General features: G+C 39.4%; 11 protein-coding genes and 1 long non-coding RNA gene across 37 annotated transcripts; 7 read left to right on the top strand and 5 right to left on the bottom strand.

Moving 5' to 3' along the window:
- Positions 1–2,336: 2,336 nt before the first annotated feature.
- LOC103716306 (polyadenylate-binding protein-interacting protein 7-like) lies at positions 2,337–19,979 on the top strand. Of its 9 annotated transcripts, none has more exons than XR_016398530.1 (7): positions 2,337–2,701; positions 12,174–12,868; positions 14,705–15,113; positions 15,222–15,292; positions 18,031–18,155; positions 18,671–19,139; positions 19,398–19,979. XR_016398530.1 is itself a non-coding variant. In XM_088711651.2 (7 exons), the coding sequence occupies exons 2-6, from the start codon at positions 12,089–12,091 to the stop codon at positions 18,786–18,788; spliced, it is 1,503 nt and encodes a 500-aa protein (XP_088567777.2). In that variant the 5' UTR covers positions 2,355–2,701; positions 12,007–12,088; the 3' UTR covers positions 18,789–18,830; positions 18,947–19,087. The 9 variants fall into 9 exon arrangements, 5 of the variants coding, with proteins under 5 accessions (XP_088567776.2, XP_026663984.3, XP_088567775.2 ...); XR_016398531.1 differs by having other exon boundaries at positions 19,053–19,139; positions 19,398–19,826; XR_015973600.2 differs by having other exon boundaries at positions 2,355–2,701; positions 12,007–12,868.
- A 2,116-nt stretch (positions 19,980–22,095) lies between these two features.
- Positions 22,096–28,053, top strand: LOC103716307 (protein STRICTOSIDINE SYNTHASE-LIKE 4-like). 2 transcript variants are annotated; one of them, XM_008804253.6, is made up of 6 exons: positions 22,096–22,574; positions 22,691–22,903; positions 23,557–23,624; positions 25,917–26,153; positions 27,346–27,478; positions 27,585–28,053. In XM_008804253.6, the coding sequence occupies exons 1-6, from the start codon at positions 22,428–22,430 to the stop codon at positions 27,849–27,851; spliced, it is 1,065 nt and encodes a 354-aa protein (XP_008802475.2). In that variant the 5' UTR covers positions 22,096–22,427; the 3' UTR covers positions 27,852–28,053. The 2 variants fall into 2 exon arrangements, with proteins under 2 accessions (XP_008802475.2, XP_088567778.2); XM_088711652.2 differs by having other exon boundaries at positions 22,377–22,496.
- Positions 28,054–28,555: 502 nt separating this feature from the next.
- Positions 28,556–37,490, bottom strand: LOC103716308 (proteasome subunit alpha type-6-like). The gene is made up of 9 exons (XM_008804254.5): positions 37,126–37,490; positions 36,852–36,946; positions 36,670–36,751; positions 35,522–35,618; positions 33,685–33,743; positions 33,368–33,450; positions 31,890–31,985; positions 31,265–31,324; positions 28,556–28,873 (listed from the first exon to the last, which is right to left on the bottom strand). The coding sequence occupies exons 1-9, from the start codon at positions 37,199–37,201 to the stop codon at positions 28,781–28,783; spliced, it is 741 nt and encodes a 246-aa protein (XP_008802476.2). The 5' UTR covers positions 37,202–37,490; the 3' UTR covers positions 28,556–28,780.
- A 1,761-nt stretch (positions 37,491–39,251) lies between these two features.
- On the top strand, positions 39,252–45,654 carry LOC149751268 (PKS-NRPS hybrid synthetase cheA-like). Its single transcript, XM_089927425.1, has 4 exons — positions 39,252–40,780; positions 40,853–41,579; positions 41,831–42,304; positions 45,628–45,654. The coding sequence occupies exons 1-4, from the start codon at positions 39,966–39,968 to the stop codon at positions 45,652–45,654; spliced, it is 2,043 nt and encodes a 680-aa protein (XP_089783551.1). The 5' UTR covers positions 39,252–39,965.
- Positions 45,655–46,356: 702 nt separating this feature from the next.
- Positions 46,357–52,745, top strand: LOC103716309 (uncharacterized). 12 transcript variants are annotated; one of them, XR_016398527.1, is made up of 6 exons: positions 46,361–46,932; positions 47,036–47,085; positions 47,866–48,321; positions 48,437–48,512; positions 48,729–48,859; positions 49,960–52,745. XR_016398527.1 is itself a non-coding variant. In XM_039134352.3 (4 exons), the coding sequence occupies exons 1-3, from the start codon at positions 46,646–46,648 to the stop codon at positions 48,009–48,011; spliced, it is 483 nt and encodes a 160-aa protein (XP_038990280.2). In that variant the 5' UTR covers positions 46,357–46,645; the 3' UTR covers position 48,012; positions 52,207–52,745. The 12 variants fall into 12 exon arrangements, 1 of the variants encoding a protein (XP_038990280.2); XR_016398523.1 differs by having other exon boundaries at positions 46,359–46,932; positions 47,866–48,012; positions 48,109–48,859; XR_015973599.2 differs by lacking the exon at positions 48,729–48,859 and having other exon boundaries at positions 52,207–52,745.
- Positions 52,746–71,377: 18,632 nt separating this feature from the next.
- LOC108511617 (protein NEGATIVE GRAVITROPIC RESPONSE OF ROOTS-like) lies at positions 71,378–73,930 on the top strand. Of its 2 annotated transcripts, none has more exons than XM_088711899.2 (6): positions 71,378–71,807; positions 71,922–72,000; positions 72,423–72,961; positions 73,059–73,218; positions 73,337–73,371; positions 73,461–73,930. In XM_088711899.2, the coding sequence occupies exons 1-5, from the start codon at positions 71,802–71,804 to the stop codon at positions 73,354–73,356; spliced, it is 804 nt and encodes a 267-aa protein (XP_088568025.2). In that variant the 5' UTR covers positions 71,378–71,801; the 3' UTR covers positions 73,357–73,371; positions 73,461–73,930. The 2 variants fall into 2 exon arrangements, with proteins under 2 accessions (XP_088568025.2, XP_088568026.2); XM_088711900.2 differs by having other exon boundaries at positions 73,473–73,796.
- A 913-nt stretch (positions 73,931–74,843) lies between these two features.
- Positions 74,844–84,908, top strand: LOC103716310 (sm-like protein LSM1B). Its single transcript, XM_008804258.6, has 6 exons — positions 74,844–75,437; positions 81,095–81,163; positions 81,256–81,371; positions 81,455–81,517; positions 82,626–82,743; positions 84,639–84,908. Exons 1-5 carry the CDS (start codon positions 75,377–75,379, stop codon positions 82,701–82,703), a joined length of 387 nt encoding a protein of 128 aa, XP_008802480.1. The 5' UTR covers positions 74,844–75,376; the 3' UTR covers positions 82,704–82,743; positions 84,639–84,908.
- Positions 84,909–85,356: 448 nt separating this feature from the next.
- LOC103716312 (uncharacterized) lies at positions 85,357–95,501 on the top strand. Of its 5 annotated transcripts, none has more exons than XM_008804260.6 (10): positions 85,357–85,697; positions 85,783–85,937; positions 87,752–88,039; positions 88,237–88,366; positions 89,574–89,681; positions 89,851–89,953; positions 90,031–90,156; positions 91,122–91,315; positions 94,622–94,750; positions 94,901–95,501. In XM_008804260.6, exons 1-9 carry the CDS (start codon positions 85,645–85,647, stop codon positions 94,710–94,712), a joined length of 1,248 nt encoding a protein of 415 aa, XP_008802482.1. In that variant the 5' UTR covers positions 85,357–85,644; the 3' UTR covers positions 94,713–94,750; positions 94,901–95,501. The 5 variants fall into 5 exon arrangements, with proteins under 5 accessions (XP_008802482.1, XP_088568024.1, XP_008802483.1 ...); XM_088711898.2 differs by having other exon boundaries at positions 85,382–85,697; positions 88,240–88,366; positions 94,886–95,370; XM_008804261.6 differs by having other exon boundaries at positions 85,413–85,697; positions 94,886–95,370.
- Positions 95,502–97,012: 1,511 nt separating this feature from the next.
- SPX3 (SPX domain protein 3) lies at positions 97,013–98,975 on the bottom strand. Its single transcript, XM_008804264.6, has 3 exons — positions 98,610–98,975; positions 98,367–98,532; positions 97,013–97,639 (listed from the first exon to the last, which is right to left on the bottom strand). The coding sequence occupies exons 1-3, from the start codon at positions 98,832–98,834 to the stop codon at positions 97,269–97,271; spliced, it is 762 nt and encodes a 253-aa protein (XP_008802486.4). The 5' UTR covers positions 98,835–98,975; the 3' UTR covers positions 97,013–97,268.
- Positions 98,976–103,370: 4,395 nt separating this feature from the next.
- LOC103716314 (ubiquinone biosynthesis COQ9-like protein) lies at positions 103,371–108,259 on the bottom strand. The gene is made up of 6 exons (XM_008804265.5): positions 107,833–108,259; positions 107,607–107,714; positions 104,456–104,617; positions 104,197–104,368; positions 103,700–103,773; positions 103,371–103,582 (listed from the first exon to the last, which is right to left on the bottom strand). Exons 1-6 carry the CDS (start codon positions 108,133–108,135, stop codon positions 103,502–103,504), a joined length of 900 nt encoding a protein of 299 aa, XP_008802487.4. The 5' UTR covers positions 108,136–108,259; the 3' UTR covers positions 103,371–103,501.
- Positions 108,260–112,123: 3,864 nt separating this feature from the next.
- On the bottom strand, positions 112,124–113,715 carry LOC149751267 (uncharacterized). The gene is made up of 2 exons (XR_016398586.1): positions 112,726–113,715; positions 112,124–112,607 (listed from the first exon to the last, which is right to left on the bottom strand). It is a non-coding gene; the product is annotated as an uncharacterized LOC149751267 (long non-coding RNA).
- Positions 113,716–114,214: 499 nt separating this feature from the next.
- LOC103716317 (pollen receptor-like kinase 3) lies at positions 114,215–116,450 on the bottom strand. The gene is made up of 2 exons (XM_008804268.6): positions 115,088–116,450; positions 114,215–115,009 (listed from the first exon to the last, which is right to left on the bottom strand). The coding sequence occupies exons 1-2, from the start codon at positions 116,448–116,450 to the stop codon at positions 114,291–114,293; spliced, it is 2,082 nt and encodes a 693-aa protein (XP_008802490.4). The 3' UTR covers positions 114,215–114,290.
- Positions 116,451–121,896: the final 5,446 nt, after the last annotated feature.

Raw genomic sequence — 121,896 nt, 5'->3', positions numbered from 1 at the left:
CTCCGGCATTTATTGCGCATGGCCGCTGTAATCTTCCGGCACACTCAACAATAAATGCGGATCTCCGGCTTACTCCATAATAAATGCGGATCTCCGGCTTACTCCACCAATAATGCGGATCTCCGGCTTACTCCAATAATGCGGATCTCCGGCTTACTCCATAATAAATGCGGATCTCCGACTTACTCCACAATAAATGCGCATGGCTCCTGACATCTACGGATCCCCAGCTCTCCACGGCAAATCGACCCAGCAGGGTCTAGTCGACTATGATAAGTCTCTGATCTCGGCCATACCGCCGACATCAGTGCAATGATTCGCCTGACCGAGCGCCGACCTGAACAACATGCCAAGCCGTACTACGGCCTCGCCCTGTTACATCACAGGTAAACCGACCCCCGCATATAAAAGGGAGCCTTGGCCTCCCAAGAGGGGATGGGAACATTCATACACCCAAAAATCACTGTTTATCTCCTTCTCCCCACTATTTGCCCCCTCCCTGACTTGAGCATCGGAGGGCCGGCGCCGGAGAACCCGGCCACCGGTTCGTGTGCAGGCACCCCGCCCGCCGACAGACCGCCGCCCCGCCGTGAGGACTAACAGTCGTTCCCTCTCCTCGACCGAAGATTGCCCCCGGATCCAATTTCCAGCAACATAACCTATTCTCCTCCCCCTATCTACCTGTCTATAATCACTTGTCCTCCTCCTCCACTCATCTTATTAGTGAACCCAATTTATACATCTCCCGAGAAAACATCCTAATTCAAATTACTCAGACTCTAATCCCATCCCTCTTTCAATCTTCTAATTCCATACCTTCTTTTAGGTCCCATTCGGTGAGATCACATGGTTCAATCTCCTCTGAATAACATAACAGCTTGATCTCCTTCATTTTTGAAGGATTGGGAATACTCCTTGATCAAATGAGAACAGGCAATCGTTTCGGATTAAAAGAGATGATATGAGGCTGCATCATTTTCAAAATTAACAGGCCCAGGTTAGGCTGGCTGCGTCCAGGCCCATTTGCATCCCCATGGGATTGCTGAAAGAAAGGTTACATTGTCTAAACTTTCTGTTCATGTTCCTTTGAGCAACTTCATGACAGGATAAGATGATTGGATGCGTTTCTATCAAAGTTGAAGAAGATACAAGTAGACATCAAATTTCTGAACCAAGAAAATGCTAGCTTGTCACCATATTTATAGTGTCCCAGCGGGAGGGAAATCAGGTGTGAATAGGACATAATGTTACACTCCATATCTAGATCACTGTCAACTATACTTTGGATGGCTCGATTGCATGATATACTACACTTGCCACCTATCAACTACGTGATAAGGATTGGCTACAGTAAAGCCAGTGTCGCAACAAATATGATGGCTCGTTCAACACCAATCAAGGTTAAAAATGAAGGAAAAGAGAGCTTCTTTGGACAACATAAGTTTCTTGTAGAATCTTTGGAGGAAGCCAGCCACAGTCGCTCTATCTGTAGCGTGACATTGCTTTCTCTTGGTCAGACTCGTCAACTCCTCCATGCACTCCAATAAAGATGGTCATTATTGTGGTGCAAGTTTTGTGATTCGGGATCCACACTTCAGAATGGTATTTTTAAGTACCACTATAAATAAAAAAAGAATGCCACAAATAACTTTATTGATATTTTTGGAGCATTTTCTTATGTATTGTTTTAAGGTAGCGTCGACAATTAATTATCAGTATTTTTTAGAATATATCAATAAATTTTTTATTTTAGCGGCATATATAAGTTACAATCTCGGCATTTTATATGTACCGGTAATTTTTTTAAAAAATAAACTGTATAACCTAGAATTTGAACTAAGGAAGAATGCAACGAGTAATAAAATATGATCATCCTCTTTATGGTGAATAATTTCAATGCCTCAATTTCCTCTCAAACCTTTTACAGAAGATTCCCCCTAGCCATGTACCGACTACTTTCCAGCCACCCGTTTATGTGAAGCTCCCCCTTCAGTCCATGTGTCATCATTTCGTTGGAGGCATCAGACTTCATCTCTCCAAATCCACGTGCACCACTCGTGTCTAACGCCCCGGTGGCCCACCCTTTTAATCTCAAGCGTCCATCTACCCGCCCCTTAATGATTGCTCGACTACGACCACTAGATCCCGCGATGGGGCCCGCGGCAACGCACTTCTCTCCTTACCTGCGCCGCAGGTACATGTCAACCATCCGGAGATAAGACAAACGGACGGCTGCCGTTAAATCAAAGGATGCCCCGCTGTTCGGACCTGAACAGCCGATCCCTGCCTTTTCTTAAAAGGCGTCCACGTCCTATCATCTCACAATAACATAACGCCAGGGTCGGAGAGAGACTGTAGGCGATCGTAAATTCGTAATTGAGCGGAGAGGAGGCGAGGTGGGGTGGGGTTTTCTCCTTCCTTTTCTCCTAGTTCTTATACGAAGCTTCTTTCAATGGCGGTGGCGGTGGTGGCGGATGCGGCGACCCACGTGGAAGCGACCTGGGTTTGAGGGATCTCCTCCGGATTCCAGAGGCGGAGGCAGCTCGGGGAGACGATTTCGAAGGAGAATTTTGTAGGAGAAATCAGGAACAAGAAGGAGGAGCTCCTTTTCTCTCGTTTCCGAATCCTCTCGCGCCTTTCTCTCCCTTCTTTTCCATGGATCGGTTTCCTTCCATTCATCCTCTCATTGATCTCCGGAAAGGTATGGATCTTTCTCTCCGCAGATCTCGTTTTCTTGCTCTTATCTTGACCTTTCTTTTTTAAAAATTTCTTGGATTATTTGCGGGTAGATCAGTGTTTGATGCTGCAATTTGTGAATCTTGATTAGGATTATGTTTGTTTTTCTTGGCAAGATTCATGAAATTAGTTTTCTTGACGTTTGTTTTTATCTTCTGGGGCCAAAGCTGCTGGATTTTAGGATTCTCCGCTCATAGATCTTGAAAGCTTCTAACTCTTAATGCTGTCATGTCATTTGTGGAGTCTTCTTTCCCCAATTTCTTTTGTGTTTTTAGAGATCTGGAGGGATTTGTAGTTGCAAAGCGGTCTGGTTGCTTTCTTTTGTATTGTTTTGGCCGTATGTGGACAGTTGAGATGAGGAAGCAAGAAAAAGCGAGTGAGAAAGGGATCATCATCAAATTTATGACAGAAGTTAACAACTCTACCTGGCTACCAGTTTAATCGTCAGAATATTAGATTTTGAGGATGAATGAAACTTGATGTTCTGGTAAAGCGGCATGAAGGTTTTTGAGTTCTTTGAAGCTAGATATAGGTGTATTTACTTCCTTTTCTCTTTATCATTTTTTGTGAATAATGGATGAAAACTGGAATATAAATATAGCTGTAGGTTAACATTCGGACAAGCTGGCCTGTACATATAGTTCTTGGGGAAGATTCCCTAGGAAAAGTTTGTGTTCTATCCAAAAGAAAACACTTGTGCAACACTCTACAATTTAGGCCACGTGTTTGGACCGTGCCTAACTCGGATTTTGGACCAGGATATCTGCGACTTTCTGGGTTTATTGTCGTAAAGCAATCTTAGACAATTAAAATGGTGTCCAGGGCAAAAAAACTATAGTGTGCAAACAATGAAGACAACAAAATGAACAATGTCGTGATTGAGCTCCAGTTTTCTTAATTTTGCTTCAGATATTGTGAAGAAAATTTGTGTGGGAACAGACACATGTGCAAGTATGAACTTTTCCAAGCAAATTCTCTAGCCCTAGGTAAAGAATAGAGGGTAGGCAAAAAGAAGATAGAAGAAAGAAAAGCAAAAGATAAAAGAAAGGAAAGCAAAAGATAAAAGAAAGGAAAGCAAGGGACTAAAAGTTACCAGAAACTTTCATGAGTTCAGGTTATGTACGTTGGGTATCACTTTTTCCCTACATATATATAGGCCATAATGACTTGAATCTTCCAAAACGTAGCTAAATTCTAAGTTTCTAACCATCTGTCCAACCATACAAGTGCTTGTGTGAGGGCCCAGTCTATTGATCGGCTCGCACTTACCTTGGTCCTATAGGCCAGGCCCAAGGCCACCGTGCCCTGTGGCACGATGCAGTAGAGAAGAAGACTTCAATGGGAGTCTTCTTCCTCCCTCTAATTTCGGTAGAAATCGAGGACTTCCAAAGCAATCCGACTTCATCTAGAACTGGAAAACTTTCACCTATTTAATCCCCCTCCTCCTCCTTTGAGTTCCACCACCAGAATTACTAAAGATCGCCGCCAATTTCAAGCCTTCTTCTCCAAGTCTCCTCCTTGATTTGATGCCGGAAAGCCTCGCCGGGCGAAGGTATGAGTTCTTCATCTCCTCTTTTTCCTCAGTGTTTTAGCCTTCGTTCCCTTGGATTAGAACCGACAAATTGCCGGAAACGGAGCCCTGTTTTGGCTCCCTTATTCCGAGTACATCGTCGTCGTTGGCATTCATCGTCGAAGCCTACAACCACTTTCTTATATCAGTCCTTGGCCGAAGCCGGACCTCCAGCCGCTGACGAGCGGGCTGGGATCCGAGTACATTAAGCCAAGAAATTTTTCTTCTTAACCCTTGTTTTGTTTGATTTTGGCCAGTTGCCACCGCCGACCGCCCTCCGCCTCATGTGTCCACCTCGCCGGACCACCATGACCATAGCCACCAGTTGCCTCCTTCCTCTATTTTGCCAAGAAAGAAGAAAAGAAAAGGAAGAAAGAAGAAAAGAAGAAAAGGAGAGAGAGAACCATCCCTCTTTTTCTCTCTTATTTTCTCTCTTCTCTTTGTTTCTCTTTCTACTTTTTCTCTTTAGAAGATCAACGAAACCTGATATCGGATCTTGTCGATCTAATCTACGAACCTGAGTTGACTCCTATAAAGGGTCCTGATCCGTCTTGGTGCTCAGATTGCCTATTGGATTGATCACCTTGGCCCTATTGAATGTCCTTTAAAACCTTCATTAATGAACCATGTTGATTAACCTTGGCCCTGATCAAGTCTATGCTTTATAATTTATTGATCGAATCGCTTAGGCCTAACACACCCGAAATCGTCATACGCTATCATCCAGCTAATCATCCTTGTTTCTTATTATTTTAATTCGATTAAAATCATGAAACATAAATTAATTTCACTTTTAATATTTTTAATAGGGTTAACTGGACTGCCTAAAAAAGTTTGACGATCTAAGACGAAAGAGATAAGTAGATCTTGTACTCATTACTTTTCAAATGATCATATTTTACGTGTATAAATTTGCTTGTGAAAATATCATATTTTTCTTAGAATTATGGATCAACATATGCGTTATGAAAATCATCCTTTATTACGAAACTTAGTTTTATGAATATTTTGATAAAAATAGCTTTGTTATGAAATATGAATTTGATCATGCCATTTAGTGTTTTTAATCTATATATGTGAATGTTTTAAGAAAAAGATATAAGTTTTCTAAAGTCTCTTAGATAGCTTTGTATGATCTCTAGAATTAGGAAAATCGATATCCGAAGCTAGCATCCATACGAACGCAGGCTCTACTAGCGGGTATAAAGTTGGCACACAAAACATAAATCTATGCCGATTACGAACATCAGTTCTATCATGGATATAGAGCGACCGTAGCACAAATATCTGTGAGCAATGTTTTGAACTATGATATGGCTAAATGGCAGAAGAATGATTTATGTATTTATTTGTAAAATGAACTTGAAACTATGTTTATGAAATATGGATGATTTGTTTAAACATGATTTGCTTTATGATTTGTTTTAATATACTATACTATAAAATATTTTATTTTGTAATATCTATTATTTTTCTTAAATGATGCATTGACATGGAAAAACGTATACTTGATTCAGTAAAGTAGAGTAAGATTTTACTTACTAAGTTGTGTTGTTCATATATCTCTCTTTTTTTTACTTTTCTCTCTCCAGACGAATAGGGTCGATAGGAATAAAGAATGGTCTAGACTTGGAGTTCGCGCTAGCAAGCTTGGCGATTGTATAGAAGAATTTTAGTATTTTAAGTTGACTATAAATTTATAGTTAATGATTTTTCTAATATTGAGAATTATGGATTTGGTATTTATGTTTGAATTTAGACGCTCTGAACCAGTATTGGTTGTATTTAATGGATAATAAAATTGAATTCCTATTTATTCTATTGTATTTGAGATGGATTTGAAGCTAATGTAATTTTGGCTTCGTGTTATCGTAGGCTGTCCCAGATCCGGAGCATGATAGGGTCATGCTTCTGAGGGGTACAACCCAGGCTTATTATGATATTTTAATATTCCCCATTGTTTCAGAAAAGTATTGCCAGCAAGAATCAGAAGCGAAAACTAGATTCCAAGCTGAAAATTAACCAAAAAATGACAGATAAAAGAAACCAATGCATAATATTACGATGATACTTATTATAAGGTGCAATCCATGTTCGATGTTTTTGACTACCTATTATGCTTAGATTGATGAATGGGTGATGTCATGATGGGGTTTCTTTGGATGCCTAGAATTCATATCCTTATGATATCGAAGTGTAGAAGGACATGTGGCAGTTAGAGGAAAGAGTGAGGGAGGTCATGGATGTGAAGATTCTAAGTATACTGGGATCCCTTAAGAAGTTGGTCTCCGGTAATACCAAAGTTTCAGAGGTTGGGAAATCTAGTAGCCTGCCTTGATCAGTCCATTTCTCACTCACCATCCATGCACTTCTCAAGACATCATTGCTACCTACTCATGTGAGGGATCACAGACTAAGGAACTGGCAGCCAAAAAGAGAGGAAGTAAAATGATTTGCAACGAATTCATGTCAGCGAATTAAAAGAAAGAAAATGAATTTTGATATCTTCATATAAATCAGAAAAAATACCTATATAACCATTTTGCCTTTCTCTTTCATTTCTCTAGGCCAAAAGCCCAATGTATTTTAGGCAAAATATTTCATTGTGTGAAACTTCAATCGTTGTATAATGAGATAAGTCATCTTGGAAGTGGGAGATAAAGAAATACATCAATATCACCTGCTCTAATGGCATATCATTTGAAGAATCCAGCAGAGCAGAGGGAGGGGGATGTGAAATGAGTTTTGGATATTTGGTAATGGTTTATGTGGAGCAAAAACTACTATATTGTCTACCATTTAAGTTCTTTCTTATAGGATAGCTTATCAAGTCAATAGGTGATTTATAGTTAAAGTTTATGTATTGTCTGTGGAGTTATATATATGTCATTCCTATCGACCCCATTCGTCTGGAGAGAGAAAAATAAAAAAATAGAGGTATATGAACAACAGAGCTCAATAAGTAAAATCTTACTCTACCTTACTGGATTAAGCATAAAATTTTTCATGTTAATGCATCATTTAAGAAAAATAACAGATATTACAAAATAAAGCATTTTATAGTATAGTATATTAAAATAAGTCATAAAGCATATCATGCATGAACAAATCATCCATATGTCATAAACATAGTTCTACGTTCATTTTGCAAATAAATACATAAATCATTCTTCTGCCAGTTAGCCATACCATAGTTCAAAACATTGCTCACAGATATTCGTGCTACGATCATTTTATACCTGTGGCAGGGTCCGTGTTTGCAGTCGACATAGATTCATGTTTCGTATACCAACTTTATAGCCATTGGAGGACTTGTGTTTGTATGGATGCTAGCTTCAGGTGTCGATTTTTTCAATTCTAGAGATCATATATATCTATCTAAGAGCCTTTAGAAAACTTATATCTTTTTCTTAAAACATACACATATATAAATAAAAACACTAAATGAAAATCAAATTCCCATTTCATAGCAAAGTTATCTTTATCAAAACATTCATAAAATTATTTTTCGTAATAAAGCATAATTTTCATAACACATATGCTGATCCATAATTTTAAGAAAAACATGATATTTTCACAAGCAAATTTTATGCACGGAAAACATGATCATTTGAAAAATAATGAGTACAACATCTACTTACCTCTTTCGTCTTAGACTGTCAAACTTTTCTAGGCAATTTAGTTAACCCAATTAAAAATATTAAAAGCAAAATTAATTTCTGTTTAATAATTTTAATCGAATTAAAAGAATAAAAAATAGGGATGATTAGCGGGATAATAGCATTCGACGATTCTTGATGGGTTAGGCCTGAGCAATTTGATCAATAAATCATAGGGCATGGACTTGATCAGGGCCAAAGTTAATCAACATGGTTCATCAATGAAGGTTTCAAGAACATTCAACAAGGTCAGGATGATCGGTCCAGTAGGCAGCCCGGACACCAGAACGGATCAAGGCCCTTTACAGAAGTTAACTCGGGTTCGTAGATCAGATCGACAAGATCTGATGCTGAGTTTCATAGATTTTCTAAAGAGAAAGTGGAGAAACAAGAGAAGAGAGAGAAAACAAGAGACAAAGAGGGATGGTTCTCTCTTCTATTTTTTTCTTCTTTCTTCTTTCTTGGCAAAACAGAGAAAGGTGGCTGTGGTCATGGTGGTTCGGCGAGGTGGAGACATGAGACAAAGGGCGGTCGGCGGTGGCCAGCCAGCCAAAATCAAACAAAAAAAAGGGTCGAGAAGGAAAATTTCTTGGCTCAATGTACTCGGAGCCCAGCCCGCTCGCCGGCGGTTGGGGGTCTAGCTTCGGCCAGGGACTGATGCGGGGAAGCGACCATTGGCTTCGGCGATGGACGGCAGCGGCGTACTTAGAAGAAGGGAGCCGAAACAGGGCTCCCATGTATCGGAAGGTATTCCGGCAATTTGTCAGCTCCAATCCAAGGGAATGAAGGCCAAAACACTAAGGAAGAAAGTGGAGGAGATGAACTCATACTTTGGTTCGGCGAGGCTTTCCGGCGTCGCATCAAAGAGACTCGGAGAAGGCTTGGAATCAGCGACGATCTTTGGAGATTCCGGAGGTGGAACTCAAGGGAAGAGGAGGGGGATAAAATAGGTGAAGTTTTCGAGTTCTAGATAAACTCAGATAGCTCTGGGAGTCCCCAATTTTCGCCGAAATCGGAGGAGGAAGAATACTCCTATCGAAGTCTTTTTCTCTGCTGCATCGTGCCCCAAGGCACGATGGCCTTGAGCTTGGCCTCTTCGGGCCTGCCCACAGGCCCAAGGCAAGTGCGGGCCGGTCAATGGACCGAGCCCTCACATTCTTGCCCCCTTAATAGAGTTTCATCCTCGAAACTTAACCCACCTTCATTCTTTAACAAATTAGAATATGTAGTTCACTTCTACTCCACCGTACTTCCACCGTGCAACTCTTAAACCAACTCTTCTAAGGCTCAAAACTCTTGACCGATTTGTATTAACCTTAACTTCCTCATCTAAGTGATAAAATTCTTAAACAAAACATCTATAAGAATAGCTTTCTTAAGAGAGATGACAACGCATAAAGGCTTGTTCAATTCTTCGGATATGCATTCCAAAGAGGTAGAAACTTAGAAGATGCAAGGAATATAAGAATCACAATTGAATAGTGCATGAACATTTATAAAGTTGTCTAGAATGATACCTGTCACTATTTGATCACTTGCACTAGCATCCTGCTTGGTCAAAGCGAACATCCGTTCATTTCTTTTTTGTTTCTGATTGACTGGTTTGGTAGGTTTTAAATTATCCTTTTTCTTGATAGGGCAATCTCGTGCCATATGTCCCACTTTGCCATATGAAAAATATGCTCCCAACTTCTTAAGACAAGGTCTATGATGACTCATGCCACAATACCCGCAAGTGCCACAATACCCACAAGTGTCTGATCTGTTCTTTTTGTTAGAGTTGTTTTCTAAGTTTTTGCATGGGTCGTTTTGAGTTTCTGCAGGTTTGGGCCTCTTCTTGTCACCCCTTTTCTTCTTCGATCTCTTCAAATCTGATTTGACCTTCAGGGCTCTTTTCAGCAAATTTTTATAACTACTGAAGAGGTGAGACGACAAACGAGACCGGATCGGATATCTCAAACCCAGTTCAAATCTATTAGCCTTGCTCCTTTCGGACTTCAAGAGTTGGGGACAGAATCGGCCTAACTCGTTAAATTTGTTTGCATACTCTAATACTGTCATGTCATCGTTCTGCCCCAAGGCTAAAAACTCATTTTTTTTGCTAATTTCATTAACTCGGAAAAGTATTGATCATAAAATATTTTCTTAAACTCTTCTGGTCATTCTCATTCCCATTAGCAGCTTTTATAGCGGTCCACCAAGACTCAGCATTTTTCTTGAGGATCGGTATGGCCATTCTAACTTTTACGTCCACGGGATACTGCAATGCATTGAACATCTTCTCCATCTTCCGAATCCAAGTCTCTACGATCAGAGGATCAACTCCACCCTCAAACATTGGCGGGTTGAACTTTTTGAATCTCTCGTAATAGGACTCTCGAGGTGGTGCATGTCTAGGAGTGGCCTACATTTGCTGCTGCTGCTAAAGGAGCTGAGCCACCGCCTGACATACTCCAACAATGTCTGCCCCAGTGGCTGGTGCACTTGGAGCTTGCTCAACCGGCTGGTTGGCATCTCCTCTCGTGGTCACTCTTGCTCCTCTCTATTGTTCATGATCACCTATTAAGATACTAATATTAATCAATTTTCATGGTTAAACAATAGAGAAAATAAGAATATCTATTTTTTTTATTCAACTACGCGGAACCTAACTAAACAGGACCTAACTACCCATTGCTAAACTTTAAGTTTTACCCACGATCAAACCTACTGCTCTGATACCATTTGTAACAACCCAGGACCTCACCCATAATGGCTAGCCGAAAGGTATTATTTGAATTTTTCGATTTCGTATAAGTACCCAAGATCTACCCAGTGAATAACTAATGTGGGACTAAACACACACTCGCACGGGTTCTTACACACTCCGTTTAAGCTCCGACGTCCTTGTTAGGCTAAGAGTTCAAATTCATTCAAATCTAATCACAAGCACCACGATCGGCCTGTGATCAGCTCCAATGGATCCATGCTGCAATGTCCCCTAGTCCATATAGGTTATATGCTGGATCCACTCTGATACCATTTGTAACAACCCAGAACCTCATCCAAAATGGCTAGTCGGAAGGTTTTATTTAGGTTCCCTGATCTTGTATAAGTACCCAAAATCTATCCAGTGAATAATCAATGTGGGACTAAACACATGCCTGCATAGGTCCTCACAACTGGCCCTTTTAACTAGAGGACGAGTGAGTTTCACATCCCTGATCCATTAGCCTTTCAACTAGAGGGCGAGTGAGTTTCACATGGTAGCTTGGTTTGAATGAGTCCGTCTTGTTCACCCAACACATCTAAAAGGTGTCCTATTGAGGCATTCAAGATCATGTATGATGTAAATGAAACAGACTTCCGAATGGTAATTTCTAGCTGTTGCGAGTGATGACTGTGAGTTCATCCAAAGTAAGGAATATTGTAATTGTTTTTTAAGCCTAAGGAAGTATTGGTCTGCAATTAATCAAAGATGGCACTTAAGTTCTAAGTCTACCACTGTACATATTTTAAGTAAACATGGGGTTTCCACATAAACAAAAAAATGTTAGATATCCAAAGCCTGCCATAGCTGATGCATAGTGGTTGGTAGTGTTGTCGAGAGCTTTGCCTTTTCTTCTAGGAATTTGGTAGGAAGAAAATGTTGTTTTATATCTAGTGGCCTTTTCAATTTTGATTTGAGTTTTGATTGATCAATGATGACAATGATGAACCTAAAATCTGAGGTGTTCCTTTTATGTACACCATCCCCCCAAAAAAAGGACCAAACCACTCACAGAAAACGCACTCACTGCTCCCCACCTGCCACTCAAAAGAAAAAAAATCTGATAGCATGCTGCTGCAGATGATTAATAACAGTGTGTCTCTCTGTTTATAACAAAATTTCTAGTGGAAGTAGATGCTGTATGAGCTAGTGATGCAGTTTTTTATTATTCAAATATTATCTTTGGATAACCAAAGTGCTTTTGCTCTAAGTTGGATGGTGATACATTTAGACTTAGATGTTTCCTTGCAGATCATTCTGACTTTGTAAGTTTCTACATATATGATATGCAGGATTGGGATAAGTCCTTCCTGGAAAATCTTTATCTCACAAAAGGCATTGTAGGTAGCAACATTTATTGTACTTCAATTAAAGATGAATTTGTCCAGCAAAGGTCTTGCAAACAAGGATGCTAAGTTAAATTCATTGAATAAACTGACCACGTTAAATCCCAATGCAGCTGAATTTGTTCCTTCAGCCCTTAGAAATACATATGGAAACACTGAAAGAGCATATGGAACCAGGCTGGATGTTCCAGGTTCTTCGAAAAAAGCAGTCTTAGATCGGTCAGAATCTAGTATTTCAAATAATTCAGATGATGAAGCACATCAGTACTGGTGCTGTCAGCTTCCTGATGATATTACTCCTGACTTCGGAGTCATAGGAGAAGAAGAGTCGCATGGACCTGGGCGTCTCTCACTTGCAGGTTTATCAATACAGGATAGTGTTGAGACATCAAGATTCTCAACATCCTCTGCCAGCCAGACATTGGGTATGCGGCAAAATTTATCTTCTTTTACCAGCGATGGTCTCAACTTGGGTGAGAAAATGGGATATTCTGGCTCTATCTATACTGATGAGCATTCATCTGCTGCTTTCATGACATCGGCTTCTAGTCCCTGGGGCAAACCATTCATAAATGCTGAACAACATCAGACCAATGGAAGGGATGGACATCATTACAATGGAAATTCTAGTGCAGTTTCAGTAAATGATTTAATAGGTGATAATGCGGTCATCAAGGATGCTGCCATCAATCCCATAGAGTTTCTGTCATCACAGTTTCCTGGTTTTGCTGCTCAGAGCCTTGCAAATGTTTATTACGGAAATGGATGTGATTTGAACTTGACAATAGAGATTCTTACTCAACTTGAGGTATTGTTTCCATCTATTCAAATTATTATGCTTTTGTACACACTTTAGGTGTCCCTTTTCAGAACCTCTAATCTTGGATTTCAAGAGATCAGAACTTCGGTTGTCTCAGCAGATTTGCTATCCTCTACATTGCCTAGGCATAGGAATCGTATCTTCTGGCACTTTGTTTACAAGAATCAGCGAGACCAGAAAACTAGTCGACAAATGTAGCATGCTGACTGAAATCAAGTTTTGATGGGAGAGCCTTCAAGAATGCTAGCCTAGCTCTGATGTGAATATGCAATTATGATAGGAAGAGGTCCTTTGAAGACCAACGAGATACTGTTCAAAACCAGATTTTGCTTATATATACGCATTTCCATGTGATGAACACATCTTCAAATCTATTGTTAATTTGATAATCTATTTTACTCTTACTAATTAAAGTGTACTTATTTATTCAAATAATATGGGAGTGGATTGCTGCTATAGGTTTTACATAATGAACAATCAAACAAAAAAGAGAACAATATTAGGTCTTATGAAGCATAGTAGAAACATTTCATTTGCTTTTTTTATTTGGGAGCTGGATTTTTCTCAAATTGAGGGTAAGTGTTGGCACAATGGCAAGGTTGCTCCATTGTGACCTGAGTGTGACCCTCCCCAAACCCCATAGTAGTGGACTGGGCTGCCCTTTTGGGATTTTTCTCAATATACAGGAGGTTTATGAACAAAAAGTAATGTTTTTTCATCTCTTCAACAGTTGAAAAGAAGTATTTCTGCCCCATTTCATATTGAAAAGGTTTTTTCCCTCTATCAATTGCTGTGGAATATAATAAAGCAGAATATATGCCTTTAATTGTGACAATTTATGATCTTTCTAAGTAAAAACGTCATTCCCAAGAGTGAGTAGATTGATGTTTCTTTTATACCGGGCAAATTAGAGAACAGGATTACTCCCACTTTTTGTCAAAAAAAAGTTTCGATCAGGTTTCTATTTATTGGTGATTCCTGTGGATGGTATGCCAGGAAGAGCAATTTTAGGGCAAACGTGGGTCAGGGTATTTCTTAGGATGGTTGAGAGGATTGGCTTAGGTTCTGGTGAACATACTGACTGTTGTATCATTAAGATCTTGCTGTAGTTCAAATGGATATGTGAAGTGCTTTTATTTTAGATTCATCGACCATGTTGTCAGTTTCTAAACCAGGAACATATAGTAGGAGAGAGTTCCACTTCAGGACCTACTTGCTTTGTAATTTGTCAGCATAACTATAATTTGATTTATTGTTTTTTTAATCTAAAGCAATCATTAAACATGCTGGAACTTTTTCCTTTTAGAGAAGCCATGCTAGGGCCGTCCTTTTTCTAGTTTGTGTTAAGAAATCTGATATTTTCACATGTTCTATTCTTCTGAATCTTGCAATTGCTGATTTTTTAATTTTTTATTTCTTTTTTTGGTGTTGGAATTGAGATGTGGGTATCACCAGGTATAGTGATGTTTTGATGTTTTCTAGTTGCAAAATGATAACATTATGTTCACTAACTAATATGGATGTTCGATTTTTGTTGTTTGTCAGATAGAGTAGTAGTATATCTTGCTAATAATTTTAGGATATCACCTGGTATGGTGAACTAGTGAAGGTCGGGCAGTGCAATATTTGAAGTTTTCTGTTCAGGTTTTTGCAGTCAGATTCTGCTAAACTTGGGGGGGAATGAAAAGAATGTGGTAGTTTCTATGTTTTCTAGTTGTGTAATGCGTCGATTATTGTCATGTTGTTTTGTCCCTATTTTTGAGTAATCTTTTGTAAGAATTGATCCGGGGCATTATGATAACATTATCTTACTTACAATGACAGCTTCAGGCAGATGGTGGTTTTAATCAGAACCTTAATTCAAACTCATTGGCAACTCCAAGTCTTAGCATGCTGGATTTTCCTGGTCTGCCAGTGGCGGATGCTCAAAGTGGGCTGTTAAAGTATCCTGGAGAAGACAAGCAGCAGGCTCCCAATACATATAGCTCCACTTCTAGTATCTTTAGAGGCGGTAGAGATTTTGCTTCAACTGTTAGAAAGCTTGCAACCCAGAGAACTGGTCATTGGAGATATGAGAGGAATAGTTCTGTGGATGATGGTCTTCACTCAAGTAGAAGCTCCCAACTTTTAGCTAGCTCATATGGTCACCGCAAAATGGCTTATGGTGATAAATTGCAAAGTTCAGGTGCAACTCGGGCAGCTCCAGTTTGGCTTGAGACTGGAGAAGCAGTGGGTAATTTTCTTAAGATGTTTTCTTGTAGCTGATCAACATTGTTCTATAATATTCATTTAATTCAGGTAGGGGTTTTCCCTTATATATCAACCAATTTTGAGATGACAGCAAGTATGTATCTGGAGTCAAGGGAGGATGCCCGTGATTTTGCACGCCTTCGGAATACATGCTTTGAACAGGTAGATGCGTTCTTATTGATGACTTCTGTGCAGTGGTAGTCAACATCATATTATCTAGACGATCAGATAGAACATGCTAATATGGATCTTTAGTAATGGATTACTATTGTTGGATAAATAAATAGCTAATTATGATAATGTTCAATGTTTCTGTATTGGAGCAACATTCCCTATATCTTTTTTTCTTTTCTTGGTAATATACAAGCTTAGGTCTACATATTAGAATGTTAATGGTTGCAATGTCTGTTTCTTGTTTCTGTTTTTATAATCAGAATATTGTGATATGAAAGTATGTCGGGGAACAAAGTTTTTATTCTCTGATTTTGAAAAATAGCGCAAAGAAAAATAGAACACAAATGGCTCTAAGATTTCCTGTTTCAAATTGAAATGCAGTTCTAACTATGAAATAAGTTTTCTATTTCAAGAAATATGGAAATAAAACGAAAACAACTGGAAATAAAAGCATGGAGGAAAGAAAGAAAAAAGAAAAAGAAAATTAGCAACCCAATCTAATGGGCCTTAAAGAATCCAATACCTTTTTGGTAGAAAATATTACTTTGCTTTTGCTAGTGCAATAGATTGCTAAGCAGTACGCTACTTGGACCCTTTGGTTTAACTTAAAGTTTCTAAACCTGATGGTTAGACATGGTATGGTCCACAAGGAAAAATATTGAGGATTAGAAGGATCAGACATCTAGGTGAGAATTTGTAACTTTATGAAGGAAAAATTACCGGAAAACCCCCTCAACTTAGGATCATTTCATTTGGTAAAAGATTTCAATCTGATCCTTGAAGTTAGTTAAGTGGTTCAATATAGTCTCGAGCCCCACTTGGGGCTCAATACCATTAAGATGTTGTCTAAAAGGACATAATTGCCACCTCTTTGTCCTTTCTTTTCTTTATTTCTTCCAAAAATACACCCTCCTCTCCCAGGCTCCCCTCTCTCTCCTTTCATGCCATCTCTCGCCAGTATAGACCATGAGATGAGATCCTATCCCCCATCTTCATCAGGTGCTGAGAGTTGGCGGCATTAAATGCAATCCAATTAAGCTTGCACCCTTGCATTTTCCCCACCTACCGCCGACTTATTGTAGTTCTCTTCCTCTGCCTATCCTTTGCTGCTGGCAAAGAGGACCTCTCCTTGTCTTGGGTCCAAAAGTTTCGGGACACCTTCCTCATATGCCAAAAAGAGTTTTGTGTGATCCTCTTCAATAGCAAGGGGATCCTCTCTTGCACCCCTTGGCCACCTCATCTCCAACTTCTTCGAGTGTGATGTTAGTGGAAGAAGCACCTCGAGATCGTCATCATCGCCCTTGATCCTTTCCTCAGCGCCCATAAGGTCCTCAGTGACCTCACGATCCTCATGCTTGACGAGAAGGAGGTTCGCTCCATCCTTAACCACCACAACCCACTTGCAACCATGGTTAAATGGAAAGGAGAAGACGATGATGAGGGAGGGATCTTTTCCCCAGGTTGGCTTCTAGTTTTCTTAAGATTGGCTAGCGTTCTGTTTCTTTTTCTTCTTCTATTCCCGGTGGCTGTGATGTTCTTCTCCTTGCTATCTTTTTCTTGGATTTTGTTGGTTTTAACAGGGGCCTTCTTGTTGTTGTTCCTTCTGTTCTAGGTGGGCAATGGTTGTGATGTTCTATTTTTTGCAATTTTTTTCTTGGATGGGCAAGGGCTGTGATGTTCTATTTTTGGCTATCATTTTCTAGGATGTTCTATTTCTTGTTATCTTTTTCTTATACTTTTGAGGTTTTAATGGAGGCCTAAAAAAGCCTTCTTTTTTTCTTGGAATTTTGGGACTTTTAATTGGCTCAATGTGGAAGAGCTGGAATGGGTTTTGCTTCTCATCATCGATGATGACTCCTCAGAGTTCCTGATGTTGTGCCCTGGCTTTGTGCCACCCTCTTCTTATTATGATATTCTATTTCTTCTCCTCCTCATTCTCCTCCTCTTCCAAGTGGGCAATGGCTGTTATGTTCTATTTTTTGCTATATTCTTCTTGGATTTTTGGGGTTTTAATAGAGGCCTAAAAGAGCCTTCTTTTTTTCTTGGAATTTTGGGAGTTTTAATAGGTTCGATGTGGAAGACCTAGAATGGGTTTTGCTCGTCATCGACGACTCAGAGTTTTCGATGTTGTGCTCTGACATTGTGCCACCCTTTCTGCCGCCTCCTAAAACCCAAGTGCTTGAGAACAGCAAACCGCTTTGCTAGTCTTTATCTTAGTTGAGGGCATTTTAATCTGAAAAATGTCCCATGACCATCACGTGATGGAATCCCATAAGCTCAAGTAAATGGGATGGATGGCGGGACCGTATTGAACCACCTAACTGACTTCAAGGACTAGATTGAAACTTTTTAAACTCAAGAGGTACTAAGTGAAAAAATGATCTTAAGTTGGGTGGATGTTCCAATAATTTTCCCTTTTATGAAACTTGAGCTTACCTGGATGTCAAATTGGCTCAACTTGTTCGAGTAATTTTCGTCACTTTATATGAGTATTTTTTGGTCATAAACTTTGGTTTAGGTTGCTAAATTGCTTCGAGCTATGTGATTTGATTTGTTCTTGGCATGGTCCTTGCTGTATATAGCAATTATTTTGAAATTCTATGGAACTTATTTAATGTTCTAAAGTTTGATAGCGCAGCAAAGATTATTTATCTCACACTTATTCTAGCTGGGAGTACTAGCTATTCAGCTTGGAACTCTAGTTAACCTTTAATAGTTTATGGCAGGCAAGACAAGCCTATCTACTTGGCAACAAGGCTCTAGCAAAGGAACTGAGTCTGAAGGGGCAGGTGTACAATATGCAGATGAAAGCAGCTCATGAAAAAGCTAAAGAAACAATTTACCAAAAGAGGTTAGTGTGTGTGTGCATGTGTATGAAGTATTTCTGCATTCTAGTTCCTATTTAGTTACAAAAATATTAGTTAAAATTTGGTGATAGCATCCCTATACATATTTCTTGTTCAGCAGGTGACTTGTTCCTTTTGTTACACTGTAGTGTGAATATCATGTTAGCGTGGATATGGTTTTTCAAAACATGTGTACATTTAATACAATATATGCCCAAATGTACTAACATACACATACATATACACGTGTATGCGCGTGTATGCAAGTACAGCATGGATATGTATGCTCGCGCATATATCTATGTATGTGTTGTTTAATGTGTGCACAGATACACATCCATTAGCCTCACACATGCTAATTTCTAGCTTATCTATGTTAGGAACAGACGAAAGTCCAGATATTTCCTCAAAGCACAAGAACTTCGGAACAAATCTTGCAACACATTAAGATTACATAGATAATAAATTTTAGTTTGGGACATCATCTGTCTTTCTTACGCTTTGACTTTTTTGTTGATAGGATTCGATATATTTGCAGTATCAAGGGTGTTACGTGCAAAATACTGGCAGAATTGACTGAGCTGGCTCATCAAAGTCATAATAACCATAACTTCATATTTATCAAGAGCCAACACTAATAGCATAAGCATAATCATCAATTATTACCTTGACATGTTGGGGTATGCTTTCTGATATGGTTTTTGCCAGCATGTCCTATAAAAGTCTTATCTCATCAGTGACTTGGGATTCATGTGATAATTTAATGTTTTGTTTACAAATGATATTTTTATGTCAGTGCTGCATCCATCCCACCCTTTTCATCTGTAGTTGGAATGGGTATCCGGTGATTCTACTTTTGCCCACGATCTGACTGATAATTTATAATTTATGTTTCAAAAAAGCGCTAGTAATTATACCTCTCTCCCCACCTGATGATCGAAGTACGAAGGTTATCTGCCCTGACGGTCAATTGTGCCATTTGAACACAGGTTCGTAGTGTATGTACAATGTACACAGATATGCATGCATCACAGAAGCTTGCATAAGTTGCATTGACCCTATTTTGAATTCGTAGAATGTTATCACCGTGTAAAGTATCATCAACAGCCTAGGCATACTGACTGCATCGGTCAATTGGACCGGTGGTTATCTCCATCTTCATAAGAGTTGCTGGAAGTGCTTAGGATTGCAAAAGTTATCATGTCGGCAGGTTTATGATTTGTTCTTTTCTTGCTACAATTTTCCAGGAATCCACTCTCACCTGCGCCTCAGGGCTCCAGCGGGGGACAGGACCATCTGATCGACCTGCATGGACTTCATGTGGCCGAAGCTATACATGTTCTGAATCGCGAGTTTAGCATTCTGAGGAGCAGGGCAAGGTCCACCGGGCAGCGACTGCAGGTCATGATATGCGTCGGCACCGGTCACCACACCAAGGGAACCCGAACTCCTGCAAGGCTCCCTGCGGCGGTCGAGCAGTACTTGGTGGAGGAGGGTCTTCCATGCACACAGCCTCAGCCAGGTCTGCTCCGTGTTGTGATATATTGACAACCTGTAAGCTATACCACATGGAGGGAAAAAAAAAAAAAAGAGAAAATAAATAAAAGGAAAAATCGCATACCTAAATTCTTGTATGTGTATATTATGGGAGGAAGAGAGAGAGAGAGAGAGAGAGAGAGAGAGAGAGAGAGAGAGAGAGAGAGAATAGTCTCTGGCAGCAGTAATTGTAATATTATTAGTACTGATGGCGTTCTTGTCACTTTTTGTAAGGTCTCCGGCGCGGAAATTCCGCAGGCCATCCTTTTGTGGCGGCAATACTTCTTGCTTCACATGGTTCTCTTTGATTTCTGTCGGCTCCCGAATTTTTTTTTATTAAGATCATTTTATTTCTCTCTCCTTTTCTGCTATCGGATACTGAAGGAAGGCGACGATCTTGCTGGTTCTTTGATTCCCGGTGTTAACATTGGTGAAGAAATTGTCCTGTTGCATCCCCAAAGGGGGGAAAAAAAATCCTGCAGTAGAGGAGTAAAAAGAGGAGAGGAGAGAGGTGTACAAAAAGACCACAAAGGAGCAATGAGGAGAGATCAAAAAAGATGGATCAGGAAATTCTGGGGCGGGGAGGGGCGGTTGTCCCATTGACAAGAAATGAAGAGGCAAGAAGCACGGGGAATAAAACTCCCAGGATTCTGGGGCGATTTTTGTTTCCAAACTATAAGGCGACCGATGCTGTCGCTTAAGGCCTCATCCCAAAGAAAGGCCTTCGGCTCTTCACTCTCCAGAGCTTGGGATCGCCATTCGCCGAAGTCAAAGTCGGAAGGAAGCCTACGAGGCTACGAACTACTCCAACTGCCCATCATAGGATTCATAGCTGGCTGCTGCCCTGCTATAGCTGCTTATGAAGTACGCTTATGGAGTACGATACAAGCATGGCCAACGGGCAACGAACAATGGGGCTTTGCTTGCTCCTACGATCCTTCGTAGCCTGTCTTCTCCATCTGCCGGCCGTAGTCACCACTCACGAGAATAGCAGAATCCCAGATAACCAGAGAGTCCTCCTTCTAAACACTTCTTCGGTTCTTCCTTCCCTAGTTCCTCCTTAGTCCTTACTCCTTAGTTCTTCGGTTCTTCCGAGTTCCAGTTGAAGAAGAAGTAGGCAGGGAGGCCGAGATCGGCAGCTACGTCTAGGGCGTGGATGCAGAAGAAGTCGACAAACAACAAGGGCGCGGGGAGAGGGGGAGAGGGAAAGGAGAAAGCGGCGGAGATTAAGGTTGGAGAGGCGGAGGAGGTCGAAGGCGAGGGCCTCGAGGTTGGAAAAGGGGTTGGGGGGAAGGGCGACCGAGGGAAGGTGGTGGAATGCGAGGGTGGGTAGGGCGGTGATGAAGGGGGCAGTGTCGCCAGTCTTATAGGGAAGGTCGACGATGGGGACGGTGACATTAAGGCCCTACTAAGTTACAAGATTCTCTTGACTCTGAATCTAAAAGCAATGGGAATAACCTGATTTCTCATGGTTCGGTGCCTTTCATGTTGGTAAGGATACTTACGAGTTCCCTTTATTTCTATCATGCTATAGTACTCCACATATTTGAGGGATACTCATGAAAACCTGATCTTGTTGCTAGGGAATGAAGAATCTGCTTCTGAGATGCTAATATGTGCTACTAATATGAACTGTGTAAAGGATGTGAATATCCAAATCATTTTATTTTCTATACTACTAATTAGTTACACTTTTGAGTTCACAAGTCTATTTCATATATCAGTGGAAGATACTAATTAATTGTAATCAAATTGGAATTATTAGAATTTTATGTAGCTAATCAACTAGTTTATTAACATTTCTAATTTATTACAAGGATCCATGGTTTTCAGTTTTACTTAATCAATGATCTTTTTCATCAAAGCAGGTGATTAAATGTGGTTTTGTTGAACCAGAAGTAGACTTATGTTTGAAACTTTAGAATATCTTCCCTGAAACATTGCATCTAGTGATTCCCCTTAAAGGAACTTGAAATTGTTATTCATACCTAACTTGGCTGAAAATCTTTCCTCCCATGAATCTTGGGAGCTCAGAAAATTGGATGATATGTAGCAGCAGAGGGGATCTGATAGAGATGAGTGGAATTTGGATGGGGATTGAGCTGTATCTTGCTGGCATTACATGTTTGGACATGTATTTTAAATAAAAGCGAACTACTTGTTATATAGAACACAAAAGTTTAAATGGATTAAATGGATTAGCTATATTATCGATTGAAAATAGTATTTTAATAAATTTTGAATAAAAAAATTTGATTAGTAATTTTGCATCTAAAAAAAAAGTTAGACAAATTATTTTTCAATGAATTTTCAAAGTATTATGCATTTATTAAAAAAAATTAAAAAAAGATCTCTTTTAGTAAATTCGTTTTAGATCTTCAAATACATTGGGCTGCTCCAGCTGTCGCCACTATCTCATCATCCGCTGCTATTTTGGGTTCTTCTGCCCCCTTCATTTCTGCTTCTCCTTGCGTGCAAACACTCCAAGACCAAGATTTTCCTTTCCAACTCATAGATCGATGGTTTTCACTTCACAAATTCTAAACCGTCTGAACCCAGTTTCATTGACAAATAGACAGGATTTATGTAAAAAAAATGGATTCGGATTCAAGTTGGATGGTACCCGACCTGACCCTACCCGATAAACACCCCTGCCCATATATGATCGAGGGATAAGCAAAGCCCCTCAGGCGCTCAAAGTTTTCTCTCTTCTTTTTCAAGTCTTCACACAGGTGGATAAGATGCCCCGGCGACTCTCTGTATCTGTCACTGGCGCCGTGCTGGCTTCTCTTCTAGCTCTCGTCCTCCACGTAACCTTCAACTCCCCCATCTCCCCTCTCCCTTCCCTCCGCCCCTCCTCACGCATCACTCCAAACAACCTCCTAAAGGTTCTCTCCCTCCCTCTCTCTCTCTCTCTCTCTCTCAATAAAAAAAAAAGAAGCTATTTCTGCTATGTCTTGCGTTTCATATGATTCATCGCGTTAGGTTTTCTTTTGAGGTATAGACAGTGGATAGGCTGGGAGAAGGAAGGCTCGAGGGTCCAGAAGCCGTGTGCGTGGATGGCGAGGGTACACTGTACACCGCTACAAGGGACGGTTGGATCAAGAGGATGCAGCCCAACGGCTCTTGGGAGGACTGGAAGCAGCCTGGAGGGTCGGCGCTGCTCGGGATCGCCGTGTCAATGACCGGAGATATCCTCGTCTGCGACGCGGATAAGGTAATCAGACAATTCTGTCCATCTCGACTTCCTACCCCATGAGGATCGGACGGCTGTTAAATATCGATTGGTGGCCTGTACCGATCATCCTAACCAGCTTTTGTTTCTTTTCGCGATTTACGGTAAATATCATTTTCATATTACATATCTTTGTACTTATTAAATGGACCGGGGAGCGGCTGCTATCCGAAATTTGGAAAAATTAGAAGAAAATTATAGAAAATTTGTCTGAAATATTCATAAAAAGTAGAAAAACCACCTAGATATATTAAAGTTATCTAAATATTTTAGAGGCATCTAAACATATATAAATATATTATATTCCCACACCAAAATTATTTTAGGAAAAATATTGAACTATAAAACTTTTCTTTTCACAAAAAAAATTACGCACGTAGAGAAAAAAAATACGTAACCAATCTAACTACACTTAATTATTTTAGAAAAGTATGAATCTTGATATGTTGTATCCCAGTCGAAAATTATTTTAGGAAATAAATATTGAAGTACATAGAGAAAAAAAATACAAAAAATTTCTTCCACATGCTAACTGGGCTCTTCTTGATTATTTTAAGAAAAAAGAAAAAAATATTAAGAAGTTGGCTTTCCTCTGCTTGAGCTTAAGATGAACGTTTTTAACTGATTGGCTGCAGGGCCTGCTAAGGGTTGGGGAGGATGGAGTGGCCACTCTTGCTTCGGAAGTGGACGGCTCTCCTATCATGTTTGTGTTTGCTTTGCTGTTCTCCTCCAAAGCTTCCAATATATTTTTTTTTTTGGGTTAAGGCAGGGCTTAATTGAAGTTGCATAATATCTAGAAGTTCCATTTCAATCTATAATTCCAATTTTTTTCAAGAGAAAAACCTGTCCTCCTTCATGCATGAAAGCTTTAGCCTCACCCAAGAGAAAAACTATAGCCAAAAGAAAAAAGCATGAAAGCTTTAGGTAACTTAAAAGAATTAAGAATAAGACTTAAATTTTTTATTTTCTTACTTGAATAAGACCATGCGTCGAGAATTAATGGAAGCAAAATAGAAGGGAGTAAAAATTATTTAACCAAGTTATTCCATCTTTTTTAGTTAAATAGTTATTAGTACACAACTTTTTGCCTACCATTTTTTTTAAACTCTACTTAATTCAGAAATAAATTATTTTATTTTATAAAATAAAGTACTTTGTTCTCAAATAAAAAGTAAAAATAATGCATTTTAGCATTTTGAATTAATTTATTTTGTCGTTACACTTAATATAAAAAATTGCACATTGGCCGTCCGTAGTTATCTTTTATAATTTTTATAAAATTATTGGTCGGATCCGATCAGTCCACCTCTAAGCATGTTCTTTTATAGTTGGACTTTTGTCTTTTTTTTTTTAATCTATGTATATTTTTTTATGATTGGACTAATCCATCTGACCTAATTAATTATTTTGTCATAATTTTTAATATCCACGCGATATTTTATACTTCAGTTTCCAGCCTATTTTGTTCTATATGCTTGCTGTTTGTATTCCTGAGCTGGCGAGGTTGTGCCATTATTCCTTATAGGACAAAACCGATCACGTCGGTAGGACGGCTCGTCTCATCCAACCATCCTATTGGCCGAACGAAACGGTGGGATCAAGGTTGCATCTCTCGCGCGAGAGAAGGATTCACCTTCCTACGAGCGAACCCACCGTTGGATCACCGGACACACAGATCTCAAAGCTATCCCACCGTGTCATTCATCGGTCTGCACAGCTCTCAAATCGACCGGTGTGTGATCCAACGGCGGATTCGATCGAAGGAAGGTGAATCCTTCTTCCGCGCCAAAGATGCAAATCCCGACTGGCCATCTAAAATCTTATCAAGCGGCAGGTGGGGCATCCAAATTCCAAAATCTTATCCAGCGGCAGGTGGGACAGCTCAATCCTCTAAAATTATTTTTAAATAAAATAAAAATATTTAATAAAAAAATTTAAAAAATATTTTAAATTTATTAAAAAATTAAAATAGTTTTTTTGAGAGAAGCTCCATTTTGAAAAAAAAACTTTAGGCTCCGTTGAAAAGCTATCTTGAATTATAATATTTTTTTAGACCAAAATACCCATAATAAATATAATAATTACAGAAAATAATAATATTAATATAATAATAATAATAATAATAATAATAATATTTTATATCTTTATTATTATATTATACTATTAAATATAATATTATATTATATTATATCATAATATATTGATATATTATGTTATATAATATCAAATTTTATTTTATTATTATGCTATAGTATACAACATTATATTACTATATTATAATAATATTATATTACATTACAGTAATATTATACTATATTATATATTTATGTATTAATACATATTATATTTTATTATGCTCTATTATATAATACTATGCAATGTTTTTTATGGTTCTTTTGTTATGTATTAAGACTCACAGCACTTTATAAATATAGTTACTAAACAACAAATTGCTTTTTATACTACCAAGCATATTATTCAATATTTTTTTGATGCTAGCATATTTTTGATTTAATACGCAGCCGATTCAATGAATTCATAAAATAAAATTTAGAAGAAAAGTGCTTTGGATGGCAGCTCCAGTTTCTTCTTCTAATGTAACAAGCATGGTAACACGGGAACAGCCAAGCATTCACATGCATTGCACTAATCCTTAGGAGCCACATAAAAAAGAATAAAGTGATTAGCCAGGCTGCAGCCAGGTTTGAATAAAAAAATTCAGGTCACAAAATTGGGACGCTAGTATTTTGAATGCACGAAAACTTTGCATGCCAACAATGTAGTTGAAGTAACAGATTAGTATTTAAAGCAATTTGGTGAAACCAAGAACCTTTTTTTTTAATGTATATCAATTAACTCCTGAACTTTGGAGACTGTGTTTGGATTTAAGGTCCTGCCAATAAATTTCCTTGTAAATTTCGTTCTATTGGTGCCACATGTTATGGAAGGGAAAACAACTTATGCGAAGAATTTTTGTGTCCTTTGTGATTTGTAGCTTTGCGGATGATGTTGTTGAAGCTTCGGATGGGAGCGTGTACTTCAGCGATGCAAGTACCAAATTCGGATTCCATGATTGGTTTCTCGATCTCCTCGAAGCTAGGCCTCATGGCCGGCTCCTCCGGTACGACCCTTTTACCAAGAAAACTTATGTGGTGCTCGCCAACCTAACCTTCGCCAATGGCGTTACCCTGTCGCAAGACCAAAACTTCCTGGTGGTTTGTGAGACATGGAGGTAAGCTAATTTTAAGCTTATTGTTTCGATATATTTGCTTCAATCTTTTATAGGATAGTCTAGCCTTGTGGACTTGTCTCATTTGGGTTGGAATCAAAGGAGAAGGTCTAATATCCAAAAATTTGGATACACCCAAAATAAAAACCCAACCCGGACATATACAACTGGCTTGTCCGTTGAAATCCCTAATGGATTTTGAAATTGGAGGAGAGGAATTAATTTTTCCCATGAAAATTAGCATTCAGAAGCATTATTTTTAATTTTGTATAAGCAAAGAAGTAGTGTCTTTTCTGTATGAGTCTGTCCTCTGTAGGATAATTTTTTTTATAGTATTTCTTTTCTTCCATCTAGGGCTGCAAATGGTCAGATCATAAGTGACTCTGACCCAATCCGATTTTTTGTTCGGATTCTAATTTTGGAATCAAACTCAACTCAATAGAAGATCGGATCCAAGTCATGTCCAACACAACCTGATAAGTAATGAAATAAGTCGAATCCAAGTTCTAAACCTTAATGCTAGATTTAGCCAAGTTGTACCAAAAGGGAGAGGAATCGCTTCGGAGGCAACCAGACTTGACTCAACATTTTCTCCGAAGTATGGATGGACCCATCTGATTCGAATTTGACCTGAACTTAAATGAATCTAGACCAAACCTGTTTTCAACCAACTGAATAGGTTGAATTTGGGTTCAAAAGATGAAGCCAAACGATTTCTCAGATGTATATTAAACCCAAATCCCATTGTTTACATTGGATCCAACTTTGCGTTCAAATTATTTCTCAAATATATTTTTATCCATTTGACTCGCAAGAAAGTAACACTGCATGTTGTGATAACGAAACGCCAGACGTGTGACAAAGTGTTTCCCCTAAAAATGACTCAAGAAAGTAAAAGCAGCACTAAAAAACATACCCTGAAAAAAACTCACCCGTTCCTCCCATTTCCTTCCTCTGCTTTGCAACTCTCTTCGACACAGGAAATATCCCATATGAAAGAGTAATCAGGCAATCCAAACGAGCCCCATGTCTCAACAATCCTGTCTGTAATAAAATACAGCCCCTGACGATCTATGATGTTTTTCCATTGAAGTACCGGTTGATTAGATTAGATTTGATTCAGATGTCTAGAATTTTGTCAGAAGCAAGCTATACTCGGTCATTTTATTGAAATTAACTATATTTTGTGAGCTAGATTCCGGTGTTTGAAGCACTGGCTGAAGGGAGAGCAGGAAGGGAAAACAGAGGTTTTCATTGACAACCTCCCAGGAGGACCAGATAACATTAATCTTGCACCAGATGGATCCCTCTGGATTGCCCTTCTACAGGTCTGTAGAGCATTACTTCTTTTCTAACCTACATAAGCCTCGATTTCAGCAGTCCCATAAGCTGGCTGCATTCACCAGAATTAAGATTTTGGTTTGTTCATTTCAGCTTAGATCGAGGTGGCTTGATTGGATTCATTGCTCCTGCATGACCAAACGGGTGCTTGCAACATTCCCAAAACTAGTTGAGATTATCAAACCTATGAAGAGTGGGGCAATGGTTGTGAATGTAGCTTCCAATGGCAAGATCACACGAATGCTTGATGATTCCGATGGTACGGTGATGTCCTTCGTCACCTCGGCAATGGAATTCGATGGTCATCTCTACTTGGGCAGCCTGCAAACAAACTTCATAGGAAAGCTGTCTCTGAAATGAGTGAGCTTATAGTTTGAAGTTAGATGAGTAGATATTTTGATTTCTTCTTACCATATCAACCTCCTGAATCAGTAAAAGAGGCATACACGCCAAAAATTTATATAGGATAGCTATCATATGTAATATTCCTCTTCGTGGCCTTGAACAACAAATCCTTTTTAAATCTTTGCTGCATGATCTTGCCCTGATGGGTGCAACAACACTTCTCTGGCTTATCTCTAATGCTCGGGTCCTTTTCATTACCTAATGACATTTAGTTATCCTTGCAGTCTCACTGCCATGCATCAACAATTACTTTCGGAACCTCAGATGCACAACTCTAGCTCATCTGCTTCTGTCCATGTTATATATTTCGCAATTAACTCTTGCACAGGTATATCTAAGATAATCAAATGAAACTGAAATAGCCAACCTTAAGAAGAATAAGTCTTTCTAAATTCACAGAAGGATCCTATCCACAAAATCAACCTTCAATGGTCACCTTACAAGCTAGGTAAATTGATTCAACTTCCACTGGGCATAGTTCAGTCCTGGAAGCTTAAATGAACTACTGTTGCAACTCACAACTTCACTGGAGTATTTCATGATTCTATGCAGTACTTCACCAAACCAGGGAAATGAGAATTGAGAATGGATGATGCATCATAGCTTTCAGGAACATCGCGATGTGCCAGAAAATGTATTTTGGCTTAGTAACCCATGTCTGCAGGAAGACGTGAAATGACGGCATCAGTTTTATTTTTATGTGGAGTTAAAGCCATACCAAAATAGTCAAACAGAATTCCTTGATTTGAATCTAATATGGGTTAAGTGAACCGTTGTAATCCCCATCCAATAATCTCAAACATAGATGTGACCAAAGGCTAAAGAATCAAGTCCTCTGGATCTACAGAAAGCAGATTGAGCAGCTAACTTGAAATTTGCCACTCTCAATCACGTTCACTGATCGCTGTCAGGTGCTCATCAATCTCATCTGTTGATAGCACTCTAAAAACGGAATCTTCTGTCCTCACAACTCCAACCTAGAAAATCACCATATCATGATTAGGATGTCTTACAAGCACATTGAATATATGGGTAGTCAAATATAGAGATTACATTCTATAGATACCATGGTCAAATATAAATGCTTAGCAAGGAACAATTTAAAGGATAGCAGGGGAAAAAGGTAGATTCTTGCACGGGTTAACCACACTGGGAATGGTATGGAAACTTTAGGGCTGTAAACATTCAATTTAGTCAGGTTGGATAAAGGATTTGCTTGTCTCAGATCCACCCCATCCATATTTGGGTCCCAAATCTGAATCCATCCCAGCCAATGTACAAATTGGATTTGGTCAGATCAGGTTTACGATTTTAGCTTTCAACTCCAATAGAAATATCGGGTCAAGTACAGTTGTTCTAAATCAAAACTTTACCATACATCTTTTTTTCTTTTTTGACGAATTACAAGGTGAGGCATTAACTTTAAAAAAAAAAAACGACTTGGAACACTCTGGTTTTGAGAGAACGGTTGGGTATTAGAAGAGTCTGATTATAAACAAAAAACTTATAAGGTACAAGGCAAGACATAAAGTAGGGGCAGCAATCTGTCCAGCCTGACTAATCAATGGTCCAACCCAGAAAAAATTGTCCGGACAAGAGATACCTCGTCCAAAAACCAGGTCCGGGCAAAAAATCTTTGTCCAATTTAATATTAGGTCCAGATCCAGGTCCAGGTTCTAGGTTTTTCCTCCCCATAATTGCAAAAGACCATGATCCTCTCCTCTCCCTCTCATTTCTAGTAGCCACTCAACCCATCGCACCACCTTCCCTTGATAAGCAGCGACCTACCCCTGCCTCAAATCTGACAACTGATCCTCTCTACTCCGATGACTGATTCTTGCCTACCTTGATTACCGATGCCTCCTCTCTCTCTCTCTCTCTACGTCCAGGCAAAAAATCTTTGTCCAATTTAATACTGGGTCCAGGTCCAGGTTCTAGGTTTTTCCTACCCATAATCACAAAAGACCGTGATCCTATCCTCTCCCTCTCATTTCCTGCAGCCTCTCAACCCATCGCACCACCTTCCCTTGATAACCAGCAACCTACCCCTGCCTTAAAACTGACAACTGATCCTCTCCTACCCCGATGACTGATTCTTGCCTACCCTGATTACCCTCAATTCTTGACTGATTCTATCCATCTATCTATCAATATATCTCACTGGCCCGTCAATGAATAACATTCCCCTTGATGACCAACCACCACCATGTGCTCTCTCTCTCTCTCTCTCTCCAACCCTAACCTGAATCCCACTGGCCCACCGCCTCCTCTAACCCTCCACTCTAGTACTCTCTCAAATGACCGGTCACTTGCCCATTTCTTTCTCTAACCCTAACCTTATGAGCACATTGCCCCTTCCACTACAACTTTGGTGCTCGCTGAAAACCCAACAATGCACAGCACCCTCTCCAGCCAATCACTACTCACATTGGTCAAGATGGGCCAGGTCCAGATTGACCAAATTGAAGTGTGTTCAGTTTCAAATATTCTGCCGTCCAAATTCTCAATCTGGGTCAAGTGCAGGTTAGATAAATGGCTATACCCATAGGATGTTGTTCAACCAAGAACTGACACAGAGAAATTCTTTTGCCACTCCTATTGTAGAGTCATAGCAAATAGTACAAAAAAATTTAAGATCCCAAAGTCTGCCAATCCACGGCCCAAGAAGTTCAATCTCCCCAAAAAGGATTTACTTAGCTGTGCAATTGGACATCTGTAATGCTCATAAATTAATATAAGTCTGCAATACGGATGTTCGAGCATGTTATCCATGAAATATCTCCTTATGGACAAAATGGCAAAAGAAGGATTAAAGGATGGGCAGATGCCACAACCCTGCAATGTAGAGAATTTCAGAATACCAAAATCACCCTTTTAGTTGGAGTGTGGTATCTTGATAATATACACATTTGCAAGTTCTTAACAATTCTCACGTGCAAGAGAGATGCTGTGGATGAGATGGTTGAGCATGCAACCATACCATTCAAGTTAATTATTTTTGAATGTCAAATATGACCAACCTGGACTTAACCATTATCCATACAACTTCTCTTCATGAAAGAATTTGGCATATATGACAAAGTATTAAGTTTCTTGCTGCTGAATTTGCTATTTCTTATTTTGGAAAAAAACGCTATTGGTTTTTTATATAACTGGGTTGGGTTAGATTGGACCACAACATGGATGTTCCAAACAGTTCAGAGCCAACCCAACGCAAAATGTTCATACAGGTTGGATTGGGATACATGTTGAATCTCAGGTAGACCCGACCTGTTTGCAATCCTAGTCAGGTTCGATTGTGCCTAGACATTCTCAAACCTTATGCATGATAAAATTTTGGCGTAACATGATCCTTTAAGAAACATTACCTCAATCTCAGTGGCCTTGAAATCCTCCTGTATAACTGATTGCAGAGCAGATATTGCAGTCTACAATAACCAAAAGGCAAGAAAACATGATATCAGGCAAAACTACAATTATCAATTCAAATATACAGAGATAGGTGTTTTAGAGTAAAAATTCTTTGCATTAATCAATAATATATGATCATACAAAAGAATAATTAGAAAAATGAATCACAGATGCGATTAAAAAAATAAAAACTCTATCCAATGATGTAGTAAGTTAAGGGAGAAACTATAGCTATGTGAACCATCTCCTAAGAAAAGAGATGATTTTACTGCATAATTCAACTTCCCAAGGAAAATCCACAAAATCATAACAGCTAAAAAATTGCATTTGTCCATCTGCCGATGGAACAAAGTCAAGAGTAGTTCCACAAAGACATGGGAATGAACACATGGTTTATTACTTCTAGGATTCAAGCAAAGGTGGAAGGCTCCACAAAATCAGAAAACGAAATGTCACTGGGAAAGCCATATTTGTCCCTCAGCAGGAAATTTTTGTCTAACCTGATAGTTAATCCAAATCTAGATCTACCACACGCATCAAATGTTTAACACATGTCAATACTCACTTTGAAAAGTTATTTACCTGCACAGTTTCCTCGTACAAGAATTTAGGATCATTCTTCATTTTCTTCTCCAAGAAGTTGATTGCTTCTTGCTCTTTCACGCCAGCACTTGTCGCCTGGGAACAATATTTTAGGGAAGTGTGACAGTTGTAATAAAAACTGCAGCTCAAATCTATAAGAAAAGATTTACAGAAAACTAAGAGGGCATGAATCAAGCACCTGCCTTCACAATAAAAATAGATGGCCTAAAAACAAACATAAGCAGACAGCATTCTACAAAAGTACTTGTTAAATGCTTGCACGAAGGATCATGGAAAGCCAGTTAGCAACATAGCATATTAATTGAATAGATCAATTTACAAATGAAGAAGAAATGGTCAGCATTTCCACTGAGAAAATAAATGATATCTAAAGAAGACAGAACTTATCAGAAACCAGATGAAGCATGAATTTTACTAATAACCCAAAACTAGTGTAATAACATTTAAGATGCAGCAATTAAATAATAGCTGGTGATAAGAGTACTGATATTTTCAGTTCTGGCACAGCTGCTCTATACTTGCTCTATGGCTAGAGCTCATTGGGCCTGACAGGCCTACTTACTGCACCAGACACACAAAAATCATCAGCAGGCCCTTAAATCTCCCACAAGCAATTATTAAGCAAATGCTATTGTCTGTCAACTGCTACCCCTGATGATAGCGTATCAAGTTTTGTCTTCATCTTCACATGCTTATGACTATACTACCAGAGTATAAGATTGGAAGAATGTCTAAAACCATTGTCAACATGCATCTAAAAAATTCATTAGAAAGAACACTCAATTGCGCCTGAAAACTAGGTAACGAGCTGCGCATTTGTACATGTTTTAATAAATATTCTATGCCAATCAGCTAACTTAGTTTAGTTATCAGAAAGTTCAAGAAGGGGCCATAAACTCTCAAAATTTTCTGTACTATGCATATACCAGAAGATGACATGATCAGGGCACAACTAAAAGGGTGGTGCGGTTCACAAGGCCCCTGCTATTGCAGGGTTTAGGGAGGGTTAGATATACATAGCTTTATCCTTATGTGCAGAAAGGCTGTTTCCATATTTCAAACCCATGATTTTCAGGTCACAATAGAGCAACCTTAGAATCGCACTAAAAATTGCCCTCATGATCAAGGCATAACTATGACATACAATCAGATAAAAGTTTCAAAAGATATAGCTCAATATCTGCCTCTGATACAAGTCAGCTAATGATGGAACAACATAAATAATAACCAAAGCTGCAACTCATATTCATGACCATTAGCCGATAAGCCTAATCAATGATGACAGGTTGCAACTTCTGAATAACACTCCATCCATTCATTCATTCCAATCCCAACCATGTCCCCTTCCAATAAGCATTTTACAGTCTTTTAATATAAAAAGTGTTAAAGTCATCCCCTAAAAACTTATTTGGCATGAAGACATAAAGGCAAAGATGCAGCTCACAAAAATTATATACCTTATGTCCAAAGAAATGTCCAGCTGGGTCGCATTTGAAGAGTTGAGGTCCTTTCTCTTCATCAATACCCAAGATCATAGCAACTTCATAATCCAAAGCAAAGTGGTAAGCAGAAAAAGAGGGGAAAAGGAGAAGAAGAATGTAAACAGCAAGAAAGTACAGTAATCTAAATAAAGTACAGAAATGTACAGATCATACAGGCATGAATGCATTGTACAGAAATGATATAGTAAACATCATAACTCAGATGTACAGATCATGTTTCATTGAATGCCTTGAACCTTTACAGTGTCAGAAATGATATTTCAGAAACTGACCTACTCCGAGAGGTCTCATATAGGCATGCTGGGTATATACTTGAGATTTGTCGGCTATCCTGTACATATATTGCAGAATATAAGATACAAGGTTATTGATAATTGTCTTAAGAAAAACGAAAAAGCATGTAAAATTCCACAGAGAGAGAAAGAGGGCGGGATCATTTTTAACATTGTTTCATTCTTAATAGCTAAATACTCTGAGTAGAAACTGACATGACATAAAATCCAACATCTGGAAGTTTGCAAACTGTGCAAAAACATAGCTCAAGCTTCACTCGTCAGCGGCTTACTCAGATTCTATAGGTTTAACATAGGTACAAAGTTACAAATCAAAGTTATTGTTTTTAAGGAAACCTGCATGGGGTAAAGATCTCATTTGGTGGCGTATTTTCAATCCAAAATCAGAAATGATAACCAAATTTGTACATTTTGGTACCAGATTATTACTCATGACATCTTTTACAAAGAAAAGGATGAAGTAGGAATTCGTATGAAATATTATCTCAAAGAAAAGGGACTCGTCAATGCTCATAGTGACCTCGAGAAAGATAAATGGAAGGCTCACTACTTCTATAGCGAGTCGGGCATGGAAAAATTTGTGCTTCCTATGACAAACTGCTCCTTTATATATGCAAATTAAGAATTTTCCTTCACAAAGCACAATCCAAGAGCCTCCACATGAAGGAATCAATATTACAATGCTTATATACAAACAAAACTTCCTGCATTTTTAGACAAGACCCTGGACAGAGCTAAGCAGCAATTGACGTAACTGAAAATCATTTAATGATGCTGAAGATGCATAACTTGAGTAAAAATAACAGCAAGTGATACACACAACTATATTAAAGATCACATCATCATTCACTCCACACCACCCCCAAGGAAGAAAATTCAATAGACAAGGAGGGCCTGACAACTTACTTTAACTGACTCATGGAATATTAGCTTTGTCATAAGTCACTTTAATAATCTCTCTGAACGCTATCTAGGTGTTAAGGATTGATTATCTCCAGCCCATATTTCTTAACCCCTCAAGATTTTGTGAAGAAAAATAGATCACTTGACACACCCGAATCTCCATTTTTTCCATAGCTTTTCCTAAAAGCATCACAAACTCAAGACCTTAGCAAACATTTTCATATATCAACATTTATGTGAACTGACTCCAGATTGTTCTGTATAAGTACATCAAGATTCTTATATAGACATATTTCAACAGAAATTGATTCGTAGCCTTTGCTGTTACATATGCTGATGCAAACATTTAGGAACTCAATAAGGCTTATGGAATATATGTGTTTCAAAGATTGACAGATAAAATTCATTGCAAATGTCAAAAACAATATAACGGCACCATTTTCTCGGTAAGGCTTATTGATTCGCAGTCTGTTACATATGTCGATACTAACATTTAAGAACTCAGTATAGCTTATGGAATATATGTGTTTCAAAGATTGGCAGATAATATTCATTGCAAATGTTAAAAAGCATATAACAGCACCATTTTCACAAGAAAGGTGTTCCTAGATAAAAACATGCATAAGTAGCATAAAATGTTGCTGTCCAAGCATGCACAACAAATAGAAAAAACTCTTAAACACCCAATATATGACTTTGCAAAAAGTCACTGGAAACTAGAATGCATTGTTAGGTTCAATCCTAATGAAATTACATATGAACAGTATTCCCACAGAATATAGTGCACATCAGTCACTTTTATAAAAGTTGAATTTATATTGCTAAAAGAAGCTAAAAGAAAAAGGTCGTGTTATTCCAAATTGATTGACAGTTGCAATCAGAAATATAATGCTATTATGTACCAAATGCATACCACTTGGCTAATACATCCACAGGCATCTCATATCCCCATTTGAAACGAAACTCAGCTGCCTCATTCCTGGCTTGATGGACTAAGGACCTTGCATCAGCTAGAATAGTCAAAGAATTCATATGTTAGCAGTGCTAATTAGAAAATGATATCTATAGAGCCACTGACAATGTGTGAATATTCTTAACAAAAATCACCATGGCATAAGTTTCCATCAGCTGCCACACAAACTGGAATGAACAGAAAGATGTAAACAGCCCATGTCAAAGATCACAAAGAGTTGGTTTGACAATTAATAGACATCACAACATGGATCTATTTTTTTAACGTCAGAAGGTAGGAACCCATCTTGCTAAGATAATAAATATCATGTCCTTAATATATCTATATCATCCCCTCCCATAATTTTCTAAAGTGGCTTAAAAGTTGAATACCACAAAAGTGAGTCCAATCTCGTAATACCACCTTTATTTACATAGATGAATTGGTGCGAGAAATTCTCCTACAATTGTTTAGCATTTTCTCAATTTCAATATCTAATCAAATAAGCTCGTTCAATAAAACCCAGCTGCTTTTTTTTTTTGAAGAACAGGAACTAGTATTTCATTAAATCCAAATGTATTTGCCCTTTTGCATTCTTTTAGACTTACATCAGAATCATACTCATTTACTAAGTCATGGAAGCAATTAAGCATCTAACCACCTTCCTTTAAGTTTTTACTTCTCTATATAACACTCCACTTCCTCTTACTTCCCTTTTTCTATGCAGTTATATTTTGGGCATTATAATTGTGGTCTGTACATTCCATCTTACTTTAAAAGATGATGGTGAGATGATGGTGTATCAAGAAGCTGGTTCGTCACTGGCTATGTTGCTAAGCTACCATCTACACACCGAGGTGCAAACTTTTCATTGATGACAATGTCAAGGAAAAGAAATGATACTAGGGGTACAAAAAACTCGGTGCAATGAAACATTTTAACAAAAAATGATAGGACAAAAACAATGCAGAGGTGCAATTATTAGTTCAAATCTATGGTTTGCTAGTATGGTAGTTTAATGTTTTTCTAATCAGTATTTACAAGTAACTCAGAATACCAACAAACACAAACACCCGCATATCATATAAATCAACACCATAATTCGCTACCTGTCATCCCAGTTGCTAACAGTCCGAGGTACTTTGTGATGGGAAAGAGGTGCGTCACGCTCGTCTGATCCAATAGCTTGTCCTGCATACGGTTTTCCATGACCAATCCCAGATTAAACAAAATCATAGCAACGAAGATTATGAGAATCGCATTATGAGAATCAGGCAAAGAAATTGCGCACCGGGACCTTCTTCTGAGTGACGACGCACACGGAGTCTTTCCCTCGGACTCCAATCGACGTGATCCCGGAGGCCTTCACGGCTTTAAACGCATATTCTGTTTCAATCACGGGAAACACATACGTGAAGTTCAAAAACCTAATCTCATTTTCCCATGGAAACAATAACTGAAATCAAAACCTAGAATCTCCCACTACCACGATCCAGCTGTAACCCATAGGGATCTGAATGAGATGTGATCGGACATGGAGAGAAATCGAAAACCCTGGGGCTTACCCACTTGGTAGAGCCGGCCCTCGGGGGAGAAGATGGTGATGTGCCGATCATAGCCAGCTCCGGTTCCGCGACTCATGGCGCTTGGTTAGTTTCTTCGATCGAAAGCTTAGGTTTTCCCCCCCGAGAATGGGATTGGAGGATTTATCTTCGTGGAGAGAACTGGGGTGGGCTGAAACGAGCAAGCTTGCGCTGCCAGAAACGCCGTCTCCGCCTCCAGGGAATAGCAGCGTAGAAAAGGGTGATATTTTTATATATAAACACCTCTATCAAATTATATTACGCATAGGCTCTAAAAAACGAGGTGTAGACTGTCAAAAAGAGAACGCAACTCGTGCCTCTTTCTCGGAGCATGATCAATGTGTATCATTTTCTTAAGGTACTAACTTCCCAACATATAAAGATGGTTCACAACAAATTTAGAATCTGAATTAAAATAGATAGAAATAAAAATCAGAATAGCTATATTTTCCACCATATTTTTTCTAACTAAAATCAAAATTAAAATTAAAAATTAATTTTTTAAATAAACCTAGCAGAATGGTATGTGAATGCCGGAAGAAAATTTAAGATTAGATTTTGATGGATTGAAGCATTCTCGTTCCCCTCTAGAAGAAAAATAGAAAAAAAAAAACTCTGTTCAACCAAACTGTAAAAGGGGGAGCTACACATTTTCATTTCAAAGCCCAACTTTCTAAACTAAATATATCCTAAATATTAATCAATTTTATTTATTTATTTATTTATTTATATAGATTAATTGGGGGATGAGGTTCTTCCGCCTCTGAAACATTAAAGTATACCTGATTTGCACATAAAAACTACAATAAATGTACCCAAATGCCAAGGGCTTTATAAGGTTGCTAAATAGAAAGCTGACACTCATATTATTATAGATTCCTCCTATTTTTTGATGGTACAATTTAGGGCATCAAAAAAGTTGCACGATGCTAGCATTACCATCATATATTTAAAAATATAGACATTGTTGTCGAAATTTTAACTCTAAACATCATCAAATACCTAACGGATATTTTAACCAGAAGTCTCAAATTTACCATAGTTCAAGTCATAGAAAAACATCTAATGGAAGTTAGTATGTCATTAGACTGAATTGGGCAGCAGATATCCTGTTGTTAGCAAGCGCGATAGAAGAGAGGAGAGAGGGGGCTGGATTGGATTGAGTCAGGCTCTAAGGCATTTGGGTCGAACATCGAGTTGGATTGAGTTGGGCTCTAAGGCATTTAAGTCGACCCGATCGAGTTGAATTTGTTTTTATTTGTGCTCTATAAATTGTGCCCAAGCTCGGACCTAAAACTAAACCTCTTTGGGTTAGACCAAAAACGGAATATCAAGTCAGTCGAGCTCACCTTAGGTTTGCTTGTGTCCATTTCCAACCACTTCTTATCCCAAATGGTACATCTGTTCCAAATTTGATTTCACTTATTTAATTTCGAACATGGTTGACGTTCCATGATATTATAATCAAACCAATCGTAGCTCCACCTGCTTGGTCCCACCAGATGCCGTCGGCTGTGAACGATTTCGAAGTCAACCATTCCATCCACCGGACAAATTGCACGACAACAACGGCACGCGCGTTCCCTTTCACCCATCCTCCTCTCAACCATGCCAACAGGGGCAAATATGTCACATAGGTCACCCGAAGTGTCTCCAGATTCGGGGAGTTCTAAATACACCCCCCCGATTGCTCAGGACACCCCCAAAAACCAAAAAAAAAATACCCAAACTAACCTTTAGTGTAATTACCATATTGCCCTTGAAATTTTCTCAGTACACCCCCCTTCCTCCTCCTCCGTCTCCTCCTCCGTTTCGTTTTGAAAAGGAAAAAAAAAACCACCCCTCAAACCCCCCTTAAACCCCTCGATCCATTTACATCGTTTAGGCGATCTTTGAAGGAGATTTAAGCTCCATTCGAAGCATGGACAAGCAACTAGTGATTTGGGACGAAGAATCGGCCGCAAAGGTACGTGTTCCACCTTGTTTCGAAAGTTTTTTTTTTCACGGTTCGTGCTCCGTTCGGCACTAGATCGCCGAACAAAAGGCTTCTGTTCGGCTGCATAGTGCCGAACAGAAGCCTTCTGTTCGGCAACGCTCTACCGAACAGAAGGCTTCTGTCCGGCACACTGCAGCCGAACAGAAGGCTTCTGTTCGGCACACTGCAGCCGAACAGAAGGCTTCTGTTCGGCACTCTGCAGCCGAACAGAAGCCTTCTCGTGCCAAATCGCGTGCCGTGCTGAATTTTGTGCCGAACAGATCCTCTGATTCATTAATTCTTGGTGATAAATTATTTTATATGTAGGGCTATGCTACAACCGAATCGAGTATAATTGGATCAGAATTTGTACTGGATTACACAAGCGAATTTACAACTTACGAGGTATTATAATATATTGTGCAATTTTGTATTAGTTTAGCGAGCTATTTTTACAACTGTGTACTTACATAAATTGTTTAATGTATAGATCTTCAAGAGTAGAGAGGACTTGTGTAATTGGTGTCGTGAAGCTGGGAGGCGAAATGGTTTTGTTGTTGTAATCAAATCATCCGATGCAGGTACCATTTCTAAGAAACCCAGAATTACGTTAGGTTATGAGAGGGGTGGGACGTACCGAACCACAAAAGAAAAGCGAATAAAGACTGCCTGTGGGACAAAGAAGTGTGGATGCCCTTTTGCATTAAGAGGAAAGAAATTGGATACTGCGGATGATTGGATATTACTGGTCGTATGTGGAGTGCACAATCATCCCGCTGCAGAGAATCTGGAGGGGCACTCATATGCAGGGAGATTATCTGAGCAGGAGACGGAATTGTTAGTGGATATGTCGAAGAGTTTGGTTCGTCCAAAGGACATATTATCCACATTGAAGGAAAGAGATGCCCTCAATGTTACGACTATCAAGACTATCTACAATGTACGTCAACGGTTTAAGGTTGCAGAGAAAGCCGGGAGGTCTGAAATGCAACATCTATTAGGTAAATTATCAGAGGCTAAATATATTGAGTGGCATAGGAATTGTACTAATACGGATGTTGTGCATGACTTATTTTGGGCACACCCTGGCAGCATTGATTTGTTCCGTGCATTTCCCCGTGTGTTGATAATGGATTGCACGTACAAGACGAATAGGTATCGTCTTCCGCTCTTAGAGATTGTGGGGGTGACATCTACTGACATGACATTTTCAGTTGCTTTTGTATACTTAAATTCTGAGGGGGAAGAAAGCTATACTTGGGCATTAGAGAGATTGCGCAGTGTCATAGCTAATGATGTTTTGCCTGAGTTGATTGTTACAGATAGAGACTTGGCTTTGATGAATGCAATTCATAGAGTATTTCCTACTGCTAGACATTTATTATGTAGATGGCATATTAGTAGGAATGTTTTGGCCAAGTGCAAAAAATTTTTCGAATTGAAGGAGAAATGGGATAAATTTATTATGAGTTGGAATGTACTAGTGCTGTCCTCCACGGAAGACGAGTATAATGATCGCTGGAGTGCACTGCAGAGAGAGTTCGGTACCTATCCAGATGCACTACAGTATGTGTCAGATACTTGGCTGAGCAAATACAAGGAAAGATTTGTTGCGGCGTGGACTGATACATGCAGGCACTACGGAAATGTGACGACAAATAGGTATCACAAATAAAGACTCATTTAATTTTAATTTGCCTCAATTCTTATATCTAACTTTCATTTGTTTACTAGGGTCGAGAGTGCACATGCAAAGCTCAAAAAGCAGCTTGGATCAAGCCAAGGAAGTTTCGAGTCATCTTGGACTAGAATACATGGATTGATTGAGTTGCAGCACAGCTCCGTTAAAGCCTCATTGGAGAAGAGTTTATTGGTAGTGCAGCACAACTTCAAGCCAGCTGAATTCAAAGAGTTGCGAGGTTTCATATCTATAAGTGCGTTAAATCATGTCCTCGCCCAATCGAAACGAGCCAATTCAGTTGGGTTTGATGATTCAAATTGTGGGTGCGCTATTCGACGCACACATGGTATATCATGTGCTCACCAGATTGCGCGGTACAGGGTGGAAGGTCGGCCCATTCCTCTCGACTGCATAGATCCTCATTGGAGGAAACTTGATATTCTGCCTACCCCCCCCGTGCAGCCAATTCAGTTGAGTTGTGATGCAGAGTTAGATTTGATTGCGCTACGATTCAAGAAGTTAGATGGGGCTTCTCAATTGCAGATGATCAAGAAGTTACGAGAGATTGCAAGTCCAGATAGTACACCTCTTTTAGAGCCTGCAAAACGGAAGACCGGTTCACGTGGGCGCGCTTCACTGAAGGTTGATACGTCTACTCGACGTGACCCGTCTGCGTTTGAGTTGGTTCTATCTGGACAGGATAGTTATTCACCTGGTGTTGAGAAAGTTACCATCCGCAATCCATCTACTCAGATTCAAAAGAGACGGCCCAAGCAAAAGGTAAGTACCAAATATTTATTTCCTTACAATAGGTATCACAACGTCTACGGGACGGTCCGTGCCGTGCCGGTATGTCATGTGCCGATACGGAACATGTCGGGACGTGCCGTGCCGAGATGTGCCGATACGGGACATGTCGGGACGTGCCGTGCCGAGATGTGCCGATACGGGATGTGCCGTGCCGAGATGTGCCGATACGGGACATGTTCTGCCATTGTTACATATTTTCTATCATTTGATATTATTTGCAGGTTTTTCGTACTAGAGCCCAGTCACATACGCCCATTATCTATATTGATGCTATTCCTTCTGCCTTGAGACCATACATCCAGCATATCAAGGATGTAAAAGCTGATGGGAATTGCGGATTTAGGGCAATAGCTGACTTACTGGGATTTGGAGAAGATGACTGGGTGCGTGTTAGGAAGGATTTATTGCAAGAGTTGCAATGTCATTCGGACCACTATCGCACATTATATGGTGTGGAAGGGACGATTGCTGAGATCACTCATGCATTATCATATTATGATGATTGTCCACCATATGACAGATGGATGACTATGCCGGACATGGGTCATCTTATAGCATCCTGCTATAATGTTGTCCTATACCATCTCTCGTTGCAACAATGTCTGACCTTCCTACCTCTCTGTTCTGTGCCAGTACCTCTTCTATCCCGCAAAGATATCGCTATCGAATTCGTAAATGGAAATCATTTTGTTGAGGTACTACGTTCACAACACTTGCGAATATTTAATTTTGCTTATTTATAATTTTGTAGCTATTAATATTTTCTTATTTCTAATTTTGAAGGTGTTCTTGTTGCCGGGACATCCCGTTCCGCCAGTAGCGACCAACTGGCGAAAATATCATCTTCCTTGTGCTACCGGATGGAAAAATTCATATGAAGCACGGATTCAACAGTTCAAAGAGAGCATCTCACCTAATGTTATAATTAGCGAGACAGTAGAGTTAGATTGATTATTTATATATGTACAATTTTTGAAAGTTGTAAATTTTTTTGGCCTCTTAGAGTCATGTACTGTAAAACTCCATCATCAATATAAATCAAAAAATATCTGTCTTCGCATTGTTAGATTGATTGTTATGTGCACTGTTATATTTGTGTAAAATAGAACGGGCCAGGCTTTACAAAGATTACACGTAAATGTACCAAAAATATATATTTTTCATTAATATCAAAGGCTTTACAAAGATTACAAAGGCTCCATCATCAATCCCTATGACGCCATCGTCGACGCGTGTACTGCTGTACGTCCGAATGAGAGGGTCCTGGATCCGAATGAGAGGGTGCTGTACTCGGGCCAGGCTCATCACCCAGAAGTACCTGATGCATCTGAGAAATAGCATCATATAGGTGCCCGGCACCTAGTGACGTAGCCTTTGAGGGACCCATCCGTACAATGTCGGTACTGATACCGAGTGCAGCTGCATTACGCCGCCGGTGCATGTCAGCATCATCATGACCTCCCCTAGCTCCAGAATGAGTACTCGAGCGCAGATGAGGAGGCTGAACTGCAACGTGCGTGCTACGGAGATACCACTCCATGTATCCCGGTACGCTGTCTGATGGCCGGGTAACTGGGTGGCTCCTGCTCGCCTGGCTCAGCACGTGGTCCTCCCACCGCTCCCAAAGCTGATCCATATAGGAGTAATGTATCCGGTACGAGCCTGCTGTGGAACCTCTGTTGGCTCGCGTAGGGGCTAGTGGCGCTCGAGGGATGGTCTGAATACGACCAAACTGTCTAAGAACCCTTTCTGGATGATAGGGTTCTACGATATCAAGGCACTTGATGGAGCCACTAAAAAATGCGACGGGTATATATGGGCGATCTCCCCGAAGCCGATGATGGGGATCCCAAATAACCTGTAAACAAAAGGTCCATTTCAGTTTAATACTATATCGCATATTAAAAGTACTGACAAACACAAGCAAATGGTAATATGATACGTACCTCATCGATGCTCAAAAGGTCCAATGACTCACGTAGAACCACTAAATGGTCCATCGTGGTACGGGATGGAGTACCGGGCATCCAGCGGTGCACGCGGGGACTGGCATCAGTATACTCGAGCGACGGGTGAGGACTGAGTGCTGGAAAATGCTCATAAATCCATGCCTGCAGAAGCGTCATATAACCACTGATCTGTCTCACTGATGACCTCGACGCAATCCCCAACTGCCGATACAAATATGCTAAGGCAGCTGTACCCCAGGCATATGTGCTCACCCTATCCAGATCCCGCAGTAAACACAGATACGCTATAGGCACCCTGGTCCCACTCTTATCAGCAAAGAGTGTGCAGCCTAACAAAAATAACAAATAGGCTCGTGCTGCACACTCTATCCTCTGCTGCCTGTCTCTATCAGATACAGAGTGAAACTGAGTCCTCAGCCACTCCATCCTCACAGACTGACCGCGCGATGACAGTACCTCCTGACGCGCGTCTCCAGCTGACACCCCCAACAACTCCACAAGTAGCTCCTCAGCATCCCGATCACTCATCCTCTCAGGAGAAACTGATACTGAGGAACCTGCGACAGGAATCCCTAAAATGGCGGATACATCATCCAACGTGATAGTGATCTCGCCAAATGGTATATGGAAGGTGTTCGTCTCGGGCTGCCATCTCTCTACGAAGCCCGAAATCAGAATCTTATCGATGAATCGATAAGAGCACTGTACTAACTCTACGAGGCCCGACTGCCTCAATAGTGCTCTGAACCTGGTATTTGGTTGGTTTGAAGACCACCACTTCCATTCACCAACCTTGGCAGTATGGTTCATGCACTTTAGTGGAGCTCGTTCCTGTAATATAAATGTATAATTACTACTACTTTATAAAACATCAATAAACAAAATATAATGCTATAACAAATAAACAATACCTGTTGCCTCCAGATGGAAGCTGCTATATACGTCCTGAAACTGATCAGGACGGACTCATCCTCTGGACCTCCTGGACATGGTCCAACGGACTCATCGTCTTCGCCCCTAGCGGGCATATCATCATGCTCTGACTCAGGAGAGTCCGATGGCATATGAGCAGGCTCGGGAGAAGCAATCCTAGCACGACGTCTCCTAGCTGACGCCGTAGGTCTAACTCTGGCGGGACGGGGATCCATGTCTGAAAATATAGAAATTCAATGTTAGGCTATATCAAAGAAAATAATTCAATTGCATACATAAATGTTCGGCACAAAATTCAGCACGGCACGCGATTTGGCACCAGAACCCTTCTGTCCGGCTGCACAGAGCCGAACAGAAGGCTTCTGTTCGGCTGCTCAGAGCCGGACAGAACCATTCTGTTCGGCACTATGCAGCCGAACAGAAGGCTTCTGTTCGGCACCGTGCAGCCGAACAGAAGGCTTCTGTTCGGTTGAGTGTTGCCGAACAGAGGGCTTCTGTTCGGCACTGTTCAGCCGAACAGAAGGGTTCTGTTCGGCGATCCAGTGCCGAACGGAGCACTGGAGGCGGGGGGGCGGGGAGCTACCTCGACGTGGTCGTGGAGGCGCCGGCGAGGTGCTCGTTGCTCGGGAGATGGCCGGGGAGGTGGTTCCGGGAGAATGCCGGCGACGAGAGGGAGAAGGGGAGAATGCCGGCGACGAGAGGGAGAAGGGGGAACGGGGGGGTTTTGGGCGAGGGAGAAGGGGGAGACGGAGGGGGTTTGGCCGCCGGCGAGGTGCTTGAGGTGCTTGAGGCGAAGTTTTTTGGGCGGAAGGGAGAAGCCGGCTGGAGTGGAGTTTTGGAGGGGAAGAGCGGGGTTGGGGGGGGGGGGGGTTGGGGGGTGTAGAGAGCAATTTAGGTGAGGGGGTGGGGAGGGTGAAGGGTAATTTAGGATTTTTTAATTTTTTAGGGGTGTCCTTAGCAAATGGGGGGGTGTAGAGAGTATTTAATTTTTTTTTAATTTTTGGGGGGTGTCCTGAGCAATCGGGGGGGTGTATTTAGAACTACCCTCCAGATTCACGTCGACATCCAAGAGAGATCTTAAATGAAACAAACGAATGCATATTTTTTACATGCAGTCATCAGTCAACTGGCTGTTGGAGTGAACTCGGCATAATATAAAATCGCACTCATTCGTATTTAGTTTTTTTCTATGCATTAAATTTTATAAAACAATGAGAACACAATAGCAGTCCTTTGGGCTTGCAAGTCATCAGCCAATGAGCTGTTGGCTTGAAGTTGGCTACCACCATCTCTTCGAAACATCTAGATAATGCTAAAAAAATAGAGAAATTTTTTAGACCAAGCATATATTTAAAAAAGCTACCAGAATTATGGATTGGATGGCAGCCTATATGGTCAGTCATGCCGGTAGTACCTTATGAACTGAAATGAAAAGTTGCTTCAGATGCTCTGCGATATTTTATTTTCTAATTTTGTTAGTTACATTCATACACGTAATGCATGAATTATCTGCTTTAGCAACCAAAAAATAATAATAATAATAATATACATATTACCGTTTTGATCGGTAAATATACCTCTTCCAACATGCTCTACTCCTTTCGCACGCATTATTCGATAAAATTCGTCCCTAATTTCTGGGCAACATATAAATTATATAATTTGGAATAAAATAATAGCGGTAAATTCACCATCGCATTTACCTTCCTCGTCGGTGCAGTTGTTTTCTCTGATTTAGTCTATTTAGAAATATAATAATCAAACATCAAATAATATTTTATTAAAAATTTAATTAATAAAAATTATTCTGCTAAAGCTCTACGGATAAAAATTCTGCCACCTAATATCAAATGGAAAATAGATTTTTTTTTCTTTAATTTTTGGAAGAGCGAAAATTTTATTTTTAAAAATTTTACCCTTGAAGAAGAAACGGAATCAGCCGAAATTAATTAACCACAATTTTGTTTAATTCGGTATTTATAGCTTCTCGCTCCCTTCCTCGCTTCTCCGGCGACCTCTCCTCCCCTCCGCTTGCGATCGCAGGATCCCGATAGGACGGCCAGACGATGGCCGACGGAGTTCGCTAGTGCCGTCGAGGACGTCCTCAAGCTGGCAAAGCGGATATACGCCGGGATGGACTGGCACTTCGCGCCGCCCCGGCCAGTTGGCGGGATGGAGCGATCGCCGTCGTCCCTCCTACAAATGGCGCCGATGGTGGACGCCGCCGTCGACGACCAGGGATCGTCGACATACGGCTACCAGCACCACGTGTACGGCCGCCGCGACCCGCCGGCGCTGATCCCGCTCCGTGGAGGCCGACTGCTTCTTGGACGCGGCCTTCGTTGTCATCCGCGGTCGGTGGCGCGCCCACTGCGTCATGCGGAGACGGAGCTGCGACTGCCGCCTCGTCGTCCCCGTGGGTGAGCAGGCGCGGACTTCTCTTGTGGAAATGTGCTTCTTTTCTTGATTTTTTTTCTTCTTATAATTTCTTGCTAATTTCTGTTGATCTAAATGTTTCCTTAGAAAAGTTGGAATCTTGAGGAGTTTTTATGTTGAAAGATGCCAACTTGGAGGTGTGTTATCTGTTTTCAGTGATTAAATAATTTAGATCTTTGTATTTTGTCAATTGTGTTAAACGTGATGAAGACCGGTCATAATTTTGTTAGTTCTTTTTATTATCTGCTAATCTTGAGATTTTGTTCAAATGCAAGAACCTTGATTAGTTCTCATATTAAAAATTTCTATGTGGAGGTGCATTATCTGATTTTTAGTGATTAATTAAATTATATATTTCAATTTTGTCAATTGTGCTAGAAGATTGATAATTATATTGTCAATTCTTGTTAATGTCTGCTAGTCTTGAGATTTTCTTGAAATATAAGAATCTCAATTAGTTTTTATGTCAAGAGATGTATATTTTGGAGGTGTATTATCTTAATTTTTGTTATCTTTGAATTTTGTTAGTTCCATCTACTTTCCTTCATCCAAAAAAAAAAGAAGGTAGCTCCAGGCTAGAACTTTAAAGTTAACCATAGCTTGAGCATTATCAGGATTCGTAATTTTGTGCTTCTTACAATTCCATGTGGAATTTGGATGGTGTACACTGAAGACTTCTAATCTTGTTGGGAAATTAAGGAATTACCTATTTGACCTGTTTGTTAATGTAATAACTAAATGATGGATTTATTAAACATCTGCAATATTGATACCGTCATATGCATTGATATTCCCTTTTTGTTTAAATTGTAATCTTTCTTTTACTTTTTTGTATTAATGTTTGATTGTTGATCTTTCAATAGTGATTGGCTGTTCTCTAGCTAAGTATGGTTTTGGCTAATAGGGTTCTGTTCTAGGTGTCGAGTTTGAAGTAGATAGAAAATTGTACTCCACTCACATGATCGATGGAGAAGAAAATCAGAACATGGAAAAGCCTGCAAGAAATGGAGGCGGCTTTCTGAAACCGCAGCTGTTTTCCTTGATGAGCTCCGAGGTGACTTAGGGTAATGCATCTTGGTCTCTCTCTGATCATCTACCTTCTAATCGTTTAATCATAGGCATGTGCCAAGAACAACTTCTTTTTAACCTCCTTTTTGAAGGTTAGTGGAGGATCTGACATCTGTCTTGCAGTCAGATGGTCTCAGAAGTTACTGTATAAAGATGGCCAGTTCTCTATTACCATACCTTTTAATTTTCCAGAATATGTAACTCCATTTGCAAAAACATTTTCAAAAGGGGAAAAAATTCAGTTGAATGTTAATAATGGTTCTGGAAAGGAAGTTTTGTTGCAGACTATGAGCCATGCTTTGAAGGTGAACATATCTGTACTATATTTGTAAATACCTACCCTGAAGTCTGATTTAGCTGCAAGTCAAAGCTAAACCATTTTACTGATTGGCACTGCTTCTTGTCATTTCGGGAAAGAAGTCACCAAGCTGGAAAATTTACTTTCTTGTACGAAGCAGTTCTTGTGCATTGTTCTTGTAAAGATTTTTCATATAGAGTAAGTACCAAATACCAACTTTGTTGAGAGTTTCTAAATCTATTTTTGATGAATTTAATATAAATTCGAAGTTGTGCTGTGTCTGAATCCATCATTGCATGCACAAAAATCTGATGATATTAGTTATATATGATTGCACACCAAAACAAGATAAGCATAATCTGAGATGTAATTAGTTTCTTTATACTTTTTCTATAAATTTCATGTATTCTGCAGATCCTCATTTTACCTTTCGAATCTCATGGTGCAAGATTTGGGACTGATACTTTAGCTTTGGAGCATAAAGCCAAACATCTACACTTACATGAACCTACACTCAATCAAAAAGCACCACAGTAAAAGTCCAGGTATCAATAGAGTAGGTATATGCATGCCATGTGCATATTCATATAGAATGTAGGAATGCATGAGAAGATAAATGTGTTAAACATGTATCTCTAGGATTGTGCACATAATTGGTAGGCTGGGATATTATCTTTAATCTCCCTTTCTAGTTTCTACACTTTAAGATTGATCTTACTACTAGAATATCATATTCATGTATTTGATGATGAGGAAAGTTGTGTGGCAACTTTAGAGTAAATTAGATGCAGAGGAGTTAATGTTCTCGAAAGTTGAGCAATGACCTTGACTTAGTGGTCACAAGGAATTACTGCATTAAGGTTTGAGCCATGAAGTTACATTTTATTTGTCAAAGACAGATCCACAGACAAGCTGGCATGATATAAAAACAAGCTGCACCAAGTTAAGTCAATTGCAATAGATTTGACAAACAAGTTCATAGATGAAATTGATTGGAAGATCTTGACTTTATCTGAAACAAATTGATTTATTGTTGGTAAGTTGGTGCTTCAGAATCAATATTTTAAACCTTGAATTGCAGAAGTGCCATGCACCATTGAATTTAGAAATGTGCGTACATATTGAAAATAGTTTCAAGTTATAGCATTGAACTTAGGTAAAAATTAGTAAAGCTAGAGAAGTTACCAATGAAGTAGAAATAACAATGTAACTCTATTATTAAAAAGGGAGATGAACAATTTTAAAAATTGTGGAAAGTTTTGTTTGACTTAATAAAAGAGGGAAGATCTAAGCACTTAGTCATCGTATGCTCCATATAGTGCCACTTAAAAATCCTAACTAAAAAACTTCAAACTCTATATAATAATTATTTCTGTTTGCTCCATCTTGTGATCTCTTATGCTGCACTAATTTAAGATTAACTCTTTATAATAAGCTATTAAATTAACAAATTGTTTGGGTTTCCAAATTAATGAACAGATAAATTGTTAATTTATCGCTTGTAAAGAAAAATTACACTAATAACTGAACTAAAGAAGATGGATCTTCGAACTGAAGTTCAACTTTTGCCATCAGCTTTCATTAGTCACTCTAGGTTTTTGGTTCTGAACTTCAGCTTTTTTCTCACTTGAAAAGTTTTTTACAGATTTATTAAAATGATTTGTTTGGTGCATACTCCTAGTGTCCTACAGTCTCCAACAATGTATGACTATGATCAGAGAGAGATGTTCTGCTTCTATCTTTTTCCTGGAAATAACCAGAACAGAAAGGTGCATCAATGTTTTGGTCTTTCCCTTCACTGCTATACTCATTCATCTCCAGTTCAAACACACAGCTCTCTGTTTTCTCATTCTTCTTTCCCCAATGTTTATGCATATATATGACTATAATACAAAATGTTTCAATCATGAGTCAAAGGTTGTACATCTGCAGAGGACATTGATGGCTACATTTGTAATGAGAGGCATGGCTTAATACACACACATATTCCTCTCAACTATGGCTTGAGGTCCAAAGAGTAATTGTAGTTCTGCTGTTACATTGATCTTGTTCACAATTTCAGTTACATGGTTCATGATCTGATTGTTACCACACAAACACAAACAAAAACAGGGCAACTCCTTTAAATATGGCATGAAGTCCGAAGAGCTGTTGCTATTTCTGCTGTTACATTGATCTTGTTCGCAATTTTCAGTCACATGCTTCATGATCTGATTGCTAAATTTGCATTTTTTGATAACTACTGCCAACTCTTCCTCTTAAGGTTCTTGTGGGCAGCTATGTTATTTCTTGCAAAATTTGGAGTTAGTACTAGTTCTGGGTAGCTCTTTCTTTATTAGTTTACATCTCAAAAACTAAAGTTAGTTTCATAACATATGGTCAACTTGTTCATCAATTACTCCTAGGTTGCCCGCAAGAAATTTCCACCTTTTGTCCATAGATATGGTCACTGTGTTTCCATAAAAGATTCGAATAACTGTGAATTATGAGCATAGTATGAAGAAGCCTCTCCAGGAGGCCAATCGCATTACTGAGGAAAGCCGTCTTAGAAGAATTCTGTACTGCAACTTTGCTAGCCAGAAAATTAATTGGAAATAATAACAATTTCAAGCATATTACTCGGCTGGGATTGTGACCTGATTAATTTTCAATAAAGACATAATTCCTTGAGAGAGAATATGTGATGAGAACAAGTCTAGATATTCTGAGACTACTGCTCGGTATAGATACACATTGAGCCAAAAATGTTCCAACACTCAATTATTAATGGATAACAATATATCCTATCAGTGTGAGCTTGTAAAACATCAATATGTGAGCATTGAATTGTGACTGGCTTGCTTCAGCATATATTTATCTGAATTTTTTATGCATGGGAATGCAAGGCTTTTCAAGGCTTGGTTTTGTCTTATTTTCTGTTTTGCATTTTGTAATGTTGCTAGTATGTATAAGATTCTCAACCAGAAACCAATAGTAATACTATTTAGTGGAAGATACGGCCATATCTTGATCTTGGATTCCCAAAGTGACCTGTTGATTATTGACTTAATGATTACGGTCAACTGTCACTTTCTATCTCTGAAAATTGTAGGAAAATGTAATATTAACCATCTCATAGACAACCTGAAAAATCAGGACTAGTGCCCAGTGACTTGTGGGTAAGGTGAAGGGCCACAAATTCTCTTCATGCATATAGCTTTATTAGGTTTGTATGGTGCATGTATGCTTGCATTCACATGTATGCTTCCATATACTTTCACCATAAAAAGCCTCCTCGCTTATTGAATTCTATATTTGTCATTTCATGCTAAGAGGCTTAGAATAGGTCTTATTCAGTGAGTGCCATGGTTGTACTCACATGGCTTAATTTGTTTTTCTTTTTTTTCCTCCCAACCTTTTTCCTCTCGTATCTGGAATAGCCAACAGATACCATCTTGATGAGTTAAACAAATATTATATGATAAAGGTCAACTTATCATCTCAACATTGCGAGCAGTTGATAGTAGCAGCAAACTAGGAAAAAAAAACTCTTGACATGATACACAACATAATACCCTGATGAATTCTATTGTGTTCCTCTTCCTCAATCCACTGTATGTTAGATTCAACAAGTTGGGCTTTTAAGTATATTCATGTTTCTCCAGAAAGGCCCATGCCTTCTTTTCTGCCAATGCTATGCAAAGAGAAAATTACTGACTGATAACAGTATTTTCTACCTTCATATCTATTCTATATTTGAAGCAAACTTCCAAGCTGCATTTGTGGGGCTCTGTTCAGGAGGTTGTCCATCTCGCTCACATGTATCACATGTGAAATTATCCAATTTAAAATAAAAATCTGATTGCCACTGAAGTACCTGGACTCTGATGGATCATGGAAACTCATTCTACAGGAAAAGAAACATGGCTTCCAAAATCATACAGCCCCTAAAAGTGACTCAGAATTTTGGTTCGTGGCCTGATCGTTGGATTTGGAAATGCAACTGCAACCTTAGAAAATCTCCCCACAGGGTTTGGAGAGCTGAAGCCGCCTGAGACCAACTATGTCTAATGAGAAAGCTGTCAGATGCCGTGACAACTACTGTTGCTTCATGTACATAATAAAAGCATGCTCGAAGCTGAACGATTGGCTTGCGGCACAAAAACACAGTGCTGCACTGCTTTTATCATGCCTTGGCTGCTTTAAAATCTGCTGCCTGCCATGCTGTGAAGGCTTTGAATAGTTCATCTGTGTTAATTCTCCTCTGTATAGTTTATGTAGTCATTTGTCTCTGTTTTCCCTCATCACATGTAAATAATGTCCACAAAGAGATGATTGTATACATTGTTCTGTAACATACTGCTCCCGCAAGCAATTTTCTTTTCTGAAATATGCTTTAAACAAATCTTAATGTAACAATCAGATATATTGCAATTAATGAATTTTGGTTTCTACTGGTAGAATTTCTTTGATTTCATATTCATGGTATCCTCTTCCAGCCATGGGCAAAGATAGTTTGGTCTTGAACATTATTAAGTGCCATATGTTCATAAACTTTAATGGCAACTTGCAAATACTTGTCTCCTCTTTGTGGCAACAACTTTAAAAGTTGTTCATAGTTTCATGCTCTAATAGGTGTTAAAGTATCATGCATTTGACTTTTTCATTGAAATATGAACTTCTGGTTATGTTGATTCATTCATCAGTCAATGCATGAACGCTACATGAACATAATTGCACTTGCTCTGAATAAAGTTTAGTTTTGGAGCTTCTCCTGAGTCCATTCCTCGAACTTATTCTGAGTGGAGCAATGATGATATTTTTGCTTTATGCTTCTAATTGTCAAGGGAGAATACATGAGCAACCGTACAAAATATGATGCAAAATTCTATGATAATGACCTGCACAACATATATATGCTCTTGGCCACCTCTCATTTTTGCAATGCTAAATCATCATCTCTCATCATGAGAACCTATTTAGAATATGACTGAGAAAAGGGTAAGATTTTTTTGGCACTGTTTTGGCACTTTATTTATAGTGTGTAAATGGTATTTTTGACAAAATTTTTATTTTCAATTCTGCCCTTGTCGAGGATGAATGAGTTAAAAGATAAGAAACTACCCTAGTTGTGCGCTTTCTTGAACTCTTCTAATAAGTTAGTAGAACATTCTCAAGTCTCTCTCAAGAAAACCTGCCTCCTCTATCCAGTACGACCTCTACCCATAACCATTACTGTTTATTAGTCTTTTCCTAAGTATTTGGGTGGGTTTTATAGATCCTTATTCCCTATGTAGGACCACGGCTGATATTATTTCAAGTTTCTCTGCATCCGTCTCAAAACCTCCCCCATGTCACCATAGTTTTCTCCTCTTTTTCTCACAACCTTCAACACAAACCTCTATGCAGCAACACCTTTAAGACAGCCAATAGTTCTATGCTCTAGCATTTATTAGACTATCATGCACTCAGACATTTTTGTTCAAAATTGAACTTCTTGGTATGATGACGGTTGTGGTTCAAATTTGGCCCGAGGATGACCACGTCGGAGGAGCTACCGGTCGGGATGGAGAAAGAACGTTGTTTCCTGCATGCCGGCGGATCTGCACAAAGTCTCACCGATGGGATTCCGGTGAGAGCCCTCCGATGCTAAGTTAGAATGAATCTTAGCTAGTTTAGCCAAACAAAAGGTCCTTAGGCGTTACCTGATGGGGCTATTTATAGTTCTCGCGGAGGTGTCCCGCTGACAGAAGTATGGCCCGTCCTCATCATGGAAGGGAATGGTGAAGGCCAGATGGCGCGTGGCCATGGCTTGCTTAGGACACAGGTTTCGAGCTGTTCCTGCACACGATATGGCGTTGCTGGCGTTAACAATGTATGGTCCTTGGCAGCAAGGTATGCCCCTGGTCGTCATGTCGTAGAGTGGCCAGCGAGCAAAGCATGGCGCGGTGGGATTATAATATATGGCCATGTATGCGAGCGTAGGGGTGCGCATAGGTGCACATATGGATGCGGCCGTGGGCGAGGTTGAGCTCACTTGGAGGCTGCAGCATTTACTTGATGAAGTCAGCTTAGTGAGTACTGAGGTCGGGCCGACTTAGGGGCCGCGACATATTTGGTGAGGTCGGCTCGGCAGACGCTGGGGTCGGCCTAGCCTCCTCGGCTCGGAGGTCAACTTGGTAGGGCGCTCCGAGCTCGGACCGAGGTGCGTCGTTGTATAGGGCGCTCCGAATTTGGTCGGGGCGGGTCGTCGTTGTAGACTCCTGAGGAGGCTGTTGTAGGTCGGAGTAGTGGAAAGATCTGGCCAAGGTCGGACTGGCTCTTAACGAGACCAAAGTCCCGTCTAGCCGGCGCCGAGGTCTACTTGGCTGGAATTAAGTGGTCTCGTATTGTGAGTAGGACAACCCATTTTGCCTCCCATCAATGACATCCGATTCATGACCATTATTTCATGCATGCACTGCTACTTTCCTCATTCTGAACAGAGTTATTTCTAGTGCTTCTCCTCAGCTTAATTTGTATGTGATCCGGAAAGAAGCCAACTTCCCACCCCCGAGCAAATTAAGAAGGCAAAAAGGAGAAAAAGAAGAGAGCGAGGTAAAGGTCCTTATATTGCTTTAGGGACATTCTGCATTAAATGTTACGACTACTGATGCAATTAATGGTACGTTGGAGCTAATTAATTTTTCATCTTAATGAAACCTGTTTGGCTCTATATATATTTCCCTCCGGGAAAATAAGAGGAAAAGGTTGCGACTCCATCAGGAGCATGCAGTAAATAATGGCCCCCAAAATTTGCACTGTTTGGCGGCCTTTGCCTGTCAAAATGAGGAAGTGACCGACAAGCAAGCGGCACATCCAGCCAGCCTGGAAGAAACAATACAAGTCAGCACATCTAACTGGCCTGTAAGAAAACTTTGAAATTCGCGTTGGAAGGGATATATATATCTCCAACGCTTTACATCTCTTCTCATATCTCTATATGCTTTGATGTCCCTGCTTAAAAGCCATAAGTTCCCTTTTTGTGTAAATAAAGGCTAGAATAGATTACTTCTAAGCCTTTGATGAAATCATCACATGCCATGCTTATGGGGAAGCGGAAATTCCTAAATATATACAGATAGCAGCTTGTCCCATGCACAGTTGTAATATTTCCATTTTGGGTAAGTATTTTCGACATTACCCAGGTGCACTGGTCCTCTAAATCCTGTGAGAGAGTAGTTTTGTCTGAGTCACATGGCTCCCTTGCTGTCTTTTCTTAGGTTGATGTGTCAAACCTCTTCTTATATATTCTGCCAACTTCTTCTCGTTTTCTTTTGATATGCATCTCGAGGAAGAGTTTGGGGCCCGGACGCTGGAAAGCTTCAGCACACCACGTGGGAAAGCTGTTGATCGCTTGCATGCATGAAGAGAAGGTAAAACTTCTCGCCATCAACATGTCAAATCATGAGCCAACTTTCTTTCATGCAGTATTCCCCCGGCCGGCAGACATCATTTTACATCTGATGGCAAAGCAAGCAAAACTTGGATTCTATGGAATGTACCAAGAACATTAAGTAAAACTTATTATTTGACAAACGATATCCTTGTCGCTTGCAATTTTTTCTCTCATTTTTGGTGGACCTGAATCTTTCTTATTCAGTCATGTATTCTTTTATCACCCCACCAGTATTTGTCTGCTTTATGGTAGTGTCCTTAATTATTTCCATTGCCCTAACAGTCCTTTAGAACCGCCTCTGATGAATCTTGCATGGAGACAGGTATTGATAGTTACTCTTTTTTTTTTTTCAAAATTTTTGTGTCTGTCTTTCTGTAGGCAAGCAAGGCTTTACTCTTCGTTTTTGGGTCTGGTAAAATGGCTGCAAGTGCTGGTTTAGACAGGTCTTAGTGCATCAACTTTTCAGTTATATTAAAAAAAAACTATTTTTTTTAATGATGATGAAAAGGGATGCAAAGCCATCCGGCTTTTATTAAAAAAATAGAATTTACAGAAACTATTTATAAAGAATTTGCAAGAAAGAAAAATATAAAAAAAATAAAAATCTTTTACAAAAGACAATAGTCTGTAAGTAAATCCGTTAAACCATTCAATAAGCTGAACAATCTCATAAGTGATTTGAAGGATCTCTGTATCTTCAATATGCAACTATATAAACTATATATCCTAATATGAGTCAATCTTTTTCTACAAAGTTCGATCAACGTCTCTCAACGTGCGACGCCAATGTTGCGAAGTCATTTTCAAGTTTGAGATGGGGATTAAGCAACTTCTTTGAACACAAATGCTTTATGTTGAGGAAGGTTGATAAGATTTTCTGCAAAACATAATAGGTAGAACTTGATTCCTTTAAAAAAATCCGAGCATTTCACTCCTTCCATATTTTTCAATAGATAGCAGCAATCAACTGATCTCCAGCTTTTCTCATTGGTTGTTGGAATTTTCTGAAACTTCTTTATACCAGTCTTGCCATAATTTCGACGGTTCATCGAATAGCACTCTAGTGGGTCAAACTCAGTTTTACTTTTTATTATCAATCTGCAATTTACCTCATGTGTTTAATATAAAATCTTCGAGGAGCATGGAGAGCGGCGTGGTTGCGCATAATTTAGTAAGCATGGGTGCTCGAGCTCAGAGCGTAATCTGATCATGCCTAAATCTCGCAGGAAAGAGGTGGAGATGGGAAGAGCACATAGGGATCCCAAGCTTAATTAACCTCGTAGATCAAAGAAGAGACTGGCTGCAAACCTTAATTAATTCCACGAGAATCTCGATTTTGACTTATGAGGTGCTTAAAACGTTACTTCTCCTGGAGCCAACTCCGTCGGACACACGTGTCGGCCCGACAAAAAGCAATCCGGCCATCACCACCGCGTCGCGACACTTGTACTTCCCGCTGGGGCCAGCCGTGGCCCGGCTCCCACGGCGACCAATAGAATAACAGCTTTGGTGGCACTGCTGAGTGGGGTGGGGAGCCTGTCGCCAGAAGGAATGGAGTAAAGAAAAGGTTTCATGAGCTTTTGGGATTTGGACTTTGCTTCAGCTCTTATTTTTATATCAACTGGTGCCAATTTGGCTCCATATCTATTTGGAGCCATTGTGGATTCCTTTGGAGTACCATGGAAAATTGGCACCCTTCTCATCAAAACCAAAAAAAAAATGGCACCCAATATCATGGTAAGATGGTTTGCTAGAAGGGTAGGATACAAGTGTGTGCAATCCTTTCTCTCTGGAAGATTTGGTGGATTAATTAGATTTCCTCCATGCCATCTTAACTATAATCCGATGGCAAGTATATATCCTTTAGGTTTGATTTCTTCCCTAGTATAACGAGATACGTGGGCTACGATAACACAAGCATGGGACTGATAAAAAAGGACTTAGGGCGATAAAATATAATGTAATAGCTACTGAATTTGTGCTTGAAGAGACCTTACCTCCAATTATCAGTTGGATGAAATGCAACGTTGTCTCATCGGGGTGCAACTTGAGTGCATCCAATTGATGCTTTTCAAGTTCAACTTGTAGATAGATAGGTTAGTAGCTGTAAAATATCGGAAGTTAGCTCAGTAGATGTTTCTTCTTTTTTTCTTGACATAAAGGCTGAGGTCTGTATAACTATCTTACTGATGTAATTACTGTATTTACTTTGGCCTTCTCCAAAATGATGTTTTCAATAACGAATTACGGAATCAATGGAAATAATTGTTAACCATTATAATAGTTATAATGACTGTTATTTGCTTTAAAAAATAGAATATTTATTTTTTATATTAAAATGATTGCTGTTATAATGAAAAACGATAAACATTAACAGAAAATAATAATGTCATCTATCTGTTCATTTTTTTTGGAAAAAACAATATTTGTGGACCTAATTTTGATTAAAAAATTAAATTTAAAAATAATAATTCATTTAGAGGAAGGTACAAATGAGAGTAGGGTTTTTTTTGAGAATTGGGGCTTGCCTTAACGCCGTGTCACACTGCCTAGCAACCAAAGATTTTACATTATCGAATATTGCAAGTTACATCTTTCAAAATTGGAATTGGATAATGATAATAAGTGTGGCTCTTCCTACCATTTTGACAAAAAAAATATTATTTACATTACAACAAACTATTATAATACTAAAGAAAATATATTATTAGCTATTATATTAGTTATAATTTTTTTTTTGTTTTAAACCTTATTTCCATATCCATGTGAAAGAAGCATGGATAGTCATATCATCATTTGATCAGTCGCTTTCATATTTACATTACATAATTTCACAAACTGATTATTGTTCTTAACTATTCCTTTTCTCTCATCCATAATAAGCTTTTGCGATGCACATGACCAGAATATGAAAAAAAAATAGTGGAAAAGAATTGTTGGAAAGAGTATAAACTTTGCTCGGAAAAAAAAGAAGCAGAAACTAGAAAGCAAAAGGATTCAATCTTTTCTAGGTGATAAACAGAAGAGATTGATAAATATCGAAGATCTTTCCTATAGCCAAGCTCTTCAAGTTGTCATGGAGTATAATGTAAGGTTAATTGGAGAACAGTTTGTCTTCAAAAGAAGGATAGAGATTTGGGAGTCAAGGATCCAGATGAATTTAATATGTATCTATTATCAAAATGGGGATGGAGGTATCTTTCAAATGACCCAGAAATTTGGAGGAAGCAGATACAACTTGCCTACCATAGAAAAGTCAAATTATCTATGAGTTGGAAACCTATTAGAAGGTGTTCTAATCTTTGGCGTGACGTCATTAACACTCTCCATGCCTTTTGGAATAGAGCTTAGTTTAAAATTGGCAATGGACAGAATACACTATTTTGGAAAGATCCTTAGGTCTGTGATGCACCCCTTCAATTCCTATTCCTAACTTTATACAATCTTAGCAGAAAAAAATGACACTGTTGTCGATTACTATAACCCGCATTCTATATCTTGGAAGCTTAGGAGGCCGTCCTCTGCCTCCTTGAAAGCTCGAACCCAGTTCATTAATCTTTCGTCTCTCTTGGTTTCGGTCATTCTTAATCAGGTAGAAGACCAAATATGTTGGAAATTGAGTAGCAATGGGTCCTTCTCCACAAAATCTCTTTAGCATTTCTTGAACACTAGAGGTATCAAATGTATATTTGCTCACTCATTGTGAAAGCTTTTAATACCACTTAAAATCAAATGCTTTCTTTAGTTGTATTAGAAAAGGAAGCTTAGCACTAGAGACAACCTTGGAAAAAAATTGGGTAAGCATCTTGGCGGCTGTGTTCTGTGCCATGATATAAATGAGACTGTTGATCATCTCTTCTACACCTTTTCTACTATACGGAAGATCATTTGTTTTTCTCTTGGGGTGCTTCACCCTCAATTAAGTTTTGAAAATCTATGCATTGATTGGAGGTTGAACCATTTTACAAAATGTGCTCAGTCCATCATTCTTATATTGATTGCTACTATATGTTGGACCTGCTGGAAAGAATGAAACTCTAGAATTTTTCTAAATAAAAGATCTTCAATTGCCTCAATTACTATAGAGGGACTTAGATGTTTTAATGATTGGTCAAGGCTATGCAATTCTAATATGCAGATGGGGCTAGAAAGAATCTGGTCCAAAGTGAAGAATGTTGTCACTAGGCTTGTGGATGATTGATGAAGTTGAACAAAGTAGTGAATGAATTTTAGATCAGTTGGATTTCTATGCTAATTTTTTTCATGGAATGCTCTTATTTTAGATTGCTTCAACAGAGAATCCTATTTTTCCTTATCAGTATGGTTTTGCTTTGGTTGCATATGATAAAAGTTTCAGCCAACTGTATCTTCTATGAGATATCCTCTTGGAAGTCAAATATGATTTGAGCATATTATGCTCTGGCTACTATTTAACTGTCATGCAGTCCTTGAAAGAAAAGAAACTGTAAAACAAATCAGCCCCACCATCGACCTGTGCTTCAGCTGCAATTAGCCTCTTCAATGATTGAGGGATTGCAGCTTTATTTCCTTCAGGTACAACTCCTATTCAACCTCTGTTTACTATCATTTGCCATACTAAAGCTTTGGCCATTATCAAGGTGGTGGTTCAGCTGATGTACTTTCATCTAGTTTTGCTGAATTCTCGATAGCACAGTATGCTGCCTTTGAAGGTCTATTCTTGTTTCTTCACTTAGTGGAGCCTCACAATAAAGAAAGGAAGTATTCTGATAGAGAGCTAAATTTAATTGGAAACCAGTCTGACAGGAAGCTGAACCTAACTCCTAACCATCGGCTTGGTGCAATCTTCTCTTCATCATATTGCTTGTTGTTTCTTCTACTTTTTCTCACTAATTGTTACTTATTCCCCTCGCGCTTCACGTTGTGCATTTCATCCCTATCTCCTTTGACTCTTATATATATATATATATATATATATATATACTTCTCTCACATATTCAATAAATTGGGTGGCTCAGCCTTTCCTTCCCTTCGAAAAAAAACGGTAAACAGAAATACTAGAAAAGCAAGATCCCTCCAAGAAAAGGATCGTCTATGTTGATTTTACAGTCGTGGTAGGGAATACCTTGAGCCTATCAACATTCGCATTATAAAATAGGGGAAACTAATGTCCGGTCCATTCTTTGACCGGACTGTAATGTTTAATCCCTGTTGAATATAACTTTAACAACCGGTCCATACCCATTTCCAATGCACAATAAATTTTCATAAAAAGACCATAATGCCCTTCACCTCCTTCATCTTCATTTCCCCTTTTTCTTCCCCTGTTTTGAATCCTATTCCTTCCAAGCCATCCCGTAAGGTCTGCGTGTGCCCGCTCCGTTTCCGCATCATCGGCTCCGATCTCCAGGCTAAGTGCGACTCCCTCTCCGCCGCCGCCTCCCTTGCCCTCGACCTCCACCCGTGCTTCTTCCCCACCGTCGCCGCCTGCGAGAGAATCCGGAGAAAAAATTATCTCGGCCGTACTCCACCGGCCACGTCGCCGAGCCACCGCCGGCCTCGGCACTCTTCCGGCGCCGCCAGCCTCGTGGGAGGAGAAGGAGGGAGGAGAAGAAAGAAGAAAGAAGAAGAGGCATTGGGAAGAAGAGAAGAAAAAAGAAAAGAAAAAAAAGAAAAGAAAAGAAAGAAAAAGAAAAAAAGAAAAGAAAAATAAATAAATAAATGTATATATATATGAATGAACGAATAAATAAATAAATAAATAAGATAATAAATAAATATATTTCAATAAAATAAAATAATAAATAAATAAATAACTAAATAAATAAATAACGACCGGCACTCTTCCGGCGTCACCAGCCTCGCGGGAGGAGAAGAAAGGAGGGAGGAGAAGAAGGAAGAAAGAAGAAGAAGCTTCGGAAAGAAGAGAAGAAAAAAGGAAAGAAAAAAAGAAAAAAAAGGAAAGAAAAGGAAGGAAAGAAAAAAAGAGAGAAAAGAAGAAATAAATAAATAAATAAATAAATATATTTACGATGAACGAATAAAAAATAAATAATTAAGATAATAACTAAATATATCTCAATGAAATAAAATAATAAATAAATAAATAAATAAGAAGGGAGGAGAGGAAGAGAAGAAAACAGAAAAGAAAAAAAAAGAAGAAAAAGGAAGAAAAAAAGAAAAAAAGAAATAAATAAATAAATAAATGTATACATAATTATATCTATGAATGAATGAATAAAGAAATAAATAAATAATTAAGATAATAACTAAATATATTTCAATGAAATAAAATAAAAATAAATAAATAAGAAGGGAGGAGAAGAATATAAGAGAAAAGAAAAGAAAAGAAAGAAAGAAAAGGAAAGAAAAAGAAGAAAAGAAAAAAAAAAAGAAAAAGGAAAGAAAAAGAAGAGAAGGAAAGAAAAAGAAGAAAAGAAAAGAAAAATGAAGAAAAAGAAAAATGATTAGTGAGTGGCAGTTAGGTTAGTAAGTTTGGTACACATATAATATAGTATGGCACATATTTAAATAAGCTTGACACACAGTTAGTCAATGTTTGAACACTTAATCTAGCCTAGCACACAGTTAAATCTTACTTAACTGTGTGCCGAGAAGATTTAACTATGTGTCAGGCTAGATTAAGTGTTCAAACATTGACTAACTGTGTGCCAAGCTTACTTAAATGTGTGCTATGGTATATTACCTATGTGCCAAGCTTCTCTGCACACACTTAAATCTTCTCTGCATATAGTTAAGTATTCTATACATCACATAGTTAAGTTAAGTATTATCTGTACACAATTAAGTCTTTTTTGCACGCACTTAAATCTTCTCTGCACACAGTTAAGTGTTATATGCATCATACAGTTAAGTGTTCTTTTTCTTTTCTTCTCTTCGTTTTCTTTCCTTTTTCTTCTTCTTTTCTTTTCTTTTCTTTTTCTTTTTTTTCTTTTTTTCCTTTTCTTTCCTTTTTATTCTTTTTCTTTCCTTTTCTGCCTTTTTCTTTTATCTTCTTCTTCTTTCCTTTTTTTTCCCTTTCCTTCCTTTTTTTTTTCCTTTTTCTTTCCTTTTTTTCTTATTCTTCTTTTTCTTTCCTTATTTGCCTTTTCTTTCCTTTTTTCTTTTTTTCCTTCTTTTTCTTTCCTGCTATGCACACAATTAAGTATTCTTTGCATTACATAGTTAAATATGTGCAGAAAAAACTTAATTGTGTACAGAAAATACTTAACTGCGTGCATCACACAGTTAAGTATTTTTTGTAGACAATTAATCCTTTTCTGCGCACAGTTAAGTGTTCTATGCATCACACAATTAAGTTAAGTATTTTCTGTACATAATTAAGTCTTCTTTGCACACACTTAAATCTTCTCTGCACATAGTTATGTGTTCTCTGTACACAATTAAGTCTTCTCTGCATACACTTAAATCTTCTCTGTACACAGTTAAGTGTTCTATACATCACACAGTTAAGTTAAATATTCTCTGCATACAATTAAGTCTTCTTTGTACACACTTAAATCTTCTTTGCACATACTTAATTATGTACAGAAAATACTTAACTGCGTGCATCACACAGTTAAGTGTTCTTTTTCTTTCCTTCTATGCTTTTTCTTTCATTTTTCTTCTTTTTATTTCCTTTTTCTTTCTCTTTTTTTCTTTTTTTTCCTTTTCTTCTTTTTCTTTCCTTTTTCTTCTTTTTCTTTCCTTTTTCTTCTTCTATTTCTTTCCTTTTCTTCTTTTTTTTTCTTTGCACACAATTAAGTATGTGCAGAGAAGACTTAGTTGTGTACAGATAATACTTAACTGTGTGCACCACATAGTTAAGTTTTTCTGTACACAATTAAATCTTCTCTGCATATACTTAAATCTTCTCTGCACATAGTTAAGTATTTTATGCATCACACAGTTAAGTATTCTCTGTACACAATTTAATTTTTTCTACACACACTTAAATCTTCTCTGCACACAGTTAAGTATTCTATGCATCACACAGTTAAGTGCTCTTTTTCTTTCTTACTTTTCTTTTTCTTTTCTTTTTCTTCTTTTTTTCCTTTTCTTCTTTTTCTTTCCTTTTCTTTCTTTTTCTTTCCTTCTCTTCTTTTTCTTTCCTTTTTCTTCTTTCTTTTTTTTTCTTTTTCTTCTTTTTCTTTCCTTTTCTTCCTTTTTCTTTTCTTTTTTTCTTTTTCTTTTTCTTTCCTTGTTTTCTTTTTCTTTCCTTTTTCTTCTTCTTTTTTTTCTTTTCTTTTCTTTTCCTTTTCTTCTTTTTCTTTCCTTTTCTTTCTTTTTTTTTCTTTCCTTCTTTTTCTTTCCTTTTTTTCTTTTTCTTTCCTTTTTTTTCTTTCTCTTTCTTTCTTTTTCTTTTTCTTTTTCTTTCCTTCTCTTTTTTTTCTTTTTTTTTCTTTTTCTTTCCCTTCTCTGCACACAGTTAAGTCTTCTCTACACACACTTAAATCTTCTCTCAACATAGTTAAATATTCTATACATCACATAGTTAAGTTAAATATTTTATGTACACAATTAAGTTTTCTCTGCACACACTTAAATCTTCTCTGCATACAATTAAGTATTCTATGCATCATATATTTAAGTGTGTAGAGAAAATTTAATTATGTACAGAGAACACTTAACTATGTGGATCACACAGTTAAGTGTTCTCTATACACAATTAAGTCTTCTTTGCACTCACTTAAATCTTTGTTTTCTTTTCTTTTCTTTTCTTTTCTTTTTTTCTTTTCTTTTTTCTTTTTCTTTCCTTTTCTTCTTTTTTTCTTTTTTTCTTCTCTTCTTCCTTTCTTCTTCTTTCTTCTTTCTTCTCCTCCCGCGAGCTGGCGGTGCCGGAAGGGGGCCGCGGGAGAGGGCCTGACCGTGGTGGCTTTATTTATTTATTTATTTATATTATTTGATTTTATTAAAATATATTATTTATTTATTCGTTCATTTATATATATTTCTTTCTTTTTCTTCTTTTTCTTCTTTTTTTTCTTTCCTTTTCTTTTTTTTTTCTTTTTCTTCTCTTCTTCCCTTCTTCTTCTTTCTTCTTTCTTCTCCTCCCGTGAGCCAGCGACGCCGGAAGGGGGCCGGGCCGTGGCGGCCGTTGGAGGGAGCTGCGGGAGAGGGCGTGGCCGCCGCCGGCGACGGCCGCTGCTGGCCAGTGGAGAACGCCTCTCCTCCCGCGAGGTCGGCGGCTCCAGTAATGGGCCAAGCCGCGACGGACGCGGGAGGAGGACGGGTCGTGGCCGGCGACGGCCGCAGGAGGGGGCTCGTGAAGGAGCGGGGGCAGGGGCATTCCTGGCGGCGCGGCCGTGGGAGGGGGCGAGCCAGGGCTGGCGGCGGCTGCGGGAGGGAGCTTGGGCAAGGGCAGGCCATGGGAGGGGGCTCGGGAGGGGCCGACGGCAGCTACGGGAGGGAGCTCGAACGGGGGCGGGCCGCGGTCAGCGGTAGCCGGGCCTTTTTCTTCTTCTTTTTCTTCTGGGAACAGAAGATCAGGAGGGGCAGGGGCACGAGAGGGGGCGAGCCGGGGCCGGTCGCGGCCGCGGGAGGGAGCTTGGGCAGGGACAGGCCATGGTCAACCGGTCCGTACCTCCTCCTCCTCCTCCTCCTTCTTCCTCTTCTTCTTGGAATAGGAGATCAAGAGGGGCAGGGGTATTTTCGGCATTTTTTGAAAAAATAAAAGGGGCTCAGGGACCGGGAATTAAACTTGGTGGAGATATTGGACGGAACATTTTAAGAGTGGTCAACGGGGACTTTTTGTTATAACGCGGTCTTTTGGAGGGTGGGGAATTAATTACCCCTATAAAATAATAGATTATAGAGGATAGACGAGTGGCTCAAAGAATTTACCCTTGTAAATAGGTCGAGAAGATAAGGCCACAAGATAATTTCCCATGCTTGCTCTTACGAATTTGCAACTAATTACAAATAACCACTCGCGCGCGCGCGCACACTCTCTCAAAGAAAAGAAAGAAACTAATGAACAGTCTCTATTTTATTCATATTTTTATTTTTAGGTTTCATCATGTAAGAGATGGGTGCATGCATGCGATACTCTTCTTTATTCTTATTTTTACCTCTGACTCCGGGTTATGGGGCACGTTAGAGATGAGTGCATGCAATAGGTTTTATCAAGCACAGCAGTAGGTTTGTGCGGTGTTAAAGTTGGTTCACGGAGGTGAAAAGCTTTTGGAGGATCTACTTCCGAAATCCTCGGCTTTGTTTCCCTGGCATTCTTCCCTTTCTTTCACTGTTTTCTTTTCGTTTTCTTTCAAAACCTCCGTCCACATTCTAATATAAAAACATATAAGGGTATAAGTGCCAGATCAGCTGGACGGTAAAAGTGGAGCACAGCCTGTTGGAGGGAGGGACTGCCACGTATCCCAACCAAACCTTGCGTCGTGTCGTGCCTAGAACACCAACTTTTTTTTTTTTTTTCTCTAAAAACGAAAATATCAAACATGAGAAGTATGAATACATCCAAAAAAAAATTTAAAAAACATTACATCACAGAGTGCACTAGAAGATATGGTTCTCTGTATGGTTAATAACAAAAGAGGCCACCTAATCTATAGCTCCATTGGCCTCTCTAAACACGTACTTCATTTGGAGCACCATTCCACTACGGATTATGGTCCGGATATCTCTTAGCAGTGGATGATAATTACCGACCATAATCACCGACCCTCTGAAACTCAAGAGAAGCTGCAAACCCCACGGGTGCAGCCGGCAGTCGTACATGGAAAACCGTCATATGCACCACCAAATCGCAGGTAAGGATTTGGACTGATGTGGACGGAGATTTTAGCCAATGGTTGGGTTGGTAGGTGACACGCCCACGCGCCTGCCCGGGCCCGGGCCCCGGCCGGCCACGCCACATGCCCTCATCCTTGTACTCCTTCAGGTCCCTTTCCCCTTCTCTGCCGACTTGGGCGCTGCTCTCTTTTCGGGCAGGGGATTCCCACCAGTTACCTTCTCTTTCGTTCTCAGCGGTCAAATTGATTGCAGTGCTACTTCGGGTATAGCTATGTTATCTTTAGAAGGATACAATTCCAAGAGGGATTAGGTGGAGAGAGAACCCTCTGGTTTAGTTGGACCTTGCCCTTTCTAGTGGTTAGTGAGGATTGCTTGATTACATTTCAAGTTGTGGTCTATCACACTCTCCAAAGATGATTAAATAAAGTTCTAGTCCAATGGTTGTTGCCTTTCCACTGGGAGGACATTTTATACTCAAACTTGAGAGGTCTTATTCTTAAACATATACAATGGTTGATAATACTCTAGTGTTATCATCCATCAAGAAAGAGCAAACTAGTTCTAAATTACTCCATTTCAGCAACTGACACCTGGTTCTTTACTCGACCATGTTGAAATATTTAGAAAAGAAAATAAAAGAAAAGAGAGAGAAAAGTGATTTTTTTCTTTGTTTTTTTATATTTGGTACATTTTAGGAGTTATATATACTTGCGTACAGATTTCATACATGAAAAATAATATAGGCTGATATAGATTCTCACTAACAATGAAACATATTATAAGTGATACAGGTTGTCATGTGATCCCTAAAATCACTCTAATAAGATTATGTTAACAAAGAAAACTAATACAGGCTAACAGAGAATCACGTTGATAAAAGAAAATATTATGAGTGATGTAGATTGTTATGTGATCCCTAAAACTATTCTAACTGCCCATATTATTTTTTGTTGATTGAAAATTTTGTTATCATCCCTTGATTTTGATGGCCATATGTGCACTTAAGTGTAAATACGTAAGTAATTGTATGCAAAAACGGATGCTGAGTCTGTGTAATTGTATGCATATAAAATGTTAATCATATAAGGAGGAAAAAGAAGAAGAAGGAGAAGAAGAATCATCTTATGAAATATGCTGATACCAAAACTTGCATGTATTAAAGCAAAAAATCTTCCAGTAAATGCGTGCATCGAGTACTCTTCTTGTCTTGAGCAAAGTGAAGAATGTGCTGCTTCGACCTACTGGTGAACTCAGGTGATTAGTGTATGACTCTGAGGAAACAAACAGCTAGAGCTGGTAGCTAATCCTCGGAGGGGTCTGTCTGGTTATCTTTACTTCCCGGGTCCCTCGAAAGAAAGGCAGAGAGAGCGGGGAAAGAGCAAGAGAAACTGAGAGATGGGCAGCGGGCAGGAATACAAGCTGGTTACTGCTCCCCTGAACGAGAAAAGAGAATGACAGCAATTGTACCATAATTGGCGATATTATCAGGCAGCACTGTATCAGTAGTACTGCAATCTATGCTCTTCTCATATTGATCTTTTCCTAGAAAAATAAAAAAGAATTTTATCCACCCTCATCTTCCCCTCGTAACATTTTTAACCATGCAAAATAATTGAAGGAAGGTGGGGCCAAGATGGATAAGGGTGACAATGGTGGTGGGTGGCAAGAATCACAATCATAGGGTGTAACATGAATTCGATAGCAGAGGGAAAGTAGGGTAAGGCTGGCTATATATGATCATTGAGGATGGTGGTACAGTGGAGATTAGATAATAGAGGTCATGTGGATAAAATAGTATAGCAATTGCTAAAGGGATATAGGAAATTTTTACATAAATGTATGGTAGAGGCATTGAAGGAGACAAAATAATGCTTTGTTAAAGGCTGGGTGGAAAACTTTGGCTGGAAACTAATACAGTCTATGATCACCTTATAATGCTCCATTGATCATGAATCTTGAGTTCCGCATTCTTAATAGATAGTTATAGTATGGATGCATCTTCCTTGCTTTCTTTCAAAAAGGACTAAGGCCCTGTTTGGGGGAGCTGTTGGCAATAGAGCTGTTGAAAGTAGAGCTGTTGGAAGTAGAGCTGTCTGAAGTAGAGCTGTTATAAAAAGCTGTTTGCTGTTTGGTAACTACATTCATAAAGTACTGTGGTACTTTGTTTTGTGTTTGGTAAACAAACTGGGAAAGTACTTTTGCATGATAAAATTACCATAAAGGACATTGTATAGTATTATACAACAGAACATAATAAAACATAATATAGATTAATACATAAATATACGATATAGTATAATATTATTGTAATATAAAATACTATTATTATAATATAGCATAATAGTAATATAATTGTTAGAGTAAATTAATATTTGGTAATATAATATAATATTAAATTATTTAATATAACATATTAATGTATTATTCCGAAATGTAATATATATTATATTTATAGTATAATATAATAATAAAGGTATAAAATATTATAATTATTAGTATAAATTAATTTCTCATAATATAACATAATATTAAATTATTTAAAATAACATATTAATATATTATAATGTAATGTAATATAATAAAATATTTATAGTATAATACAATAATAAAGGTATAAATTATTATAATTATTAGTATAAATTAATTTCTCATAATATAACATAGTATTAAATTATTTGAAATAACATATTAATGTATTATAATGTAATGTAATATAATATAATATTTATAGTATAATACAATAACAAAGGTATAAAATATTATAATTATTAGTATAAATTAATTTTTCATAATATAACATAATATTAAATTATTTAACATAACATATTAATGTATTATGATATAATATAATATGATATTATATTTATAGTATAATACAAAAATAAAGGTATAAAAATTATAATTATTAGTATAGAATAATTTTTCATAATATAATATTATATTAAATTATTTAAAATAACATATTAATGTATTATGATATAACATATTATAATATTATATTTATAGTATAATACAATAATAAAGGTATAAAATATTTTAATTATTAGGTTTAGGTTTATAAAGGGACAAACTGTGTAATTATTATATTTTAATATGGGCATTTTTGTCAAAAATACACCTTTCCGAAAAGCTGAAAACAGCTTTTGGGAGGAAGCTACAATTTGGAGCTTCCTCCTAAAAGCTGTTTTCAGCTTCCCGCAAAAGCTGAAACAGCTTTTCCAAAAATTTACCAAACACAGTTTTTTAACTAAAAGTACTTTTGGAGGGCCAGAAAGTGCTTTTTGGCTCTCCAAAAGCTCCCCCAAACAGGGCCTAAACACAAAATTCAATTCCCAAGCCTTATATAAATAAAGTCACCATCCATAATAGCAGCGAGTGTACCATATGATGATGGTAAACTTATGTTGATAAGAAAGAGGTTGCATCAAGATTAGCTTTGTACAATGCATCATTAGGTCCGAAAGGGCTTCGTCATAGCAAATCCAGGAGCAATATTGATTATATAAAAAAATGTGGGGGCTTATATGTAAAACACCTGGTTTGCTTCTGTATTGGAAAGGAATTCTTGCTGTTTTCGAATATAGTAATTATTTAGTATATTAAAACTCATCCATTAATTCTACGAAAAGGTAAGATTAATGTTTCACTGGCCAGGGATATCAAAGGCATTGGGGGAGTTGCTTTGTGCTCCACTTTTGGACACAAACTCTATCAATATCTCTAGATATTTATTTTTTTTTGGATGAATCGGATATATTATACCATACATGAATAGAAATACATTCATGAGTATCAGAATATAAATTATTCAAACAATCAAGAAAAATATTTGTAGCTGAGTCCCATAATATAGTCCATATATGGTTAGCTTCCTTGCACATAAATATTGCCTCCAAAAAGCTCCGTGATAACTGTCAAAGAATCCCTTTCTAAATAGATCCCTCTCGGCTGCATGAGATTTCGAGATACCTTGATCTTTCCCAATTCTAGTTCTCAAGGTCTTATCACTTTTTTTTTAGAGGGAGAAAAAGGCAATGAATTACTTCTCCCAATTTATTAAGTGCAGAAATTACATACAGAATGAAAAGAAAAGCAAAGATATGGAACATAAAGTCGAGTACATAAGCTGAGCAAGGTAAGACAAAATTGCTTGATAGCTCTCTCATCACTCATTTCAGATTGTGTACATCATAGAAAGAGCAGAGTGAATTTGAGAGAAATTATGCGACGGAGCTAGAAATTATGTGACCTCTATTTCTTCCTTCCCACGGTTGCAGGGGAAGTATTGGGCTTTATATATGTAGAGTAAAATCCATCAAGGCTTTATCTCCAGAGAAATAATTTTCTCTGCATTTTAAAGTAGGCACCTTCCACCGGTTCCTAAGGCATTTAGCCGGTTTGTAACTGGTCAAAGCATGTGACAAGAACCGTAAGATAAGGCACATGAATTGCTTGAAAATTTTTCAGTGAGTATATCCCGAAGAAAACTTCTTCATAGTGATTGATTGGATACGGAGAATGGACTGTTACGAAGATGGCCATTCGTTAATTGGTGAGACTCGCAAATTGGTCAGAGAGATAGAGTCATCTTAGGCAGCACATGTATTTCGGTAGACAAACAAAATTGTAGATTGGGTTGCCTCTTTCATTGTGCAACACTTCAGAAATTTTATCTAAACTAGGGTGAATGATATTTTTTTTTTTGTATTTTTTTATTTTTGATTTGGCTGGCCATACCATGTGGGAACAATATAAAATGCCGATTTTAACAAAAAAAAAAAAATCATGAAAGGAAAAGAAAAAAAAAAAAAGAAAAACAAGGGGAACCAGCAAGCCTGCCAGGAGGGTGGTAAAAGCTTGGAGAGGTGAAAGTCTGTGCTTGGGAACTTGAACCGTGCTAAGTGTCTTCAGAGGACTCGCACAGAGTGATGGGATTCTGGAGCACTTTCCTCTATCGATCTATTTAACCCTCCCAAAGCTCCAATTGGCGAAAGGAACTTCGCAGCTACTTCACTCATGTCCTTTTCTGTTTATTAGTAGCAGCAAACCTCCTCTTCCTTCAAGAGCTCCGGAGTGTGGTGGAGGCAAGAAGGCGGCGACTACTTAAAAATGAACAAGCCTGGACGCTAGACCGAGAAAGAGGCTGTGCATTCTTATGATTCCCATCGGCAGAGGATCTTCTTTTCTTCTTTGAGCAACTCATTGACAAAGAATTTTGTTTCCCACTTTGTTTTTTTTTTGGAAAAAAACGAATTTTGCCAAGGATCTTGAAAGCTATCCTCTCTCTCTCTCTCTCTCTCTCTCTCTCTCTCTCAATATCTATATCAAATCTGGTCGGCGATATGGGGGTAAGGACCACTACTTGTAAAAGCTTTATTGTTAGATATAGGAGAAAAGATTGCGTTTCATTTGCTTGCTACTCTTGGTTTATTAATGGAATCCGTGGGTTTCATTTGGTGTAGATTTTGAGTTGGGTGCAAAATAAGTTCAACGGGAAACAAGAGAAGCACAGATTCGACGTAGGTTCGAGTTCAGCTCGTCGTAAGTGATCCACCATACGTTTGTATGCTTTGTTTGATTTGAGTGCTTTTTTCCGACCTCCCCATGGGTTTCCCTAAGTTGACTGGTTTTGATTTCTCGTATTGTCTTTTTCTTGATAACCTTGAGGATTGTGATGGTGAAAGGGAGAAATCTTGGTTTGATACCATGAGCTCTGCTGATAACGCTAAAGGAGCTTATTTCCCCAAGAGCCATCTCTTTTCTTAGTAGTGAATTCAGCTTTGAGCCAATCTCTTTTGCTTGGTTAGCTCAGATGAGTCATTTTTTCTTTCTTGATATAAGGGGGAAAAATGGCTTTTGATCTTGTTGATGGTGATTTTTCCACCAGAAGTTAGCCATATTTTTTGAGGGTGGATCGCCATATTATTATTTGCATCCTCACTCTATTGTTCTTCTTTAATTAGATACTTCGATGCAAGATGCCTGCAAAGAAGAATTCAGTGATTGGCCTCAAGCATTGCTGTCGATTGGAACGTTTGGCAACAGAGAGTCGAAGGAAGACCCACGGAGACATGAGCCCTCAGAAAACTTGGGTTCAACTCAAAATCTGCCGGACTTCACATTAGAAGAAGTGAGAAAGTTACAAAAGGAGCTAATAAAACTATTGTCCGGCAAGTCAAAAGCTGGCACCAAGGGAGTAGAAGTGGGAGAAGAAGAGAAGGCCAATCTCCCACTGAATAGATTTCTCAACTGCCCATCAACCTTGGAGGTCGATCGGACTGCTTCCCTTAGGCTGCATGAAGATTTGGATGATAACAATGGCGATCTCTCGCCCAAAACCAAGATCATCTTAAAAAAGGCAAAAGATTTGTTGTTCGATAACCACGACGCAGTCAAGAAAAAATCACTCACGTTTCTTCTTAAGAAAATTTTTGTATGTCGAAGCGGCTTCTCACCAGCTCGGAGCTTGAGGGATCCCATTCCAGAGACAAGGATGGAGAAGGTATGTTTCATGCATGCATTATCTTGACAGATGTGTCTCTCACATTGGCAGTCTAAATGGTTCCTTAACCTTTATTTTTATCTTCTTTCCTCAAAAGATCTTGAGGACATTAATTCATAAGAAAATATACCCTCGAAGCTCTGCTTCATCTTCGACGAGGAAGTACTTGGAGGAGAGACCCATGGAGAAGATGCAGGCAGAGAAAAAGGAGGAGAAAGGGGAGGATCGATGCAAGTGGGTCAAGACCGATTCAGAGTGTAAGTTTCATGCGTCATCACAGCCTGAATGCATAGAAAAATCTATAGTTTCTGAAGCGCGCAAACATATGTTTGAATGGGCGCTTACTCTATTCTTTTCTTCTTCCTTTGCTTCCAGATATTGTTCTGGAGATCTGAACACATCTGATTTTGGTGAGTCCTCAGAGTTTAGCTCTTTTTCTTTGCATTGTTATTTTCAGAAACTCTAAGCTAAAATCATAGCAATGCTTGCTCCGTTTAAGCTTAATTTGCAGGTATGTTGCATTTGCCGAAATCCAAATGTCTCGCATCTCAAGCCATCTAGATGATTGGGGCTACAGTGTTGTAAAGGAAAGCTAATCAATGTACTCAACCATCCATTGCATTGGTCACAAAGAATACAAACCTAATACAATGGTGGAATGGAGACTGAGCTTTTGCTCGAGCTTGTGCAGGTGTATGCCTACGAATGTCTTGCAGTGCCATGACAGGATATTTTGGAATGTTCATAGAAGAATTTTTCTTTTGGCAAATGCCATGTATTTATCCTGCAATTTTACTTATGGTTCAGTCATCTCTTTCTCTTTTGCATCTTATAAGGTGACGCACTAAATTTTAGAGGCTTTGAGATATTTCTTTGTAGGAAGTTATTTCCAATGCAGGCTTGAGGACAGTCGGTATTTGATCGGAATACTTCGACACATATCAAATGCAAGAACTTGATCACGGCTAACACTGGATTTTTGGCATATGATCAAAGAAGAAATCCAACTTGAGCTCCTGTTTGCATTCCGGTAACAGATTTGGTGGGCCAGAAATTAAAAATGAAAGCCCTTGATAGATTGTCCCTAGGACACTTGCACGAGCTAATCAATTCACCGTATCAACTTCTGTTGAAGTCCTCTTGTGAAAAATTGGCTCTCAACCACTCTCCTCTCTAGTGGTGACTAACTTTACCTAGAAGTCCCCTTTCAATGATGTTATAATCATAAACCTTGATGGCAGTGCACTGGAAAATGGAACCACCGGCGGCGTGAATTTTAATATCCAGTATCGCAACGGGTAGGTTGCAGCAGATATTTCTACTTCGGTAATATTCATACAATAAAATTGAGAGCTGCTTGGAAAGGAATCGACTATACAATCACCAAATCATATATTACAAATGTATGGCTGGATGGTAATTCTCAAATGATGATTAATTAGATCAATCGATGGTCACAAGCTTATCCATCCTGCATGTTGATATTTGGCATGTTGGGGTCATTTTCAGAGGCAAGATAAGCTACTAATTGGGTTGTATCTTATATTGCCCGTCACGCAACTGACAATGTTTGGAACTCTGCCGATGCATGCCCATTGGAACTTAGAGATTGGTTGTTTTCTCTAATTATCTTTGCACTCTTGGGTTCTATTGCCATTTGTTATATCAAAAGGGGGGAAAAAATCTATAACGAACTTAGGGAAAGCTCTTTTGCAAATAACCTCCCAAAGAATTTGACGGCACTAAATATAGACACTGGACGTGCGGCTAATTATTATCGAATACATCTAAATCTAGTACTAGTAGTGTACGTGTCCAAATATGACACGAGTGTCATAGGGCCTATACGGCTATACCCCACTTGATCGTATCCGATGCAGAAGCTGCTCCGTGGTGGTGTTTTTTTTTTTTGATTCGGGTAACAACTCCCTGGTGATTTTAGTCAAAGGAGCAGTTCTTTTCCTTGTCAACTTCCACCTCCCGTCTCTCTTCCTTTCTTTTCGATGGGAGGCGGAGAGAAAGGGGCTATCTTTTTCGAGAGCAGGGAAAAATTTAATCCTTCTTCCTAATTATTTTCCCTCGATTCGTTGTAGTCGATCCGGCCTTTTCTGTTCCGTCGAGAAATTTCTGTTTTTTGGGACTAGGGTTTTGATTTTCGGGTAAGTAGGGCTTGGATCTGGGAGCGTTTCGGTGGAAATTTAGGGTTTTGGCTTGTTGGTGGTGGTGCGGGTAAGGAAGCTAGGATTTCGAAGAAAAGTTAGTTTTTTTAGGGTTCTGCTGGTTGAGGGAGAGTGGGAGAGCTTGATTTGGTGGTGGGTTGGTGAGGCAGTGGAGAATTCGGGCTGCCAATGCGATTTGTCGCGGTCTGGGTGGACTCTTCGGTGATTTTTGACAGGCCGAAAGGGTTGGGGCTCGATGTCGTGGGCTGGACCGGAAGATATCTTTCTATCTACCTCCCTTGCGAGTTATCTTGACAGTAAGCTTAAGCGCCTCTTTTCCCTTCTCTATACTCTCCGAGCTGCTGTAAATTTTAGGGAATTAATTTGATATGAGATTTCTTTTCCCTTGTTTCTTGGATACATTTATTTCGTTTTTCTATTTTTGATGGAATTATTAGTTGAAAATGATGTAATGAATTGTTGTTTATCTTCAAATTGTTCGTCAGCTTCCTACAAGTTAAGAAAGGTGTCTTACTGTTGTTTTTAATTGCATTAATGTTGGGCGAAGGTTGTGCTTCGCAATTATGTCGGACTGAGCTACTTAAGTTGGCGCTGGTGCTAATAGGTTTGCTATGTATTTTTGCTCTCAATTCAGCAATCCTTTTTGAGGTTTGTATGCATCTTGTGAAGGAGGCTTCTGGTCTGCTCTTGGCTTCTCCGGTTTTGATGAGGTTTTGACAAAGTAATGCAGTTTCTTAAATTTAGTTGTTGCTGGCAAAAAATGACCTGCAATGCATGCTCAACTCTTGCACAACTAACTGCTTCCATATTTTGGTGTTTACTACTACTGTTTAGTAGATATTTAGTACTATGTTGTTTAATACTAACTCTTGCACAACTAACCGTTTGCACATGTTTAACTCTTGCATTACTAACTCAGAAAAATGCTTGTAGATTTGTAATTTATTGCATGTTACTCATATGAGCATTGCTGATAAATCATAATATTTTGCTCAAGGTTATAATATGGAGAATAAGTAAAATTTTTGGATAAGGTTGACAGTTATGTTTAAAATGGAAACCATGCCTTATATGTTAATTTTTACAGTTGTACACCAGCTTGTTAAACTGTTTGAAGAAAAGGATTTGGGGTGAAGTTCTTATCTATGAGGAACATATAGTTTAGTCAGGGGTGTGGTATTTCTAAATCGTTCATCAATTTTTGCACATCATAGCCTATCAAATTTTGCTAAGGAGACCTGATAACCTCTGGTTTTAGGAATGATTTACATTTGAGACATGTTATGAATCCTTTATGAATTTGATAACTAGGCCACTTACTAATGGCATTTTTATAGTTTCTTCGGTCAAATGGGGCTGGCTTTCTGGAGAAATCAGCAAGCATGCATGTATGACAAGGGAGTCGTAGTTGGAATGGGAAGGATCTCAGAGGGAAACCTAAGGAATAGTTGATACATTAAGTGATTGAGAATTTTTAGGTGATTGTTTAGAGATCTATTTTGATTAATTATCTACATATCATGCTTTAGCTATAAGCTCGGTTGAGGGAGTCAGAGAATCACGAGGATTACATTTGAGTGGTTTACATCGAATGATGCATGGAGAAAATATTTGGGAAGTTAATATGAATCCTTGTTGCATTCTAGTCTTTATGGCCCTTGATTGTATCCTTAATAAACATCAAAAAGGCGACTCAAAAAATGTGGACTTTCTTTACAGAGCAGTTCAGTTTGGAACTATTGACGTGAGAGGATTGAAAACAAATGGTGGCATGGATTCAAAAATCAACGAAATGGGAGTATCATTTGGTACCATACTGTTCTGACATGAAACTGGGACTGATGCGGATGCCGGGCCATTGAGACCATCCATGTCGATATGTATGGGCTATGCCCGTGCATACCAGTGCATACCAGTGACACTATAATGATCACTGTATATTGACAATTTTTTATTTTCATTGATATTTTCAGTTTCGCTACTTATCATCGGTATTGGTACAATGCCATATTGTTCGGATAGAAAAGTGGTATGAGATTCAGTACCAGTATTTAAAATCTTGATGGTGAACAACCCTCCATCATTCTCACATATTTGGAATATTATAGATCTGAATCATTTTATGCATGTCGTTGAGAGAAGGAACAACTATTAAAGGTGGTTAGCTGTTAGTTTAGATTGATATAAACTACGACACTTGTTTTGTTTAAGGCTATTGTGAACACTTTTTTTAAAGCCCTAGATCGAGGTATAAATTTTAGATGTTAAATCATTCAATTTCGCCCAATGTATGTAGATGCTGCTAAAGTTGCTGTGGCACTTTCATACATATTTCACTTCTAGATAGGGTTGAATAACTTGTTGATAACAAGATTCAAAGAAATAAAAAATCGGCATTCTTAGTTGCAAGAAGATAACCTTATAACTTCTTTGTTATGTTGAGAAAAATTCAAATCAAGGGTTTATTGGAAGATATCTGATTTTAATTTAAGAAGAATGCGAAAGCATTATTTGATGTGTCAAGCGTTTTAACTATTTGAGTTTGAGTTGCATTGGGAGTTTGTTGGAATGCAAATGGTAGCCTGAACTAGGGTCGGGCTGATCTGACCTGACAAAAACTTTGAGTGGGCCTAAGCTTGTTTTAGGCCCACCAGGACCTGACTTAAGCCCGTGGATTTTAGACATGCTTGGCTTGGTCATAGAAGTTTGATGTGGGCATCACCCAATTGAGGCCCAGCAAATTTGAACCTAGACCTACCGACTGCCCTGATTCAAATCGTCACCAATCTTTGCATATAGAGTTAAGTCTCGCAGAAAAGAGCGGGAGCCAAGAAATCTCATGGAAAGGAGAACAAGAGACAAGGATTTGTTTACAAAGTGTTTGAGAAAGAGAGGAATGGCTTTGGACATTTGGAGGCATTGGAGGAGGAGGAGAAGCCAAAGGAGAGATGTAATGAGATGGGAAGAGGAGGCTTGGTGTTGGGGGGCTCTGGAAGCAAAGATGAGAGAAAGTAGGAAGTGGTGATGTGGGTAAGTGGGAATTAGGTATTGAGCAAGTGGGTTTATTAGATGTGAATAATGGGAGGAGGCGCCATACTTTTATGAGGATGATTGATAGCTATCCATTGATTAAGTAGGTGTAACATGTTGGAATTTTATCCTTCAAAGCAGCCATATTGCTATAATTTGTAGTTTTTCAAAAGTTTAATCTATCAGAAATTCAAAACAATGACAATTAACAAATATGAACTCATTTATTTGGCTGGGTAGGTCTTGACCTAGCCTGTTTTGAAATAGTTTTGGATTCATAATCTTGACACGACCAAACCCCTTTACCTAGTGCAACCCATTTGAATCTCTAAGATAATCTATGGACTGTTTAGTCCTGTTACTCTATTCTATTTGACATGAGTTCGATCATGCATTCAAATCTCTCCTAAAAGAGAAAAGTTTCTTGTGTTTGCCTGTTATGAAGCCACATCCAATTGGCCCCTTTTTCTCTTTGGAGTTGCAGCAGTTTTTTATTTTGTAGGTAAAATATTTGTGTCTATGCCTAGATCAGCTAGAAGCATGTTGACAAAGGATTAAGAGTTAATTTGTACATGATTTGGCCTGGTTAAGGAAATAAGAAAAGTACAGAAATGTATTGTATATTTAAAAATATTAAAAAAGAAATGATTAAATAATATTTAAAGCACATGAGTGGCTAGGTAAAATTCAACAAGATTCACAAGCTATTCTTAATAAAGTTAGATGCTTCTTAGGGTTGCTGTTTTTTGAACATGTTCCCCTCTCCCTGACAGTTAAAATTGCATTTTTTTTTAAAAAAAAAAGTTTGAATTGGTAACTACTGCTGGAATTTCTCATTGGTTCAGAAAAGCATGTCATCACTTTGTTGCTCCTCAACCACCATAATTTTTGGGTAGTTTATTTTTTTATGGAGGGAAATAATAAAAGAATAAAAAAATCAAAATGCCCTGTTTAGAGGACAAACACAACAGTGAATACCAGGACAGCTTTGGATTTTTTTTTTAAATGGTAGGTGTTCCTCATTAGTACATTTTTAACCACCATAGTGGGGTAGTTTATTTTTTAATGAAGGAAAATAGCAAATTAAAAAAAATAAAAAGATAAAAGTACTCTGTTTAGAGGACAAACATAATGGTGAATACCAGGACAGATTTTTTTTTATGTGGTAGGTGTTCCTCCTTAGTACACTGTGTATTAGTTATGGGTGGCCATATATATTGCCATAGTCATATGGTCATTAATTCATGGACAACTGTGAGAAGGATTTAAAATACCGTGCTTTTATCTTTTCAGATGATAAAACATCTTCCTGTGACATGCACTCATCGTTTTAAAAATCAGTTGCTATGGCTGCTATGGTAGATGCTATAGCTGTTTCAGCCCAAAACCCACTGTGGTTAGTATCACTGCAATGTTACATGGGGCTTGAGTATGAATCACCCGATATAGCTAGGGAAAAACTGCTATGACGACTGCTATGTTACACTTGCAATTGGATGTGGAAATTTGGAGGAATAAGACTATTCTATGGAATAAGAGTTTTGTGTGTTTGGTTGGATTGATAAGTTTGGAGGTTATAGAAGAAAAGTTCTGTTGTGATGTTTGGTTGGAAGAATAAGCTGAGGGGTAAAAGGGATTTATGTTTGGACAAAACTACCCTTTCACCATTAGTGAAAATTTTGCTTACAATGATTGGTTGTTGAAATCTCAACAGCCTCCCCACGCTTCGCGCTAGCTTCCTCAACCCTTGTGCCAGGTCCACTGGCACGGAGCAAAATTTATTAAAGTAAAATAGATGAAATCATACACTTTATATATCTTTTTTCTATAGTTGATGTTATGCAATTGTGGACATTATTATTTTATGGCTGATGTTGTGCAATTCTGGACATTTTAATTCTATATGTTATTATGTTTTATGGATGATGATATTTATCATTAGAATGCAGATCTTTACATTGTATGGATGTTGGAATGATGTTAAGATATTAGATGGATGATGTTTTATAGCCTTGCCTTTGATGTTTTTCATTATTTTTTTTCATGAAATTGATGTGTATCAATTTTTACTAAATAATTAAAAATACTGATAATTTATAGCAGCCTGCTTTGGTTACATAGTGCCCGCTATTTGCTACCTGCTATGTAACCCTCTGGCTGCTAATTGCCCAGTATCTGATTTTTCGTACATTGTGTTCACCATTGAAAATGGTGGCTGGGTAGTCAGAGCCTTTTTTCAATAGCTAGTGTAAACGTTTCTCTACTCCTTTGGTAATACATGGTCTATACAGCATCATCTTTATATGTGTGTGTGTAGATGTATAAATGTATTTATATGTTATATATGTACATAAGTATGTGTGTATCTATGTATATATCTATACATACATATTTATGAGTAGGATTGCATACTTTATGTTAAATGTTTCGGGAAAAAAATTAATGATTCAAAACCAATGATGCAATTCAGACCATTAAAGCCGATCTACACTATAAATATGCTTAGAAACCAAAATTCACCTACTTTGGTAATATCCAACGTAAGCATCAAGTGGATGTAAAAATGAATGATTCTGATAGTATAATATTGTGTTTTGCTGGCATTTACTTATCAAAACCTGGTCAATTTAAATCTACCCATCTTTTAAGATGTGTAGATCATGATCAATAAAGTGGATTTCAATTTGTATACCCTATTATATATTTTGCTAGTGCATTTGATATCATTCATTTTTGTACCCACTTGATGCATAGGTTAAAGACCATCAAAATAGGTGAATTTTGGTTTGTATTTTTGAATCCATTAGTGACATGCATAGTACCAAGGTCTCAATCTGTTTTAAACAGTTTGTTATACTGTACTGTGTTGGATTGGACACATGCAACTCGTCCATTTTCTCATGTAATTTACTTCATTTGACAGAAAAGCTTCTTGTCTTGCTACGTGATGGAAGAAAGCTTCTGGGAATTCTTCGCTCTTTCGACCAATTTGGTATACATCTTTCATGGCTTTGTTTTACAAATAGTGTTGTATTTGTGCTTCCATGCGCAGATGCTTATTGTGGAACTGTCATCTTTTCACAGCAAATGCTGTTCTTGAAGGTGCTTGTGAGCGAGTAATTGTGGGAGATTTGTATTGCGATATCCCATTAGGTCTATATGTGATTCGTGGAGAGAATGTTGTGTTAATTGGAGAGCTGGTATTATTTTTCTCTTGCTTAATTGACTATTCATGTGTTCTTGGGAATGTGGGTATTGCCTCATTTGGTTTCTTATCTTGTAGGACTTGGAGCGAGAGGAGCTTCCTCCCCATATGATTTGTGTTTCAGCTGCAGAGATAAGAAGGGTATAACTACACATGCTTGTTAGACATAATCTCTGTTTCTTTTAGTGCCTGTCAATTTACATATGTGGTCCTTTTGCACTTGTGTTTTGCTTTATGTTCATTTTCTTACTTCTGGATGCTGTCACCTGTGCATGTGAACTGAATGACTTTGACCTTGCACCAGCATCTGTGCCACTATTATGTAGACAGTTTGCACATGCCAAGTGTCCAGATTTTCTTAAGTTTTCAGCATCAAAACCTCCAGGGAAAACCGGAGAAGAGTGGCATATATACAATACATACATTTGAAACTATATAAACATATCAGGGATACATGTTAACTACTAGACTAAGTTGACCGTGCAGCTGAACTTTACATTAAACAGAAATTATGTTTATATTGTAAATCATATTTTTGAAAGGATAGAATTATAGGAGAAGCTTTACTGGAGTCTAAACATTTTGGGCTAATATTTTCTAGTGCTTCTAACGGTTGATTATTAAGTGCCTTCTTTTGTAGCTGACTTGAGGACTCTCCATTTCTCAGAGTACTAGGCAGTGTCTTGCTCTGTCATGTCCTCTTAATGTTAAAAAGTGCCAGCATGCAGAGTTCCTAAAAATCAAAGTGCCCATATACACATGGTATTTAGTGAACCTAAAAGCCATGGTTGTTAGGTGGCTCTATTTATATGATCATGACAATTTGCAAGCATATTGTGCATCTGGTTCTTTGCTCCTTTTATGCATTCTCTGCGCCCGAGTTGATGCCTAAATTCTGAAGTACAATAAGTAACTGATTTGCCCAAAAATTGGATTCAAAATCTTCACCTTTATGAACTTTTGGCTTGTTTTCCAGTGACTTTTCTAAAGAAATGCACTAATCTATCAAGTCCACTAGCTTCTATTTGTTTTTTTAATTTTAGTTTTTCTTTTACAAGTGCCCCTGGGTCTAGCAGAACCAGTTAAATTCAGATGCACTTGGTCAGCTGTTAGTTTTTCCTCTGTATCTCATCTTGAAAATAGATATGTCATGCATCTACCCGTAGTTAGTACCCCAACCATTTTCTTCGTCAGTTCTGAACTGTTCAATCCTTTCTGGAGTAATGAAGTTGTTACATTTCATCTGCAGGCACAGAAAGCAGAAAGAGATGCTACAGATCTCAAAGGTTCCATGAGAAAGAGAATGGAGTTCCTGGATCTGGATTGATAGCGAAGTTATTTGCTCATGCTCACACACTACCGTTTTGGTGAGTGGTTATGTCATCTTACCCGCAAATTTTATCGCGGTTTGGTTCAGGGATGCTACCTAAAGCTTTTCTTGGCCCTTTTCCCCTTGTTTGCTGCAATATTTGCCAAAATGGTGTGTACCGTTGCTTTTCATAGTGTAACTTATCAAAGCTGTGGAGTGGTGCATAGTGAACGGATGGTTTTAGCATCAGGATGTTTCTTTTGATTGGATAAAGCCTGCTGTATTTCAGTTTAATGGTAGATGCAAATTTAAATTAACCTCAAGAGTCTTTTACCCAGCCAAGTATCATTCTGAATTCCGATTTTCATGCCTTTGTTTTCACAGAATGACTAATACAGCTCTGGTTGGCTAGGTCCATTATATATTACTGTAGTGTTATCTACTACTGGTCTACTGCTGTTATTCCTAATCTTGTTTGCTCCCAGCAAGATAGCGAACATTCACAGGCAAGAACCAGATTAACTGTGTATGATGCCCAACAATGGCTTGTCAAGAACTTTTAGTGCCCTAGGCTGACCAGTGACTTACCTAGATGTCAGAACTCTGGATGACTTGAGAATTGAGAGTTCCTATCAACAGCTATTTTAATAAACAGAATCTATAGATCTTGTAAAGTCGGCATGAATCGTTCTTTGCTGGTTATTGAGAGATGCATGCAAAGTAATGGATGCCAGGTGCATGAATCATTGCCGAGCTGGTTAAAATGAACCAATTTGCTAAATGTGCTTTTTCTTCTCCCATCTGCCCTAAAACTGCTCTGTGACTTGATTACTACAGTGTTATCATTAGAAACCATGTATTAATTAAGATGAATAATTCATATGTAAATGTTATAAATTATTAGGTGTAGAAAGTTTTGCACAGTTGCATTATTTTGATTTTGAAGTTAACCCAATTCGATCAAAGAGTAAATTTTGTGTTGAGGAGCTGCGCCCTAGCCAAGCAAATGAGGAAATTTTGTTAAGCATCACCGTTGCAGTTTTTGATAAGCTCGATATATTTTGAATTGGATGATTCGAGTACATCGATCATCTAGCTCTATGGAGGCTCGTCTTAATTGCCCCTCGGTTTGCATTGTTCGTGACTTGAAACAGCTGTTTGCACGCCCATATCCACGTGTGTACAAGTGCACGCACGGAAAATGCCAAACAAAAAAGAAGCAAAAAAAACAATTAAAAAACAAAGTAGGAGTTTCCACTACCATATAATGATATCAATGATGGTATTAATACTATGGACATAGAAGTTCATATGCAATGATTTCGTCAGCCAACCCCAGCTAATAGAAAACAAAACTGTTGCAGAGGTATAGCCTGCATGTTCACAGGGTGGAGTCAAACCCAATTAAAAACTATGTGGTGGGTATTAGAAGCGGGCTAGAAATCGATAGCATTCATTCACACTGCGTTGACAACAAATCTGAAAACGAAAAATCATATTATAAACATGTTAGGAAAAAGGTGAAAATTATGGTGATCAAAAATTCACATCATTCATGGGCCTGACTGATATTTATCGAAGGGAAATTTTTCGATAATAAATACACCCTGTTCTAGACAAATATTTTGTATAATATGCAGAATAATATTGTTAAAAAAAACTAAAGATTCTAATCTTTTTGATTAAACAAAAATTATCATACGGATATTAGATGGAAACTGAGTATTACTCAAACAATATTAAATTTTTGCTATGACTATTTGTTGTGGTGTAGCTACTGGGTTGGGGCCATACGGATGCTTATTAATGTTTTTGTACCGTGTTTTAATATCTACGTAAATAAAAATAAAATATAATGAAAATAAGATTATGATGTATTTTTATTAATACAAATAAATCAGTCCTAATTGCTGCATTCTAAGATTTTTCTCAACAAACCCTTTTCAATTTCAGGTTATGTTGGTATTCGGTCTATTCAATGATTGGTCTATTCTTCATAAAGATGATGAAACAAGTTGCAGCATGAGCTCAAAGGAAAACCCTGCTCAATAAAGTCTCCCTTAACTGTTGCATCTTCGCCATATTTACTGTTGATTTGTATTGACTGCTCTTCTGTTGGATCTTGTACTATTTGCCAATCTGGTTGTTATTGATTTGAAGACCCAAATTTGATACTGAATTGTAACTCTATTTGAATTTAAATAGATCCTTGTACTCTGCTAATTCTACTGTACATTCTTCTTATTCTCTCTACATAATTCTATTTCAATAAATTTGGATGGTCCATCAAAAAAAAAACTTCAAAATTTATCTGCAAGCAAATCTATAGTAAAATTTTCCCATCCACTTCACGGTGATCCCAATTATTTTAATTTTTTATAAGATTTAAATCAACTTATTTTAACGCTACTTCCATTTAGAGATTGAAACGGTGCATAAGAGAGGTTGATATGGTCGATGCCCCCCAAACCAATTACCTACTTCCACCAATTTCATAACGAGAACTCCATAGAGATATGTTCATGAAGTTCTGCCGTTTCTATTTCTATACATGTTCATGCCTGGTATTTCGGCCCTCCATCTTTTCAAATCGGATCTCATCAGCAGATTTGGGTTAGCGGAGCCTGGTTTAATCGGTATGATCCGTTTCCAGATATACTTTTTTTTTTTTGTTGGGGGGGGGTCAAATTCCAGATATACTTTCCGTGTAAGTATGTAACGATAGTTGCACTACATCAATCGCAAGGGTGTGCCATTATACTTTGTAGACCCTTGGCCCGGCCCTTCTTGGCTCTACTGTCCCCCTCTCTTTCCTCTCTTCTCCGTTTCTCCAAAAAACGATCAGAATTCTCAAAACCCTAGCTAGGTTTTGGAGTTCTCGATCTTCTATCGATCAGTTTGCCATCAAACCCTCTCAGCTATCGATCTTCGAGATACTCGGTGAGCGATTCCCGGAGCCATGCCGGACGTCCAGGCCCTCGTTAATGATTTCGTTCTCAAGCTCAAGAGACGGTAATCTCCCCCTCTCCGACTCCTAATTCTACTCCGTGGACTTTCCTATTTGCATTTATTTGATCTGGTGTTGTTTGTGACGCAGGAAGATCGAGGGGTCGCACGCGAGCGCGCGGCATACGGCGGAGCTGCTCCGGTCGGTGATCTCGCAACAGAGGATGCCACATACGAACCAGGCGGGGGCGCTGATCGATGCCGTTAAGGCGGTCGGCGAGCAACTTATCGCCGCAAACCCTGTCGGTGGGTCTCTCGAACTGGGACGAGCTTCCTTGCTTAGATATTTTTTCCGCTTTATCAAAATCTGACCAATTGTACCTCCCGCTATAAATTAAGGAACTTGCTTGTTTTTCTTTTAATCCAACACAGATAGTTGAAAGCAGTTGATTGTTTACGATATTTTCGTTATTTTTGTCAATGTTCCCTGAAAAAATCCTGGCAATCACAAGGTTTGGTTGCTAACTTGTAAGGTATAAGAGTTAAGTCGCAAAATATTCTGTTCTAATGGAATCAACTTCCATTTAATATGCTAACCATTTAGTGCAATACATTATTGCAATATTCTATTGGCATTAGAAATTATTCTTTAACTAAGTTATTGCAGGTGATATATAAATGATGATATGAACAGTCATAAGGATGATGTATTTGTATCCTAAAAAAAAGGAATAGACAAGAAATTGGAAGGGGAAAATTAGCTTTTTCTTGAGATGAAAAGACACACTATGTGGTGTTGGCATCTAGGAAGTGGATGGGTTGAGGGATGCTTCTAGTGTTTAGCTTTTGGACTTTGAGAATATGAGCTTAGTCAGCTGTCATTTGTCTTAGTTGAAGGAGGTTGGTCCTCAAAATGTGAAGCCTATAAGGAAATAGATTGATATGAAAATATAAAAATAAATCTTTATCACATCTGCAAATAGTCAATGGTACCACTTGAGATTATGTCTATTAAACCACAGGCTGAATGGAGTCAGCAGTTTTAGTTTTTTTGTTTATCTTATAAGATTTTGGGCTTGATTATGTGTTTTTGAGGATTTTAAACATTTCTAGATTGGTCATTGACAACCTAAGTAGTCAAGGTCATATATAGGAAAGTCTGTATTTTAAACATTGTGTCGCTTTAGATCGATTCTGAGTCCTTTTCTTTTTTTTGGCTGAAGCCTTGAGGATCCTTTTTAGGATTAGAAATTTTGCAGCATATATCTTTTACATCATTTTTTGGGTTCAAAAATGTTGATTATTATAAGATGACATTTTTAGGGTTTTTTTTTGTAAGTTATTTTGGGGTGGAACCTACATGCCTTCTCATGTCTTCGTATTCTCTTCTATTTCTTCATTAGTACTAATTCCTAATTATTGAACTTCAGACTTTCATACATAACAGCTTGAGTGAGTCACGTTGAGAATTCTTTTTCTCAATAAAAAAAACTGAAGAATATAGGTCGAAGTGGGAAAGTAACTCATATTTATATGAAATTTATATTGAGGGGAGAAAAGATGACAAACACAAAGATCAATTGACTTAGTTTGGAGGTCAAGAATATGTGCTCAACATTGGAGTCTCGTGACATAGAGAACCGCCTTTGTCTCCTTTTAGTTAATGTTTTCTAGTCATGAGCCTTCTCCTTAAAACAACTTTTTTGTTAGAATAACCTATGCTATCATTCATGCACTGAAGAACCCATTTGTGAAGGGAAAGAATTTCATAATTTGAATGATCCACTTGAAATACACAATTTGTATTTCATATCTGACAATCAAAAAATCTGATAATCAAAAACATAAGAGGCATGATCTGAAATCACTATGTAGATATGTTGTGTGATTACAGTGCCATGGTTTGGGTGTCAACAAAGCCCACTATGCAATTTACCATGCTTCCTTCACACTCCTAGAAAATATGTTGTGGGACTAATTGGCAGGCTCCCACCCATTCCCTTATATGAAATAGTTTGTGTAATCTTCTATAGTTGTGTCTTTACTTAAACTGATAGACAATCATTATCTAAAGCTTTCCGAGGAATAATGATGCACTTGCATTTGAATGGGTTTCATAGAGCTTGCTGTGGGGAACATTGTGAGGCGTGTTTTGCATATCATCAGAGAGGAAGATCTTTCTTCAACTGCAACTGCAATTGAGGGACTGGGCCTATCTGCTGGTAGTGATGATGATGATGAGGGTCAACATGTGGATCACCCAGCATTATCTGCTGCAGCTCTTGCTGCTGCTGCCAGAAGCACCCTTCGTGCCCCTTCTTTGCAAACCCTTCTTGAAGACATACCTAGGTCTGCTGTTACTCCTCAGCCTCCTTCTTCAGGGGGTGATTCTGAAGGAAAAAGCAAATGTATCTCTCTAATCTATTTTTCAGGCTCTAATTTGTTACCTTTGAATTTATTTTCCTTCAATAGACTTGTTTTCTTAAATGTTAACCAGTCACCTCTGTGCATGAGGTTTTGGTTGTCAAGAAGTTAGCTGTATAAGGTTATAAAAATATGAACATACTTAAGATTTTGAATTCTGTATGATCTATTTCTCCCACAGCAGCAGATAAGAACTTGAGGAGCCGGAAGCTAAAGCATGATGTCATTGAGGCTATCAATGAACTGATTCAAGACATTGATACCTGCCATGAACAAGTTTCTGAACAAGCAGTGGAGCATATTCACCAAAAGTATCATCCCTCTCTCTCTCTCTCTCTGTGTGTGTGTGTTTCCCCCCTCTCTGGTGGTAAATCATGAATTTACAAGTATACCTTTTTCAGTGATTAGGTTTTATTATTGCGATGGACATTTTGTTTATTGTTTTGGTATATGTTGTCACATGCTTAAGTATTGGTAATTTATATTAAAATATAGTGAGTTTTATTCCTTGTCATATGTACATACATACATACATATATATCTATGTCTCTGTGTGTGTGGCATAACAGAATGGGGACATTGCCCTGCATCCATATCTCCATTACTGTGATATGTAAGCATGTATATTTTATATAAATCAGTAGGAATTCTGAAGATTAACAGAATTATTGTGCAAACATTCTAGTATTCTACTATTCACAACAAAGACTGAGATGTCTCACGAATACTAAACCTTCAGTTCTTACTCCTTTCAATAGCAGTGAATACATTGAAGAATATTGAGGTCCATGTTTTAGCTTCACCATGGTTTGAAGTTTTGCAGTCACAAGCAGTCCCTGAAAATTAAATTAAATTAATTTGGTAAAAAAATGAGTTCATCATTTTGTTGTCATTTTAGTGATGCACTGACCAAACAACTTTATACTTTGAATTTGATTTGTGTGTGGTTGGAAGATTTCAAACACTAATTTATTAGGGACCGCATTTTGTTAAATGTGCAAAGTTCAAGTCATCTAGTGTGATAATAAAGTCACTAACAACAACATTTTACCATCTATTAGATTTTTTGTTGTGACATTGTTTTGAAATAAATAATTTAGTTCATTAGACATCATGGACCTTCTTCAACACACTTGAAATATAATAACTACATGAAGTGAGTTATTGAAAATATATAATGAATATTTTTTGATGCATGTTATGAAGAAAAATGATAGTTTTTTTAAAACCTATGGAACTTGAAGTTTGGCGGTAAAATCTAAAACGGTGATTATTTTTAAGTATGTTATTGTGCATTGTTCTTGTTACATTCGCATTGTGTTTTCTCAAGTTGGCCTCGGTTTACCGGACTGGTTGATGCTACCCTGCCTTTGTCTTACACTTGTATTCTTATATACTTATTTTTTAGTGATTGAAATTTTTTCAACAGCTGTTATATGTCCAGATGCCCCCATATTGCCCCAGAATATTGGTGCTTGAGTTAATTTGTGTGACCATGATTTTTTTTCTTCCTGTCAGTGAGGTCATTTTAACTTTTGGCCGTTCAAGAACAGTCAAGGAATTCCTTTGTGCGGCAAAAGAGAAAAATCGATCTTTTCGGGTATTTGTTGCTGAGGGTGCTCCAAGGTTTGTACACCACACCTTGATCATTCTATTTTAATACACAAGGGAACGTCTTTCCTATATGATTTTAGACAGCAAGTCAATTGCCTTGAGCAGTTTAGTTTGTGAATCATTATGATTTTTTCCTGAAATATTCTGTTATGGCTCCATTGATATCATGGTTGCCAATCAGGTATCAGGGGCATGTTCTTGCAAAAGAGCTGGTTGGAAAAGGCATACAAACCACTGTTATAACTGATTCTGCGGTTTTTGCCATGATTTCCCGAGTGAACATGGTAGATTGGACAACCCTTTTCTTGTTAGTGGGAAACTCATTTATTTTCTTACATAACTCTAATACTTCATTATATAGGTGATAGTCGGAGCTCATGCAATCATGGCAAATGGTGGAGTTATTGCACCAGTAGGCATTAATATGGTTGCACTTGCTGCTCAAAGGCATGCTGTCCCATTTGTTGTGGTTGCTGGTAGTCACAAGGTTAGTTATCTTTATTTGGTACTTTATGCAATGTAGTGATTGTTCTGGATCAGTGATTGCACCTGCTTTGGACAGCATTTGCAATGTGTTTTGCTATATCAAAACATTTCAACATTATACGTTGCTGGTCAAAAATTTTATATTGAGTTCATGTATAGTACTTTATAGTAAGTCATCAAAGGTGGAATATAATGTAGTAGGTATCCTCTGTAATAGGTTTCTTTGTCCCTTTTCTGATCAGACTATACTACTGCTAGAGTTGGTGTCATTTCTACTGCAGCCGCTTTTATTATTATTCACATGAACTTTCTGTTACATTAAAAAAATAAGCCAGTGTCTGGTGTTATATTATATTGATATCTGGTTGATAAATTGTGAGTGGTAACTTAAGTTAAGTACTGCAGACATTGATTTTACAAGAAAAAAAGGAAAGAAAAATATGGAAACAGTTCGATAAATTTTACTCTAAAGTATTTCATGTAGTAAATGCACTTTGAGAAGTCCTTTCATACATCCTCGGGCAGACACTCTTATTAAAAGAGAACAACCACACTTGAAATTCTTGAAATCTCAAGTCCGTAGGAAGTAGATTACACCATACAACATGAACCTCACAGAGCACATCTTACTACTCTTTCTTGAAGTTTTGAGTGGACTTCAGAAAACTTCTTGAATTTAAGAGAAATTTTCCTGATGAAAGTAAATCAGAGCTACAATTTTGTGACTAATTCATTCACTTCAATTACATATGTTCAATTTCATATTTATATAATTACCAAATAAAATTACATATGTTATATGATTAGATCATCGTTTCTTTTTTTCCTTCTTGCTGGAACTGTTTTAATTTTTGCCTTTTTCCTGGAAAGTTATCATCGTGACATCTATGCTTATCCATCACATCAGATACGTGGTGCCAGAGTTACATCCTTATGTTATTTGTTTGTCCATTGTCTTCATGGCAGTTGTGTCCCTTATACCCACATAATCCAGAGGTTCTGCTGAATGATCTCAAATCTCCATCTGATTTGTTGGATTTTGGGGAGTTTTCAGATTGTATGGATTTTGGTAGTCATGGCGGGTCACCTCTTCTTCATGTTGTTAATCCAGCATTTGACTATGTGCCTCCAAAGCTTGTCAGCCTTTTCATTACCGATACGTAAGTTATTTTCCCTTTCTTTTTTCTTTTTTCTATTCTTGCATGCTGATGGAGAAAAATAGGAAATTTGACCCCCTTTCTTCTCAACTTTGTAATTTTTTGTAAACGGGAACTGTAGAGCATGTTAACTTGTTCTATAAATTGCCAGAGCATCTTTTATCCTGTATGCACAACTCTATCAAATGTCAATACCAAAATAGCATATCATTGAGGTGTCATTAAATTCCCTTAAATGTACTGGTTTCATACAACGAGGCAAGGTTACTATTATAACAAGTATTTTTTTTTTCTTTTTTTTTTGAGAGGAAATGAGCCACAGCCCAAATTCATTAAGAGAATGAAGGGTACATCCTCCCAAAGGATAAGAGGTTATAATGACTATAATTACATGACAGATAAACTAATTTATAGCTAGTGACCACTGTTATCATGTGTATAGTTACCTAACAAACGAGAAATATCCATTTAGGATTGGTTATATGAGTTATTTTCCCCATTCACTCGTGAGTCATGTCAAGCTTAAACCTCTGTACGATATTGTGGACCCAACTCTAATCCATATTTTTAGGTCTTTGATCTCTGCTCCACAGATGTATATTCTATCCTATCATGGCAGATTCGAACAAATCATTGCACAGAGTGTTATGATTTTGGTTGAATTTCTATCACTTAATCATGGCATAAATTAGTCTACTTCTGATTGCATTGTACTTTCGAATATTTTATTTAGGTAATGTTTATTTCTGGTTTTAGAGTCCTATTTTAGCATGATTGTTGTGCAAAGTCCTACTTTAAAGTCATTAAGAATTAATTTTGGACAGTGACGGTTTGATTTAATTTTGTGTATTAGGAAAGATTTTGAATGTCCATTTTGAGATTCATTGCTTGGGTTATTAAGAAACCTAGGTCACTTTTAAACACGTCGTGAAAAGGCTATTCTCTTAGCTCAGATTTCTATTAATATTATCTTATGCTTAAGTATAATTTTTTGTGATCTGTGCTTTTGTTATAGCACCACTCAGGGGCGGCCCAATGCATTTAGGGGCCTAAGGCGAACTCACTAAGAGAGGCATTTTTTCTAAAAAAATAATAAAAAAATTTAATAAGTGTAAAATACTTTAAAAATAAATTAATGAAACAAAACAATTAAGACAATCACTACAAACAAATCAAAATATAAGAGAGTTGAAAATGATAAAATCCGAAATGTCAAGAGAAGCGGTGCTGGACTCAATGACGAACTTAAGTCCTGACAAGTGGCGCCGAACTCGACAGCGAGAAGTGGTGTCGGAGCTACTGTCAATTTTAATGGGGACCCTAGACATGAAAAGCTACTGTCAAATTTTAAGAATAAGCATAAAGTTATACCCAAAGCAATAGACAATAAAATATGCAAAAAATCATGCCTATATTAAATTCAAAATTCTGCTCATTTAATTACAAAGATTCCAACTTTCTACTCTTTCTTTCTTCAAACCGTGCCTGACCCGCTTCGCAAACCCACTCAAACTACGATCCAAACAAGCACACCGTTCCAGAACATAAAAACCAGAAGCTAGTAATAGCTAAAAGGGCCTCATCCCAAATAGATGAAATACGAAAAAGAATCTAAAACAAGTTTAAATTAATTTGAGAATCACGTTTCTAGACTCTAGTCACATGATGAATCCAATCAGTTCATCATCCATACATACCACTGCACGAAATAAAAAGTGGAATCTTGCAAGAAAATGCCCGAACAGTCTGGAAGGATCGGTAATTTAATTCCAAGAGGCACGAGACCAGCTTTTCTATACTCCAACCCCAATTCTCAAAAACCTAATCAGGCTATCATCCAAACACACCAAATACTTAGAAATTCAGGGAGAAATAGACAACCATGGAAGGCGGAAGCTCATGCTGCTCACCTGGAGGTTGGAGAGGGCGGAGCCGCAGAGGGCCGAGAAGAGACGCCATCATGTCGCCTCCCTGAATCCTGATCCCTCGTCACTCTCTTCGGCTGAGTGCCGACGGCGGCCGACGGGGGAGAGTGAGAAGCGAGAAGTGAGAAGTGAGAACCCAAGGACAACGAACGGGCGAAAGATGGAAGAACAAAGAAAGCAGCAGCTGTTTACCCAAATAGTGGGGAAGTATGGGAATGGGATGGTAGAGCCAAGCGATGGCTGGTGAGTAGATGTTTCTTTTGTTAGTCTTTTTGTCAATTGACCTTAACTGCAATGTAGTAAACAATCTTTAGGAATAATGTGGAGAGGGCTTTGGTGGTTTATGTTTGATCTTCTTCGGAAGGATGGAAGAACTAAAGAGGTCCGGAGGAAGGAAAGACCGAAGAAGAAGAGTTTAGAAGTTAGAACTTTAGATGGATTGGCCGCTCTAGTCCTCCGTCTTCTAGACGACTATGGCGGATGGAGAAGACACGGTATGGTCCTATGGGCTATGGACGGCAGGATGGAGAAGACGTCTTGTCCCCTAAGCCGTAACTCTGTTGTCCGTTGGCGACGCCTGGAGGCTGGATTGTAGGCAGCAGGCAGCTATGCTGGAGTTGCTCGTAGCCTCGTAGGCAGTAGCGTGTTCCGAGTTCCGACTTCGGCTTCGGCGATCCCAGTCTCCCGGGAGGCCTTAGGCGACCGCCTCGATTGCCTAGGGCTTGGGCCAGCCTTGGCACCACTATGGACTACTGCTAAGGGACAAATTACCTTCAAGAAACTAGTTGTTAGGATCATACCTCTTCTAAATGCCTAAATCAGAAATTCTTGGCCATTATAATTTTTACAATTCCTAGCACCACCTGTTCTGCCTTGTTTTCTGTAACCGGACAACAAGGTGTCTTGGCATGGTTTGAAATTCCTATCAGATATATTGTCTTTTTTCTGAGATCTCAGATATTTCCATCATTGAAGAAGGTTTTGTGTTGCACTATATGGATCCTTGAGTTTGTCCCTTTCTTTTTCTTTTTCTCCAAGTAGAATCATTTTTATTATAAAGTCCTTCTGTAAGGACCTCTCTTTGGCTGTTGTTTGCATCTCACCTTATTTTGCGCTCCTCATTGTCATCTATTCCATCCTATTTATTTCTATTAAAGGAATTGATTATTGTCATACTGTTTACAGGCAGTTTGAGTTGATATTTTTAAATATTTTCAACTAAAATCAAAGGAAGTAGGATAGGTTTTTTTTGGTTAAAATAATAACTGCTGGTGACTACATTTCCTTTTTATTTCATTTGTTAACATAAAACATCCTAAATTTTATTAAGGTGTTGTGGTTCATAAGGTTGACATTCCTGACTTTTTGTCCCTTATTTTTACAGGGGAGGGCATAATCCATCTTACGTGTATCGGCTCATTGCAGATTATTACTCTGCTGATGATCTTGTGGTGAAGCGAAGATCAACTTCATGAATGCAAATGAACAAATACTTTGATATCAGCACGCTCCGGTAAAATTTCTTTCATTTTTTAAACTCATATTAATATGTTTTTTCTCATAATCATGCCCAACTCTTTTTTTTACATGTTTTATTTCCGAGTTATTTTCTCCTAAAATTTTGCAACAATTAGTTACTTGTTATCAGTTCTGTTAATGACAGGAACACTTGGAATTAGGATCGATCTCAAGAAGCTCAGGACAGCAGATGAAAAAATTGTCAACACCATCTGACGTTGGTTTAACAAGTCACCGGAAGCACCATCAAGTAAAACATTGGCATTAATACTACGAATCTAGAAGCTTTTCAATGGAGTTGATGCAGCATAGTTCTTTAGATGATTGACAGGCTTGAGTTTTTGATCAGTGAAAGCGATTGTCTAAATTGTGCTGCTGTGGGTGTTTTTTCCTCCTTATTTTTCAGATTAGGACATCTGTTTGCATTGTGGGAGCCTCATACAGCTAAAATCTAAAATCAGCAAACATATTGACATCGAAAGCTAGGATGACCATCTTCCTGCATCTGGAGTGTTTGATGGAATCCATTCATTCTTCAGACAGTGGCCAACTACATGACTTTGTTTCGTTCTTTTTCTATAATATTTTATCATATGAACCATTATTAGGTGGAAAGCTTTATGTTGTGAACTTATGAGTGATGCATACCAGCAGCTGAGGATTTGTTATTTTAATTGATTTGCTCGTATGTGTAGGAGCCGTATATGAAAATTTTGAAAAATCTAAAGTTACGTGGTCTTCCAATTAATTCTTTAAGCCTCCGCATCTTAGATTGTCTGCAACAATTGCCTATAGAATTTTCAAGAGGTACGAGTCGGGAAAAATATTATCATGTAAGCAGATCTGTGTATTTGTGCTTTGTCTAGAGCTGGAAAACAGAAGGAAATATTACTGAAAAAATGGATCTTGATCATGCTGATATTGAAAAGTGATTGTTAAATTTCTTGGAAGAAAATGTTGACGGCAATCCTACTTTATGTGCTTTCAGGTTTTCAGATTCAACAATACTATCCCAGTAGAACCCACTCAATTAGTTAATTCGTCTAGAAATTCCCTTGTGTTGCATATCATTATTGTGACTTAAGAACTAAATCAATGTTCATACGTGCTCGCATCTCAAGAAATGAATTTTTAGTTGGCTCGTGGAGAGCTTATAAAGGAATCATTAACTGTTAAACCTAAACGGTTCTAAGCTGAGGAATTCAGGATGATTGGATCTCATCCCTGCCTCACTAGCCTGGAAAGGCAGCTGCTGAGCACTCCATCGTTTAGGGTTTTACAAGAACCTTTTTCAGTAAATTCATCTTTCTTGAATTTCATTTCAGTAAACTCACTCTGTTGAGGCTCAAACTCTGTATCATGTCTATAGGAGTTAGTTGTGCATACAAAATTAATTGGACTGCACTCATTGGAACCGGGAGAGAGTTAAGGGGAGGCTGCCATTACATGGGCAATAACTTGGTTCAACGAACGTTCATACCTAGCTTCTGCAGAAATTGATTATTTTGGAACTCCACATTGAGTGTGAGTCAGAGTTTCATAGGGCACGAACCAAGTTGCATGGAGCAACAAGGCTTCATAAAACTCCCATGTCAGAAAGACAGAAGCTCATAACCAACGGGGTCGACTCACGTTGGCCGCAACAAGGAAATATGAAGAACAAGGAGTTCAACTTCGGCTTGTCTTTCCAATTTATCTTTATTTTTTAATGAATAAATTACAATACAAGGTTACTAACTTTTGCCTCTCAGACAAAAGCCCATACACATCAATTAATATAAAAGCATGTGTATCGGATCCTAGGATTCAATTCTCAAGAATAAATATCATACTATCCAATCAAAATTGCATATAATGAACACTGTGCGCAATCGGTATCGCTGATTTTATGACTTTGAGATGCAACACTTAACCTTCATGCGAGTTTGTTTAAGCCCTCACGGGCAAACATTGACTGAATACGCGACACAGATTCATGAAGGAACACAAGGTGGCAGCCATGGCGATGAAGCTTTATTCATCGTTCCTTAGACAAGAAAAAATGCAGTAAATAACTTGGTGCAAAATTCCTTGATGAACTCTTCAAACCAAAATCTGCACTATTGATCATGATCTCATCTTAAAATATATCATTCATAACTAACATAGTTACCACAATAAGCCCTGTAGATAAACAATTCTCGGTATTAATCATGGTCCAGCCAAGTTAATACATATTATCTCAAAAATTTTATCTAAATCAGGCACTTCCAAAGTATTAAGTCATATCAAACCATTTGCTTATTGCCATCTATTCCTTTTTTTCACACGACAGTTATAGTGTCCGTACAAAACAAGCAAGCAAATGTAAACTGCATGCCCCTTTCTTATATAATGCTAAGTTCCCTCCTTGCACTCACTGTGTTTGAGTTCTTACAATCACTTCATCCTAGCAGGAATAAAAATGAAAGCATATTAAATAAAAGTTCATCTCACACGGATATCATCAAAGAGGATACTCTTTTCTGTAACTATTATTGTATGGGAATGGGAGAGGGAAGCTGGAAAGGCTGCAAGAGATCAGCATCAGGCAAAGTCAAAGGAGGCAGCGAGAAGTGACCATAGGTGGAGCTTCCCTTCCTCAGTTCTTCCATGGTCGCAAGCGCAGCTACCGTGTTCCTGAAGATGCTCTGCTCTGCTGCCATCAATGCCTCCCTCTCGCCTCGCTCAGCTTGCTCTCGAGCTACCACCGGGAACACGGCATCCATCGTGTTCTCGCATTCCTTGACCAGTTTGGAGACGAGGTCGGTCGTGAAGAAGGGCTGCTTCAAAACCTTCTCGATGAATGGCAATCTCAGCAGCCCTCCTGTCCGCTTGTCATATTTCTTCAGTATCTTCGCCAGCCCTGCAACACTAAAATCTTCAAACCTCCTCACCTTCCCTTCAGAGATTTTGGACGACGCAATTCTTTCAAGAAGAAAAACTCTTACGCTGGGCTTCCTTGCGAATGAATTCTAATTCAGTATTTATTAACAATTAGTTAATCTAAAGATGCCAGATGTTTGCACTCGTAGAGATTGAATTGAGTAGAGGTCAGAAAATTTGCGACACTTCAATTCAAATTGTGCATTAGTCTCTTCACTTGGTTAAGAAGGCAAAGAGCAGCAAAATGGAGGCTCCGACTCTATCTGTAACAATCCAGGACCTAATCCAAAATAGTTAGCCAAAAAGTATTTTTGGATTTTTTCATCCTTTATAAATATCCAAGATCTACCCAGCAAATAACCAATGTGGGACTAAACATACGCCCACAAAGATTTCCAAGCTCACGATCGGCTCGTGGTTAGCCTCAATGAGCCCATGCTGCGGTATTCCTTAATCCATATGGGTTATGGATTGGCTCCGTTATGATACCATTTATAACAACCTAATTCCATGCTAAAAATAGCTAGCCAAAATATATTATTTGGTTTTTTTGATTCTGTATGAGTAACCAATATCTATCTAGCGAATAGAGAATAACCAATATGAGACTAAACACATGTTTGCATGGGTCCTCACACTATCACAAGCAAATTATTGATGGAAATGAGATATCCTATAATGCCAGGGAGTAGAAGAGAATTAAGGACCTGTGTAATTTATACTGCTGTAGTTCTCCAGTAGGACCATTTCGCCATGGAAATTAACGATGTCCTTCCTTATCCTCCCCATCTCCGCCGCATACTCCGTCTCCGACGGCTGGCTCCCGCCGGGTCCGAACGTCTCGATCACTCTTTTAATCCTCTCCTGCAGCTCCTGATTCGATACAACCAACAACAAAACATAAAATTTCCGTCTAGCATCTAAGATAGAAGTGAAACCGCATGCCCCACCCTTTGGCGGATGATGAATTCCTCCTCCTGCTCGACGAAAAAGGCGTTGAACTTATCGATCTCGGCATCGAGAAGATCTGTGAACGCCGTCTCGGCCTCGGTAGATGGGTTGGTGCTGGAGATGAGGCGGACCAGCTTCTTGAGATCCTTGTAGGAGAGAAACTTGTCCCTCCACTCTGGGAGGGTCTCCTCTATCTGCTGTTTTAGCCTCTTCCCAAACTTCATCACTCTTTTTTCTCCTCTGAAGCTCTTCTCTCCTATCTTACATGAGGATGACTATATTGCTTGCGGCCTTGTTTATTATAAGAGGAAGAGGAGGGGGGAGGCGGAGCCATATAGGGAGGAGTGAGGTTTTGGGTGAGGTAAGGAGGGGAATATTTGAGAGCATATGCCAAGCGTGTTGGCCAGGGAGAGAGAGTGTGTGCAAGGGTGACGGACAGCGAAGTTTTGATTATTGCCGTTGTCCCATTAACTATAACGGATCCCGGCTTTAAGGCTGCTTTTGACTGGAGTTTCTTTCTTTCTTTCCTTCTTCTTCTTCTCTTTATTTTTTGATGGTGGCAAAAGGAAGGTGAGATAAGGCCCAAAGTTATTCCACCGAATACTATCCATGCAGTTATAGCATGCCATATGGGATGGCAGAATTGCTGCACCATGCCACGATCTTGTTACCAATTGACCTAGCCCATATTATAGCATGTAGTTAAGTAGTTACTGTTTTTATGCCTCATACTAGCTGATAAAATTGAAAATAGTATTCTAATAAAAAAACTGAAATTAATAAATAATAATGAAGTGATGGCTTTGTTTGACAAATCAAAGCCTATAATTTATATAGATAGATAGATGTACTCGAAATAATTAGTGTTGATTAAATCGATGTAAAAAGCAGCAAGGGTGGCGTACTCTCCTTGTTTTTTAATGAAATATTTACTTTCATATGATATGTATAACTTGCTGCAACTTTTGATTGGTTCTACCATGCACCCATGGAAAGAACACAGAAATTGTTTTTTAAGTAGTGTAACTACTAGAAGTAGGCTATTGATGCATGAATAGTAGAGCTTAACACTAGATTTCTTTTTTTTTTTTTTTTTTTAGTAATATGAATAGTAAACAAAAAAGTTGAAATAATGGGACAAATAAAAGCAGCTGATATTTAGATATCCGTGGGATATTCCTGAAAATTGTACAGTAGCCGTTGCAACCGTGATGCCCGTTATTTAAAACGACGAGAGAGGAAGTTGGGGAAATAACTGAAGGCAACGAGTCTTTGGAAGGAGACTGAAATGTTAGCCCATTCCTCAGCGCATAAGCATATTCCGTAAAAGTTCGGTCTCCAAAGACCTTTCTTTGCCTTAAACGTCTTTATTTTATAAGGCAAAGCCGGTGGGCAAGATGGGATGATTCCAAGGAATCTTCTGATCTACTGTTCAAGGATTCCTGAAGTCATGAGGTCGTGGATTTGTTCATTGCTCTCTAGAGAAAAGGAGGGGAGAAGTTGGTTAGAAAAATATAAGGCGATTTAATTGCGTCTCTTTCAAGGTTGAGTAATATGTGGACAGGATCCGGGTTTATGCTACTATGGATATCCTTTGAAATGGACCCTCCTCAGTAGTTTATAGTCCTATAATTACTATGGAGTGGAGTTTATGCTCCGAGGGATGCCCGTTCCCACAACAATAGGATATTGGTTTTTAGTGCAACGTCTTCGTTGTTGTTTTTCCTGCCAACTTCTCCCTCTTCCTGATTGGATTTATAGGAGGAGAAACGCATATTCTTCTTTGATGCTCTTGGATACCTTCTATGTGGGCTATCAAATGCAAATGATTCTTGATGAAATAAAGCTTTGACGGGTTCCTCCCTTTCTTTTCTCACAAATAAAAACAAAGTTTGAATTAAAATGATGGAGCCCATGCGTCATGATAACAAGTCGTGTAGATTGGTTCGCGTCGATGAAACCAAATAAATCTAAAGCATCACTCCGTACATTGTTGCTTCCTTCATCCAGGATAAAGGATAAGGTGCCATGCTTGAACTTGGCCGCTAGCATGATGGCCAAAGGGATCTCGCAGGTTTATATCTCATCAATAGATATCGTGTTATTTTGATCAACCCTTTACAAGGGTAAACACTATTTTAGGAAGCAACTTTCCAACCCAAAATTAATGTAACCTCCCAAATCTTCTAGCCTACCGGCAAACTTCTTTTTTTTTATTATTTTTGCTAAATTGGATGATTCATACAATTCTAGTATGGATACATCCAAAAAGGTCAAAATATAGCATATCCTGGGGTATACTGTGCAGCTCACTCTTTCCAACCCAAAGGGTATCTCCGAAGTGGTTGGCCACGAGGCCACCCAGTCTGCGACCATGTACGAGGCCACGTTGGCCTCTCTGTAGACATGTTTAGCCTGGAATGCTACCCCACCGCAGACCATGGCTCGAATGTCTCGGATCAAAGGGGTAGCACTCGTTCGCATCGCCAACAATCCGCTGAACCCATCCAATGACCGTAGCCGAATCCCCCTCAAGTAGTATCGCCCTAGCCTGCAACACACGTCGAGCATAACCAAGGCCGGCCCACGCCGCCATCAGCTCAAACTTCGGGATCAAGGTATCAAAGATCTGGTAGCCACCAGCCACAATCACCTTGAAATTCGGGCCTCCGATAATAAAGCCAGTACCTCTCCTCCTGCCACTATCCAGCATGTATCCATCGAAATTGACCTTGAGAAAACTCGGAGGTGGGGGCTCCCAGGTAAAGAACACCATCCGAGACACCATACGAGCAGAAATAGAGCCTCAGGTGCCTCGAGCTATCAAAAGTCCATCCAACATATATGCCTGACTAATGTCTGCCGCCTAACCTCGAGCCCACTCCACAACAAACCCCGAGGAAGGACAGCTCTTGCCAAAGGTCCAAGACTTCCTAGCTAGCCAGATCTGATAAGCAGTATAAGTCACCCCAATAGCCGTCTGCTGAGACTGTGAGTGACCCCAAACATCTAGCGGGATCGCAGCTAGCCTCCAAACTCTCCTAGCATGCTCGCACTGGAACAGGACGTGGTCCACAATTTCATCCACCTGGCACTCAAAGCACTAGGGGTGAATGCCCAGTCCTCTCCCACTCAACACCACTTTCATTGGGAGCCGGCCTCAGGCCACCTTCTAGAGGAATAAGATCACCCTCGGATGGAGACCAAACCTCCAAATCCAAGCACAATCCAGCCCCGGCCGCTGCTCACTCTGGAGTAAGCAATAGACATCACCCACTTTGACTCTGGCTCTGCAGGACGTACTCCACACCATAACGTCCGGGCTGGCAAACTCTGGGATCAGAATCGACCGGATCCTCACTGCAAGATAGTCCCCAAACTGCTGATCAATCCGGGTGATATCCCACCCCCCCTCCCCAGCCGAGCGAAGAAGATCGCAGACTCGAAGTCCATCCACGGTCTCGATACGTTGACCATAGTTAGCCAGAGCCTCACCAAGAGTGAGTCCATCCAAGGATACTCGACCACATCTACACTCCGCCCATTACCGATCAGCTACCTAAAGTTAGACATAGCCATAGGCACATACCTGCAATCCCTTGCCAAATAGGGGAGCACATTCGGCTCTCTTGAGCTACCTCACCACGTCGGACCATATCGGGCTGTCATTACCTGCAAGCAAGCCCAATTCATTCAATGGCTGAATTTTACTGCATCTTTCTCACTTTTTCCAAGCATTTGCTGGCACTTGTGGGGTACATATTTAAGAAGGTGTTTGCTCCACTACGTACCTCTATTGCAGGAGATCAGGAGATCCCCAATTATTTTTTTCTTGGATCATGACACTAGGGGGGATTCACTGGTCCTGCTTACAAGCTTGCCCTACAGGGGAAATTGGTTACATTGATGTATTGCGGGATAACAATTTCTCCAATAAGCTAGGACATCTTGTAGTTGATGATGTCTTCGCACTCTTCCTGGCCAAATGGATGGGGCAGTCGTCAGGCTGCAACATAAGTTAGATTTGGATCTAGCCCAAATCTAGCCTAATTTAACCTGATGGCATTTCCGACTGGGGTTTATTTTAAAAAAAATGTGGAGTCGTACCACTTTTATTATCCGGACGAATCAAGCAATTAAAACACCGGTCCGAAGGACCGTAAAAAATAAGAACCCAAATCCAATTCTCGTGTTGGATAAGAAATATCACACAATCCTATATTCGCCATCAAGATACCGGACCTTGTACCAGTATCATATTAGCACAATATCGATATGCTATAGCACAAATTTTTTTGGCACATCGAATGTCGGTATACCACCCATATCAGATACTAGTATAGAACCAGTATGGTATGCCTCGAACCGCCTAGTTCGGGTCGGTATGGCATACCTTAATGAAAAGTTTTTCCAAAATTAAGGATAGCCATTTGGGCATAGCCCCATTTCATCTTTGCCAGCAGCTGTAGTAGACATCCGTTTAGATGCCTTTCCATGTGTCTGCGCTGCATCAATAGCATTTCTTCCATTCTGGCACCCTCATCCGGTGGAGCAAAACAACGATTAATTTGTATCTTAATAGTGCTTTTTCAGGTCTCAGAAACCATTCAGGTGGTGTTATTAACAAGAATATCAAACTTGCTGCATCCAAATTCTGCAAGTGTATCAGCAGACGACTACCGTTCATGCTTACCGTTGTTTTGCCTACTTTCAGAAACTACTTATAAATGCATCGCATGAAAATTTGCAAATTTTCGGGATCTCAGAAGTCGAAAATTCTTTATTTACCAAAAGCTGAGTTATATCAACATCTTGATAAAGAAGACAGACTGAGCAATGAAACACCAAAAGCATTCCTCATGGAGATTTACAATACATGCTTTGGGACCTTTCAACCCTGAAACACCCTCCTCACGACTCCCTGCACCGAGTTTCCCATGCCCGCTGCAACTGCCTCAGCTAAATAAGCAGCCTAAGAAAGCGTTGTTTCATAGCATTAGCAAATACCATAGCCAGTCTTTGGATGCAAGAAAATACAGTGCAAATAGGAGAAAATAGCACATAGTAACGTTGGAATGATGAATGATACCTCCTGCACAGTCTTCTGAAGATCAAAAGCATCTTTAATCCGATGGTCCAGGAACTTCCATGTATCACGAAAATCTATCACAACAGCCATGCCGGTACAGATGGCATCCATGTGAGGGCCAAAGATGAACAGAACTTTGAAGTTTATTGTTTTTTTTTAAAACATCACTAAGGGCTCCAAAGATAAATGGAGTAAGCCACTCAAAGCAAGATAAACAACATGAACAGGGAAACTAGTGGCTACCAAAAAGTTAATAACTGTTAACAGAACCATATTTCATATATGTACCATAAAAAAACAGAACCATATTTCATTTATCTGGCAAATGAGTAGCTATGAAGCACACTAGCTAATGCTTTATGGGTGCTGGTGTCACAAAAAAAAAGAGCATTTTATGAAATTGTTCATAGATGTCAATTAAGTACATAAAAGTTATGCACAAAGTAAAGCTCAGAGCAGAAAAGGGACAAATCAAACAAGTTAAAGAAAGGACAAACCTGGGGAATGATCAGTCACCATATACACCTCAGATGTCGAGTATATACCTCCAAGTACTGTTCGCTTCACATACCAGTCAATATCAGAGCCCGTGTGCCCAACAGCATGCCAAATCTCATCAACCAGTAATGCCCGCTGCTTAAAACTTGTCGGGAGGTTCATGGGTTGTGCCTGTCAAACAGCAATATAAGTAGCTTTAAAATCAATCTTTACATTTGATACAGCTGTAACCCCACAGATAAATGCAAAAACTTATACCTGGATGCTCAGTGCTTGAGGCCATTTTGATATATAAGGTGCTTGCATCTCCAACCGGATGCGGATAAGCTTTGAAAGGCGGTCACTAAGTATTGAATTCTTCAACTCCTCTCCAGAATCAATTCTATCGATAAGTCTCTGAAGGCAGTCATCCATGAAAAACTGCATGGATAGCAAAAAAAAAAAAAAAGAGAGAGAGAGAGAGACATCAGACCAAAACAAAAATGAACCATCATATAAAAAGCGTACGAGGACATGCTTAAGATAGTTGATAAACATGTCTTTAAGTTACATCATGAATATTCTCCCATCGCACAGAACACATTGGTGACCCCCCCCCCCCAAAAAAAACATACTGTCTGCACCATTAACCAAGAATGATACAAAAACAATAAACTAAAAGGCCTCCATAATCAAATGATTCTCTTGACAACATGCATGTGTCATTATATAGTAATCTATTTATAGAGCCAATGCCTCATGCTCTTTATCTTCTCAAACACACCCCAAACGTATTCATGCTTGTGTTTCAGCCTTCAGGGAGGGGGCAAAACTAGTAAAAATATGTCAAATGATGCAAAAATTGCACCACATTGTGCAGACAATACAAGTCCCCGCTTAAATTTAGTTTGCTTGCTGAGGGATATATCAGATTGTAGGCATCCAAACAGAACCTGAGTTCAGACTCTTGGATCTCAGGTACAATAGCTAGTTAAAGTGAAAGTAGCCTGTAAGACAGGACAATGAATCAAATTATTCAGAAATTAATGCACACTAGAGGTGAAACTTATATAAATGTGCTTAATAAATAGGTACTAGAAAAAAGGAGCGATTTTGAATTGTCTTTAGTTAGCAAACTATCGATAAGGGGATCTTACCAATGCAATTGCAAATCTGAAGACAACATCATTGGCGTTTACACCATTCACTTGCATCAATTTTTTGTAAGTCTTGTTATCCAAATGTACTTACATAGCAATCAATTTGAAGTTTTTTTAACCAATACAGTGCAGTCCTTCAAATACAACCAATCCCTCCTTACCAGGGAGTTTGCTGATTCTCATTACACATAATCAAACCATTTCAACTGGTGTACCTCACTTTGTCCCTCTCAAGTGTTCCATGTATGAGCAATTGAGCATGTTTCTAACAAGTACTTCACAGTTGTCATGACCCTACCCAAATATTGGCATCCCCATTATGCATCATAATGTCATGCAGCTTATTTATGTTTGTCTACATGAAACTCTGTTCATATGATATGGTTGTGTAGCATGTTTTTTTACTGCTTTGCATGTCCATTTCTCATCTTATTTCCATGAGCCAGTCAAGCAAAACTTCAGAAGCGCCTCAACACTTGACTCCCTTCAATTTTAATCCCATTGCAAACATCATATCTGATTCCAGCTTCTGTCTATCGTAAAGCCAGAATCCCGGAAATTGGTCCACTGCAGGCACCTCCATTCCATCATTGCAGATTTAAGACCATCTTCCTCCATACTTTCACAAAACAAGTATTGGATTTAGGGGCATCTACACAAATCTCTTGTTCAATTTTCATCCTACAAACTCTTTTTTTGTTTTTAAAGCTGGTTTAGTCCTCTCCTGTAACTTTATATCCAAAATATATTTTAGCATCTATAACTATTAATCAAGCAGCAATGTTTCCACAGCAGGTAGGTATCCAGGGCTTCATCCTAGAGAATGCTGCTTAATTCAGCTTCACAAGTTAAAACAATTGTGAGGCTTCATACCTCTAAACCTTGAAAAACTCCTTATAACTAAAGGCTAAATCCCCACAATTCTTAACATTTCACATAAAAGCAATAACGATACCCTCAACTACGTCAGCACATCCCCTTGCAATGTCTTTTCCTTAAAACCCATAAACCTTCTTCTTGGTAATTAACCATACTATCTGATGAAGCAAACTGAAACTATTTAGATTATTTTCTTCTTCCTTAACACCTTTTCCAACAACTGTCAAAGAAAATAGCATCAGAAACAACTGCCTTGAAAAGTTGATCGTGAGAAGATATATGATCTGCATTGCTAGACACACAAGTTCCATGCATGCCCACCAAGGATGCTCGTAAGAAATCATTAATGTAGCATTGTCAGCATGACTGCTCATCTGCTAGGAATACGGTGCTGAATTTGATGACACCACTCTAGAAATTTGTTAAAAAGATATACTTAATAAACAGATGAGCGACATTCCTTCACTAATCTAATCCACCAAAAACACCAACGTCCACAAAGTTTTATTATAAAGGTCCTGACGAAATGTTCTTTTGGACAAGACAGCTAAGTAAGCAAAATTAAAAATTGCATTTCTATGAGATTCTACTAAAAACTTAGACATCAATAACAAAATATAGCCTTATGAGACCCCCCCCCCCCCCCCCCCCCCCCACGCGCCATGCCCAGTGGGGAAAAAAAGAGAGAAAAAAAAAACATTTGCAGATGAGCCAGAAAAAGAGAGAGAATAACTTGAATGTCGCTAAAATCCATGTTCACCATTTTCTCCCTCCATCGACAACTATAAGACTTGCTTTCATTGTTCATTTAAATATTTGTACTTAGAAATTTTTCTCCCAACCACTAAATAGTAGTTTTAAGCAAGATTATAACAAAAGAAAAAATGTCTCCTTGGACCCTGCAACTTCCAAAAGTACTTCTAAGCATATAATGGAAGTTTTTGGTGAGCAAGATTCATTGTTTAATAGGTAAACTAAGGACAACCCAGTAAAAGCATGGATTATATTTAACAAAAATGAGCGTTCCACAAGCAAAAGATGTATGACTTTTAGTTTGATAAACCCATGTCATTCAACACCACAATATCCTAGTTGCTGCTGAGCTGAAGATGGCCTCATAGCATAAAACATCATCTAAATACATTTTAAAATGTTCTGCCAATTCTTCACAACTTGGCATCATATAAACGCAACGCCAATTAGATCTTTGCAACAAACGCATGCTTCCACACTTCAGTTCCAATCAACCAAATCTAATTGCTTCATAGTTGCGCGTTACATTTCCAGAAGCAAAACTCGCATTTATTATACTATTAATAAATTCATGACAAAAAGAGTTAAAGTAAGCTAATAACGAGCTAAAATCAAAGAAAGAACGAAGTTCTTTTCACCTCAACAAGAGCCGCCTCTTTACGAGGAAAAGAACCGACAATGGAAGGGGAGATGCCCACATCCCTTGCGCCAGCAATCATCGCGGATTCGCTCCATCCAAACCTCACCTGTCCACAAAATCTCCCAGAAATAACACAATCCAATCACATAAACAACCGAAGAAAACACAGCACAAAGATAAAACAACGCTAGGTATAGCTGAAGATGGGCGGATCGGAGACATACGACATGAGGAAGGGCCGCGCGGAGAACCCGGGCCTGCTCCTCCTCATAGTCCCCTCTTGCTCGTGGTCCAGGGCCGGCCCTCCGCGGGTGGGTCCCGCCATCCTCTCCCGTGGCTCTCGACGACGCCGACGCCCCTGGTGTTGGATTTGGGGGTTCTCCTTGCGGCTGTTCGGAGGAGGTATGAGGCTGATCCGGCTGGGGAGAGGCCGGGGTTGAGAGGCGGCGAAATGCCGGATCCTCGGAGGAGCGGCCAAGGGAAACGAGGTGGGCGAGTAGACGACGACCCGCCACCGATCGCAACATATCTGATAGAGAGGCGATCCCGAGCGCCTTATCTGTTCGACGAAATGGCCAGGAGAATGGGGACTGTGAGCGAGATAAGGAGAAGAGACCTGAGTACCGGCCGTTGGGTGATCCGATGTATAATAGGAAACGGGCCAATGAACGGCTGGGAATAGGACCTATCACCCCTCGAATCGCGGATTGTTTTGTAATATTATATATAGAGATAGACTTTATATTAACTTCTTTAAAAAATAATAATAATTTAAAATTAATTATAGGTCATTTAATTCAAGTTCCAAACTATTAAATAATCTACACCAATAAAAAATATAGAAACTAAGATTAATATACTTTGATATATTAAAGTATAGATCAAGTTGATGCAAAAATAAAAGATATCAATTATACTAACATGATAAAATACATAAAAGAGCATATAAATCAAAAATTTATTTTTTAGATCGTGATCTATATATCTTTAAATGTAGGCAAATTCAAGCTATTCCAGTTGTCACAATGAACATATTAAGCATGAGGTAATCCATCTTGTTTTCAAGTGTGTTGATTAACTTTTAAAATTTATTTTTTGTTTTTTTGTATGATTGCATCCTAACTCTTGGATAAAATTAATACTGACCATGTGGGTAAGGAGTGAAAAATTAGAGCATGTTGCAATTAAAAATCGTGATATAATTAAAGAAACTTTTTTAAAAAATAGATAAATAAGAAAAAAAGTTTTTCATCGTTATAATCGGCTAACCAAAAGCTACGTTGGCTTGAGCCATAAGAGGTGTTGTAAAATATGCAATTAGAATTTGAAAACTAATAAACTCTCCTACTTATTAGAATGCTAGACAAAAAATCACTTGCAGCTTGTGTAGATGCATGGTTCGATTAATCACATAGAAATCATTAACTCTCTACTTTTCATATTATCATTACAAAGATATTTATATAATCACATGGGAATCATTAACTCTCTACTTTTTATATTATCATTACAAATATATATATATATATATATATATATATATATATATACATAATCCAAAATTAGGACCTGTGCTCTGATACCATATTAAAATTACCATTTGTTCCAAAAGCTTAAGCTTATAGGATGAGGTAGATTTATTTATATATTTTATATTTTTTTACACTAGGATTGGCCTTGGTAAATCCTGCAACAAAGGACTAGGAAAGGAGTACCTCACGTTCACTGTTTTTTAAATCATGCACCTATGTTACTTATTTTTGGTTCGAATACTATATATTAATTTGTTGCGAGCGCAATCACATTACTTTCGGCCTAGTTTTGTATGGTTTGGATGCACAAGTGAACAATTATGTGAGATTTTCTTACAGAAACTTTTGAAGGAGTTTCAGATTTTCCAGATATTATGCATCATAGCTTCCATTGCACCATTAATAATTATCAAGAAGCAAGATTTCCCTCTATTTCTATGTTACGATCTTTGATTGACACCAACTTTTTATAGTTGTGGCCTTCTCTATAGTCTAAACTTCCTTAGGCCAGCTAACTCAATTAACAGCCCAGCTCAAACAGACCTGATTCCAGCCGTTTACACCTGCGAATGACACTGATCTACATCCCAACGCAACCTATCTTAATGTCTAATCTGAATGATGGACTTCAGCGATAGGCCAATGTAGAGCATAAATACTTGCAGTCTCTTTCAATCCTCTCAATAATCAACATGATTATGGTTTCTTCCCCCCATCTTTAACCACAATGATAACAATAACAAGAACTTCTCAAAAAAAAAACAATAATAAAAGAAAACAAAACAACACTATTCTCAAATAATGTTCATTTTCACCAGCCACTCTATTAGAATATATCAAAAAAAAAAAAAACAAAAGTCTATGCAACAAGCTAAATTTAACTTATGTTTTCCCGAGAACAAACGTAGTAGTGTTTTCTTCCCATCTCTCTCTCTCTTCATAGAAACAGTTTCTACATCATACTGAACATAGCAGAGTGCCGAGAAATTATACCCTACACTAGATGCATCACATTAGCAGTATACCATGAATTTCTTGTTTCTGTGAATCCAATTTATTATATGGCTCTATTTGGATTATTGTTTTCGATTTTTTTCTTGGATTGTTTCTATGGTGCACCATCGGCGTGGTTTCATGGACAGACACACCAAGGAGCAATTCAAAGCAGCATAGTTGTCTGATCGGATCCACTGGTGTCTTTAGTTTTGGGATCTATATATATTTGTTTGGCCTAAGCTTAGGCCTAAAATCCAAAGCTCGAGTGATGTGATTTTTTTAACACCGGACCCGACCCATTTGACCTGAAGAAGTTAGGTTGGACAGGTCTAAGCGTGACTAGCCTGCTCGGCGAAGGAACTCGGTCGACCATATTAGATCCTATACATCTCTATCTTCTACATCTTTACACAACACAAAAATAATATATTTACACAGAATGCAAAAAAAAAAAATAATAGCATACCTTTCATTTTCTTAATTGAGTATTATCCGTTTAAAAATAAAAATAATGGTAAAAACTAATACTTCTGTTTTTTCCAAATTTTAAAACAAAATCTGTAATAATAATGATAACAATAATAATATATATAATATTATATATTTTGGATCAGGTTATAAAAGCCAAGTCGGACCCATACGACAGATCCGAGCCCGGTAAAAATGGGATCACCTATGCACTCCCTCGTTCAGTTTTACACTGGACCTGTAAAAACATATAAAATATATAAATAAATTTATCTCATCCTATCAACTTAAGCTTTTAGGATAAGTGGTGATTTCAACATGATATCAGAGCAGGGGTCTTAAGTTTGAACCATGTCTCCACACTCTTTAACCCTATTATTAAAAAAATTCACATGTTGAGCTCACCCATTAAAAGAAAAGTCTGGCCCACATGTAAGAAAAATTATAAAAAAATATAAAATATATAAATAAATTTATCTCATCCTATCAGGATAAGTGGTGATTTCAACATGATCCGAGGAATGAGAAATTATAGTCCACGACACTTGGCCTTGTACTACCAAACAGCTCATCTCTTTTATTTGGCTTGGATTCATGCGGCGGAGCTCGTTGTCATCCTTTAGTTTGGCTAGAAAAATCTGAGGCTCTCATTCTGCTCTAGCAGCATCCAAAATTATACTTATCTTTTGGGAGCCCTCATCCTCTAGTTTTTTTAAGGTAAATTTCGACGGTAGTGTTAAGAAGAATAGTTGTTGCGTCATCGATTTTGTTATCAGGGATCAGCAAGCTAGAATCGTGACAGTCGGAGGACGGTGGATCTTCGATTAGTCTGTCACTAGTGCTAGGATCAGAGCTGCCTGGGAGGGAGTTTCCTATGCAAAAATGGTGTTGAGGACAGACTGTACTATCCTCGAGGGAGACTTCGCAACAGTAATCGAAGGGATCCAAGGTCTCGGGAGTATTGTCAAGGGGATGGGATTGCTCTATGACATTCGTCGTCTCTTAAGCGAATGTGGCACCTCTCGGGCTATAAATATGTTCAGAGAGGCCAACAGTGCAGCAGATTAGGTAGCGTCCTATGTTGCTCATCATTCTGAGAGTTTTATCTGGGAGAACCATACTTCTGTTTTAGCTCCATTGCAGTGTATTTTATTGTCTGACTCTTTAGGCTGTACTCAGGGGCGGCCCAATACATTTGGGGGCCTTAGGCGAACTCATTAGAAGGGGCCTTTTTTATTATTATTTAAATAATAATTTTTTTAATAAGTATAAAAATATTTTAAAATTTTTATTTAAAAATAATTCGCCTAGCTTTTTGAGAAGCAAAATTACTAATTAAACTTTTATACTCAAGATCCATTAAAATACTATTTTCAATCGATAATATAGCTAATCCATTTAATCTTTCCTAATTGGACCTCTTTCCACTATTAGATCTCTAAATTTTGTATCAATTATTTTCCATTGACCAGGATCATATAAATTTGTAGGAATAGAACTAGTTTTACAATCTTTTTCCTTGTTTATCCTATCTCCATCTGATTCTCCATTGTGTTCTTCACTAGATATTGTTTCACTGGCAATCTCATTTTTTAACTCTATTTCGGGTGCCTGTTCTATTGCTAATTCTTGAGTTGAATTTGATGTAGTGTTATGTTTGTTTGTAACAACAAATCTATCTAGAGCTCCTTTTTGAGATTGAATGAGTTTATCGATTTTTCTTTTTTTTTTGAGTTTTTCATACCCACAGTCATATTTTCTATTAGACATTTTAATCTATAAATAATATTATCAAACTAAGCAATTAAAAAACCACCACAAACAAATCAAAATATAAAAAGTTAAAAATGATAAAACTTAATTGTGTCAAGAAAAACAAACTCGGGTCCCGACAAGTAGTGCCGAACTTAATTGTGTCGAGAAGAGGTGGAATAGTTCCGAACTCGACAGCGAGAAGAGGCCGAATAGTACCGAACCGCTGAAGTAGTGAAGTCACAACCAATCTACAAATTGAACCAAAAAATAACAAATTTTAAATTAATTACTTAACTAAATATAATTTAATTAAACCAAAAAATAATTAATAAACTAAGTAACTACATACTACAGTTACTTACTCACCTCAGTGGGATTGGGGAATCGGGATCAGTGGACTGTAGACAGTGGCACAGTGCCACAGTGGGAACTGGGATTTGGGAACAGCCGAACCTCGGGAGGTGGCCCGGTGGGACCGTGGGACTGGGAGCCTGGGAGTGGGAGGAGGTCGGGTGTCGGGTCCGTCGGCCGTCGGGACTTGGGATTTGGGAACCGGGAACCCCGAGGACGAGGAGGCCGCCGGCCGGAGCGGCGGAGGAGCTGAGGTCTGAGGAGAGGACGGGGCCACCGCCGGCGCCGGTCACAGCCTCACGGGAGGCCGAGGACGGCGAGTCGGCGACGTCGGCGAGAAGAGGATGGGACTGAGGCCTCACCGCCTCGGCCCTCGGTCGCCGTGGAGTCGGATGTCGGAGGAGCCGAGGACGGCGACTCGGAGTCGGCGAGGACGCTGGACGCCGAGGAGAGGACGGAAGTCACGGGACTCTGCACGGACGCACAATGGACCGGACGTCGGCGAGGAGAGCAGAGAGCTAGAGAGGGTTTTGCAAGCCGAATAGCCGATCTGCCCTGCCGAGTGCCGAGACCGAGTGCCGAGAACCGGAGAAGGTTCCGGCATTAAAAAGGCAGAGAAGGGGAGAGTCGGACTGTCGGAGAGAAGGGGGGAGCCGGGGAGGAAAAAGCCGTTGCCCACTTGCCCGTTGCTTGTCGAGTGTCGACGACTCGACCGCTCGACCATCGACCACGCCATCGCCCGTCGCCCGTCGCCAGTCGCCGCAGTCGGCCTCAGCCTTTCACCGTTTTACGTCGCGTCGCCGCCGCCCAAACCCGCTGCCCACTCCGCCACTCGGCCACTCCCTCCATAGCTGATAGCCCATAGCCATAGGCATAGCCAGTCCCCTCCGTGATAGCCCTGAGCTGGAATAAAAAAAAAAAAAACAAGTGGGTGGTGGCCCGTGGGGGCCTTCCCTGGGCCGGGGGCCTTAGGCGACCGCCTCGGTCGCCTAAGGCTCGAGCCGGCACTGGCTGTACTCACACTTGTTGTATGTGAGCTGCTAATGTACCAAAAAAAAAAAAGAACGAAGCTCACAACAAAAAGATGAGACGGTTAGCATTGCGCATAACAATCACATTTTTGCGTATGCATATATACATAGACATGGCCGTCATAAAGAGAAATTATTGTATGCACTATGGATATCCATACTGATGCATGCCATCTATCAAGAGACGTATTAGCAGGGATTTTGTTCATCTCGCGCTCATCTCGATGATGAGCTGACTGCAATACATCTGTACAACTGATCGCGTGCATCAGCAAGGTCATGCATGCAGTACATACAATAATTTTTTCGATTATGAAAAGTAATTGGCATATGATGTATAGTTACATTGGTGCATATAGTGTAGGATATCATTGCACAATACATATGACCCTCAACCATATTAGCATACTAATAAACTCCCCATCCATTCATATAATTGCAATCCCACCCACCACTCTTCTGTGTCCATCCTCCCAAAAATGCGCTCAATCTGCGGCTTCCTTGCCCCCGGCCCCCGAAGTGATAGGGCTATTTCGTCATTTCGCCCTGTCATCGTGCGCCGTGAAAGGGCAAGTTATCGCCGGTCAGCCGTTCGCCGGCACTCTCCCCACTCCCCGCGCCCTCTGGCGCCGGCTCCGGTGCGCTCAGCGCCACGTCGGCGTGGCTGTTCTTCAGCGACGGCAGCGGCCCGAACGGCCCGACGGCTATCTCCTCGATGAACTGGACCACCTCCTTCATATTGGGCCTTTCGTCTGGATCCACGTCGGCGCACGCCGCGCCGAGCTGCAGGAGCCGCACCATCACCGGCTCCGAGGCCTTGTCCCCTCCCGTGATCTCCGGGTCCAGCAATTCGGCCTCCCGGTTCTCCGCGATCGCCGACGCCGTCCACTGCACCACGTCCGTCCCGCCCTTCGTGTTGTTCAAATACTGCGACGGGAATTTCCCGGTGAGAACCTCCAGTATCACCACCCCAAGGCAATACACGTCTGATTTCGGAGACACATGGCGGTCTTGCAGGGTCTCAGGAGACTTGTACGCGAACATGACATGCGACGCTTGCGACTGGGTGACCAACCCAAGGAAACCATAGTCGACGAGCAGCGGCTCGAAGTCGGGGCCGAGGAGGACGTTCCCGGACTTAAGATTCCCATGGGGCACGTCGAGCGCAGCCAGCTCGCCGTGGAGGTACGCCATTCCTCGCGCGATTCCTCGTATGATCTTTAGCCTCGTCGGCCAATCCAACGCCATGTGATCCGGGCCGCGATCCCCTTATAATATAATAAAAATATTTAATTAAACACCAAACAGGATGTTAAACAAATTATTTCTTGACACGTACTACATACCATGAAGGATAAATGCAAGGCTGCCCTTCGGGACGTACTCGCTGGCCACGAGCTTCTCCTCTTTCCGGTAATGGAAGGCTAACGGCGTTAGGACGTTGGGGTGCCGGAGTCTTCCGAGCAGCCGGATTTGCTCTTCGAAAGCGTCCTTCCCGACACGGTTCATTTCGCGCATGCGCTTAACAGCGACGGCGAGGCCGCTGGCCATGACGGCCTTGTAGGTCGACCCGAGACCGCCGTTGCCGAGTACCTCGGCGGAGGCCTTCATTAAATCGGCGAGACCAAAGACGCCCTTCTCCTCGTTGACCATCACCAGCTCCCCCGCGCTTCCGCCGGCTCCGGCGCCCCCGGCTAGCGCTGAACCGGATCTGCTCGAGCCGGACGGTTTGTGGCTCGACCCGACCGACTTTTGCTTGTGGCTCGACTCCGAGGAGACCGGGACCGGGTTGGCCGCCTCCACGGCCTCAGCCTCGGCAACGTCAGCGCCGAGCGTGTTCGACTCCTTGTCCCGCTGCCGCTGCCGAATTATCAGTAATGCGGAGACCAGCGCGAAGAGCAGCAAGGCGGCAATGACCAAAATGACCGCCATCTTGCCGGACCCGGATTCCTTTTCCGACGACGCTGGCGTCGTCGTTGTCGGCGGGGTGGTGCTGCATGGGGTGGAACTGAGTGGGGCGCCGCAGAGGGCGGTATTGCCTTGGAAGGCGGCGGCGTCGAAGTGGGCGAGGGAGGCGGGAATGGGGCCAGAGAGTTTGTTGTTCGCAGCGTTGAAGGTCTTAAGAGCTTTGGAGGAGAAGTCGGGGATTGCACCCTCGAAGGCGTTGTCATCGAGAAGGAGCTCCATGAGATAGGCTAGGTTGGCGAGCGAGGAGGGGACCGGGCCGGAGAAATCGTTGTGGTCGAGCCAAAGCTTCTTGAGGTGGCTCATGGAGGCAAAGAGGTCGGACGGGATGGAGCCGGAGAACTTGTTGCCAGCGAGGTAGATGGATTTGAGGGCTCCGAGGCGGGAGAGGGCAGCGGGAAGGGGGCCAGAGAAGGAGTTGTTGTTGAAGTTGATGGCTCGGAGGCCCTTCAACGGGGCCAGGGCGTCAATGTCGATTTTGCCGGAGAGTCCAAGGTTGGCGAGGTTTAGGCCGATGACGACATTGTTAGTGCAGAAGACGCCGGTCCACTTGCATGGGAGGCTGCCGTTGGCCGACCACGAGGAGAGGCCCCCGGCATTTGCGAACGAGTCTTTGAGTTGGAGGAGGGCCAACAAGTCCGACGTCGGAGCCTTCCCCTCCGCCACCACCTCCTGGGCAGCGGCGGAGGGGCAGGATATGGCGATGAGGAAGAGGAAACAGACCAAGGGTAGAACAGCGGTCATCTGTGCCGCTGTTCAAAGAATCCCTGCAATCCTTTTCTCTCTCACTCCCTAGATTCTTTGGCCTTGTTGCCCTCCCTCTTTCTGTCCTCTCTTTTTCTCCGTTCTCACCTTACGTATGCAATGTCCTCCTCTCGTTTTTCTCCGGGGGGTTTTTGGTTCTGGATACGAGAGGCTTTCCCACTGTTTTTTTGTTATTTTTTTAGTTTATTTTATGGTTGGAGGTGTTTGATGGGGGGGGGGGGGGGGGGGGGGGGGGGGGGGGGGGGGGGGAGAAAAGGTGGCGAACGAATTGAACAGGAGCTAGGTATCGAAGAACTGGTAGAAACACGGAGGCCGGAGGAAGGGCCGGAGTTGGACACAGGTTAACGCAGTTGACCAGGTCAACGACAGAAAGAGGTAGTTAGTTGATGGAAGGCTGGCAGTGGGTATCGGTTGCATGCTTATATTTGGTTATGTTTATATTTATGCATTGCATGTGACGCGGGATTTGCACCCCGTCACCAGCAGAGCCCACACACCAGCCGAATAGCAGAAGAGAGAGTGTTCCCCAGAAGGTATTGTCCGCTTTGGGTCCGATTCGGGGGTCGAGCGTACCCGGAGCCCTCCTCACGGCGCCTCACGGTTTTGCCCCACAAAAGGCGCCTCCTTAGGGGAAGGGTGATTGAGCCCCCCATTATATGGCACAGACCTTCCCGCTACACGGCCGATGTGGGACTAAATTCGAGGAACCCCCCGTAACATAGCCCCCCCAGCGGGGAGGTCCTGTGCCCGGGTCGGCTCCTTGCTGGATAGGCGGAGGGCCGAGGCCCTCCTTCTAGCGCCATCTGATGCGGGATTTGCACCCCGTCACCAGCAGAGCCCACACACCAGCCGAGCAGCAGAAGAGAGAGTGTCCCCCAGAAGGTATTGTCCGCTTTGGGTCCGATTCGGGGGTCGAGCGTACCCGGAGCCCTCCTCACGGCGCCTCACGGTTTTGCCCCACAAAAGGCGCCTCCTTGGGGGAAGGGTGATTGAGCCCCTCATTATATGGCACAGACCTTCCCGCTACACGACCGATATGGAACTAAATTCGGGGAACCCCCCGTAACAGCATGTATATGTATGTATGTATGTATGTATGTATGTATGTATGTATATTGATATGGTAGGAAAGCATGGGGTTAAGATTTTCTAGAATTCTTAGGTGCAGCGATTCACATTCTTTGATCACAAGAAAGCTTTTTTATAAATTGTTGTGTTACTTGCCAATAGAGTGGTAAGCTTTTTTTTTTTTCTCTATATATTTCAATAGTGCTATTAGCATAGGAGAAATATTTATCATCACGAGCTCCCCATGCGGTGTAATTGGGTTACAAGCAGTGTTGTGGTTGAAATCTTGCCTGAGGGTGACCATGCCGGAAGAAGCCGAGGAAACACCGGCCGGGATGAAGAAAGAGGGTCATCTCCTGCGCTTCGGGATATCTGCGCATAGTTTTGGCTAGGGATTCCGGCGAAGGCCCTCCGATGGCTAAGTTAGTCGGACTTTTGGAAAGGTTTCTGAGTGGCTTAGATGGCCTCGTGTAGCTTAAAATAGCTAATAATGGCTTATCAAAGGCCTTGTCCTATCCCTTTTTATAGGGTAAGGGTCTCGGCCGTTATCTGAAATTTTGAGTCGATTCGTGATCAGCTGGCCATTAATTGGATGTGACGTATAGCATGGAGATCCATGCTGCGGGCGGAAAATGCGGGAGTTATCTTTTCGGATCTATTCTGAGGGTCCGCCACGTCATTCCAATGGAAGTGGTCGAGGATGTTCTTAAATGCGTCGTGTGCACACTTACTCCGCGGCGTTACCTGGTGGTATGCGAAGAGTCAGTCATCAATGGCCCGCCCCTCGAGGCGGCTTTCATAATGACCGGCTTTTAACACTGCGATCCAGAAATATCTACTGAGTGAGCCTTTGGCACGATTTGGCTGCTCGGCTGCCTGGGCATGGGATCCTCAGGACCTTCAACGGGATCAAGGTTAACAGGGCCGAGGTTGGCTCGGTCTTCAGCGGGGTCTGAAGTCAGCTTGAATTTGGCCAAGGTCGGCTCGGCCTTCGGCAGGCCGAGGTCGGCCTCGCCTCCCCCCCCCCCAGGTTGACTTGGCCTTTTGGCGGGACCGAGGTTTGCTCGACTCTTTGCGGGGCACCGTTGCCTGCGATTGAGGGAGCCTCTCCGGTCCGCTCGTCTCTGAGGTCTGCTTAGCCGGAATTGGGTGACTCCATGCCGGAGTAGGACGATCCATTTTGCCTCCCATCAAGCATATAGCCACATATCTTATTCTAGCCAAATTCAGGTTAGAGAACAAAGAGAAAACAAATTTTATACCCAACAAATACAATTTATAATATACATGGGTTAGCATGTTTTACATGCAAATGTTGCCATATTTAAGAGGCAATTAGTCTTGTATATGTTATGCTAATCCTTGATTTAGTGTGGTATTTTGTTATGTGCAACGGGCAACTAGGGTGCAATGGCTGATAGATAGATTGAGGGTTTAGAATAGATTTGATGCTTATCTCATCATTTGATAGCCCTGTGTGGTGTCACTTACGACTTATGTGTGGTTTTGGAATTATTAAGGTGGTTCAGTTAACATACGTTGTACTGCTTCGGGGTCTAATAGAGAAAGGCTCTGGGGCTTTTTTGCTGTTTTAACCCACTGAATTCGTTGAGTTATTAAGGCCGGAGTTCCAAACAAACAATTTTGCTTGCATTAAAGACAACCGTCTAATGACGACGATAGGCACACGGTGAGATCAAAGGGTCTTCGTGATTAACGCTACCCTCTGCAGGATTCACAAGATTCACGAGATTGCTGGATCCCTTGTGATGCCCACCTGCATTAGCAGATAATAATTTTGACCGGCTTTATCTAGACTTGTTCACCGTTGGGCTGAGCTGGGTTCCAGTGGGATTTTGCCCAAACATTAACAATAATTTACTTAGGCTCGGGCCTACTTTCCAGACCCAACCTTGGGGCTCGGATTTTAGATTAGACCTCGGATTTTCTAAACTTTTTTTTTCTATTTTCTTTAAACAACATTAAATATTAAATATGATTAATTAAATATTTTATATAACAATTTCAATACTCAATAAGTACTCTATAATTCTAGATCTTTTCATATTAAGGTTTTTTTTTTGGTACATCGACTACTCGCACTAATCTTGCCTTAGCATAGCAAGCATTGTCAAGAGAAAGTAGACTACCCAGTGCTAAAGGAATATCTAACTCTCGAGTCCAGAGAAACTCACCTGCATGCTGGGTAGAATAAGAGGCGACCTAGTCAGCCGCCTTGTTTGCCTCGCGGTACACATGCACCGCTTGAAAGGAATTACACTTTCTCACCAACCACCAGATGTCGCCGAGAAGCGGATGCTCTACTCCCCTCCGCCCTTTCTTTAAAATCCACTCCACCACCACTATTGTGAGGACCTGTGTGGACGTGTGTTTAGTCCCACATCGATTATTCGCTAGGTAGATCTTGAGTACTTATACAGAGATTAAGGAACCCAAATAATAACTTCCGGTTAGCCATTTTGGGTAAGGTCCTGGATTGTTACAATGGTATCAGAGCGGACCCGGCCCATAACCTATGTGGACTAGGGGACACTGCAGCACGGATCCATTGAGGCTGACCACAAGCCAATCGTGGTGTTTGTGATTTGATTTGAATGGATTTGAACCCTAGCTTGACGAGGACGTCATGGCTTGAACGGGGGGAGACTGTGAGGACCCGTGCAGGCGTGTGTTTAGTCCCACATCGGTTATTCGCTGGATAGATCTTGGGTACTTATACAGGATCAAGGAACCTAAATAATAACTTCCGGCTAGCCATTTTGGTTAACACCTATCTCGCATAGGAGATTCTCTCCCACACTGTTCGGAGCTCCGCCTTCAATGCTAAAACTTCGAAAGAGCGATGTCCCCCAGCAGCAACCAATCTGGAGTTTTAATCTTTGATCACGAATGCAACTCCAGCTCCATCACCACCACCTGGCAAGCTATCATCAAAGTTCATCTTGGAATGGCCATAGGAGAAGGGCTCCCAAAATACAAGGACCTGGATGCTGTAACAGCAAAGTGAGGGTCCAGGTTGAGTTGCGCCCAAGCCAAGCTTTAATCTTCAAATCTGAGCTTAGCTTATTCAAAAAATAGGTTTATTTTCAGACCTAGCTCAACTAGTCGAGCCAAATATTTGGTTCAAGTCTATAGAGACTTTGGTCTTGAACGGGCCTAGAGGGCCATCTATCCCGTGAACAGCCTAGTTCCAACTATATATAATATATATATATATATATATATATATATATATATATATATATATATTGATAAATGAATTAAAAAGAAAACAAGAAGTACCCGTGAAGTGGACTAATTCCAGCATTAGGCACGGCACTATTTTTTCTTTAAAGAGCGAATTGAAAAAAGGAAACCATAGGTTAGGCACTTAATTATTCTATTCAAATAAAAAAAAATTAATATATTGGCGGAGAGAAAGAAAGAAGACAAGTGGCGCACCTAATAAAGAAAAAAATAAAAATTTCAAAAAGAGATTGGAGTTATCTACATCCAGCGTGGACTCGGTCAGCATGGAGGGCAAGAAAACGTGTGTCACGTGGTTTAACGCCGTATCCACGGGAGACCGTTAGCGGGATAAGTCCAAAGTCGGTGACTCGCCTGTCGGCCAACCCCCCGGAAATGGAGAACTCTTCCGCACCACACGTTTAATTTAGACGCGTGGAAAAAACTAACACAACTTGCTTCTCGCATCTCCAGCCGTCCGATGCGGATCGAACAACGAAGAGAATCGAAACAAGCCGCGCAACACCATATCAATATATCATCTCCCAGCTAGCAGCCAGCGCGTTCCTCTCGATGGGCCTCGAGGTAACGCGTGGTCCCCACTACAAGCGCGTGGGGACCGCTTGGAAAGTAACGGCAAAGGTCGGATTGCCGAGCCACGAGTCCTCTTTCCTCTTAAATCCGCTCCTCTATCCTATCATCTAATTTAAAAGAGAGTATCTGATGAATGGCTATATCCTATCCTCTCATTAATCTTTATGGATTAAGATTGGTTTCAATTTTTAAGATTTTTTTATTTATATAAATATTTTCAACAAAAATTGAATTTTATATAAATATCTTTTTAAAATTAATATTTATATATATACTTTCGTAAAACATCTATTTTTGTGTTCTACTCTTTTTTTATCTTTATTTTTGCATATATACTAACAGTTTCAAACTAAAATAATTAAAATATTTTTTATGAATAAATGTACAAAAAGAAATATTTATGAAGTAATCATAATGAAAGATAAAAAAGTAATTTCAATTTTTTTTATTTTTAATTAAAATAAATATAGTTTTCATTAACGGTATTAGAAGAACCGTTATATTAAGAATATTTGTA

The sequence above is a fragment of the Phoenix dactylifera genome, chromosome 15 (assembly GCF_051530095.1).
Source record: "Phoenix dactylifera cultivar Ajwa chromosome 15, Ajwa_hap1_PhDact_Kaust_v1.1, whole genome shotgun sequence".
Taxonomy (NCBI): domain Eukaryota; kingdom Viridiplantae; phylum Streptophyta; class Magnoliopsida; order Arecales; family Arecaceae; genus Phoenix; species Phoenix dactylifera.
The sequence above is the reverse complement of the archived record's forward strand: the minus strand, read 5'-3'. Positions and strand labels throughout refer to the sequence as shown.

Coding starts and splice junctions, on each gene's coding strand:
- LOC103716308 (XM_008804254.5), bottom strand. CDS start 37,201: ATGAGTCGCGGAACCGGAGCTGGCTATGATCGGCACATCACCATCTTC. Junction 33,451..33,684: donor TATGAGACCTCTCGGAGTAG/GTCAGTTTCTGA, acceptor TGGATTATGAAG/TTGCTATGATCTTGGGTATT. Junction 31,986..33,367: donor GACATTTCTTTGGACATAAG/GTATATAATTTT, acceptor TATTGTTCCCAG/GCGACAAGTGCTGGCGTGAA.
- LOC103716309 (XM_039134352.3), top strand. CDS start 46,646: ATGGACTGGCACTTCGCGCCGCCCCGGCCAGTTGGCGGGATGGAGCGA. Junction 46,933..47,035: donor CCGCCTCGTCGTCCCCGTGG/GTGAGCAGGCGC, acceptor ATGTTTCCTTAG/AAAAGTTGGAATCTTGAGGA. Junction 47,086..47,865: donor TGAAAGATGCCAACTTGGAG/GTGTGTTATCTG, acceptor GTTCTGTTCTAG/GTGTCGAGTTTGAAGTAGAT.
- LOC103716314 (XM_008804265.5), bottom strand. CDS start 108,135: ATGTTGCGATCGGTGGCGGGTCGTCGTCTACTCGCCCACCTCGTTTCC. Junction 107,715..107,832: donor GCGCGGCCCTTCCTCATGTC/GTATGTCTCCGA, acceptor TTTTGTGGACAG/GTGAGGTTTGGATGGAGCGA. Junction 103,774..104,196: donor GGTGACTGATCATTCCCCAG/GTTTGTCCTTTC, acceptor CTGTTGTGATAG/ATTTTCGTGATACATGGAAG.
- LOC108511617 (XM_088711899.2), top strand. Junction 72,001..72,422: donor AGGTTCGAGTTCAGCTCGTC/GTAAGTGATCCA, acceptor TTCTTTAATTAG/ATACTTCGATGCAAGATGCC. Junction 73,219..73,336: donor GGTCAAGACCGATTCAGAGT/GTAAGTTTCATG, acceptor CTTTGCTTCCAG/ATATTGTTCTGGAGATCTGA.
- LOC149751268 (XM_089927425.1), top strand. CDS start 39,966: ATGTCGAAGAGTTTGGTTCGTCCAAAGGACATATTATCCACATTGAAG. Junction 40,781..40,852: donor GGAAATGTGACGACAAATAG/GTATCACAAATA, acceptor TTTGTTTACTAG/GGTCGAGAGTGCACATGCAA. Junction 42,305..45,627: donor ATGGAAATCATTTTGTTGAG/GTACTACGTTCA, acceptor TTTTACATGCAG/TCATCAGTCAACTGGCTGTT.
- LOC103716317 (XM_008804268.6), bottom strand. CDS start 116,450: ATGACCGCTGTTCTACCCTTGGTCTGTTTCCTCTTCCTCATCGCCATA. Junction 115,010..115,087: donor CCTTGCATTTATCCTTCATG/GTATGTAGTACG, acceptor TTATATTATAAG/GGGATCGCGGCCCGGATCAC.
- LOC103716312 (XM_008804260.6), top strand. CDS start 85,645: ATGCCGGACGTCCAGGCCCTCGTTAATGATTTCGTTCTCAAGCTCAAG. Junction 88,040..88,236: donor TTCTGAAGGAAAAAGCAAAT/GTATCTCTCTAA, acceptor TTTCTCCCACAG/CAGCAGATAAGAACTTGAGG. Junction 91,316..94,621: donor AGCCTTTTCATTACCGATAC/GTAAGTTATTTT, acceptor TTATTTTTACAG/GGGAGGGCATAATCCATCTT.
- SPX3 (XM_008804264.6), bottom strand. CDS start 98,834: ATGAAGTTTGGGAAGAGGCTAAAACAGCAGATAGAGGAGACCCTCCCA. Junction 98,533..98,609: donor AATTCATCATCCGCCAAAGG/GTGGGGCATGCG, acceptor GTATCGAATCAG/GAGCTGCAGGAGAGGATTAA. Junction 97,640..98,366: donor CAGCAGTATAAATTACACAG/GTCCTTAATTCT, acceptor TTAGTGTTGCAG/GGCTGGCGAAGATACTGAAG.
- LOC103716307 (XM_008804253.6), top strand. CDS start 22,428: ATGCCCCGGCGACTCTCTGTATCTGTCACTGGCGCCGTGCTGGCTTCT. Junction 22,904..23,556: donor TCGTCTGCGACGCGGATAAG/GTAATCAGACAA, acceptor GATTGGCTGCAG/GGCCTGCTAAGGGTTGGGGA. Junction 26,154..27,345: donor GTGGTTTGTGAGACATGGAG/GTAAGCTAATTT, acceptor TTTGTGAGCTAG/ATTCCGGTGTTTGAAGCACT.
- LOC103716306 (XM_008804249.5), top strand. CDS start 12,089: ATGAATTTGTCCAGCAAAGGTCTTGCAAACAAGGATGCTAAGTTAAAT. Junction 15,114..15,221: donor TGAGACTGGAGAAGCAGTGG/GTAATTTTCTTA, acceptor TTGAGATGACAG/CAAGTATGTATCTGGAGTCA. Junction 18,156..19,397: donor GAAACAATTTACCAAAAGAG/GTTAGTGTGTGT, acceptor ACAATTTTCCAG/GAATCCACTCTCACCTGCGC.
- LOC103716310 (XM_008804258.6), top strand. CDS start 75,377: ATGTCGTGGGCTGGACCGGAAGATATCTTTCTATCTACCTCCCTTGCG. Junction 81,372..81,454: donor TTGTGTTAATTGGAGAGCTG/GTATTATTTTTC, acceptor CTTATCTTGTAG/GACTTGGAGCGAGAGGAGCT. Junction 81,518..82,625: donor CAGCTGCAGAGATAAGAAGG/GTATAACTACAC, acceptor TTTCATCTGCAG/GCACAGAAAGCAGAAAGAGA.